Here is a 144,179-nt window from a genome sequence, read left to right on the forward strand (position 1 = left end):
CAGGACAACTAAAAATTTATAGAAAAAAATTAGCCAGGCATATTGGCGCATGCCTGTAGTCCCAGCCACTTGACAGGCTGAGGCAGGAGGATTGCTTAAGTCCAGGACTTTGAGGTTGCTGTGAGCTAGGCTGATGCCACGGCACTCTAGCCCGCTGTCTCAAAAAAAATAAGAAAAATAAAAGTAAAAAATAAAAGCATTTTCTTCATATTTTTTAATGTGGAGAGATCCTGCTCTCATTTAACTCCACTATTTCTGAGGTGTTTTTATACTTATCTGCCATATTGACGATCTTATTCAATCATTACGTTTATCTTGCCCTTCTCACATGAATTCTTCCCCTTCATTCATTCCTCCATCCACATATTTGTGGAGCAGCACTTTTGGGTTGCTTTCTAATTCTTTGCTCACACAGTGGCAGCCCTAAGAATTGTTTCCTCCCACCAAAGTTTATAAATCTCAATCCTGTACATCTCTCTCTCTTGTGATTACACTGGTTTCTATGATGACCTTGAGGCCATCCATTTCTTTCTAGGATCCTTGTCAGCATGATGAGGGTCAGGGGGTGGTATGTGAACACAGCCTGGGGAAAAGAAGGGGTTTTTGTTGTGGTGGTTCCTTAAACTAACTTACCTCTGTGTGACCTTCCTCAGTTGAAGACATCAAGAAAGGTTGCAGACCAGGGCCATGTGTTTCAACGAAACGAGCATGAAAGCCCTGGACTTTGACTGACGTGGGAAGGCTTTCAACCACATCTCGATGATGAGAAATACCGTCCTGTAACATGGTTTCCTTTTCTGTTCCCACACCATTATATTTGCCTTTTAGTACTGCAAAAATAAAGAGTATTTGAAAATATGTGTAATTAGTTAACAAGGAATAACACAATATGGGCAGTCTTGAAATAGCTTACCACTTTTTGTGAGTTGCTGAGAAGTGGCCATTGGCTTCGACAATCCTGGTTGTGCAACATTCTAGAAAGAAAAACGGAAGCCTTAATAAAAATGAGTATCAACACGGGTAACTCAAGTGTAATGTTCACCATTACCAGACAAATCAACACAACGTGCACAGATTGTGGAATAACTTGAATGTAGACCCAACACTCAATTCTGTCATTATTTAACATATATCTTCATGTGGGGAGAGCGTTATGGGAGCTACTACAGATGTCCTCAAAATATTATCCCCCTCATCCCTACTTCATTACTATACAAACACTATGATTCATTTAGAGTATTTTCTTAACCAGAATAACCTAGGACAAAAATTTTCCGACATAGTTGAGAGCATTTCTGAAACAACTAACATTAAGGAACTTACAGTCATCATGTGCTATATTTTTACATCCATCCACGTGATTTATATTTGTATGAATTATCTCTTGCCCATGAATATGTGGGAGTTTAGTTTTTACTAGTACCTTACCTAAAACGATGGAGATTAACAGTACTATAAGACAGTTCTATCTTGTTTGACAAAAAGGTACAGAGAAATGATTGTGTCCTTCAGGTCTTTGCAAGAAGGAGAGAAATAAACAGGAATAAAACTCATATGGCACAGATGGATGAAAGAAAGGCACACATAGCTACTACAAAGAAACCTGTAACTAAATACGGAGGCAGAGAGGGAATGAAGAGACAGACACTGAAGAAACGTCTCCTGCAAGGAAAACTTAGGTGGATGTAAAACCATTTCAAAAGCTGCGGGCACATGGATGAACACACAAACAAAACCAAGAAACATTTCCGCTCAATTATGAACGTAAATCAAGAAAGAAAAGACAAGACATTCAGCACAATAAGATCTATAACAGAGACTTCTGTTCATAGCACATCCACAATAATACTAACATTTACGTGACAGTTACTTTTTGTCTCCACCTTTGTAGACTTTAATTTATTGCTATAAACTGAGGCATTCAAGCAGTGAAACATGGTCACATACCACTATCTGAAAGCTGCAAACTAATAAATACAAAAAGAGAAAAATAGAAACAGAAACATTCCATCAGTTTCTCCTAGGAGGAAAAAAAAAAAATGGGTAATCAGAATTCTAAACAGTAATGTGCGGCTTGTAATGATATCATGTCTTAAAGATATCTTCAGAAACCCTCACTAGAAAGAGCACAGAGGGGAATACGGGCACAATGGGTGACTACAGATATCGGGCACCGGACCCTACGAGGAAGAACAGAAAGCCTCAGATGGTACGGCACACCCCAGGTGTAATTCTAAAGACACAGTGCCAGAACCCACCACAGATCCCACGGGAAGAACTCGCAGGGCAGAACAGGAAGGAGCAACGGGTTCTGGCAAAGAGAGACTCCGGACGACCTGGGAGCCCCACGGAAAGGGTAGGTGGGGAGGTTTGTTCTTCCTCCCCTCACACCTCTGGCAGTCTGCAGGCCCCCAAACTGTCAGACAGCCCCTCTGTCCTCAGGAGCCCAAGCGCTGCTGCCCTCAGGGAACTGGGAGCTTCTTGAGCACAGAGCACAAGGCCGCTGGCACCCTGGAGGTCGTTCTCCCTCCCCACAGACCACAGCCCATGTGGAGGGCACCATACTGCTTTCGCACCCATTGTGTGCCTCTGTGCTGCCCAGGGAGCTTCAGCCCTTCAGTTTCTCATTTCCCTGGAACCGACACAAATGTGCTGCACAACCCACTCAGACTGCAGCAGCCAGAGGGCACCAGTGAATCTCGGGTACCTGAGCGATCTCACAGCTGGCACATTCTGGGCAGGCTGCCTACATGTGAGAGGACAGCACCGAATCCCAGAAGGGCTCCTTGAGACACAGGTGTCAAGAATGACAGGTCTCATTTTTTTAGACCCTTCTCATCTTGCTCTTCCCTCCCTCTTCTGTCCACCGCTGCTGGCACAGCCCTGGCAGTTCCTGCAGATTTCATGCCTAGTGTAATCAGTGACATAACCAGGATGCTAACATGTCACCTGACTTCTCCTCCGTCCAGGTACCACTGTGCAGCAGCTGCTTCTACCTAAGTGGTCAGGCCCTTCCAAGCTCTTTCCACGGCTGTCCCCTTACTATACGTCGTCACTAGTTCCTACCTACCCTTGTAAAAGCACAGCAGGCCCAAATATATTTAGCGCATTTTGTTTTTGAAAACAAATTCTACTCATCAAAATATCACTAAATAGAATTGCTGTTATTAAACTCTCACATATTTACTATTCCCCATACTTTTCCATCTCCTGTTTCCTCAACATCCTGACTTGACTGTCCAACGTTTTAAAATCTTCAGGTTTCAGGCACTATCTTTTTTAATTCCAGCTTCCAAAACATTCTACTCCAAACTCTTTCTCTTTGAATGTCATTGGACCTTTCACACGTTCACATGTACCATGCAATTTTACATTTGGCCACGGCTTGACCCGGAAGAATTCTTTAGCTTGTAGGTCAACATACTTCAAAGCCCAAATTGATTCTTTCCCACTTCTAAGCCTGATTTTCTACCCTACAGTATGATGGCCTCTTAAAAAAATGCAGCAAACTAGCAGAATTATACTGTACAGCTGTAATGTCCTTAGCACATTATTATTTTCTGACCTATAAGCTGAAAACTGTAAGACGATCAGCCCTTATATGCAAATTCAGAGGTCAGACTGTGACATCACACCCCCCCTTCTTGGATTTTAACTTCACTCAATGCTTAGATTTTAACAGCATAACAACAACAACAACAAAACACAGTACCTCCGAAGCCCAATCCCAAGGTGACGACGCTTCCTCTTCCTTCGGTCCAGATGTTAACAAGGACATCTTAGCTGTAAAATGTCATTCACAGAGTCTTTTATGAGAACATGTGTGACTGTATATTTCAAATACCTACACAAGTCTACTGCCATTCACTTTTATTCAGATGAAATAAAATTAATAGCAAAAAATTATTTCAGAATTGATGTAGATTAAAAGAACAAAAGGTAGGCCGCATGAAGGAACACAAGAAAAGAAAAATAATTACAAGAAATGGTTGTTACATTTGAAACCACATACGTTAACTGGTGCCTTTATAACAGTATTTACGCATGGAAAAATCTCAGAGATATTCACTGATTTACCGCTTCTGCTATTTTCACACGTTACAGTAAAACTAACATTACTTTTTTGCTCTCGTGGAGCATTTTCAATAATACTCATACCATTTTCCTCTCTTAAACCTGCTGGCTTTGTTGTCTCCTCCTGTAAAAAAAAAAAAAAAAAGAAATGCACTTCAGAACACATTGTATTTATTCTCTCACTCACCCACTCACTCAGTCAAATAATACACAGTCACTGTGTCTGCCAAATCATGGGTAATATTCTGGGACAAAGCGGAACATATAAATAGAAGGCAGATTCTGCCTGATATTCAAGCAGGACTTGAGATGTATGGAAGCAAATAAGAAAATAAATGGGTAAGTCACTAAGTCACCAGTTCGACAAATGGACTGAACAAACTCTAGTGAGGGCACAAAGGAGAGAACAGTCCATTCTAACTGGGAACCTCCAGAAACGCTACAAAGAGTGAAATGGATTTTGAAAGGCACACAAAATACAGACCGAAGTTGTGAAGAATTTCTTGACATGTGGGATCAGCACAAGGATAAGGAAGCAACCAAGCAAATAGGGGAAGCAAAATAATGTGGTAAAACTGCAAAACAGCTATAGGAAGCGGGATGGAGAGGGAAAACGGGAGAATCAGTCATGGAATGAGGATCCCCTCATTGAGGAGATGACTTACATCTTCACAACTATATTTTAGAAAGGTCACCCAGGCAGCAATGGAAAGCTAAATGAACTTACCAAGTGGGGGTGGGGGGCAGGAGTCCAGAAAACTGTCTTACAACATCATAAGTCAGAGAGTGAGTAAGCATAATAAGATAGGAAAAATGGTGAGCAGGTAGAAGATACAGAACTTGGTGAATGACAGAATTGTCGACTGGGGGGAGGACTGGAGAGCTGATTGCTCCTGCTTGAGTCTTTCACTGGTATTTATTTGGGGTTGTTTCCTGGGGTGAAGAAGCCAGATGTCGGAGCATATTAGGGACAGTCAGGAAGCCTTAGACAAGGGTCAAAGACACCTTCACTTGGCAATGTGTCAAAGTTTAGACACCTAGTGGACGTGATGCACAACACAGAGCTGGGTAAACACATTGGGTGTAGGATTCGGTAAGCTTTCTCGGGAAAATTATCTGGAGTTATGAAGGTAAATATTTGAAAACCATACAAAAGCGGTAGAATTCAATAAGGCAAACATAGAAAGAACTCGCTAATTCTAGAAGGATAAGGAGAGGAGGGAAATAAAAGACGGGATGCAATTTTTCTATTACATAACTCAGTGTCTGATTGAAGGATATAAAATATACTTTTATTTATATACACAAATATTTACTTCCAGAAAATTGCCGGGATATGCATGTTTAAATGAAATGAAATGAAATGGCTGAATTCTACAACACTGATTCAAAATGCCAGTTCAAGAGGATTCCTTTGTAAAAATTTATCTGATGAGTGTTAAACTGTAGAAGACCTCCTTCTCCATTTGTGTGATTACAGAATTAGGAGGCATGTTTAAATGCTACTATAAGGTAAAAAGGAAACATAATACCCTATGTTGAATTTCACGTGCTTTTGATTCTGCCCTAGTAAAGGACATACTAATAGCTCTAATTTCCCCTTTATGCCAGATAGGGTAGTAGTTAAGAGTCGGAGAGAGCATCTAGTATGAAGAAAGTAAAGCCATGATTATCCACATTGAAGATTAAAAATCTTCAGGTACACCCACGATTGTCAAGGGGGACTCAATGTTCCTAGGAAGACAGAAGAATTTAACTAAAATGTCAAAAGTACAGCGTTCTTCAGTTTTAGAGATGAATGACTGTACAGGCCAGGTGGAACAACTGTGAATACGAAAGTTCACAAAGCATCCCGGGACCAATATAAAGCGTGCCCTTAGTGGGAGATATTTTTAAAATTAAAAAATCATCGCCCAGAGATGATTTTGTATACTCCTTTGGAAACCATGCCTTCAGCATGTTTCTGCGATAAAAGGTAGTTTATGTGAGCAAGCAATCGACAATTTTGTTTACGTTCACGTGGCATGTGTACATACAGGTACCGATATTATTGCCACAAGATAGATCAGAGTAACTCCAGAAAGAAATAATCGCTGCATTTATTTCTCTAAGAGGGTTGTGGCTCAAAATTGCTTTTCTGATTTCATCGAAACAGATTGAGAACCTCCTGTATATAACCTCACATTTCAATTTTCGTTAACAAAGGTATCCAATCAAAGGCTTATTTATTTCTCTCTCCTTATTCTCCAAAAGATCTAAAACAGCTACCAAGATTATATCAAACAATAACATATATTACTCGGTTAAGTAACGAGAGACCGAACACTAACTTAGAAACCTTAAATAAGAAACAGAAGAGTCAAAACTTAATAATTCATTAATAAAATCTGACAAGCCTGAAAGAGATAGCACTTTACATGATCTATGACACAGGTTTTACTTGACCCTCAGTTCTCTGATTTGTTCCCCTACATCTTCTCATGGGGAGAGGATTATGAGAGCTTATACAGACATCTTCCAAATATCACTCCCCTTACTGCTAATGCATTATTATGAAAGCGTTATGATATCCAATAGATTATTTTCATAACAAGAATAACCTAGGACAAACATTTCCCCAGGTAGTCTGAGCATTTCTGAAATAAGTAACATTAAGTAACTTACATTAATTTTGTGTTATATTTTGCAATGCGTTCCCATGATTTACACTTCTGTGAATTATCTCTTGTCTGGGAATACGTGGGAGTTTAGATTTTAGTAGTACCTTATGAACAAGGGTCGACATTGCAAAAACTTCAAGTTGCTGCTATCGTGGTTTGTCAAAAAGCTAAAGATAAATGATTGTACCCTCTCAGGGCTTTGCAAGAATGGGAGAAATACACAGGAATAAAACCTCTTGGGCAATGATGGATGAATGAAAGGCACACATAGCTACTACACACAAAGCTGTAACTGAATATGGGGTCAGAGAGGGAATGAAGGGACAGAGACTGAAGAAACGTCTTCTGCAAGAAAAATCTAGGTGGATGTAAAACCAGTTCAAAAGGTGGGGGAGCATGGACGAACACCAGAAACAAAAAGAAGAGATATTCCCAGTCTATGAGGTCTGAACATAAATCAAGGAAGAAAAGAAAAAACATTCGGAGCAAAAAGATATATTAACAGACATTTTTGTTCATACCACATCCCTAATAATGAAGTCTTTCCCTTGACAGTTGCTTTTTGTGTCTACTTCTATAGACTTTGATTTTATTGCTGTAAAACGAGACATTCAAGTAGTGAAAAATCTTCACCTACCACTACCAGAAAGCTGAGAAACAAAAACAAAAACAAAACTGTGCAATCAATTTCCACCTTGAGGAAAAATGGGGAATCAGAATTCTAAAAAGTAATGTGCAGCTTGTAATGATATCATGTCTTAAAGATATGTTCAGAAACCCTCACTAGAAAGAACACAGAGGGGAATACAGGCAGAATGGCTGACTACAGATATCAGGCACCAGATCCTACGGGGAAGAACAGAAAGTCTCAGATGGTAAGGCACACCCCAGGTGTAATTCTAAGGACACAGTGCCAGAACCCACCACAGATCCCACGGGAAGAACTCGCAGGGCAGAACAGGAAGGAGCAACGTTCTGGCAGAGAGAGACCCCGGACAACCTCGGAGCCCCATGGAAACGGTAGGTGGGGAGGTTTGTTTTTCCTCCCCTCACACCTCTGGCAGTCTGCAGGGCCCCAAACAGTCACACAGCCCCTCTGTCCTCAGGAGCCCACACGCTGCTGCCCTCAGGGAACTGGGAGCTTCTTGAGCACAGAACACAAGGCCGCTGGCACCCTGGAGGTCGTTCTCCCTCCCCACAGACCACAGCCCACGTGGTGGGCACCATACTGCTTTCGCACCCATTGTGTGCCTCTGTGCTGCCCAGGGAGCTTCAGCCCTTCAGTTTCTCATTTCCCTGGAACCGACACAAATGTGCTACACAACCCACTCAGACTGCAGCAGCCAGAGGGCACCAGTGAATCTCGGGGACCTGAGCAATCTCACAGCTGGCACATTCTGGGCAGGCTGCCTACATGTGAGAGGACAGCACCGAATCCCAGAAGGGCTCCTTGAGACACAGGTGTCAAGAATGACAGGTCTCATTCTTTTAGACCCTTCTCATCTTGCTCCTCCCTCCCCCTCTTCTGTCCACCGCTGCTGGCACAGCCCTGGCAGTTCCTGCAGATTTCATGCCTAGTGTAATCAGTGACATAACCAGGATGCTAACATGTCACCTGACTTCTCCTCCGTCCAGGTACCACTGTGCAGAAGCTGCTTCTATCTAAGAGGTCAGGCCCTTCCAAGCTCTTCCACAGGTGTTCCCTTACTATAAGTCATCAGTAGTTCGTACCTACCCTTGTAAAAAGCACAGCAGCCAGAAATATATTTAGTGCATTTTGTTTTTGAAAACAAATTCTACTCATCAAAATATCACTAATTAGAATTGTTGTTATTATACTCCCAAGTATTTACTATTCCCCACACTTTTCCATCTCCTGTTTCCTCAACATCCTGACTTGACTATCCAACATTTTACAATCTTCAGGTTTCAGGCACTATCTTTTTTAATTCCACCTTCCAAAACATTCTACTCCAAACTCTTTCTCTTTGAATGTCATTAGACCTTTCACACGTTCCCATGTACCATGCAATTTTACATTTGGCCATGGCTTGACCCGGAAGAAAACTTTAGCTTGTAGGTCAACATACTTGAAAGCCCAAATTGATTCTTTTCCACTTCTAAGCCTTATTTTTTACCCTACAGTATGATGGCCTCTTAAAAAAAATGCAGCAAACTAGAAGAATTATACTGTACAGCTGTAATGTACTTAGCACACCATTATTTTCTGACTTATAAGCTGAAACTTGTAAGACGATCAGCCCTTATAGGCCAATGGAGAGGTTAGACTGTGACATCACACCACCCCTTCTTTGATTTTAACATCACTCAGTGCTTAGGTTTTAACCCCATAACACAACCGCCACCACACAGTACCTCCGAATCTGAATCCCAAGGTGATGACTCTTCCTCTTCCTTTCGTCCAGATGTTAAGAAAGACACCTTAGCTATAAAATGTCATTCACAGAGTCATTTATGAGAACATGTCTGACTGTATATTTCAAATACCTATACAAGTCTACTGCCATTCATTTTTATTTAGATGAAATAAAATTAATAGCAGAAAATTATTTCAGAATTGATGCAGATTAAAAGAACAAAAGGTAGGCCATATGAAGGAAAACAGGAAAAGAAAAATAATTACAGGAAACGGTTGTTACATTTGAAACCACATACGTTAACTGGTGCCTTTACAACAGTATTTACACATGGAAAAATCTCAGAGATATTCACTGATTTATCGCTTCTGCTATTTTCACGTGTTACAGTAAAAGTGACATTATTTTTTTGCTCTCATGGAGCATTTTCAACAATACTCATACCATTTTCCTCTCTTAAACCTGCTGGCTTTGTTGTCTCCTCCTGTAAAAAAAAAAAAAAAAACAGAAATGCACTTCAGAACACATTGAATTTATACAGTCACTCACCCACTCACTCAGTCAGATAACACACTGTCACTGTCTTCCAAATCATGGGCAATATTGTGGGACAACGCGGAACATATAAATAGAAGGCAGATTCTGCAAGTGGGATTTGAGATGTATGGAAATAAATAGGAAGACAAATGGGTAAGTCACTAAGTCACCAGTTCGACAAACGGACTGAACAAAGTCTAGTGAGGGCACAAGGAGAGAACAGTCCGTTCTAACTGGGAAACTCCAGAAATGCTACAAAGAGAGGACTGGATTTTGAAAGGCACACAAAATACAGACCGAAGGTGTGAAGAATTTCTTGACATGTGGGATCAGCAAAAGGATAAGGAAGCAACCAAGAAAATAGGGGAAGCAAAATAATGTGGTAAAACTGCAAAAAGCTATAGGAAGCGGGATGGAGAGGGAACATGAGAGAATCAGTCATGGAATGAGGATCCCCTCAATGAGGAGATGACTTACATCTTCACAACTATATTTTAGAAAGGTCACCCAGGCAGCAATGGAAAGCTAAATGAACTTACCAAGTGGGGGTGGGGGGCGGGAGTCCAGAAAACAGTTTTCCAACATCGTAAGTCACACAGTGAGTAAGCATAATAAGATACAAAAAATGGTGAGCAGGGAGAAGATACAGAACGTGGTGAATAACAGAATTGGCGACTGGGGGGAGCACTGGAGAGCTGATTGTTCCTGTTTGAGTCTTTCACTGCTATTTATTCGGGGTTGTTTACTGGGGTGAACAAGCCATATGTCGGAGTATATTATGGACAGTCAGAAGCCTCAGACAAGGGTCCAGGACAGCTTCACTTGGCAATGCATCAAAGTTGAGGCACCCAGTGGACGTGATGCACAACACAGAGCTGGGTAAACACATTGGGTGTAGGATTCGGTAAGCTTACTCGGGAAAATTATCTGGAGTTATGAAGGTAAATATTTGAAAACCGTACAAAAGTGGTAAAATTCAATAAGGCAAACATAGAAAGAACTCGCTAATTCTAGAAGGATAAGGAGAGGAGGGAAATAAAAATGGGATGCAATTTTCCTAATACATAACTCAGTGTCTGATTGAAGGATATAAAATATACTTTTATTTATATATCCCAAAGTTTACTTCTAGAAAATTCCTGGGATAAGCATGTTTAAATGAAATGAAATGAAATGGCTGAATTCTACAACACTGATTCAAAATGCCAGTTCAAGAGGATTCCTTTGTAAAAATTTATCTGATGAGTGTTAAAGTGTAGAAGACCTCCCTCTCCATTTGTGTGATTACAGAATTAGGAGGCATGTTTAAATGCTACTATAAGGTAAAAAGGAAACATAATACCCTATGTTGAATTTCACGTGCTTTTCCTTCTGCCCCGGTAAAGGGCATACTAATAGCTCTAATATCCGCTTTATGCCAGATAGGGTAGTAGTTAAGAGTCGGAGAGAGCATCTAGTATGAAGAAAGTAAAGCCATGATTATCCACGTTGAAGATTAAAAATCTTCAGGTACACCTATGATCGTCAAGGGGGACCCAATGTTCCTAGGAAGACAGAAGAATTTGACTGAAATGTCAAATGTACAGGGTTCCTCAGTTTTAGAGATGAATGACTGTACAGGCCAGGTGGAACAACTGTGAATACGAAAGTTCACAAAGCTTCCAGGGACCAATATAAAGCGTGCCCTTAGCGGGAGATATTTTTAAAATTAAAAAATCATCGCCCAGAGATGATTTTGTATACTCCTTTGGAAACCATGCCTTCAGCATGTTTCTGTGATAAAAGGTACTTTATGTGGGCAAGCAATCGACAATTGTGTTTACGTTCATGTGGCATGTGTACATACAGGTGGCCATTAGGTACCGATATTATTGCCACAAGATAAATCAGAGTAACTCCAGAAAGAAATAATCGCTGCATTTGTTTCTCTAAGAGGGCTGTGGCTCAAAATTGCTTTTCTGATTTCATCGAAACAGATTGAGAACCTCCTGTATATAACCTCACATTTCAATTTTCGTTAACAAAGATATCCAATCAAAGGCTTATTTATTTCTCTCTCCTTATTCTCCAAAAGATCTAAAACAGCCACCAAGATTATATCAAACAATAACATAAATTACTCAGATAAGTATCGAGAGACCGAACACTAACTTAGAAACCTTAAACAAGAAACAGAAGAGTCAAAACTTAATAATTCATTAATAAAATCTGACAAGCCTGAAAGAGATAGCACTTTACATGATCTATGACACAGGTTTTACTTGACCCTCAGTTCTCTGATTTGTTCCCCTACATCTTCTCATGGGGAGAGGATTATGAGAGCTCATACAGACATCTTCCAAATATCACTCCCCTTACTGCTAATGCATTATTATGAAAGCATTATAATATCCATTAGATTATTTTCATAACAAGAATAACCTAGGACAAACATTTCCCCAGGTAGTCTGAGCATTTCTGAAATAAGTAACATTAAGTAACTTACATTAATTTTGTGTTATATTTTGCAATGCGTTCCCATGATTTATACTTCTGTGAATTATCTCTTGTCTGGGAATACGTGGGAGTTTAAATTTTAGTAGTACTTATGAACACGGGTCGACATTGCAAATACTTCAAGTCGCTGCCATCGTGGCTTGTCAAAAAGCTAAAATAAATGACTGTACCCACTCAGGGCTTTGCAAGAAAGGGAGAAATACACAGGAATAAAACCTCTTGATGGATGAATGAAAGGCACACATAGCTACTACACACAAAGCTGTAACTAAATATAGGGACAGAGAGGGAATGAAGGGACAGAGACTGAAGAAACGTCTTCTGCAAAAAAAATCTAGGTGGACGTAAAACCATTCCAAAAGGTGGGGAACATGGACGAACAACACAAACAAAAACAAGAGATATTCCCAGTCTATGAGGTCTGAACATAAATCAAGGAAGAAAAGAAAAAAAATTCGGAACAGAAATATATATTAACAGACATTTGTGTTCATAGCACATCCGTAATAATGATGTCTTTCCCTTGACAGTTGCTTTTTGTGTCTACTTCTGTACACTTTGATATTATTGCTATAGAATGAGACATTCAAGCACTGAAAAATCCTCACCTACCACTACCTGAAAGCTGAGAAAGAAAAACGGAAACAAAACTGTGCCATCAATTTCCACCTTGAGGAAAAATGGGGAATCAGAATTCTAAAAAAGTAGTGTGCAGCTTGTAATGATATCATGTCTTAAAGATATCTTCAGAAACCCTCACTAGAAAGAACACAGAGGGGAATACAGGCAGAATGGCTGACTACAGATATCGGGCACCGGATCCTATGAGGAAGAACAGAAAGTCCCAGATGGTAAGGCACACCCCAGGTGTAATTCTAAGGACAGAGTGCCAGAACTCACCACAGATCCCACGGGAAGAACTCGCAGGGCAGAACAAGAAAGAGCAAGATTCTGGCAGAGAGAGACCCCGGAGGAACTGGGAGCCCCACGGAAAGGGTAGGTGAGGAGGTTTGTTTTTCCTCCCCTCACACCTCTGGCAGTCTGCAGGCCCCCAAACTGTCAGACAGCCCCTCTGTCCTCAGGAGCCCACACGCTGCTGCCCTCAGGGAACTGGGAGCTTCTTGAGCACAGAACACAAGGCCGCTGGCACCCTGGAGGTCGTTCTCCCTCCCCACAGCCCACAGCCCACGTGGTGGGCACCATACTGCTTTGGCACCCATTTCGTGCCTCTGTGCTGCCCAGGGAGCTTCAGCCCTTCAGTTTCTCATTTCCCTGGAACCGACACAAATGTGCTACACAACCCACTCAGACTGCAGCAGCCAGAGGGCACCAGTGAATCTCAGGGACCTGAGCGATCTCACAGCTGGCACATTCTGGGCAGGCTGCCTACATGTGAGAGGACAGCACCGAATCCCAGAAGGGCTCCTTGAGACACAGGTGTCAAGAATGACAGGTCTCATTCTTTTAGACCCTTCTCATCTTGCTCCTCTCTCCCTCTTCTGTCCACTGCTCCTGGGACAGCCCTGGCAGTTCCTGCAGATTTCATGCCTAGTGTAATCAGTGACATAACCAGGATGCTAACATGTCACCTGACTTCTCCTCCGTCCAGGTACCACTGTGCAGCAGCTGCTTCTATCTAAGAGGTCAGGCCCTTCCAAGGTCTTTCCACAGTTGTTCCCTTACTATAAGTCGTCACTAGTTCCTACCTACCCTTGCAAAAAGCACAGCAGCCAGAAATATATTTAGTGCATTTTGTTTTTGAAAACAAATTCTACTAATCAAAATATCAGTAATTAGAATTGTTGTTATTATACTCCCAGGTATTTACTATTCCCCACACTTTTCCATCTCCTGTTTCCTCAACATCTTGTCTTTACTATTCAACATTTTACAATCTTCAGGTTTCAGGCACTATCTTTTTTAATTCCACCTTCCAAAACATTCTACTCCAAACTCTTTCTCTTTGAATGTCATTAGACTTTTCACACATTCGCATGTACCATGCAATTTTACATTTGGCCACGGCTTGACCCGGAAGAATTCTTTAGCTTGCAGGTCAACATACTTCAAAGTCCAAATTGATTCTTTCCCAATTCTAAGCCTTATTTTTTACCCTACAGTATGATGGCCTCTTAAAAAAAATGCAGCAAACTAGAAGAATTATACTGTACAGCTGTAATGTACTTAGCACACCATTATTTTCTGACTTATAAGCTGAAACTTGTAAGACGATCAGCCCCTATATGCAAAGGGAGAGGTCAGACTGTGACATCACACCACCCCTTCTTTGATTTTAACATCACTCAGTGCTTAGATATTAACCCCATAACAACAAAACCACCACCACACAGTACCTCAGAATCTGAATCCCAAGGTGACGACTCTTCCTCTTCCTTTGGTCCAGATGTTAACAAGGACATCTTAGCTATAAAATGTCATTCACAGAGTCATTTACGAGAACATGTCTGACTGCACATTTTAAATACCTATACAAGTCTACTGCCATTCATTTTTATTTAGATGAAATAAAATAATTAGTAAAATATTATTTCAGAATTGATGCAGATTAAAAGAACAAAAGGTAGGCCGTATGAAGAAAAACAGGAAAAGAAAAATAATTACAGGAAACGGTTTTTACATTTGAAACCATATAGGTTAACTGGTGCCTTTACAACAGTATTTACACATGGAAAAATCTCAGAGATATTCACTGATTTATTGCTTCTGCTATTTTCACGTGTTACAGTAAAAGTGACATTATTTTTTTGCTCTCATGGAGCATTTTCAGTAATACTCATACCATTTTCCTCTCTTAAACCTCCTGGCTCTGTTGTCTCCTCCTGTGGAAAAAAAAAAAAAAGAAATGCACTTCAGAACGCATTGAATTTATTCTCTCACTCACCCACTCACTCAGTCAGATAATACACAGTCACTGTGTCTTCCAAATCATGGGCAATATTCTGGGACAAAGCGGAACATATAAATAGAAGGCAAATTCTGCCTGATATTCAAGCGGGACTTGAGATGTATGGAAACAAATAGGAATACAAATGGGTAAGTCACTAAGTCACCAGTTCGACAAATGGACTGAACAAAGTCTAGTGAGGGCACAAAGGAGAGAACAGTCCGTTCTCCCTGGGAAACTCCAGAAACGCTACAAAGAGAGGAATGGATTTTGAAAGACACACAAAATACAGACCAAAGGTGTGAAGAATTTCTTACATGTGGGATCATCACAAGGATAAGGAAGCAACCAGGCAAATAGGGGAAGCAAAATAATGTGGTAAAACTGCAAAACAGCTATAGGAAGTGGGATGGAGAGGGAAAACGGGAGAATCAGTCTGAACCACACCAGTCACGTGCCATCCTAGAACATCAGCTGTCCCCTTCATGGAATGAGGATCCCCTGAATGAGGAGATGACTTATGTCTTCAGAAATATATTTTAGAAAGGTCATCCAGGCAGCAATGGAAAGCTAAATGAACTTACCAAGTGGGGGTAGGGGGGTGGGAATCCAGAAAACAGTCTTCCAACATCATAAGTCAGAGAGTGAGTAAGCATAATAAGGTAGGAAAAATGGTGAGCAGGTAGAAGATACAGAACTTGCTGAATGACAGAATTGGTGACTGGGGGGAGGACTGGAGAGCTCATTGCTCCTGCTTGAGTCTTTCACTGCTATTTATTCGGGGTGGTTTACTGGGGTGAAGAAGCCAGATGTCGGAGTATATTAGGGACAGTCAGGAAGCCTTAGACAAGGGTCAAGGACACCTTCACTTGGCAATGTGTCAAAGTTGAGACACCCAGTGGACGTGATGCACAACACAGAGGTGGTTAAACACATTGGGCGTAGGATTCGGTAAGCTTACTCGGGAAAATTATCTGGAGTTAGAAGGTAAATATTTGAAAACGATACAAAAGCAGTAGAATTCAATAAGGCAAACATAGAAAGAACTCGCTAATTCTAGAAGGATAAGGAGAGGAGGTAAATAAAAGACGGGATGCAATTTTTCTATTACATAACTCAGTGTCTGATTCAAGGATATGAAATATACTTTTATTTATATACGCAAATATTTACTTCCAGAAAATTGCCTGGATATGCATGTTTAAATCAAATGAAATGAAATGGCTGAACTCTGCACCACTGATTCAAAATGCCAGTTCAAGAGGATTCCTTTGTAAAAATTTATCTGATGAGTGTTAAACTGTAGAAGACCTCCTTCTCCATTTGTGTGATTACAGAATTAGGAGGCATCTTTAAATGCTAGTATAATGTAAAAAGGAAACATAATACTCATTGTTGAATTCCACGTGCTTTTCCTTCTGCCCCGCTAAAGGACATACTAATAGCTCTAATTTCCCCTTTATGCCAGATAGGGTAGTAGTTAAGAGTGGGAGAGAGCATCTAGTATGAAGAAAAGTAAAGCCATAATTATCCACATTGAAGATTAAAAATCTTCAGGTACACCTACGATTGTCAAGGGGGACCCAATGTTCCTAGGAAGACAGAAGAATTTGACTGAAATGTCAAATTTACAGGGTTCCTGAGTTTTAGAGATGAATGACTGTACAGGCCAGGTGGAACAACTGTGAATACGACAGTTCACAAAGCATCCCGGGAACAATATAAAGCGTGCCCTTAGTGGGAGATATTTTTAAAATTAAAAAATCATCGCCCAGAGATGATTTTGCATACTGCTTTGGAAACCATGCCTTCAGCATATTTCTGTGAAAAAAGGTAGTTTATGTGAGCAAGCAATCGACAATTCTGTTTATGTTCACGTGGCATCTGTACATACAGGTAACCATTAGGTACTGATGTTATTGCCACAAGATAAATCAGAGTAACTCCAGAAAGAAATAATCGCTGCATTTATTTCTCTAAGAGGGTTGTGGCTCAAAATTGCTTTTCTGATTTCATCGAAACAGATTGAGAACCTCCTGTATATAACCTCACTTTTCAATTTTTGTTAACAAAGATATCCAATCAAAGGCTTATTTATTTCTCTCTCCTTATTCTCCAAAAGATCTAAAACAGCCACCAAGATTATATCAAACAATAAGATAAATTACTTAGGTAACTGATGGAATGACTGAACACCAAGTTGCACACGTTTACCAAGAAACAAAAGAGTCAAAACTACTTTGCATCATGTAGGACACAGATTTTATTAGATTCAACACATGACATCACTTTATTAAATTGAAAAGAAGTGAGAATTAAACTTTCTTTACGTCCCACATGGATTCTAACTGATGCTCACTAGGTGTACACATATGAGGACTAACATGTGATAATTTGAAACATTCATTTTAATAGAATCATACAGGGTAAGTGGAATATCCATCACCTTAAATGATTCTCTTTTCTATATGCTAGCAACATTCAAATTATCCTCTTCTAGCAATTTTAAAATGCCCAGCTGACTAATGTTCATGACACTCATCTTAAACTCTCTTTCAGTCCTTCATTAACATCAGGGATATGTCATTCTGAAGAATCTTTTGCACTGACTGCCTGTAGTCTCTTAATTTGCATTTATTTTTATTTTTATTCATTTTTTTTTATTTCAGCTCATCATGGGGGTACATAAGTTCAGGTTATATACATTGTCCATGTCCCGCCCAGCCCCCTGAGTCAGAGCCTCAAGCGTGTCCATTCTCCAGACAGTGTGCCTGGCACTCACCATGCAGTCATACCTCCATCCCCTCCCACCCCACCTCCCAGAGTCTTAATTTGCATTGAAAAGCATTTCCATCTAGCACTCTGGGAGGCCTGGGCTGCTGGATCCTCTGAGCTCAGGAGTTCCAGACCAGCCTGAGCAAGAGCAAGACCCCCTCTCTACTAAAAATAGAGAGAAATGAGCAGGACAACTAAAAATTTATAGAAAAAAATTAGCCAGGCATATTGGCGCATGCCTGTAGTCCCAGCCACTTGACAGGCTGAGGCAGGAGGATTGCTTGAGTCCAGGACTTTGAGGTAGGCCGAAGCCACGGCACTCTAGCCCGCTGTCTCAAAAAAAATAAGAAAAATAAAAATAAAAAATAAAAGCATTTTCATCATATTTCTTAATGTGGAGAGATCCTGCTCTCATTTAACTCCACTATTTCTGAGGTGTTTTTATACTCATCTGTCATATTGACGCTCTTATTCAATCATTACGTTTATCTTGCCCTTCTCACATGAATTCTTCCCCTTCATTCATTCCTCCATCCACATATTTGTGGAGCAGCACTTTTGGGTTGCTTTCTAATTCTTTGCTCACACAGTGGCAGCCCTAAGAATTGTTTTCTCCCACCAAAGTTTATAAATCTCAATCCTGTACATCTCTCTCTCTTGTGATTACACTGGTTTCTATGATGACCTTGAGGCCATCCATTTCTTTCTAGGATCCTTGTCAGCATGATGAGGGTCAGGGGGTGGTATGTGAACACAGCCTGGGGAAAAGAAGGGGTTTTTGTTGTGGTGGTTCCTTAAACTAACTTACCTCTGTGTGACCTTCCTCAGTTGAAGACATCAAGAAAGGTTGCAGACCAGGGCCATGTGTTTCCACGAAACGAGCGTGAAAGCCCTGGACTTTGACTGATGTTGGAAGGCTTTCAACCACATCTCGATGATGAGAAATACCGTCCTGTAACATGGTTTCCTTTTCTGTTCCCACACCATTATGTTTGCCTTTTAGTACTGCAAAAATAAAGAGTATATGAAAATATGTGTAACTAGTTAACAAGGAATAACACAGTATAGGCAGTCTTGAAATAGCTTACCACTTTTCTTGAATTGCTGAGAAGTGGCCATTGGCTTCGTTAATCCTGGTTGTGCAACATTCTAGAACAAAAAACAGAAGCCTTAATAAAAATGAGTATCCACACGGGTAACTCAAGTGTAATGTTCACCATTACCAGACAAATCAACACAACGTGCACAGATTGTGGAATAACCTGAATGTAGACCCAACACTCAATTCTGTCATTATTTAACATATATCTTCATGTGGGGAGAGCGTTATGGGAGCTACTACAGATGTCCTCAAAATATTATCCCCCTCATCCCTACTTCATTACTATACAAACACTATGATTCATTTAGAGTATTTTCTTAACCAGAATAACCTAGGACAAAAATTTTCCGACATAGTTGAGAGCATTTCTGAAACAACTAACATTAAGGAACTTACAGTCATCATGTGCTATATTTTTACATCCATCCACGTGATTTATATTTGTATGAATTATCTCTTGCCCATGAATATGTGGGAGTTTAGTTTTTACTAGTACCTTACCTAAAATGATGGAGATTAAAAGTAGTATAAGACACTTCCGTCTTGTTTGACAAAAAGCTACAGAGAAATGATTTTGTCCACTCAGGTCTTTGCAAGAAAGAGAGAAATAAACAGGAATAAAACTCATATGGCACTGATGGATGAAAGAAAGGCACACATAGCGACTACAAAGAAACCTGTAACTAAATACGGAGGCAGAGAGGGAATGAAGAGACAGACACTGAAGAAACGTCTCCTGCAAGGAAAATTTAGGTGGGTGTAAAACCATTTCAAAAGCTGCGGGCACATGGATGAACACACAAACAAAAACAAGAAACATTTCCACTCAATTATGAACGTAAATCAAGAAAGAAAAGAAAAGACATTCAGCACAATAAGATCTATAACAGAGACTTCTGTTCATAGCACATCCACAATAATACTGACAAACATTTACATGACAGTTACTTTTTGTCTCCAGTTTTGTAGACTTTAATTTATTGCTATAAAATGAGGCATTCAAGTAGTGAAACATGGTCATATACTACTATCTGAAAGCTGTAAACTTATAAATACAAAAAGAGAAAAATACAAACAGAAACATTTCATCAGTTTCTCCTAGGAGAAAAAAAAAATGGGTAATCAGAATTCTAAACAGTAATGTACGGCTTGTAATGATATCATGTCTTAAAGATATCTTCAGAAACCCTCACTAGAAAGAGCACAGAGGGGAATACAGGCAGAATGGCTGACTACAGATATCGGGCACCGGATCCTATGAGGAAGAACAAAGTCTCAGATGGTAAGGCACACCCCAGGTGTAATTCTAAGGACACAGTGCCAGAACCCACCACAGATCCCACGGGAAGAACTCGCAGGGCAGAACAAGAAAGAGCAAGATTCTGGCAGAGAGAGACCCCGGAGGAACTGGGAGCCCCACGGAAAGGGTAGGTGGGGAGGTTTGTTTTTCCTCCCCTCACACCTCTGGCAGTCTGCAGGGCCCCAAACTGTCACACAGCCCCTCTGTCCTCAGGAGCCCACGCGCTGCTGCCCTCAGGAAACTGCGAGCTTCTTTAGCACAGAGCACAAGGCCGCTGGCACCCTGGAGGTCGTTCTCCCTCCCCACAGACCACAGCCCACATGGTGAGCACCATACTGCTTTCGCACCCATTGTGTGCCTCTGTGCTGCCCAGGGAGCTTCAGCCCTTCAGTTTCTCATTTCACTGGAACTGACACAAATGTGCTACACAACCCACTCAGACTGCAGCAGCCAGAGGGCACCAGTGAATCTCGGGGACCTGAGCAATCTCACAGCTGGCACATTCTGGGCAGGCTGCCTACATGTGAGAGGACAGCACCGAATCCCAGAAGGGCTCCTTGAGACACAGGTGTCAAGAATGACAGGTCTCATTCTTTTAGACCCTTCTCATCTTGCTCCTCCCTCCCTCTTCTCTCCACCGCTGCTGGCACAGCCCTAGCAGTTCCTGCAGATTTCATGCTTAGTGTAATCAGTGACATAACCAGGATGCTAACATGTCACCTGACTTCTCCTCCGTCCAGGTACCACTGTGCAGCAGCTGCTTCTATCTAAGTGGTCAGGCCCTTCCAAGATCTTTCCACAGTTGTTCCCTTACTATACGTCGTCACTAGTTCCTACCTACCCTTGTAAAAGCACAGCAGCCAGAAATATATTTAGTGCATTTTATTTTTTATAAGAAATTCTACTCATCAAAATATCACTAAATAGCATTGTTGTTATTAAACTCTCACGTATTTACTATTCCCCACACTTTTCCATCTCCTGTTTCCTCAACATCTTGACTTGACTATCCAACCTTTTAAAATCTTCAGGTTTCAGGCACTATCTTTTTTAATTCCAGCTTCCAAAACATTCTCCTCCAAACTCTTTCTCTTTGAATGTCATTAGACCTTTCACACGTTGACATGTACCATGCAACTTTACATTTGGCCACGGCTTGACCCGGAAGAATTCTTTAGCTTGTAGGTCAACATACTTCAAAGCCCAAATTGATTCTTTCCCAATTCTAAGCCTTATTTTTTACCCTACGGTATGATGGCCTCTTAAAAAAATGCAGCAAACTAGAAGAATTGTACTGTACAGGTGTAATGTACTTAGCACACCGTTATTTTCTGACGTATAAGCTGAAACTTGTAAGAGGATCAGCCCTTATATGCAAAGGGAGAGGTCAGACTGTGACATCACACCACTCCTTCTTGGATTTTAACATCACTCAGTGCTTAGATTTTAACAGCATAAAAACAACAACAATGAAACACAGTACCTCAGAATCCGAATCTGCAGGTGACGACGCTTCCTCTTCCTTTGGTCCAGATGTTAACAAGGACATCTTAGCTATAAAATGTCATTCACAGAGTCATTTATGAGAACATGTCTGACTTTATATTTCAAATACGTATGCAAGTCTACTGCCATTCTTTTTTATTTAGATGAAATAAAATTAATAGCAAAAAATTTTTTCAGAATTGATGCAGATTAAAAGAACAAAAGGTAGGCCATATGAAGAAAAACAGGAAAAGAAAAATAATTACAGGAAATGGTTGTTACATTTGAAGCCACATATGTTAACTGGTGCCTTTACGACAGTATTTACGCATGGAGAAATCTCAGAGATATTCACTGATTTACCGCTTCTGCTATTTTCACGTGTTACAGTAAAACTGACATTACATTTTGCTCTCGTGGAGCATTTTCAATAATACTCATACCATTTTCCTCTCTTAAATCTGCTGGCTTTGTTGTCCCCTCCTGTGGAAAAAAAAAGAAAGAAATGCACTTCAGAACACATTGTATTTATTCTCTCACTCACCCACTCACTCAGTCAGATAATACGCAGTCACTGTGTCTGCCAAATCATGGGCAATATTCTGGGACAAAGCGGAACATATAAATAGAAGGCAGATTCTGCCTGATATTCAAGCAGGACTTGAGATGTATGGAAACAAATAGGAATACAAATGGGTAAGTCACTAAGTCACCAGTTCGACAAATGGACTGAACAAAGTCTAGTGAGGGCACAAAGGAGAGAACAGTCCGTTCTCCCTGGGAAACTCCAGAAACGCTACAAAGAGAGGAATGGATTTTGAAAGACACACAAAATACAGACCGAAGGTGTGAAGAATTTCTTACATGTGGGATCATCACAAGGATAAGGAAGCAACCAGGCAAATAGGGGAAGCAAAATAATGTGGTAAAACTGCAAAACAGCTATAGGAAGCGGGATGGAGAGGGAAAATGGGAGAATCAGTCTGAACCACACCAGTCACGTGCCATCCTAGAACATCAGCTGTCCCCTTCATGGAATGAGGATCCCCTCAATGAGGAGATGACTTACATCTTCACAAATATATTTTAGAAAGGTCACCCAGGCAGCAATGGAAAGCTAAATGAACTTACCAGGCGGGCGTGGGGGGGTGGGAATCCAGAAAACAGTCTTCCAACATCATAAGTCAGAGAGTGAGTAAGCATAATAAGATAGGAAAAATGGTGAGCAGGGAGAAGATACAGAACTTGGTGAATGACAGAATTGGCGACTGGGGGGAGGACTGGAGAGCTGGATTGTTCCTGCTTGAATCTTTCACTGCTATTTATTAGGGGTTATTTACTAGGGTGAAGAAGCCAGATGTCGGAGTATATTATGGAGAACCAGGAAGAGTCTGACAAGGGTCAAGGAGAGGTTCATTTGGCAATGTATCAAATTTGAGGCACCTAGTGGATGTGATGCACAAGAGAAATCTGGGTAAACACATTGGGTGTAGGATTCGGTTAGCTTACTTGGGAAAATTTTACAGAGTTCAGAAGGTAAATATTTGAAAAATATACTAAAGTGGTAGAATTTAATAATGCAAACATTGAAAGAACTCGGAAATTCTGGAAATGAAAATGAGAGTAGGGAAATATAATATGGGATGCAATGTTTTCAAATACATTACCCAGAATCTGTCAAGGATATAAAATATAGTTTCATTTATATATGCAAATATTTACTTCCAGAAAATTGCCGGCATATGCATGTTTAAATGAAATGAAATGGTTGAATTCCAAAGCACTGATTCAAAATGCCAATTCAATAGGATTCTTATGTAAAAATTAATCTTAAAAGTTTTAATCTGTAGAAGACCTCCTTCTCCATTTGTGTGATTACAGAATTAGGAGGCATGTTTAAATACTACTATAATTTTAAAAGGAAATGTAAATCCCCATGTTGGATGTGACATGGTTTTTCTTCTGCCCCGGTAAAGGACATAGTAATAGCTCTAATTTCCTCTTTATGCCACATAGGATATTAGTTAAAAATCAGAGAGAGCATCTAGCATGAAGAAAATAAAGCCATGATTATTCAAGTTGAAGATCAAAAATCCGAAAACATCTATGATTGTGAAGGAAGACCCAATATTCCTAGGAAGACAGAAGAAACAGACTCAAATGTCAGGTGTAAAGGATTCCTGAGTTTAAGAGATGAATTCATCTCTGGGCCAGGTCAAAAATCTATAAATACTAAAGTTCATAAAGCTTCCTGTGAATAATATAAAGGGTCCCCTTTTGGGGAGATATTTTTAAAAGAAAAAAACCATCGTCTAGAGATGATTTTGTATTCTCCATTGGAAATCATTCCTTCATTGTTTCTATAAGTAGTTTATGTGAGAGAAGAGTCACCAATTATGTTTAAGTTCATGGCATGTGTATATACAGGTGCCCTTTACATACAGATAGTATTAGCATAAGATCAATGAGAATAACTGCAGAAATAAATAATTGCTGCATTTATTTCTCTAAGAGGGCTGTGGCTCAAAATTTCTTTTCTCTTAGCATCAATAAAAATTCAGAACCTCCCTTATATAATCTGAGATTATAATTTTAATTAATCAAAAGATCAAATAAAAGGTTTATTTATTTCTTTCTCCTTATTCTCTAAAAGATCTAAAACAGTCACCAGGATTGTATCAAACAGTAAGATATATTACTTAGGCAAGTTATGGATAGAGAAAACACTAAGTTAGCAACCTTAAGGAAGGAACAAGGGTCTAAACTAAATAATTCATTAAAAAATCTGACAAGCCCCAAGATAGATATCTCTTGGCATTATCTACGACATAGGTTTTACTAGATTCAGATTAAGATATCACTTTACTAAATTTAACAGAAATGAAGAATAAATTCTTTTATTTCTAAGTCATTTTTAATTGCTGCATACTTGGTGCACATATATGGGGCCTACATGTGATAATTTGACCCTTCATATTAGTAGAATCATACAGGGTAATTGGGATATCCATCACCTTAATCATTTTCAAATTGTCTTTCATTTCTTCACTGAAATCAGGTACATGTCATTCTGAAGAATCTGAGCATCTTTTGTGCTGATTGTCTTTTCTCAATTTGCATTTAAAAGAATTTCCATCGGATTTTACATATGGAGAGTTCCTGCTCTCATTAAACTCCACTATTGCTGTGGTGTTTTTATAATAATCTCTCACTTTGACTCTCTTATTCAACCCTTCTATTTATCTTGCCCTTCTCACATGAATTCCTCCCCCTCATCCCTTTCTCATCTACATGTCTGTTGAGCAGTCCTTTTGGGTTGCTTTCTAATTCTCTGCTCACACAATGGCAACTCAAAGAATTCTTTACTCCCAACCAAACTTTAGAAATCTCAATCCTATACATCTCTCTCTCTTGTGATTACACTGCTTTCTATTATGATCTTGAGGACATACATTTCTACGATCCTTGTCAGCATGATGGGGATGCGGGGTGGTATGTGAAAAAAGCATGGGGAAAAGAAGGGGTTTTTGTTGTTGCTGTTGTTGCTTACATTAACTTACCTCTGTACCACCTGGCTTAGTTGAAGACTTGAAGGAAGCTTTCAGACCAGGGCCAGGTGGTTGCAGGAACGGATCATGAAAGCCCTGCACATCGATTGATGCTGTCGGAAGGCTTGGAACCACAGGTGGATCATTAAAAATACTGTCTTCAAACATTGTTCCATCTTCTGTTCTCACAGTAAATTTGGCTTGTACTACCATAAAAATAAAGAGTATATGAAAATATTTTTAATTAAATAACAAGAGATAACACAAAAATAGAAAATCTTCAAATAGCTTACCAGTTTTCATGTGTCGCTGATAAGCAGTCATTTGCTTTATTACCCCTGGTGGCAGAACATTCTAGAAAAAAAAACAACAGCTTTAAGAATAACGAGTATCAAAGCGGGTAAATTGAGAATAATATTCACCATTACCGTACGATCTAACACAAAGGGCACAGATTTTGGAGTCACTCGGATGTAGACACAGCCCTCTATTCTCTGATTTGTTCACCTACATCTTCTCATGGGGAGAGGATTATGAGAGCTCATACAGATATCCTCAAAATATCACTCCGCTTACCCCTAGTTCATTACTGTACAAACACTATGACATGCATTAGATTATTTTCATAACAAGAATAATCTAGGACAAAAATTTTCCCAGATAGTTTAGAGCATTTTTGAAAGAAGTAACATTAAGGAACTTACATTAATCACGTGTTATATTTTGACATATATTCGCATGATTTATCTTTGTATTATCTTTGTATGAGTTATCTCTTGCCCAGCAATATATGGGACTTTAGCTTTTAGTAGTACCTTATGTAAAAGGATTGACACTGCAAATAGTATAAGTCACTTCTATCATGTTCCTTAAAAAGCTAAAGGTAAATGATTGTACCCACTCAGGGCTTTGCAAGAAAGAGGGAAGTAAACAGGAATAAACCATGTCAGGTAAAGACGGATGAAGGAAAGGCACACATAGCTACTACATAGAAAGCTGTAACTAAATATGGAGACAGAGAAGGAATGAAGGGACAGACACTGAAGAAACATCTTTTGCAAGGAAAATGTACGTGGATGTAAAACCATTTCAAAAGGCGGGGGAGCATGGAGAAACACACAAACAAAAAAAAGAGACATTCCCACTCAGTTATGAACATAAATCAAGGAGGAAAAAGGAAAACATTCAGAACAATAAAATATATAACAGACTTCTGTTCATAGCATATCCATAATAGTAATGCCTAATATTTATTTCAGAGTTACTTTTTTTCTCTACTCTGTAGACTTTGATTTTATTGCTATGAGACATTCAAGTAGTTAAACTTGGTCATCTACCACTACCTAAAAGCAAACTTTATTACTACAAAGAGAAAAATATGGAAACAGATATGTTTCATTAATCTACTTGGAGGAAAAAAATGTGCAATCAGAATTCTAAAGATAAGGCATGAAAGACACTGGCTAGGGGAAGGGAGCAGTGCCCTTGCTCACCCAGTGCCCCAGTTGCTGCAGGTGGCGGGGGGGAGAATGGTCTGCCCCGCCCCAATGTCCCCAAGGTCCACGCTCCACAATCTTGTGACTGAGGAAGCACTCAGTATTCACACAAGTACTGTGCGGCTTGTAATGAAAGATATCTCTAAAAGCCCCCAGTAGGAAAAGCATAGAGGGGATACAGGCAGAAGGGCTGACTAGACACACTGGGAACCAGATCTTGTGAGAAAGAACAGAAAGTTTCAGATGACAAGGCACAGCCCAGGTGCCATTCTGAGGAAAGAGTGCCAGAAGCCACCACAGATCCCACAGGAAAAAGTCTCAGGGCAGAAGAAGAAGGGGCAAGATTACAGCAGAGAGAGACCCCGGAGGAACTGGGAGCCCCACGGAAAGGGTAGGCGGGGAGGTTTGTTTTTCCTCCCCTCGCACCTCTGGCAGTCTGCAGGCTCTGAATCTCTCAGACAGCTCCCCTCTGTTCTTGAGAACACAGCACCAGGCTGCCAGCACTGTGGAGGATGCTCTTCCTCACCATACACCCGAGCACATGCAGTGAGTGCCATACCGCTTTCGTGAAAATCGTGCCTCTTTGTCCTGTCTAGGGGGATTCAGCCCTTCAGTGTCTTATTTTTCTTTTCCGTTGTCCCCCCACAAATATTCTGCAACACACACTCACACAGCAACAGCCAGTTGGCCAGTGAATCCTGGGTGAACTGTGTCATCTTAAATCTGGGACATTCCAGGCAGGCTGCCTAAGGGTCAGAGTACAGCATAGCATGAAAGAAGGGCTCCTCGGGACATACGGGACCAGAGGGCCAGGTCTCCTCCTTTTAGACTCTTCTCTTCCTCCTTCTCCTCCTACCCTCTCCTACCTACCGCTGCTGACACAGCCATGGCCATTCCTGCTCAGGGTTGGCATGGGCACCCCAAGGGATGACTATGCTACGGCAATCAGGAGCAACTTCCTCGCCTTTGTCACTGTTCCCTCCATACCATGGATGCCACAGATAGTGCACCTCACACCTCTCCCCCTATGAAACTGCAATGATCCAAGGGGTACTCTGCCCGTGAGGGCCCTGCCTGCAGGTCCTCCTAGTCCTGCCTTGGCTGGCTTCTCCAGCACAATGGGTGTTACTCTAAAGCACAAGGACATTAATCCTCCCTGAGTACTCCATGGGCAACTCAGGACAAAAACGCCTCTCCCTGTCACAGTTTGGGGATTCAACTCATCAGATGGAAGGCCAGCTCTGCAGGCCTTTCCCATTCCCCCAGGATTCAATCACATCATTCGGGGCCATGGGGATGTGTGAATTGACCTTCAGAAGGGAGGGAGGCCACCTGGGCAGAAATAAAAGCAGAGTTCACTGTGGGTCTGAGCCACAGTGAACTTGCCAACTTGCCGAGTACCCCTCCCCTCACAAGATGGGCATGTTTTCTGTCAGGGCCAGGGTCCTGGGAAGGGAAGCTAGAAGCTTATAGCCTGCAGACGCATTACTGGTAAACTTATTTGCCTTGGACTGCTGCCAGGGACCAGATGCCAGAGGAGAGCTGCGGGACAAGGGAAGTGGCAGGAGAGTGAAACCCACTCCCATCTGCTGGACTGTGAATTCCTGACTTCTCCTCCCACAGGAGCAGACTTGTTGGCATGGTGGGAACACCCAGCCCCCAACTGGTGGCTATCTCCAGCGGTCTGAGACATGACCCGTGTCCCCTGCTGAGACAGCATTTGTATCCACCTTTGTGGAGCCTCAACATGGCTCTCCCAAACCATCCCCACCCAGTCTCACTTGCCTCTCCCTGACAGCTCTGGTGCAGCACAAGAAGGGGTCCCCTGGGGGATCGAGAACCCCCCCCATTGCCTGGGACAACGTGCTTCTCATGATTGACTGAGGCTAAAAACAGGTGCCAAAACCCCCACTACAGTGGACTCTCTCCTGCAAGCAACATGTACTGGCAGGGCGATCAACATGTACGGGTCAGCACAGCACTGACACATTGCATGGTACAGAATTTGGCAGACTTTTACCCACAGGCACCACCTACTGACTTCAAGATTAAACTAAATGTACCAGTATAATTCATGCTGTTACATCTACAGGGTGGGGAAAGAGACAATGTAACAACAAACCTCCATCTCCCCATCTCAACAAGAGGCAGGGTTTGAGAAAGAGAATTCAAATTTCTAAATGTCCACAAATTCTTTTTTTTCTCAGTAGGGATACAGTCTCACCATGATGCCCAGATCATCTTGAACTCCTGGGCTCAAGCAATCCTGTCACCAAAGCCTCCCAAGTGGCTGGGACAATAGGCTCACGTCACCATGCCTAGCTAAAGTTCCACTACTTCTAATATTATTTAAGTCTAAATAGAGCACTAAGGGTATAAATAGAGAAAAAGATCTCTCCTAAAAACTATATGATACCAAAATAACATGTGTCTAAGAGAAAAAAGAGGAACTATATGCTATGTGCTATACAGTTTTGGAAATAAAAGGCACCAGGGAGATTCCATGATCACTGTAATAAGCAACTGGATGCATTAAAGATTAATTCAGACATAAGTATTATAAGAGTCATGTCAGTATGATCTAAAAGTAACAGTAAGGACATGTATGCAAATTAACCTGGACCAAATTTCATATTTCCTCTACCATGGGAAAGCTTTACCTAATACAATTTCCCTGTCACTCTGTATTTCCTTGATCATTCTTTTTTTATTCAGACCCACCCCCTGAAAAGTATTTATCAATCCTCTCTTATTTACCAAAGTAAAAATTTAAAGAAAAAATTCAAGGGGTCCTATTATCAAATGGTGTTCTCTGAACAACTTTCTATTACCAAGATGAAACCATGATAGGTGGACCACTGCTAAATATTATGAGTTAACACTATAGAAAATTAGATATACAGAGTGAAAAAATTAGTTTCTTGAGAGACTATTTTACCTTGGTATCAACATCGAGGTGTTCAGAAAATGAGTCAGTATCTGGTTTTCCATAAATATCCGGTTTGATGGAAATCCTTTACAGCAAAAATAAACAACAGAAATAAGCCAGGTCATTTCCTTAAAAGAAAAACATTGGCCAGTTCTTACCTGGGCACCCACTCCCAAATAAAACACAAGAATCAGGCGAAAGGTCACCTACCACTATACTAAATGCCGTTTCTTCATAGAGTTAGTATTTAGTCTCTGATTTAAGAAAAATTTTACTTACCTGTTTTTCTCTACGCCTCTTCCAAACTTGGAAATATTCAATGAAAACTTACTTCTAGTTCCATAATGATTAGTGACAGCTAATACATTGACAGAGCCGGAGAATAATTTCTCTTAACTAATAGCCTATCCAGTTAATGGCTGACATAACTCGTGTTATCTGAACTGGAACAAACCTGATAACCTGAAACAAGGTAGAAAGATACTACCCCTTCTCCGTTATCTACCTCTGGTTCTAAGAATAATCTGTATCACTCAAGATTGGCAGTCTTGGACTCTCACCATGGAAACCCTTTCTGAAGGCCCCATTGCTTCCCTTTACCCACAAACAGCACAAGGAGTGCCCCAAAACATTTGAAATGCCTGGAAGTTAAATGCACAAAAGTCAAAGAACAAATGCATACACACTGATAATCGATAAAGGGGGGGAAAAAAACCAGTAAATGCATATGTTGTTATTAGAAATACTCTTCCCAGAAACAATAAAAAATTAAAAATTATAAAATCCAATTGTTTCCCCAATATAGGTCCTGTCTTATTCAGGTCCACATAAACTAGCAACCCCTTAAAAACCTTCACAGGCACTCAGATACCCAAGCAGAGAGACTCCTGGAAAAACAGAATCCTGGAAGTTGTACTTCTATTTCCCATAGTATTATCTAAACATCTTCCTTCTTATGGGCTCCCACTTCCAGATCCCTCCTTCTTCTGCAGGGCTCCATGGCAGTCTCCAACCTCTAAATATTCAGCCTAAGAAAGCACAGATTCCTGAAAGGATGGGCCCAAGTGACCAAGAGCAAGAGATCTCTATTTCCCTGCTCCTAGAAAACAGGTGAAAGGGACGCTCAGTCACACTCTCCTAGCAGAGACATGTTACAAACTACCCAACTGAACCTCCATGAGTGATCTCCCAGCCATTCCCACCCCTGCCTTCCCTACATGTACATGGGAAGGACATCAGTGAATTGGGAAAAGAGGTGGCGGAGACACCGGACCTGGGACACACATCTGTCTTTCAGGAACCTCCAGACCCTAGGAATCGAGGGGCTCTAAGCCAGTCCTCTGTAACTTGAGGTGGAAGCAGATGATACCACATTCTGATCTGCTCTACAGATTCTTCCAAAATTCTTCAAACATCTTTCAATAGCAACCTCCAAATCTGTCAGTTCCTCCAATTAAACAAAAAAACAGCAAGCTCTTCAGGACTCCCTCTGAGTCCTCTATTTTAAGATACTCTTCTAGATAACTCCCGACACCCTGTGTCCTTCATTCCTATGATTCATCTTTATCAAACTTCTCAGATACTCCAATATTCTGATTTCTTTTCTAAAACGCTTATTCCTATACAACGCAGTGTTGTTTCTCTTCAAACTTGGTGTTCCCCTGCTAATTCCATTCATATCCACTAACACTGAGTTCATCAGCTAATTCCATTCTTATGCTTTTCCATTGGCCTCACTAGACCCACACCCACTGTCTATTATTAAAACACTCACCTACAGGATGATAAACAAGGAAGAGTACTGGGCTTTCAATTAAGAACCTGAGTTCACATCTCATTTCTAACACTCACTATCTCCAAATGAGTCACTTTAATCTCTTTGACTTTCAGGTTCTCCACCTGAGCAATTACTAGGGCAGGATGTTAAGCACAGGTGGAATTCCTAGAGAATACTTTGCTTGGTCTCTAAGATTGCTTAAAATCCTGAAATTCTGTGTGCTTTGGATTTCCTCTATAGGAAAATGTGGAAGACTTAGCTGGCAGAATGGAAAGAAAAAAAAACACACCAAAAGAAATACCAAAAAAGGCAGAGAAGAAAGAAAACAGAATCAAGACAAGATTAGAGAAAAGTCACAGAAGAAGAAAAGAGATGCTAGGAAAAAAGAAAAATCTTCATGAACTAGGCATGTGCAGTAGCTGAGGATAGTCTTACTGTCTACTTACTGGGAAGTCAGTAAGTAGAAAGATCAATCAGAAAAATCCTCTAAATAGATGCTAACTGTAATTAACAAAACATGGCATACATGTAGATATCCTTCACTTACAGGAAATTAACTCCTTCTAGGACTTGCTTGGTCTTGCTTATGTTAAACCTATGGTCCTGTGGCCACGGCAAAGTGAGATCTGCCCTCAAACTTTTGATGGTGAAAACAATGACCACTGCAATTGTTGAACATATCAGGACAAGCTGTTGACTAACCAGGCTTCTAAGGAACACTTTTGAGGAGAGTAAACGTATAACTAAATCTGACTTTCTGCATCGATCTCAGTTGGACCTGTACCTGGATCCCAGTGCTGCACAGTTCTCTATCATATGCTCAGGGGAAGAAGTAGGGATTTGGGAGCCAGGCAGGTTTATTGTCAAATCATGGGTCAGCTACTTGTTCACTATGGGATCATGGGACAATTAGTCAACTTCAGAACCACAGTAGCCTAATTCCTAAACAGGAATAGCACAAGTACTTTGCAAGTATTTGTGGAGATTATACGAGATGATCAATGTTAAGTACATGATATGGCATCTAGCTCATAGTAGAACACTCATCAAATATTAGTTTCTTTGCTTTGTATTCCCTTAGTGAACACATAATTTTTAAAAAATATGTAAAATCCTACCTGAACATGGGGTCTTCAGTAATCTCATCCACTACTAAAGAAAAAAGTAAAATATATTTTAAATCAACCATATAAAATTATGGAATATTAAAAGCCTACGATAGCATGCTGGCCTATAATCCCAAGGTAATTAGGAGGCTGAGGTGAGCGTATTGCTTGAGGCTGACACTTTACCCTGCAGTGCACTATGATCACATAAAATCATTGGATATGCTATAATACTGTACTGCTGATCACAAGCTCCTCTTATTTGTTTCTAAGATTTCTGTTCATTTCTTCTGAAACTAAAAACACTGTTCACCTACTAAAGGAGGCTCTTGAAAGAACAAGTCAAAAAGTGCATACAGTTGCATCCGAAGCATAGGAAGAGTTATACACTGCTCCAAGACAGATGGCTGTGACCATTAAGGGCCACTAGGACCTCTAAGTTATTTCGAGGGTAATGCGGGTTTATCATACAGACAGATAGATAGATAGATACAGATATAGGTATAGATAGATGGTTAAAAGTGTTGTGATCCAAGCCACCAAGTGTTCTAGTTAAATCACAGATTACCAACTTCTGAACAAACATAATACCAGAAAAGCATTTCACATGAAAACTATGCCAGATAGAACACATAGTATTTGACAACCCAGAAGACACCTAAAATCTTGGCAGCCCATCATCAGTGACACTGTCATTGTGGTACAGACATTTGCCATTAGAATCTAAGAGAATACCAGATACACTTTAGGACAAGTAGCCAACTGTCTTCAAAGGAAATAATAAACACTTGAAAGACATACATATGTTAGTAATGTGTCCTCACACTATTTTCTCGTTGGAGATGAAATTAAAAAGAAAGCAGGAAAAGCAGAGATATCAGAAGAAGGCAAATGGAAAGAGAACTGCACTAATGAAGACATTCAGGTACTGACTTTTCTACTGAAGTCACCAGAATTCCCCAAGTACTGAGAACCAGTATATTCAGCATATCCCCTTATAGTTTCCTCCATATATTCTTTCAGTTTTCTGCAGTATAGTATTTAAATGATGTCAGTTTCTCCAACTTGCAGGTCTGTAATCCATTGCTGACCAAAATTTGAAACCCAGTCCAAAAATGGCTGTGTTATGATTCCACGTCAGAGGGAGGGTATGTGTGTTCCACAGTGGCTTCCAGTGTTGCTGCCAGGTTTTGTTTCAGAATGCGTGCACAAGAGCTCATCAAGGCCGTGAGTATAAAGCAAGCATTTCCACAACAAGCAGATAAGAGAGACAACACTTCCCCTTACAGGTGATCTTCAGGTTTTAACAATTTTGGAGTAATATTGGCACATTGGACTCACCAGTCTAGACAATTTTCCTGACCCTATGTGGAAACCTGCTGCAGTTACAAAACTTTTAGGTAGCATCTTAAAGATGTGTCCTTCCACATCTGGACACCACAAGTACGAGTCACATACAAAGTAGACCTTACAATTTTAAAATTGTTGTTTTGAAAAGGGAACCACCACAGATGAGAAAGTTCAATCCACCTCGCTTTAGTAATCTTACTTGTCAGAATTTATAGTCTCCTACTTGAAATTCTCATGTTTTAAAAAATCTTTACAACATAACTTGCTCTGATTCCTCTGCGACATTTCTCTACCCACTGCTCAGTCTTCTTTGCTGACTCCTTTTCCTTTGGGAAACGTGGATGCGCCAAGGGTTTTGGCACTGGCCGCCTTCTCATTCTACATCTTCCCTATCAAGGAGAAGCTCATTCAGATCTATGACTTTGGTAATTACAGTAACAGTATTCCAAGTCTGTGACTCCAACCTCAGGGTTCCATCTCCTGGTAGAAATGCCTATCATCCAATTACCAACTGAAAATATCCCACATGAATATCCCATTAAACTCAACATGGATAGAAAAAAGTTAATCTTCCCTGTTGACCTGCTGCTCTTCTCTATACACCTGACAGTTTGCTACTCTTTCCTCGTGTCCAATTTAAACGTGACTGCATAACCTGGAAACCTGTGAGTCAGACAGCTGAGATTTCTCTCTGCCCTTAAATTTGAACATTCAATAACCACTAAATCATATGAACTGTCTTTCTCTTCCAACTCCTCTTTACATGTCTACCACCAAGGTTTTATTTCAAGATTCAGCATGGACTCTTAACTTCTGGCTCTCACAGGGGGAAAGGCCCACCAACTATTACCATTACTTCTTAAATTTAAAAAAAAAATAAGTAAAAAAAGGAAAAGGCAAGAAAAAGAACAACGTCTTAAAATGAATAAACTGACCTTCCTAACCATTTCCTTCACTGTGGATGGGTAACCACTAGATTGCTACTAATCCAAGCTTTGCGTGACAAGGAAACTACAGCTTTGACTATTGTAAAAGCTTCCTTCTCTTGTCCTCCAGTCTCATTAGATGGTAACCTTCCATCTACCTTCTACATGGGGGGGTCAGCAAACTACAGGCCACAGGCCACATCTACCCTGCCACACGGTTATTTAAACCAAGTTTCATTGGAGCACAGTCATGTCTATTTGCTTACCTCTTATCTATGACTGCTTTCATACTACAATGGCAGGGTTGAATAGACATGACTGAGACCACCTGGCCTAAAAGGTATACTACCTCAACCCTTTACAGAAAAAGCTTGACCATCCCTGCTTTACACCATAACCACAATGCCCTCATGCTCAATTCTAATCCTGTGACCCCCAGGAAAATGGAACTGCTGGAAAACCTTGCAAATCTGACCCATGAGTCTCAGCTTTTGCACTTGCTGTTCTTGGACCTCATGTGCAATCCTGCTAGGTGTTCCTTCTGCCAAGCACCATCTTTCTGCCTCTTTACCTGGCAAACTTCTACTCACTCTGCCTTGCTTACCTTAAATCCTAGTCAATGTCTAAAGAATTAATTCTGCATGATAGACTTAAAGTGTCTGGCACACATTTAACATGGTAAGTACAAGGTAAATGATGATTATATTAATAAGCTCCCAGAGGGCATCTGGCACCCAGTAACCACTGAATAAAGTAGTAAATAATATAAGTAACAATAAAAATAAGTTCCTGACTGTATTTGTAAAATGTACGTGTTTAGTTATATCGGAACAATACTTATCACCCAAAAGACATTTGATAGCTATTTGTGAGGTGGGCAAGTGAATACGATGAATAAAAATGGTTTGACAATTCCGTTGAAGAAACACAGAAGTTAAACAGGAACAGGTCTAGCTTATCACAAGCACCTCAAAGACAAAAACTATGCCTACTCGATCTTTGTCTCCTACTACTTACAATACCTAAATTATGGAATTTCTTTGATGAATATATACTACATTAAAGGTGCCCTCATATACTTCAGATTGTACAAGGATGTAGGTGTCCCACCTAGGTAGCACAGTAGCATTTTTGTTATTGCGAAATACTTCTCTACTTTTATTATTATTGGTTTAGCCCACGGTTGGGCTACTGGAATATTTCTTATGAAAATCATTTGGCTAAGGGACACAAAGTCACTGTTATCATGACAATTATCCAGCAGATAGGAGAACACATCTCGTTCTAGTGAAGTAAATATATATCATTTGGTTTTAACCTATGGGGAATGAATTCAATAATAGTGAGACCTTGTTGGTATGCGGATTTCTAACATAATCTGTACTTCTCAACAAAGAATTGCTTTTCTGACATCTTCATTCAATAGGTATCTTTATAAAATAATCCACTGGCTTGGTATGGTGGCCCATGATGCTTGTAATCCTAGCACTATAGGAGGCTGAGGCAGGAGGATCCTTGAGGGCAAGAGTTCTAGACCAGTCTGAGCAAGAGTCAGACCCCATCTCTACTAAAAATAGAAAAAATTAGCCAGCAAACTAAAAATAGAATGAAAAAAGTAGTTGGGTGCGGTGGCAAGCACCTGTAGTCCCAGCTACTCAGGAGGCTGAGGCAGGAAGATTGCTTGAGGCCAGGAGTTTGAGATTGCTGTGAGCTAGGCTGATGCCATGGCACTCTAGCCTGGGAAACAAAGTGAGTCTCTCTCTCTCTCTCTCAAAAAAAGAAAGAAACCATCTCTGCAAAAAAATTTAAAAACAAGCTGGGCTTGGTGGCATGCACCTGTAGTTCCAGCTGCTCGGGAGGCTGAGGCAGGAGGATCATTTGAGCCCTGGAGTCTGAGGTTACAGTGAGCTATGATGATCCTACTGCACTGACTGCACTCTAGGCCCTGCACTCTAGCCTGGGCAATAGAGTGAGTGAGACCTTGTCTCCAAAAGTAAATAAATACAATAATATTCTCCTATTAGTATTGCTGCACACTGGCCACAATTTGCAGTTAATATTGTCATTTGTTTATGCTATCAGAAAGGTATTTTTGAGTTCTCGGTTTTAAAAATAGTTACTTTTCTGTGACACAAATCCCTATGTAATACAAATACATAGTCTCCCTTTGACAACAGGTGTTTGAACTGCAGGGGTCCCCTTAGATGCAGATTTTCTTCTGCTCTGTCACCCAGGCACAGCTGGACCAACCTCTCCTATTCCTCCTCCTCTTTATCAGCCTAGTCAATGTGAAGATAAAGAGGATAAAGACCTTTATGATGATCCACTTCCAGTTCATGAATAGGAAATGTAGTTTTTCTTCCTTATGATTTTCTTCATAACAGTTGCTTTTCACTAGCTTACCTAATTGTGAGAATACAATATATAACACATATGACATACAACCTATGTGTTAATTGACTATTTATGTTATCACAAGGCTTCCAGTCCACAGTAGGCTGTAAGTAAAGTTTTGCAAAGTAAAATGTTATACACAGACTTTCGAATGAAAGGGGATTGATGTCCCTAACCCTCCCATGGTTCAAGGTCAACTGTAACTACTATTCACTAAATGCAAACCATTTATTATAAAAATTAAATAGAAGATGCGTTTTTATACCAAGCGCAATTCATTATAATGTGACTGGAAACGGAATATACTAACTTAAAAATCTTCTTTCTTATTTAGCCAAAAATATCAAACAGGATTTTAGGGACCAAAGTTAAATAAATGATTTTTTTCCAGACAATATTGTTTGAGATAATAAGTGATGTATGCCTAACTTAAAGTAACTCTGCATTCTAGACTACTAAAAAATATTCAAGAAGAAATATGCATGCAGTTTACACATTGACCTTTTAAACTCCTCCTTTATACTCAAAACTTCACTATTCCTACTTATGTATCTATTGTACGCCCACCAAAGAGGCAGTCACTGTAAGAAGGCTTACCTGGATTGCTAATTTGAGAAGGATTTTCCAGAATCTTTTCTTCTTTATCTTGTGAAATTTCTTGGGGAATTCTATTTCTAAAAATGTAATAAATAAAATTACTGTTTTACTACTGACATGAAAATCATTTACCAAATAAATTAAATTCTGAAGAGTATTTCAGACAATATCAGAGCTATTATAATAACAGATCTTTAATTATCCCATATACCTCAAGTTTGTAAGCTCAACAAACTCCTTATTAAGCCTCTAGTTAAAGAAGAAAAGTAAGGTGAAGTACTCATGAAGGGAGTATAGAGCAGTGAATTAACCAGAGGTCCCTTGACATGATGCAACGTGTCCTGAACTCAGAAGAAGTCCTAGCTCTCTGTAAGCAACAGCTATTTGTTCTTGGACAAGTTGCTTCTCTCAGGCTCACTGCCTTCTAAAAATAAGGATTTTACTGCCTTAGTTCACTGGGCTCTAAAACAACATTTAATGAGAGAACATTTTTACAAGGCTCAGAAAGATAGGGAATCAATGGAATAATTTGTCCTTGAACTTTATGGCTGAAATGATTTTGGAATCCCAAACAAAACACAATTGTATTTTTCCATAGGTACTAATACTCAAATGATACAGTTTTCAAAAATGTTACTAAGTCCGACCCTTGTTTATTCCTTGTTCTACTGTTTGTGGCTTGTAATTCAGGGAATCTCACCTGTTTCATAATTTTAACAAAATTTATTATAAATATTACTTCAGTAAATGGGATAACATAATTGTCCACTGTTACTGAGCTACTTAATCACAGCAAGGGCAGAAAATTAATGGATGTCATAACCTAACTTGGACTACTACTGTTCCTCCTCTACCTGCTCAAACTCTGAATCAGCAGATCTTTGCTAGAATGATGCTTAATCTCCATGCCCGTCTCCAACTGACGTGGAAGGCAAAACCCTATTTTTATTTAAGTTGAACGAAGGCAGTGCAAGTTGACATTTTCTCATTTCTAAGTACTAACAACATATTTGCACACAACATTCCACACTACTGAGCTCCATTGACATTTCATAGATCATATTACGGGACTATTTCTGTACTGAAAGTCCCAACACAATTTTAATATTGGGTGTCACCTGTTTTTGCCTTGACACACACTGTTACCTTGGAGCTAGTCAGCAAATGGGCAAATGATGTTTCAGGGACTGCATAAAACACGGAATGCTTCACCGATGTTCATGTCTCCCTTGGGCAGGGACCATGCTAATCTTCTCTGCAGGGTTCCAATTTTAGTGTATATGCTGCCGGAGCAAACACAAAGCCCTACTTTTCTTTGTGGTTACTGATGACTCATGGATGAAGCTTGGCTCTGTTAAATTCAACTATTCTACTTTAGATTCAGAGAATTCTGTTGAATGGCTTTCTTGCTAGGAAGAATCTGAAAATAATTTTAGAACATGACACACACACGCAAGTGGCTTGGGAGGTTTTCATTGCTAACAGTAAACAGGTCACTTGCCAGGCCAACTGTGAGTTGGTGACCACTACTCTGGGGAAGGACAATATGGGAACTTCTACTACCTAAGAAGAGGTGCTACACGGGATAGAAAGGGCCCTCAGGATACAGATGTGGTAGCAAAGAAGTAAGGAAATTCTCATCTCTTCCTGTAACATTCTTTGAACCTCTCTGACACTTTAGAACAATCCCAACTACTACTTGCTGTAGAAAAGACAGACAAAGGCCTCAAAGGGCAACCGACCATTACCTTTGAGACCTTGCTCAAAGGTCTAGGCTAAGTCTAGGCTAACATGAGTACTCCACAGACAGTTCTGAGTGTGAGGGAAAGGTCAACTTGCTCACTATGTGTGTGGCTAAAGCTATGAGGCCCAACTGCCAGAGCAGAGTACTGGTGTTTTGGGAATGATGGCTGAGCAATTAAGCATTTGAATGTGATCTAAAAAAAAGTAACTTTGAAATCTAAGTACGTATCACCATGAAGACTGCGGGATCTGGGTTAGTGAGGGCACCCTGGTAGCAAAGGTCAATCCTTCCCAGACTGCAGGACCAGTCTCAATAGCAACAAGGCAGCACCAGAACCGACAGAATGATTGAAAGGTCCTTTAATTCCCTTCCCTTTTTTAGATTTTACCAAATTTTTTAGAGACATGGTCTCACTCTGTCACCCAAGCTGGGATGCAGTGGCACAATCATAGCTTACTGGTGCTTCAAACTCCTGGGATTAAGTGATCCTCCTGCCTCAGCCCCTTGACTACCTAGGAATACAGGCAGGCACCACCACCCAATGGCTACTTTTTCTTTTTTTAAGAGATGGGGTCTACCTATGCCGCCCAGGCTGTTCTTGAACACCTAGCCTCAAGTAGTCATCCTGCCTAACCCTCCCAAAGTGCTGGGATTATAGGCGTGAGCCTTCACACCTAGTTTTCCCCTCCTTCTAACGTGTAATTAGAACTGTCTTCCTTGTACTTAGGGAACCCCTTCGTTTCTTGAAAAATTCAAGCAGGAGGGTAGAGGACATAATGCCCAAAGGACAGTAGAAGATTTTCCTCTAAATTAGCCATTTCAAGACCCAAATAACAAATTAGCAATATCAAACATGTGCAATCATTTTTCTCCCCAGGAATACAGGTTACACATGGAGTGGAAAGTACGACATTGGGATGCCTAAGGATAAAGGTCTTAAAAGTCATGGGAAAAAGAATGCTGTACTCTTTGGTCCTTCTAACTAGTTAGTCTTTTGTTTGAATTCTGGCTGATGAAGTGGACTAACTCTCTGCCATTCCAAAAGTACCTGAACCAGATTATGAAATCTCACTCACCTTATGTATAAGATATAATACTTCTAATTATGTTAAACTTCCATTTAGTGTTAACTAGTCTTTTCATGTAAACACTTACCTATTAAAACCAATAGCAAAAGTGTCATCTAGATTCTGTCCTAAGGCCATCCTATCAACATGGTCCTGAAGAAGACTGAGTACACGTGATGACTGAGACTCTTTCGCCAGCATGAAAGCATTTCTAAAATAACAGAGAGATAACTTCAACCTTCGGAGCTTTAGTAAAGTTACATCAAAGGCTAGGTTGTTAGGCTTTACCCATTTAATACCTTGACTGTTAGTACAGAATTAACCATTTACATGTACTAACAAACTTAAGCGTCTTGGGTACTCAAGCGTTCATCTTTGTAAATTAGCACCAAGGCTAAAATGAAGGGACAAAAAGGAAGCCTCTTGTCTGATGCACAGGGATATGACAGTAGAAGTTGCTAATTCTTTGCTGAGATCACTTCTCTAAAGTAGGCATAAAATTAAATGAGGAATTCTCTATGTCTTCCTCAGTCTGATATAATATATTGTATTATGCACAACCACCCTGAAAGGATATATTATTATTATTATTATTTTCATATCAGAAACCATATATGGTGATAAGTCATGTTCCCAAGATCATAAGCCTAGCGAGTGAGGAAGCCAGGAATTAAACCGTCTGTATGACTCTAAAGCCTCTCTCTTTTCTCTTTGTCACCCACATATGGTTTGCCTTCATTAAAAGAAAAGTTTGTCCAATTTAAGCTTTCTTCCCTCTGCCCATAACAATTAAAAAGAAAAGCATCAAAGTACTACCAGAAATGGAAAAGAAAAACACTTGATGAACCCATACTATCTGGTAACAGCAATCAAGTCTTTTAGGGATTAACCTAACATCAATATTCTTCAAAGAAAGCAACTTAAAGCAGAGTCATCCAAACGACAAAAATGACTTTCAACTCCAATTTATGTTTCCTATAGAGCATTTTAAAAGAGGTATATAAGAAGCAGGGTTTAAAAAATGCTATAAAAGCATTAAGAAATTCAGTATTAAAGCAGAAAATGAACTAAAAGTTAAACTCCACTCTTCAGAAGACTATAAAAACTAACAGGAACCCCCTTTGGCTAATATAATGTCACATCACTAAAAACATCAGATTATAAATAATAAACATCACTCACTATTATAAAAGCAAAGGAATCCTACTATATACTGTTCTTTATGTTGCCTGGTCCAAATAATTCCTTTTCTACCTAACGGATCATTTGCATTGATGCTTCTCACTATATCCCAATAATTATAAGTTAATCTTTTCCTTAAGGTAACATCAGTGACTGTTAAACGCTCTAGAATAATACTCAGGTTTATTGGGAAAAAAAAAAAAAAAACTGACCACTGTACCTTTTCAACTTATCAACTGCATTTATGTTTGCTCCAAACGCTAGTAAAAACTTCACCATGTCCTCTTCTTTTCGACTTACAGCAAGTAAAAGTGGTGTGAGGTGACTCTGTAACATACCAAGAACACTTCATCATTCACAAAATTACGTATTTCTCAACTGAATTACAAATCTTATATAAGATCCTATGAACCTAAACATATAGTAGAGAAAGGAAACCCAAGGTATTCCTTTCCTGCTCACCCCTGTGTGCCTTCTGAATGTGCTGCTCCCTCCCTTGGAAACACCCCTCCTCTGCCTCTCCACATTAACTCCCGCCATCTGCACAGTCACTGCAAACATTCATGGGCTGCAAGGATCTTTGCTTCTGTCACAGCATTTATCACAGTACACTGGCATTATTTTATTGTTTCCCATCTACACCAAGAGCTTCTTGAGGGCAGGGGCTGTATCTTTTACCTCCACATCCCCAAACCCTAAGACACAGTAGTAAGTGCTTTAAGTATTTTTATTGAATTAAGGATCTAAATTGTTATCTCCACAACAGAGTTTCTTAAACAACATTCCAAAGAATATCTACTTTACCAGAAGTTAAGGACTATACTCCAACAGAAAGATTCCATGGCCATCCATCTACTTTAGAGAAATATTAACAAAACTGTGCATTATATGACCAGTACCAAAGAAATCTCTTGAACTTTGCCTAATCCCTATTTGGCAATAATTTTCTGTGGAACATTAACATGTGAGGAATTAGACCTTCAGGGATACACTTTTGACAGCTTTCTAATAAAGGTGGAGGTTTCCTCCAGGTGACACAAACTCGCTTGATTCTCCTCCCTCAATGGTGTGAGGAACCCAGGTGCCAACAGCAGGCACTCCTGCTCCAAATGGATCACTAAAGAAATAGGCTCTGAATTAAAAGAGATAGGCTTAAAGCAGCTTGGATTCCTTACTATTAAATGGTGCATGTGGCTTCTCCTATGACAAGATGATTCCTTTTTAATAATATCTTAGTTCAGTCTGAAATTTTCTTCTCAACCATGATGACAATCTGGGACCGTAATGCATATCTACTTTATTTTAATCTATTTTTATTGTGGTTTCCATTTTAATTGCTACATACAATGATGTTTTATCTTAGGAAAAATGTAAGTCACAAATAAAAATACAATGGCTTATCAATAAAAGTTCTAATACTGATCTATATGGATTATTTCTATCATAATGCAAGCCCCTAAATCACTTGCATTGTCAAAGGACAATGCTCAGGAGAAAGATATAACTGGGTCTGCAACATGATAACCTATCCAGCTATGACCACAATTAACCTCAAAAGGCTTAGAGGCATTCTAATGGGAGGCTGAATATTTATGATATACATAAAGAAAAGAGTTTTTTAAGAAAACTTCTAAATTCTAACATTCAACCCCATTACTAAAGGACTAATATATAATATACACTATGTAGTGTGAACAAGTATAAACTCTCACGAAAACCTTCAAATCTTTATCAAAATGTACTACAAAACAGGAGTTCTACCCTCAAATACTTACAGAGGCAAAGTAGGTGACCTGGAAAACAGAAGTCCCTGGGGGGCACAGGAGCAAACTGGAGAACACACACCTCCTGTAAAGGGGCAACCTCTGTACAGTTACCAAATGGGAATATGGGCTCCAGGGGCACCAAATTTGCTTCGTTAAGAATAGCCTGAAATCCAGGTTTCTGCAAGTCTCCTAACTTTCACATGTTGACTCAATTTATGGAGGCAAACTCAACCTACCTACAGGCTGCATTTAGACTACAGTCCTCGTGTTTTGAACATTTGCTATGGACATTTCCAAATGGTTGTACATAAAGCAAGTACTTATAGGTAAAGGCTTTCCTTTCTTTACCATCATAGGTTTTGCCAAAACATCAGGCCCAATATGTAATAAAAATTGCTACTATGGCTCATAATACTCACTTCAAGAATTTTTCAAACACCTATTCATTTACAATCTATTGACACTTGATTGTCCCAGATTGTTAACCAAATGGTTACTCAGTTCTTAGGACTGCTGAAACCAAATTGTTAAACGAATTCCTATCTGTATTCTTATGAACTTCATAGTTTTCAGTCTTTAAAACTGCCATCCTGATTATACTCAAGCTCTATGAACACAACAGACATACTGACATAATCCATAATACAACCTAACAATCTGGACACTAGCAAAGAGACACGAACACCGGCAAGAGTCCACCTCTACTTACTGAAAGGCTCCCCATAAGCAAATTTCTAAAGACCCTCTGAATGGCAGTGAATGATTGGCAGTTAGAAGGAAAAGGCTGTTATTTTGGATGTTGATAGATATTACCAATAATATTCCTTTTAATTTTACAACCACAGAGGTAGAGACAGACAGACAAGTGTCAGGCTAATATTATTGGAAAGGAGAGATTGGAAGGACATAGCACTTACCAAACTCCAAATTTTCCAGAGATAATTCTTAAGTTTTGAAATATGGAAATTTATACTTTATATTTATCTATCCAGTGTTTCAAACCAAAAGTGTGTCAGAATCATCAGGTAAAAAAAAATCTTTTTCTTAGAGAGAGGGTCTCACTATGTTGCCTGTGCTGAACTCGAACTCCTGCACTCATGTGATCCTCCCACCTCAGCCTCCCATGTGGCTGGGAGTACAGACACGTGCCACTGTGCCCAGCTGTGAGGAAGTATTTTTAAAAATACATGTCCAGGCCTTATTAGATTTACTAAAGCAAAATCTTCAGAGGAGACCTTATAGATTTTTTAAAAATTTCCAAACATCACAGTGATGTACAGTTCTAGCTGAGAACCAGTGCAGCAGGTAATCACTTTGGTGTTATTTCTCAGTCAAATGGCCAATTCCAATTATCACTGGGGACTTGGCCAAAACCAGGAAAGAGCAGGAGACTGCATTTAATTTTCCTGCATACGGGTAGAGTAGGAACTAAAATACTCAAAATGCAACTGGACTGTGCTAGTTATAAGCTCCTTATCTCCCACCTCCCCATCAAGGCATTCCAGTAGAATCTTGTCTAAGTGGCTGTTTCTGCAAGAATAGGATAATGACTCAGTTAATTATTCATTCTTCCCTCTTCTGAAGGCTTCCCCCCTGCATCAACACCTATTTACTGCCAATCTGGCTTCCCCAGCGACCTCCCGAAACTCATCTCTAGGCAAGTTTACAACTCACTAATTCTCTTTCCCAAAAAGAGAATTCTTAGTCTCAAAACTGAACATCACTTGCTCTAAACATAGAACCTGGAAACGGAAACACACACACACACACACACACACACACACACACACACACACACACCCCTCTTCTTGGTATTTCCCCTCAATCACCTAATTTCCAGACTAGCCTGTATATGACTGGTCTCCTTTTCCCTTTCCATTTGTCCCTCTTAAATCTTGCCACTGAGAGATAAATCACTTTTACACAAATCGCTTTTTTAAGGAACTTGTCAGTAGCAGCAAGACTTCCGTTTATTGTAAAATGAGTTAGTTTTGTTTGAGTTTTAAGATAAAGCCTATTGCCAGGGCAAATTTCACCTTCCTGCCTTGTTTTACACTAACCAGAAAAAAACCCTTGGGTTCAAAAAAACTCTTGAATAAACAAGTTTTACCTTTAACAAATTCAGTGTTGTCACACACACACTGACCATAAGTGCATAAAGGAAAGTCGTACCGGCTAATCCTTCTTTAAAAGAATCAATATTTCAAGCAAAACCTTAGACAATTAAGTTATTTTAAAATATATTCATTCAGGGAATGCTTGAGATCTCAAATATGGAAAACTGACAGTTACAAGTGTCAATGTTAAAACAAATGCATTTCAAATATTTTGAAAATAAAGTTGGTTGATCTATACCTTGTTTCGGCGATCAATAAATGCACCATGTGAGAGCAGTTGTTTTGCTATTGATACATTCTGGTGAGAAACAGCATAGTGAAGAGCAGTGTTGCCATAGGCATCCTGACGATCTACCTCAGCCAGAGCCTTCAGCAGTATGGTTACACACTCCTCCTCCTGGCACTGGACGGCCTGTCAGTATTAGAACAAGAAATAGAGAGAAAATTCTAGGAATTCAACATAAACTCTCAACAGATCACTGATTCATACTTAAGGGAGATGCATTCAGTTTTATTCTATGTATTTAAGTCAAATCCATTACATGCTGAAATAGCCGGCTGCTCTATACCTTCATCAGAGCTGTCCTCTTTTTGTTGTCAGACAAGTTAAGTTTGCACTTTCTCTTGATGAGGAGTCTCACCATTTCTGCCCGGCCCGTGGCACAGGCCAAATGTAGAGCAGTCCTATGAAAGTGAGAGGACGTTTTAGAAAATTGTAGTGCATTATCTCAAAACATACAATGATTCACATAATTGTAAACAATAAATAGCATGTGATTCCTTGGCCTTCAAAACAAATATCTGATGTTCTTGTGAAGAAAGTATAATACTTTTTAGCTCTTACTACTCACTACATTAATCAAAGAGCAGCCTACTGGAATAGAACCGGCTTGGCCTTTGGATTCAGTTCAACTTGGGTTTGAATCCTACTTTAAAGGTTGTCACTTACTAGCTGTCACTTAGGGAAATTGAAGCACAGAAAGGCTATCAATAAAATGGGGACCAAAATAGCAGCTATCTCACAAGACACCAGCGCGATGCTAAAATAAGAAACTATACAAAGTATTTAGAACTGTTCCTAGTGCAAATAGCAACCCAATGATTGTTAGATATTATCATTATTACTATTACTGCTACTTAACAAAGACAACACTTGAATTAAGTAAAATGATACAATTGTACCAACTTTGTGGTTTATTTTAAGAATCAGAGATAACACTGTAGTTCAAAGATTCTAAGATAGTCATTTTCTCACATTTCAACATTTCTGATGTCGGAATGCTACTTGTCATTCATGATTTATTTAAAACACATTGGGCAGCATTTTCAACCTTCTCTTATTGATAAGAAAAATAATGCGGCATCACACGATCCATGGTGTCTCACTTTAAGGGAAATATGGTATATACAGCAGGTCTACGGCAGTTCTAATCATATGATAGGCATTTAAATAAATTTTACTTCTTAACAATACTATGGAAAAAGAAGGCTGAAAGAACAACAAGACTTTTTTAAAACAAAGTAGTTCTTTTTTTTTGTCTTTGATAAGGTCACTTATTTCAACTGCTGAATACTTAAGAGCATATGGAAGTGTTTGACCTTGGAAATTCATATGTGCAGGACTGTTCTTCCTTTGGGCTTCTATTTGCTGCTGACAGTTGTAGCTTAGGTGTGATCACTTATCATCCCTTTTACTTCAGGATATTAGGAGGGTACAAACATTTTGGTTACATTTTATGACTTTGCCTCACCCAAGCGAGGATCAGAGGCATGCCCTTCTCCTCTACAATGCTCACCACTCCATTAGTTGTGAGTTTCATCCCCCAACCCCCGAATCCCTGGAGAAGTAGTTCTTACTTTGATTTTCAAAAACTCTTAACATAAAGAAAAGTCAGGATTCAAACGAATGGGCATGGCTCATTTTTTTCAATATTTAGATTTACAGAATATATGCAAATTAAATATGTCCAGTGTTAACATTAGCATTTAATACTGTTACAAATTTTAAAAGGGCAATTAAACGTGATCTTTTATAATTTTCTACCTTCAAAATTCTTTTGTTTGAAGGGAGGGAGGAAAAGCTTTGATTGAGATTAAGTCCTAATCCTCCAATTTTAAATCTCTCAACTTGCTCAGGATGGGCAGATGAACGGGTAGTTTTTAAGGGTGGCTGGGTCCTTAGAGAACAGTAGAATATGCTTGATACATAACAGGTATTCAGGTTATGTTTGATCATAGGTGGTTGAAAGAATGGATAAATTAAGTTGAAGAGTTCAACAGTTTGAAATAAAACTCTTAGAAAGTAAAGCACTACTTTTGCAACAAGAATGACCATTTTTATATGCTACTTTTTTCATGTTCTTAAGGGTACAACTAAAATAAAAGGATTCATCTATAATTGCTTGCATATATATAATAAAAACATCTGTATATGATCACATGTATACACAATGAAAATTTACAAGCAGAGATGAAAAGATTCCCTTTACATCTGAAGAGGCTAGAAGTTGGCAGAAGATTCCAATCCACAAAAAATAAAAAATAGAAAGTAAGAAATTATTTCTATCTGCACAAGATTCATATTTCTGTGCTTTTTCATGCCTTTTTGTATTCCATGAGGTAAACTAGGGCCAGAGTTAATATTTTCTGTTAATAACTGAGAAAACTCAAATGTTCACTGACTTGCCTAAGATCACAGAATGATTAAGTGACAGAAACATCATTCAGACCTAGAACTTTATATTTTTAGTCCGTTCTCATTCTTATTATACTTTGGATCAAAGAGTTTGTTGCTTGAAGGGACATAGATCAGAGTTTCCAGCCTAGCTTGAGTATTTACATTGGTTAGGTCATTTAACCTCTCATCGTCTATTTCCTTATCTCTAAAATGAGGATACCTCTGCTTACCTTAGAGTGCTGTGAGAATAAGATAATACATGAAAAGCACTTAGGGTCTCTGACACATAAGCTTTTTAAGGTATAATAGATAGTAGATTATCATATATTGAGAACTGTGAGAATGGTTCATACTTTAAAAGATGTTTTTCTTTCAATTTCTTATGTCAGCTTTTCTCCTCTCAAGCTGTATGTTTATTCATATCTGATTGGATAGTCTTTCATCCATCGTAAATTTATTATGGATATCATGCCTCTTAGGAAGGCTTTATTGAGCTATTCACACAGGTGGAGAAATCAAGGGCAAAGTGAAGTGATTTGCTCAAGGTCACAGATTTAGTTAGTAAAAGAATCAAATCCCAGTATTTCAGTATCTGGGTTTTTGTTTAATTTTTTAAAAATTAAGTTATAATTCGTACACCATAGAAATCATCCTTTTAAAATGTACAAGTCAGTGGTATTTAGTATATTGACCAGGTTGTACAGTTATCACCACTAATTACAGAAGACTTTTTATCATGCCATAAAGAAATTCCTTACCCATTAGCAATCACTATCCCTTACACCTAGCATACATTACTTCTGGGTTTTGAGACACCCACCTTTTTTGAGATCATAAAGGAATTCATGTTTGTTTTTCTAGTACCTGTATTTTTGATTTTTTTCTACATCTGTTTGAAGTTTATCTTGATATGCAAAGTGAGGAACACATCAAATTTTATCTCTATCCACAGGCTATCCAGTGTTGTAACACCATTTACTAAAAGTCCTTTTCCCATTATGTGAATTTCACTTCAATAAAAGAATAGTCCTTTTTCTCCCTGATTAAAATGACATCTTTGTCATATACTGAATTTCCAAATAGATTTTGGTCTATTTACAGAATTTCTTTTTCCATTGGCCTTTTTATTCATGTGCTACTCTACACTTGGTAAAGGTAGCTTCTCCATCACTCTTTTTTAGGATTTTCCTGGCTCCTCTTGTTTATTCTCACAAATAAACTTTCTAATTGACTAGTACTGTGAAAAAACCCTGATAGTATTTCTGAGATTACATTAAGTATATAAATTAATTTAGAAATAAATTTTTTTTTATGATGTTGAGTGTTCCTTGAAGAAATGTGGTACCTTTTAATTTGTATGAATCCCTTTTGAAGAAAAAATATTTCAGACCACCAGTATTGGCATAAATTATATTTCCTAAGCACCTGTAACACTTTTGTCATTTCCACTTGTCAATTTTTGTACATTACTAGTTGGCATTGCATTTTTTCATAGTCATGTCACAGTTATCTCTGGTAATTTTATGAAAATATTTTTGTGTTTCCCCAATAAAATATTACAGCTCCTGGAGTGCAAGGGCCTTTGTTTATATTTCTTTGTCCCTTCTATAGTAGCACAGTTAAATAGATGTTTTTATGAAATTTAATTTAATGGATATGTGGCATACAACATTCACTCAAAATGAGATCTTGAAGTTTTTCCAGTTAAGTCCAGCCTGCACTGATCTTCTATTTCTGTCCCTTTGTGGCACCCATCATTTATACCAGGGATCAGCAAACTTTTTCTATAAAGGGCCACATAGTATTTTAGGCTTTGTGTTCCACTGTAATCTCTGTTGCAGCTACTTAACTCTGCTGTTGTAGGGTGAAAGCAGCCACAGACAATATGTAAATGAATGTGACTGCATTCCAACAACACCTTATTTGTAGACACTGAAATTTGAATTTCATATAATTTTCATGTCATTAAATAGTCTCCCCCCCTTTTTAAAAATGTAAAAATCATTATCGGCTCATAGGCCATAAAAAAAAAAAAAATAGATGATGGGCTGGATTTGCCCACAGACCACAGTTTGCCAACTTAGTATTAGTTCTGTACTTCTACGGTCTTGTAGAAGAAAGAAGATAGATTTGAAAACCAGCAAACTAGGATTCTTTTCCTGGCTTCACTACTTACCACTTAACTGGTAGGGGCTTCACTTTTTTCTCTTAAAATGTAGATGATGGGCTGGATTTGCCCACAGACCATAGTTTGCCAACTTAGTATTAGTTCTGTACTTCTACGGTCTTGTAGAAGAAAGAAGATAGATTTGAAAACCAGCAAACTAGGATTCTTTTCCTGGCTTCACTACTTACCACTTAACTGGTAGGGGCTTCACTTTTTTCTCTTAAAATGTGGGTAATCCTAGCTTCACAGAGTTTTTGTGAAAATGAGATGGTGTATGTGTGGAATTATTTAAATTGTAAATGGGAACTTACTTACTGTAGTTCATTAACTCTAAGATACTGTTTCATTTTTAAAATGATAGCGTCTTGATGCTGTTACCTGGACAGATAACAAATCCTAATTTGGTCTTCATTGCCTGTACATGAGTAAACACCAAAACCAGAATCAAAATTTGCAAAATGTGTAGGTGTTGGTAACTTGGAAGAAAATCTTGGCGACATAAGTGGACCACTCTTGTAACTGCTAAGAACTGAATGGTCGTGAGGAGGCCTGGGTGTTCAATCAGATGAGTTAAGCAATCTCCCTAAAGTCAGAGTCAAAAGTAAGATAGCGCTACGGAATTGCAAAGCCAGCATATGAGCTGATGTTTGGTTTTAAGAAATGCTCTATCACCAGTGTTCTTGTGAGGCACAGAGAATGATTCAGAAAAGAGTAGGAATCTAAATATGAAGCAATTGCTTAGCAATTCCTTAAGTATTTTATTCTGCTTTCATTTTCATTTTTATATATACCCATAAGTGATATATAACAAACATCCTGGAAGTATAAAAGAGCTCTTTTATATAAAAATTAAATGAATTCATTTTTATATGAAAATGTATGGTAAATTCTAAGTGAAAAAGTAAAAAAAAAATCCATTATATGGGTTCTTTGTAATACACTGCTATTTTTAACAGTGTGGAGAAAAACAAATTGCATGTATACCTAATTATTTCCTAAGAATATTTTTGTACAATGGAATGACACACTTTGTGGGTAGGAAACAGTATCTTGTTCCTCTCTTAAATCCAAAGCCTTCTCTTAGAAAGGACACTAAATATTTTCTCCTATGTGGACAAGTCACTTGTAGGTCTGTAATAAAGTACTGTGCCCAATTTTAAATTAGAGTTCAGGTTTTCTCTTGCTGATTTGAAAGAATTCACTGTAAAATAAACATACATTTTTTTCATCTGATATACACATATGTGTGTGTATGTGTGTGGCAAATATGGTGCAAGTACGTTGTCTTTTAAGTTGTTAACTTTTTTTCTGATATACAGGGGGTTTAAATTTTTTTTCCACTAAATCAACCTTGAGAATGCTTGCTCGTGAGTTCCTTTTCAGGAAAGTCTCCACCAACATGGAAATGTATCAGAATGAATAGGCATTTGTGTTCTCTTCTAATATATTTCTCATTTCCTCTTTTCAAAATTCGTGATCTTTATCCCATCAAGAACTTATTTTTGTGACATAAAAATCTATCTAGGGTTCTCCAAACAGGTAACAGACATTTCATTTATCAATGATTCATCTTTGTCTTCTAATACAAAACGTCACCATCATCAAGTTCTAAATACTTGTATATATTTTTGGGTGTTTCTGGATTTTCTAGTCTGTTCCCTTCATTTATCTATCTCTTCAGCTGTTAGTAAATCATTAACCTATGGAAATTCATGGCATCTTTTCACATCCAGAGGGCCAGGGTTTGCTCACTCCATTCCAAAATTTCCTTCATATTATCACAATAGTAAAAGACAGACACCATGTGTCACTCAAACATTTTAAAACCTTCATATATTTATTTGCTTTATGTAGAATTGATATAAAAAGAGTTCACACTTTCACAAAAAATGAGTTTTCCTCTTCAAGAACACAGAATCATCTCCTCACATCAAAGTTTCCCTCCAAGTTCCCTTGGTAAAGAACACATATACACAGCTGTACCTCCATATGAAATGGATATTGGATTTTCTGTGAAAATTTTTTGCCCAGAAGTCAGTATAGTATGGGAATTATTTCTCTCCTTAAGCACCTTTCAATAACGCATATAACATGTTCTAAAACGTGTACGTTAAAAATAAAATGCTATATATACTTAATTTCGTTTGTTAAATCACTTTAAAATTGTTAATAAAGACCTCTAGAAGGGGAATGATGAGTGTATTAGAAAGCAGCTAAAGTTCTGTTTTTCTGTTGCTACTCATAAAGACGACCTGGTGCGGGGGATCCCTCCAAGGAGTCCACCTCCCAGGCGGTGTGGGGCCTGTGGGGGGAGGACAGCCCAGCCCCGTGGGGGACAGGAGGGCCGGGGAGGCCAAGTCCAGGAAAGAGCGTTAACCCCACACCCTCCCGGCCCCGGCCCCGGCCCCAGCACCCATCCCACAGCCCCCTGTCCCAGCTGGTGATTCCCATTACCTTCGGTACCAATCTCTGCTGTCCAACCATGATGGATCTTCCCTCAGGATGTTCTCAACTTTAGATGCCTCCTCAAAGCAAACAGCGCAGTGGAACTCGGTTAGCTCTCTCTCAACGATCTCATAACAGGCCTCCGTGTAGGCCTTCTCAGGAATCTTGTCCCTGTGGGCCACCACAGCCTTCCACAGGCTGCCCTTGGAGGGCGACTTGCCCTCGCCCTCCTTCCTCGAGAAGGTAAAGAACTTCTTCATGGTGTTGGTTGTGGGCTTCCAGACACCTCACCTACTCCTCTCCCCCCCCCACCCCCCAGCCCAATCCAACTCAGAGAACACGGTCTGGACACAAGCTCCAAGAAAGCTTGTTTCCGACACAAAGTGAAGTGACAGGCAGAAGAGAGCCGAGCCGAGCCGAGCCGAGCCGAGCCAAGCGGAGTCAACCTGAGCCGTTAGACACAAGTGCGCATGCGCACCTCGGAACACCGTCCCTGCGCATGCGCACCTCGGAACACTGACCCTGCGCATGCCCGCCAATGCTAACGGACAAAACCGTTTTACCCACGCGAAGCGGGATCCGGTTGCCCAGCTCTGCGGCCCTCACGGTGTGGGTCTGGATGCTGCAGCTCAGATGCCTGTGCAAGCTGGGGAGGCTCGCCATGGGCTGCCTCAGGGTCCCTACAGATGTTCTGCAACTAGGGTATGCCATTAAGGCTCCTTGTACAGGGTATGGAGGGGGTTTCAAACCTGCAAATGGAGATCTACTATAGGTAGATTTCAAACCTCCATCTGGAAGTCTGTAACCCAGATTATAAGTTTTTTTGTGGACACAGCCTACATTAAAAAAAAAATTTTTTTTTAAGTATTATGTGCCAGGCATTGTAGTAGTAACTTGACATCAGTAAGATAATATCTTTTAAAAAAAAACTCTATCCAAGGTTCCTTAACATGGTCTATGACAAATACAATGCAAACTAGCACAAGCAGCAAACATCATTTGAATAAATGATCATACAAAATAAACAAATGTAAACTCTGTAATGATGTCTATAAAACAGAAAGAAAGAAAAACAATAAGCCATTTCAGAATGAGAGCTTATAAAATAAACTTAAATAGAGAGAGTTTTGGAGGCAAAACACTACCTGACTTTAAAATATACTACAAAGCTATAGTAACCAAAATAGCGTGGTACTGGCATAGAAAGACACACAGACCAATGGAACATAACAGAGACCCCAGAAATAAATCCACATGTTTACAGCCAACTGATTTTCAACAAAGGTACCTCTAATATTCAGTGGGGAAACGATGGTCTCTTCAACAAATGGTGCTGGGAAAACTGGATATCCATGTGCATAAGAGTGAAACCAGCACCCTATCCTATCTCTCATTATATACAAAAATCAACTCAAATTAGGCTAAAGATTTAAATGTAAGACCCTGAACTAAGAAACCACTTCAAAAAAAAAAAAAAAAAAAAAACCACAGAGGAAATGCTTCAAGATATTGGTATGGAGCAGGCTTCTGGGCAGAGGTTTTATGGAGAACACCTCATAAGCACAGGCAATAAAAGCAAAAATATACAAATGGAATTATATCACACTAAAAAGCTTTGCCACAGCAAAGGAAACAGTGAACAGAGTAAAGAGACAACTGCACGGGCCCAGTGGCTCATGCCTGTAGTCCCAGCACTTTCGGACACTGAGGAAGGAGGATCACTTGGGCCCAGGAGTTCGAGGCTGCAGTGAGCTATGATAGCACCACTGTACTCCAGCCTGGGTGACAGAGTGAGACCCTGTCTTAAAAAAAAAAAAAAGAGAGAGAGAGAAAGAAGGGGAGAGAGAGAGAGACAACCAGCAGAATGGGAGAAAATACGGCAAACCATTCAATAAGGGATTAATATCTAATATTTAAAATATACATGGAACTCAACAGCAAAAAAGCAAATAATCCAATTAAAAATGGGCACATGAACCAAACAGACATCTCTCAAAAGACAACACAGAAATGACCAATAGCTATATAAAAAAATGCTCAACATTACTAATCAGGGAAATGCAAATCAAAATCATAAGGAACTTTCATCTCACCCCAGTTATGATGGCTATTATCAAAAATACAAGAAATAAATGCTGGTGAGCATTGAGTTCTTTGTAGATTCTAATTATTGGTCCTTTATCAGATGTATAGCATGCAAATATTTTCTCCCGTTCTGTAGGTTGTCTATTGGCTGTTGATTGTTTCCCTGGCTGTGCAGAAGCTTTTTAATTTAATCACATCCCATTTATTTATCTTTGTTGTTGCTGTGATTGCCTTTGGGGTCTTCTTTATAAATTCTTCACCTAGGGCGATATCTATATGAGTTTTTCCAACCTCTTCTTCTAGAATTCTTATAGTTTCGCGCCTTAGGTGAACTAATGTCTTTTGTAACAACCTGGATGGAACTGGAGACCATCCTCCTAAGGGAAGTATTGCAAGAATGGAAAAACAAACACCACAAGTACCCACTATTAAATAGGAACTAAATGATCAACACTCATGTGATATATGCAGCAAAATTCAATGGAAATCAAGCAGGTGAGAGCGGGGAAGAACAGATGGGCTAAGTCACACCTAATGTGTTCAGTGCACATTATCTGGGCGATGGACACACTTATAACTTTGACTCAAACTGTACAAAAGTAATTCATGTAACCAAAATGCTTGTATCCCCATAATATTCTGAAATTTAAAACAAAGTCTACTGACCGAAACATTGATCACATCCATAACACAAAGCATCTAGAGTGGCATTTGACCAAACAACACGGCATCATAGCCTGGCCACACTGACACATAAAACTGACCATCCCATTCCCCCTTTGGAAAACAACCAAGCCCCTGGGACCTGTGCATACCTTTTGTGACTCTGTTGCCACTTGACAGTGTTAACAGCACCGTTCTCAAACACCCCTTGTCCTTTGGTTTCTGAGACCTTGTACAAAAATCCAGAGGTTCCCCCGCTTCTGTCTCCTCCCAAGACTTTGAATTCATTCCTCTACCATTTCTGCCAAGGCACACAGGTGAGCGAGGCTTGAGAAGTATGTGGGCAACAGGCTCTGGCTGCAGACCGGTAAATCAGCCATCGCCACACCAGGAACCGCACACCCTCAGAGATGAGCATGACACCACGTCAGCCTCGAGAGGCAGCTGCCTAAGCATGGCCCAGGGTGGGCAGAGGTGGGAGGAAGACCTTGCACGAGGAGCTGGAGCTGGGCGTGGAGGCACATTTAGGGGCTCACTTGGGGGAGAACTGGGTGAAAAGTGTTTCCTACAAAAGCAAGAATATCAGGGAGAGGAGAAGTGACAGTGTGTCATGGCACATTCTAGAAAACTCTAATAGTAAAGAGGAGGCTTCGGTACAGGGTAAGTAAGTATAGGGTAAGTAAGGTCAGGGCAGAAGATGAGGCTGAAAGAGTACAGCCTGGAGTGCCTTGCTAAGCGGGAGCTGTCATGGTATCCAGCAGGGTGAGTGGGCTAGATGTTGGCGTGGACCAAGAACCACAAGCAGCCAAATTATTGTTACTGGGAAAAGGAGAAGAACTAGGAGACGGCAGGGGAAGAGGCACAGTTGTGGCATTTCCCCCCACAGAATTAGGGAAGATGTAGGCTAGATCCTATAGGAGATTTCACTGGGAGACGCCACAAAACATCGGCAGGGAGAGAGTCAAATGTAAAATTCTGAGTTGCAGGAGCAGGCGGTGATGCCACGGCTCTGCAGGGGAGGGTCTGAACTGGGACAGGGCAGGGAAGCAGAGGACAGGAGTCAGTCGTGGACACACTCACCTGAGGTGTGTGTTAGCACCTGCTGGCCTCAGGAAGCCATCTGTGCCAAGAAGAGACAGGAACACAGGAAAGTAAAGAGAAAGCCAGACACCTCCCAGATGACTAACCAGAAACGGGGGCTGGGCAAGCAGCCAAAGAAAGAGGAGAAGCCAAGGAAAAAGAGATCATTTAAACAAAGTCAAATGCTACAAGGAGGTGAGCCTGGGCAACAACTGAAGAAAAAACCAAAAAGGCCCTGGGTTCAGACCTTGGGAGGCAGCTAGCAAATTGCAGGGGCTTTAGGGTGAATGGGAAGTCAAAGAAAAAAAACAAAAGGTCAAGCAAGCCACGTGGAAATCCTTGCTAAGACCTGGGGATACAGGGAACAGAAACAGCAGCTGCTGAATGGGAGGAGCCGCTAAGGGCTGTGTTGAACAGCTGCAGGAGCATCCAAGTGAGCTGAAGTTAAGGACCCGCGGGGGAGGAAGACGCAACAGCCAGCCACTCACTACGCTTATGGGGCAGAGACAAAGGGTGCCTCTGGTCCCTTTGTCACCACGGGTAAAACACTCAGAATATACTTTCCTTCTGAGTCACCCTGTAGTTATGTATGGTCTCCAACAAATGCCCCTGAAAGCAGCCTGTGAGAGCCTGAACCTTGGAGAGAAGCGGCCTTGCTCTCTCCTTGTCATGGGAAGCAGCCAGGGGCTGGAGGGATGCACAGAGGGAGGGTGGCTCACATGGTCTGCGCGGCTGTGCAGGTGCAGAAGCCAGAGTTCACCTACCGCCTGAAGACGAAACGGATCCTCAGAGGACAGACGGTCAGGGTGCAGAGGAACACCTGCGAAGACCAATGAGGCACACAGGGCAAAAGAGTCTGCGGGGGTGGGTATGGGGCTCCCCACCAGTGAAAAAGGAAGGGAGCCTTGGGCCAGAGCTGGGGACAGGCCCAGAAGTGTGGCAGTCTCCAGGGTTGGAGCAAGGTGGAACGAGGGAGCAGATCATCTCTTCCTCCCCCAAGGGCTGACTGTCAGCCCCTCCTTCTCTCCACATTGCCCAAAAATTCCTGCTTCCTGCCACTGCCCAGGCCAGGGCAGCTCACACGTCGCTGGGCATGGCACTGCTCAGCCCACTTTCACACTGGTCTGTGTAACCGCTGGACTCACATCAGTCTCCCCGGCTTCAGACTGCCACCCCTTGGGGGCAGGGGCAACATCACCTTGAATCCTCAGCACCAAGCACAGCACCCGGCACACAGTAGGTACTTGGGAAGGATACGCTGAGTATGACAGTGTTCAATGGAGACTCACTGATATTTTCAAAGAGATGTTTCCCAATATCTCAAACTCATGGTTTTTGAAACTTACATCAACCTATCCTCTATATCAGCTCTTTGAATCTTACACCTGCCACACTCTCTCAGAGCTGTCCTCTTTTTCATTCCTGGTACCACTACTCTCATCGAAGCCTTTATTGTGGCAATAATCTACCCTAGTATATTGAATTCCGCCTTCATGCTGCCACCAGATTAATCTCCCCAAACCACTGTGTTCATTTTATTATTCCCAACTAAAGGTCTTCAGTGGCCTGTTCTCACCTACAGAGTAAAATCCTTCTAATCAAGCTAGCGAAGGCATCTTAGTTTGGGCCTAGCCAAATTTAATTCCTGCTAAATACTCCATAATATTATGGCCTCACACAAATTCTGCATTTTTCTGCCCCTGTTCCTATATTCATGTTAGTCCCTTTTCCATAATCCTAGAAAACCCCTCATCCTTCAGGCTCTATTTCAAATGGTACCTCTCTTCCAAGAAGCCATCTCTGATCTCCCCAAAAATATGTCTCTTTCCTTCTCACAACTCCTTTACCCATGCTCAGTTTACAGCTCGTTTACAGCACTTGCCACGTAAAGCTTTGGTTTACAGTTAACCTGGATGTCTTGTCCTCTCTAGACCAAGTTCCTAACAGCTAAGATCATGTCTTACCCATCCTGGCATCCTCCACACAAGCCAACTCAAAGGTCTGTAGAGGAAAGTGCTCAAATGTATGCTCACTAGTCACTGGAAGTCATATATATTCTTCAGATTTACTTCAGTGAGGACAGTCAATGCAATGGCACTGAGATCCTGAAAACGCCAACTCGCCAGAAACTGTGAGCCCTGAACTGGATATACCTAAGTGGAATGAAGTTAGTTAACCTCATTCTTTTTTTTATCTTAAACAAAAAGTGCTCTTACACTTTAATAAAGCCTACAATAAGGTACTAAAACATAGCTCATTAAAAAAATTCTAAAGAAAACAGATGACAAAAGTGGAGTTATAAACATTTGTTTCAGGCAAATTAAACTATAAATTAAACTACATGATGTAACTAAGATCACATAATGAATAAACTGTGAAGTCGACAGTCTTTAATTTCACTTATCCGATCACGAAGGGATAAGATCATGATGACTTTGTAGATGATCTTAAATTATGTAGGTTTCATTTTTCTAAAATAAATTTAAATACTCAACTGTATATGCAGTTTCATGCACTCAAGCTTCACTAGAGCATTTATTTAGTAATTATCACATGACAAATATTTCTCCTCTGCTAAAGGTGACAATTTTGTTAAAGTGCTGGAGAAACTAGAATGTTTCCAGATCAAATGAGACCTCCCAGTAACTTTATTTTCAAAACATCAACACCATTTCCACCTGAACTATTTTCATCATTTTCAAATTAAATTTCTCCTTCCAAAAGATGAAGACATTTTTCAAAAAATCAATTTTACTTTTAAAATCGTAAGAAAGCGAGACCACTCCAAGTTGCTGAACATCCTGAACTTTTTACTATCGGACCAAATTTTAATACTAAAGGTTAACTTCTATGAACAAATGGATAATAACACAATTACAAACTACCAACATGCTATATTCTATTCCAACTCTGCAGTTCCCAGGGATTCTGTTTGGAGTGGAGCAAATTGAATGAGCACAGAGCCCCAAAGGACAGCTTGTGTGGCTGAGCCAACAGCAAACTTGCTTTTTATCTTCCTCTTTGGGCATTCAGACTGGTGGAAAAGGAGAATGGGAATTAGTCAAGGCTGACCTGCCCATCTCTTGGTCCTTCAGAACCCAGTGAGCCAATAGGAATGTCATTTCTTTCTGTTGGCTATGGCACTAACTCAGAAATTCCATGAAGTCGCATCTTACATTAAAGGCCGCTGAGAGCTCAAGTCAGTGCCCCAGGTGGAAACTGCCTGGCATCAACATTATCCCCCCCAAAACTCTTAAAGACGTGCCACGTTGGAGATATATATGCCATCTCTTGACAATCTAACACAGCAAGTGGTTTTTCCTCGGGTGTTGGAGAAAAGACAGTTCTTGGTTAGGGCATCAGATAAAGTGGCTGGCCTGGCTTCAGGTGCCACACTGTTGTTGTTAATAACCAGATTGGCATTCAGCCTAATTAGATGCTCATAAACAAGAGGTAGGTAGGAGCTGATATCAACTGAGGGAACAGATGCTCCCATCCTATCCAAACCCCCAGGGCACATGCCCACGGAGAATAGCACACAGAATCTCCATGTGATTTCAGTTATTTCTCCATGTTTTCTGTGTGCAGCACATATAACTTAATTCAGGCATGGCAGACATTACTAGTTACCTACCCAAGACCTATTCTCCCCTGCTTCGGTATTAACAGAACCCCACTTTTAGGGGGTGTGGTGACACACTCAGTCAAATTCTCACCTCCCTACATTCCTTTGCAACTAGGGTGAGCCATGTGATCCAGTTCCGGCCAATAAAATACAGGCAAAAATCTATGGGATTGGGCTTCCAAGAGAAGTGCTTCCAATTTAAAAAGAGGGAGGTGCTGGCACATGTATTTTTCCTTTTACTTTTACTCAATCCCTTCCTCCTGCCTGGTGTGGAAGAGAGAACTAGAGGTAAAGCAGCCATTCTGCGACTACACAATCCCGTCCCACAAAGGATGGCAAAACAGAAAGCTCAGAGAACTCCAGTCCCTGCTGCCGCACCACCAGCCTGGACACCTCACTCTGAGATGCTTCTCACAGGGGAGAAATAAAACCCCTATCTGGTTTAGCTGCTGGAGTCCAACTTCTGTTACATGTGACCAAACGTAACATGTACATTAATTCGCAGTTGATCCAATTCTCCATTAGAACTGGGATTTATTCCAATATTTTTAGTCCAGATTAGTCTTTTCTTCATAACCTCTTTTAGTCTTATTTTGATTTGGAGATTTATTATTCTTGTTTCCTCAAAAGAAAATAGTATCTTTTTCCAATAATGTAAATAACTCAAGATATGTGTGCAATGGTATTCACTACAGGTTTTTCTGTTTTGTTTTTTGTTTTTTTTGAGACAGACTCTCGGTCTGCTGCCCTGGGTAGAGTGCAGTGGCATCATGGTTTACTGAAACCAAAACTTCTGGACTCAAGTGATCCCCTTGCCTCAGCCCCCCGAGTAGCTGGGACTACAGGCCCGTGCCATGACACCAGGCTAATTTTTGTATTTTAAGTAGAGATGGGGTCTCGCTCTTGCTCAGGCTGGTCTTGAACTCCTGACCTCAAGCCATCCTCCTGCCTCGGCCTCCCAGAGTGCTAGGATTACAGGCATAAGCCACCACACCCGGCCAAGGATGGGCTTTTTTACACTACCAATTTTATTTCTTTATTGATTACTCTTCTTAAGTAACTTCTGGTAATGCATATTCATCTAGAAAGTTATGCATTTCATCTAAGTTTTCAAATTTATTGACATCTTGCTGTCCTTCATATATGCTTATGACTTTTAATATCTCTATGAATATGTTATTTCTACATTTCATTACAAATTCCAGTCGTGCCTTTGATATTATTATTTTTCCTTGCTTTCTATTTTATTTCAGATTTAAAGATTATTACTACCTTTTTAGTTGTTGTGGACTTGCACCATTGCTTTTTTTTCTACTTTGTCAATCATGTCTTAATTTTTGCCCCATGCTTGCCCTTATACATTAGAATAATCAGCTTATCAAGTTTCAAAAAAAAAATCAATCCCTGCCAGGCCTTTGAGAGTGGTGGATTGAATTGCTTTATTAATTTAGGGATAATTGACACCTTTATGTTATTGAGTCTCCTTATCCACTGGTCCTGATTTTACTGATAATGCATTTATGGTTTCTCTATCAAGCAGAACACTAGCTTTTGGGCTGATATTTCTCATATTACAGAATAACTAGTTACTACCTTATTAGGTTTTATAAAAATTCAAAAGCAGATGTAAAATATCTCTCAAACGCTTTTTGAAATTTATAAAGATAATCATAATGATTTTTCTCCCTAGATCTATGATAATTAACGTATTAACAGATTACCTAATATCAAACTATCTTTGCATTCCTGGAATAAATCTCACTTGGTTATGACATCCTATTCCTTTCATAAGCTCCTAAATTCTGTTTGCCAATTTTTTTTTTTTTTTTTAGAATTTTGCCTTATTTTAAGTGAGATTTTCCTGTACTTCTTTGTGTAATTTTTGTTGGATTTGGGTATTGTAATGCTAGATTCATTAAAAAATAGGGCATTTTTATTCTTCTGTGTGCTGGAATGGTTTCAACAGCACCCAAATTATCCTTCTTTTAAGGACGAGCAGAGCTCCTCTGAGCTGCTGGGTGGTTCAGGAAAGCACAACTTTGGCAACTTTCTCTATCTCTTTTACGAACATTTGTCTGTTAAGGTTTCTCATCTATTCGGGAGTCCGTTTTGTTAAATTGTATTTTCCTGGAAAATCTTCCAGTTACTCCAGGTTCTCATCAAAACATGGATGTGCACAGACACCTGACAGTTAACCTGTTAAATGAGCTACAGTTTCTGCTTGATCCACGCATTCCTCCCACCCTGAGTCTTCCCTCTCTAACTGGCAACACCATCCATCTCACTGCCAAAGACAGAAACCTAGGAGACATCCTTAAGTCTCCTTCCTTTACTTATTACTTCTATCTACCAGTGATTTATTAATTCTAGCTCTAAAATATATCTGGAATCTCTCCATCTCTCACCTTCTCTACTGCTACTCTCCTGCTTAGAGCCACCATCTTGGACTCCAAAAGCCTTCCAGCTGGGTTCACCTCTTCTATTCTTCACTCCTCAAACCAATTCTCAACACAGAAGCTAGAATAATTTTCTTAAAACATTAATCAGATTGTATTGCCCTCACCCAAAATGCCTTTGCTTAAAACTCATGTACATTTTCCCTCATCCTTAGTGTAAAATTCAAACTCCTCAACATGGTCAATGAGGCCATACCTCATTGAGAGACTACTATGCTCCCAACTTCAAGTAACTGTCCCCCTCACATTCTCTGTTTCTCAAAGATGTCAACTTCTCCCCCAACCAATCCCACTGCTTTAAACTGTCCCCAAGTCTCAGTCCTTCTTCTCCTTGAGACTTCCTCTTAAGTATCACTTCATCAGAGAGACCTTTGATAACCACCCTATTCTTAAGGTGACACTTCACATCATCGCTCTCTGCCAAAGCACCTCGTTAGGATCCCTCAAGGCACTTACTAACCTGCAATTATTTTATCTTTTTTCTGTCTTCCTTCAAAAAATTTATTTTTTAATGGGGGCAAGAACATGTCTCTGTGTGTTAACCATTATACAGGCTGAGCATCGCTAATCCAAAAATCTGAAATCCAAAATGCTCCCAAATCTGAAACGTTCTGCATGCTGACTCAAAGCAAATGTTCACTGAAGCATTTTGGATTTCAGATTCTCAAATTAGTGATGCTCAATTGGTACTTATTCTGCAACTATTCCAAAATCTAAAACACTTCTAGTCTCAAGCAGTTCAGATAAGGGATACTCAACCTGCTTCTCCTGTTTAGCACAGTGCTTGATGCAGGGCAAGCACTCATTTATATAAATGCCCAGACCCAAAAGGATAGTTTCTAGGATGGAGGAGATTATGAGAAAGGAAGAAGTTCAGCTGCAGAAATGTAATATGGAAAAAGCAGTATGGTATCTTTTAGAACTTGTTTTCCTCCACCCCAATTCACCTTGACTGAACAATGCAAATCTTTATACCTACCTGAGGGATGCAATAATCAAACCAGGCTTTGGCTTTCCTTATGAAAGCTGCATTGGATTAAGCCCGGAAGAAATTGGTCCATCTCTTCTTATTATATTCACATTAGGCCATTTTAAAACAAGAACATACATCTATGTACATACATTTATCACAGTGTTATTTCACAGATCATTTATTACTTGATAATGGAAGAGGAACAATTCAGGATATCAACATCACTGACCCACAACATCTGTAGAGGTATTTCATGGCCACCATTCAGAGCACTGAATCCCTAATTCCTTGTAGCTCTGTGCTAGGGGCCGAAATAATCTAGTGGAGGGATGTTCTTCTCATTTCTCTTTCAAAACACTTAAGGCCATCATCACTGACATGAAAACACGGTAGAAGGACAGACACTGAATACCTGTTCGACATTGACTGAGCAAATTAACCTCTCATAAGGCCCTCGCACAACAAGCATGCAGCCCAGGGCCAGGCATTCACAGGTATTCAGGGTGAGCTTAGAGAACCACCACCATCCCTCACTGGCAAAGCAAAGGGCAATTTTTTTCGGTGTTTGCCAGGGAAGAGAGCAAAGGCAAAACCCTGAAGGAGGCATATTTAGAAGAGATGTTTTCTTTCAGGTATTCTAAATTCACACAGGGGCCTCTTATCAAAGGGAGATAAATACAAATAATGATTAATACCTTACAATGTTAGAAAAGACAGTTGCCTAAAATTTGACGTTTAGCCAAAATAAATGAATTCTACCGGTTTCAGAAGACTAGGGGATATAATCTTCTCCAATGTTCAATGGCTTTTTATCAGCCATTGTCAAAGTGTAGTCTGGGAACCCCCTAAGGAACCAAAGGTTCTGTGAAGTCAAAACTATTTTGGGGGCCAGGCGCAGTGGCTCACGCCTATAATCCTAGCACTCTGGGAGACCGAGGTGGGCAGATCCTTTGAGCTCAGGAGTTCGAGATCAGCCTGAGCAAGAGCAAGACCCCCCGCCTCTACTAAAAATAGAAAGAAATTATATGGACAGCTAAAATACATATAGAAAAATTAGCCGGGCATGGTGGCACATGCCTGTCCCAGCTACACGGGAGGCTGGGGCAGGTAAATCGCTTGAGCCCAGGAGTTTGAGGTTGCTGTGAGCTAGGCTGATGCCGTGGCACTCTAGCCCCAGCAACAGAGTGAGACTCTGTCTCAAAAAAAAAAAAAAAAAAAAAAAAGCTATTTTGGTAACAATGGTAATGGCATTAAGACATTATTTGCTTTTTTCATTTTTACTCTCTCACAAATGTACAGTGGAACGTCCCAGAGGCTACAAGACTCACAACAGATTAAGCTGAGAAGCAGATACGACAATCCAGCTATCTTCTATAAGCCAGACATTAAAGAGATTCACAAAAACAAAAAGCAATGCTTCTCTTCTCACATGTTTATTACACAAAGTCGTTATTTTTCATAAAAATGTTATTTCTATCAATCTGTAAATATATTTTTGAAATCTCAGTCTCAATTTTTAATATGGAGAATATTCACAGATATAGCCCACAGAAGCAGAAGCTCTTTGGGGATCCCGCAATAAATGTTAAATATGTAAAGTGTTCCTGACTCCAAATTTGAGAACCATGCACAACCAACCACGGGCCTTCAATGAAGATGTTTTAAAAGGGTATCATCAGGCCAGGCGTGGTGGCTCATGCCTATAATCTTAGCACTCTGGGAGGCCAAGGTGGGAGGATCGCTCGAGGTCAGGAGTTCAAGACCAGCCTGAGCAAGAGCGAGACCCCATCTCTACTAAAAATAGAAAAAAATTAACCTGACTACTAAAAATATACAGAAAAAATTAGCCGGGCATGGCGGCGCATGTCTGTCGTTCCAGCTACTCGGGAGGCTGAGACAGAAGGATTGCTTGAGCCCAGGAGTTTGAGGTTGCTGTGAGCTAGGCTGATGCCACGGCACTCTAGCCTGGGCAACAGAGTGAGACTCTGTCTCAAAAAAAAGGGGGTATCATCACCTTTAATCATGTATAATGCCAGAGAGAGAGAGAGAAGGAGAGAGAGAAAGGATTTTGAAAATGGTCCATACAGTCATTATTATTAATTGTGTTAACTGAAATAAATGGTAGGATGGATAAGTCAAATTTGAAGATTTTTTTTTTTTTGGCTTTAAAATATATGGCATGACCAGAATTATATCCTTCCTAAAACCATCTGACTTAGATTTCTGTAAAAGCAGCTTATTCTTAACTGCAAGATAAAGACTGAGCCATGACAAATTTATAGACGGATTCCTTCTGATTATTCAAGTGGGGCGAGAACACTAGAATCTTCCCTGAGGGCAGAGATAGAGACGTAACAGCCTCCACTCTCTGTTTCCCCAGAAGAGAGGGCAATATTCCAGAGGGACAGACACAGCAGCCTCAGGATGTACACTAATTACAACAAAGGGAACTGTGGCGGGTAAAACCATTTGTTGTTTAAAAAAATCTGTGTGTAAATATGTTGAAAATATATACAAATATAAACAAAACATACAGAATATAGCCTGTCAAAAGCACAATTTGATGTATAACTAAAAATCAACTGTTTACTCAGAAACTGAAACATTCTGCTCAAAATCTAATCATTTTAATTTTTTAAAATACTGCTTAAAAATAAACTATTGAAATCAAAAACACAGAAATTTGGATGATCCTGGTGGGCTTTTCAAAATTTCCCATTCTCCACTGGTATCATTGGCCACACTGTGTCCTCAGGGAGGGGACTCAGAAGTGGCCAAGTTTGAAAAGAAGTAGCTACTCAGCTGCTTACATGAGTTGTACCAATACCGACAGCCCATACTCTAGCTAAAGCACTACCTCATGTTTCAACTAAAATGCTTCTACAAAGAACACTTTCAAAAGTACCTCAGCACTTGCAGATCACAGAACAATTTCAGATCAGCAGACTGTTTCCCCGCGAACTCCTAAAATTGAACAAAAGATTTGTTTAAGTAGTTAGCAGTTATTTTTCTCTGGAAAAGATCTCAAATCACAGAGAACATTCCAAACAGAGAGAATTTACCAGAGCGTCCTTTTCAAGGTGTTCCAGGGGCTGAATATCCTTCTCAAGATTGCTCAACCCTTGAAGAACAAAATTCTGAAACTTTTCTAGCTTATTGAGTCTGACAAATGTAAAAACCAACAAACTTCATTAGGACTACTTGGATGTGACAAAAGATACTCTTAATTAATCCTCTAATTATAAGATTAATTCAGATTCCTCTCCAGACATTAACTGTCTTGAAAACATGTGGGCATTTCCTGTCTCTTCTTGCCCTTCCCTGTTCACTCATTCCTGGCCTCAGAAACCTAACCACAGTCTTTCAACAGCAGCGCAAAGACAGCTGGTGTTTCAAACATTAACTCGTAGCAGAGCACAGGACAGACGACTCCATGGAAGAGGAGTGGAGGCCGACCATCCCTTCCTACCTTCCACTTGCTCCCCCTTCCTCTTGCCTTACGCTGGCCTGACAGCTGTCATCAGGTAAGGGCTAATACATTCTTTTCCCACCTCTAGGTTTTCGCTCTAAAACTCTTAACAGTTGCTATTCTGTGTCTGAGCTCCATGTACGTTGCTTATTTGCTTATTGTTTGTGTTCCCCATTAGACTACATGTTCCCTGAAGACAGGAGCTCCTGGTGCTTGTCCTTACTGTGCTCTCGCGTGGAGCACAGGGCCTGGCACCCAGCGTTGCTTGGCGTGCCTTTGTTGAACCAATACATGACGGAGTGTATCCCCACCAAAGATAATGAGAATTCCACAAATCCAAAGCCCTTCTGGGGCTTGTTTCGACTATCAAATGACATTACATGTATATAAGAATTTGAAAAGTCTTACAAATTTCTATTAAAACCATAATGCTATTATTCTACCCCAAGAAACTTTCTCCTTCAGTTGAATAAACTGACTCTTCATTCCTTTCTTCCCTTATTTACAGACCATTCTTCCCAACAAGGAGCAATTTCTATACTCACCTTCCCTGTACCATTCAAATTTTGGTTTCTAGAACCTGACTCAAGAAGCGCTTCCATTGTAATGGCTCTGGATTAACTCTGATCACTATAGGAACCGTCCCTCTACCCCTTTTCACAGCACCGTGGTACATGGTCATAAAGGGGGTGTGTGTGTGTGTGTGTGTGTGTGTGTGTGTGTGTGTGTGTGTGTGTGTGTGTGTGTGTGTGTGTGTGGTGTTCCCTCTACCCCCTTTCACAGCACCTTTGTACTTCTTGCTATATGGTCATAAGGGTGTGTGTGTGTGTGTGTGTGTGTAGCGTTTCCGAACTGGGGTAAAATATACATAACATAAAACTTACCCTTTTAACCACTTTTAAGTGCACAATTCAATGGCATTAGCTATATCACAGTGTTTTCCAACCATCATCAATATCCATTTCCAGAACTTTTCCATCATCCCAAAAAGAAACTGTCCCCATTAAACAATAACTCCCCCATCCCCCAACCTCTGGCAGCCTCTATTGTACTTTCTGTCTCTATGAATTTGACTACTTAGGTACCTCACATAAGTGGAATTATACAATATTTGTCCCTTTGTGTCTGGCTTCTTTCCTGTAACATAATGTTTTTGGGGTTCATCCATGCATTAGAATTTAATTTCTTTTAATAACAGTCCATTGTATGGATATATTAACACTATCATTTATCCAGCATTTTTTAAATATATATCCGTGCTTGCCTGTCTTTACAATTGGATTAAAAATTCTTTAAGAATAGCGTTTTAGGATCATACAGTGGTAGACCACGAAGAGACTTAAGGAGGGCATTTAAGTCATCCCCTCTTCATATAGATGAAGAACCACAAACCTAGAAGGGCTAAGTGACGTACATGAGATAAATGCTGTTGGTGGGTGATCACACATCTGTCACCTTGTTTTGAAATCTAATACTTACCTGCACAGGTATATCTGGTTTAAAAGTTTCATTATGCAATTCTGTGCTTTCTTTGCATCTTTTGAATAAAGTGGACTCCTTCTGTACCTAACCTAAACCACCACCACAACAACAAAATGATCACATTTTGGTTAAATATAAATATGTAAGTAGAGTGCGTGGTTTGTGTTAAAAAGACGCTGCCAGCACATGGTAATATTCATAGCTAGCATTAGTGTTCAAGAACTATGATAAGGCATCCCCCTACACACCTTTCAGGCATTAGCAATACAGAACAAGCTAAAATGGAAAAATTTATATTCATGCTACCAATACGCATATTGAATACTGTGAACAAATACCCATAATAAATCGGCTTACATTGGTATCGCAGAAAGTAAGACAGGACTTTGAAGATCTTCCAAGTTAGTTAAATGAATTTGGTTAGGATAAGATACTTTTCTCGAAAGTGCTAATAAGTCATTAGAGATTTATAAATAACTGGACAGAAAAAGGAGGGGACTAAAATAGCTCTAATGTTCATCCCGTAGACAAGATTTTAGGACAACCTGTACATGCATGTGTCTCAAGACCTGCCACAACTCAGCTGACCAACCAGCCACAGTCTACCTCCTTCTTTGTCCCCAACTCCTCTCCAGTCCTTCGCTTGGTTCCCTCTTTTCTCTTCCTTATCTATTAGCATGACCAAATCATTGTTTTCCGGTAGTTCAGCTGTGTGAAAACACTACCATTGAAACCAAACCATGCTTCTGATTTCCACATAGGTCCCTTTGGTCCTATTGGAGCAAATGGACATGGAACAGATATAAATACAAACTACAATTCACAAAGACATTAAAATCAGTGGTCACATCTATGACAAATACTTCTCCCCAAAGATGCAGGAGCATCTTCAGATAACACCATTGATGAATGACATGAACTTGTGACTTTAAGCTTTTAATGAACTAATTTTTTCTTTTTTTCAGCTTTCTGGAGGTATAACTGACAAATAAAAGTTGTATATGTTCAAGGTATACATATGATATATGTGCACTCTGTGAAGTGATTACTACAATCAAGCTAATTAACATATCCATCACCTCACCAAACTGTGTGTGTGTAAGAATAATGAAGACCTCAAATCTCAAGTATACAGTAACATCACCATTAACCAGTTACCACACTGTACATTAGGTCTCCCGAATTTACTCATCTTGTAACTGAAAGTCTGTACCCTTTGGCCAGCATCTCCCATTTCTTCTACCCCAACCCCTGGCAACAGCCCTTCCACTCTGTTTCTATGAGATCAACTTTTTTAGATTCCACAGGTAAGTGAGCTTGTGCAGTGTTTGTCTGGCTTGTATCACTTACCAGAATGTCCTTCAGATTCATGGCAAGTTCGCTTTCCACTTTTAGTGCTATTAGGACTATTACCTTGTATTTTCTTCTCAGTTCTCTAGTGAAGTTTTCAAAGGTTGTGAGAAGTGCAGACTCATTCAAGCTCTCTGGCACAACTTCTCAGGATGGAGTGAAGATGCCTTATGGACAACAAACATAACACATTACATAAAACTAACCGCTTCTCCATCCTCAAGGCCTGAGGTCCCCCCAATGCCCACACTGTGACCCTGCCCAAGGCCACCTCTCTGGAGGATCTCCTCAGTTCCACGCCTTCGACTATCAGCTTCTCACCCTCCCTCTCGCCTGAGCTCTCGCTAGTGGCAAACAAGTTCCCAATGGACTGTCGAGCATCCCCTTCTCAAAACCCACCCAATTCTTTTCTTCCCCATCTAAACCGCTCTCTTCCTTTCTATACCCTCAGCTATGACGTCATCTCACTTCTTCTTTCTTCCCATACCCACCCTATTCACTACTGATTTTCCCTCTGAAAATTCTGGAATCCAATTTCACTAAATCACTCAGTGAATATTTGGATGTTACTAAGCACAAGGAGTTGTGTAATGGGGCCAACAGGCCGTGGGCAGTAAAGAGGCAAGTGTCCTTTCTTCCCCCTGCTCCTGCTACCCCCGGTCTCCCTGTGGATCCCCGGACACGCCAGGCATATTCTCGCCTCAAGGCCTTTGCACCTGAGGTTCCTTCTGACTATAGCACTTCCCCATATATCTGCACTAAGGACTTCTCTGGCCACCCAATCTAAAATTTCAACACAGCCTCCCAACTTTTTAAACCCCTTTCCCTGCTTAACTTTTTCTTAGCTTTCCTCACATAGAACATACTACATGTTTTACTTTTCTTGTGCATTATCCGTCTCCCCACTGGGAGGTCAACTCCAATGAGGTCAGGCATCTTGCCTGTTTTCTTCCCTACAATACCCCTGCCACCTAGAAAAGTGTCTGGCATGGAGTAGACACTCATTAAACATTTGCTGAATAAATGAAGGAATACCCAGCTCCTACAAATAAGATACTGGACATGCCCAAAGGAGATCTCGATAAAATAGATAAGAATTGATTTCAGTTCTCTTATTCTGATTCTCTTACTGGTGAGGATAGAGGTAGAGAAGCAACACAAACTTTAGAGACCTAAATACCAACTATATAAACAGATAAATAGAAATTAAGAAATTTGGTATTTTAAGATCTGCTAGAACTACTTTTGGGGGAAAGCTCTAAACATACTAATTTTTAGAACTTGCACCACAGCAGGAAATACCAGTTACCAACTTCAAGGTGACAAAACGAATAGGAAAATTGTGTTAAAATTATATCAAAGAATAGTCAATCTTAAAATAGTTCATGCTCTGTGGTATATATATAATAAAGGTGTTTTTTTAAGAAAAATTAATAACCTAGATTTAAATATCAACTTAGATTATTTTTATTAAAAGGAAAAAGAAAAACAAGAGAGGTAATAAATACTAATTGAGAGAAGGATGATCCAAAAGCCAAAAGGTCTAAACTAGTAATAAGAGATATGCAAATAAATGATCATATATGAATGATGAACTTCATAGGACACCTTAATTTGTATTCTATAATAGAATTATCATAAACTAGAAATCTCACTAGAGATCACATTCCTACTCTGCAGAACTTGGAAGAGCCAATATCCAGCCTCTTTGAAATAAAAATATAAATTAGTAAAATTAAAAACATAAGATATACTCTCAACTGTGAGAGATACTTTATACAAGTTAGTATCTTGTTCTTCTCACTGTACTTATATTTAGGTGTGTTCATTTATTTGAAAGGTTTGGATGGATATTTTCTATAGGGTCACATTGTTTCAAGAGCAAAAGATTTTTAAAAATCAGTGAAGGAACCCAGGTACAGCTCCATCCTCCTCTTCCAGACTCAAGGCAAACAGCACTCATGCCTGAATCTTCTGTGGTGTCTATACCCCAAGTCAGGGCCCAAAAGAACCACTTAGAAGGGATTCCAGATAGCCTCAATTAGGCACTGATGAATGACCATTACATTTCCTTCTTTGCTGACTGTTCTGCCCTTTCTGGGACATTTTATTTTCTTCTTCTTCCTCCTTTATAGCAAATTTGTAGCAAAAGCCCAAAGCACAGGCTTGAATTTGGACGTATCATATCCATGCACTACCCAGGGTAAAGCAGGGCATCGGCCAGCACAGATGCTAGTTATATCCACCAGAAAGAGAAATCCAGGAACACAGCATAAACAACCTGGTCAGCCCTTGAATTAATTATACGGAATTTGTGACCCTACTAACTAGGATCATCCAGACGGATGACTTCATGGACATGGAAGTAGCCTGACACACAGAACCCTTCTCTGAAGTGGCGATGCTGGTATAGTGCTTTACCAGTACCCAAGGTATGGCTCTCCAGAGGAACCCATGCTATGTCATGAAAGGCTACAAGTCCTAAGTGATGTCCTTGGCTAGGTTCTATTTCCATGGTAACTGCATACCTCTTTTAACCAGCACTTTTCAGCATTCTCAGAAAAGAGTTAAAGCTACACACAGAGAACATCGCAAAAATGAACACAAACATAGTAACGGTCATCTCCAAAGAAATGCGAAATCCATGTGTTTGTGGGTGGCTGGCAGACGGGGTGTGTCCTTGCTCTCACAAGAACATAGCTTTCTTTATTTCCATGATAACTGAAGACTTTGGCAATCTGAGGAGCTTCTGAACTTGTTTGGGGTGGCCTCCAAGGCACAAGTTTTAGAGAACACAGTTTGGTGTTCACACTGCATTTTTAAACTCATATTTCTGGTAAAAACAATTGTTAACGCTCGACAAGAACCAATCCTATGGTTAATAGCCAGGTCACCTAAGTTAAGGCATTTTTTTTAAACATTGCTCTGAAGCGACACCCTGTGGCACAGAATGATAAAGGCCAACAGAATAGTGTCTTCACCAAAAGTTCTCCTATGTGATATTTACAGCACTTCCTCACTGCCAAGTCCTTTGTTTATTCTACCAACGTTTATCAAGTGCCGAGAATATGAAAAATTAAGGACCATCTTTACCATTGAATTACTCAGTCTGATGGGAACTGCTAAAATATCTTTGGTATGCATTAATGCACATTTTAAAAATCTATAAACCAATTGACAAATATTTGTGACCACGTATAATTGCTTATTCAAATATGGAATCATGCAGAAGTACATCATTAAATGTTGGGTTTTTTTATAAGTTTCTTACTCGGTTACCTTGGCAAATACAGAATGCCTCTACATGGGAGGCACTGAACTAGGCATTCACAGCACTGAATGGAATGAAGGAGCTAAGCACCTAACTCCTTTCTGATTCTGGGGGCCTCTCTAAGAAGGCAGATGAGGGCAAAATGCTATACCATAAATAAAATTACCCTGCTTGCTTTCAGTTCTGGAAGCACAGCACATCAAAAGTTCTCGGGTAAACATTAAAACACAAGTAAGGCTGGGTGCAGTGGCTCACACCTGTAATCCCAGGACTTTGGGAGGCTGAGGTCAGAAATTTGAGACTAGCCTGAGCAAGAATTAGACCTGTGTCTCTACAAAAAAATAGAAAAATTAGCTGGGCATGGTGGCACATATGCCTGCAGTCCCAGCTACCCAGGAGGCTGAGGCAGGAGGATCACTTGAGCCTAGGAGTTTGAGGTTGCTGTGACCTATGATGATGCCATTCACTCTAGCCCAGGTGACAGAGTGAGACCCTGTTTCAAATAATAATAATCATGGTGATGATGATGATGATTATAACAAAGACTTCCTATCCCCAAAATTCCCAGGTAATTTGACAGGTGATTTCTACCAAACTTTTAAGAAACAGTTACCTTATTGTAGATGAACTTTCCCAGAAAAGCAGAGAGAGAGGTGCTCAGCCTCCCTCCACAGGCTGCTGTGACACTGATTTCAATGATAGCAGGAGAAAAGCTTAAGTCTGTTCCTCATGAATGTAGATGTAAAGCTCATTAATAAATTATGAGCTAAAAACACCCAAGAGTATATATTTTTTTAAACACACCATGATCAAGTGAGGTTCATCCCAGGAACACAAGTGTGGTTCGACAACATAATACCTATCAGTGTAACTTGCCACATTAATAAACAAAAAAGACCACCCCTCTACTCTTTGTTTCTATGCGTTTTACTTTTTAAAATTCCACATATAAGTACAGTCATGCAGTGTTGGTCTTTCTGCATCTGTCTTACTTCACTTAACATAGAAGGGTGGTTACTAGGGCCCAGTGGGTGGAGAAAATGGGAGATATTGGTCAAAGGGTACAAACTTTCAGTTATGAGTAAGTTCTGGAAACTTAATGCACAGCATGATGACTGCAGTGAATAATAATGTATATGGACTTAAAATCTGCTAGGAGAGTAGATCTTAACTATTACGACACACACAGAAAAAAAAAGATAACTATGTGAGGTGATCAATATGTTCGTTAGTTTGATTATAATCATTTAACAATGCATATGGACATCAAAACATCACCAATACATACCTTAAATATATACAATGTTTATTTGCCACCTATACCTCAATAAATTTGGAAGGAAAAAAATGAACTAAAGGAGAAAATTCATTTGATTATCTCAGTTGATGCAGGAAACACATTTTGTAAAGTTCAATACTATTTATGATTCAAAAAAACTCAGAGCAAACTCTGAATGGAAAGGAACTTCTTTAACTTGGTAAAGATTATATACCAAAAATATGCAGCAAGTATATATTTTACTTAACAAAGAGACTTCAGATTCATTTGTTACAGAGTTAAAAATAAGAAAAAAATGCAGACTTTCACTGCTATGTTTAACATATACTGAAGATACTAGCCAATGCTATGAAGAATGGAAAACAAAAGATCTAAGTATCAGAAGGGGAGAGATAATCTATTATTTTTTGCAAATAATAGAATCATCAACTTAGAACCAAGAGAATCAACAGAGAAATTATTATAAGAGCCCAGAAGGTTGTCAGATGCAGGATTATAACAGTCAAAAGCATTTCTCTGCTTTAGCAGTAACAAATTTAAAAACAACAGTAACAAAATCATAACAAAATCACAAATATCTAGGAACTAACATCAACAATACATAAGCCCTTCATGGAGAAAACTTTAAAATTCTATAAAACACACAGACAATACAAATCAATGGAAAGACATTTCGTTCTCTAGCTAAAGAAATCCTGTATTATTGAGAATTAACTTTTAAGTACACTAGATCAATGAAAAAATCAAAATAAAAAATAGAAAATATTTTAAACTAAATAACAAATGTTATATATTAAAGAATATTTCAAACTAAACAATAACAAATGTTATATATTGTAGAATATATTATATCCTACAATGTCGGATTCACCTAAAGCAGTACTTACAAATGTACAGCATTTTGTATTAAAACAGTAAGTAATATATGATAATATGACTTTTTGGTAGAAAAGAATTTCACATGACTAACCACAGAAGAAAGATTGGTGAATTAGCATTCACTAAAATTAAAACCTTTTATCAAAACAGCAATTATAAATTCATATACAGAGAGATAAGTGCAAACCACAAAGCAGAAGATATTTATAACATATATAACCAAGGACTCATGTCCAGAATATACAAAGAATTCCTAGGAATCAATTTTGTATTTGATTCCACTACTTTTTTTCCCCACTTGTGCGTTCTGAAAAAATACTGTATGTTCAGAAGAGCTTGTCAGATGTGGGCAGTTTAAAGAAGGATTATAAAGCAAACATCTGCAAAGTGGACGGTGATTTGTAGATATTTATTGTGTTACTATTTGAAAAACAATTTATAACTATTTGAATCTTTCTGATACATAATTTAAAATGTAAAGAAAAAACACACAGTTAAGAGACACCATAAAGAGTAGAGAGGTGTTATATTAATTCATTATGTTATATTCTATACATTATATACCGTATCATAGACAACACTGTGAACTAGACTGGAAACTTTCATAGCACTGTGATTATGAGAAAATGAATTCAGAAGTTTTAATAATTTGTCCAGACAACCTTTTAGAACACTTCTTATAAATTGCAAGTGACCTACACACTTGGGGATGGAATAAGCTCTAGATCAAATCCTTAGGTGCCCCCACCATGCCCTCCTCTGAGACAAGAGAGGAGGTGTGAACAGCTGGTGGATTCTGGTCTCAGGCTGTATTTTCCTTGGCACAAGCGGTTCTGGTTCCCGAGTGAACTGAATGAAGCCCCCGTTTCTCCTCTTAACCTGCATGAACACCTACCTGGACCTCTGCTCACCCCATGGCCTGACAATAGTCACTCTATAAAGTGATTTTATCTGCTCCAATGTAACAGCCCAGCCTGCCAAAATCAAATCTCATTGTATTCTATAAGAAAAAGAGTTTATTATTCTCTCACCTCTATCTTCCAAGTTTTGCAGCGTATGTTTGAAGCTAGTACTCTCCAGTAATGACTCTTGGTTCACAATCTTAAAAACAAAACAGACCACAAACATATGTATTTTATGGCAAAATAAGAAACAAGTGGTGCTGTGTTACCCCTTAATATTAATTCTGGAAAACCAGATGAATTACCAACAATTAAGTAGTGCCTTATATACATTTTCTTCATCTTCTGAGTGCTCTGAGGAAGAGAACTTGCTCAGTGGGTGAGGACCTCGAAGCCCTAAGTGTTAGAAAAGTTTCAAGTGAATAAATACACCAAGTAAAACCTGGAAGCAGTAACATTTCACTATCGCTCTAGATATTAAATCTCATCATCAAAAAAAAAGAAAAGAAAAGAAACACAGTCCTAAATAAAACAAAAAACTACTGACTGTATCTTTCTGGGCATAGATGCCTATTAGGTTTGTAGCTCTGTAGATAAAATGAATAGCCTGGTACCTCAACTGGATCAGCACCTTCAGTAGCTGCCCATCTGGCCCAACTACATTGGCAAGGATTCTTCAACCTCAATCTTGTGATTCTTTCCCTGCTCTCCCTCAGATACCCCTTCCTTATTTCCTTTTATTCTTTATGAATTGAAATATATATATATATATAGTGTAATGATTATCACCATCAATTTAATTAACACATCACTACTCACGCTGTACATTAGATCCCCAGAACTTGTTCATCTTATAACTCAAGTTTGTATCCTTTAATAACTCCCATTACCCCACCTCCCAGTCCCTGGCAACCGCTGTTCTACCCTCTGCTTCTATCAGTTCGACATTTTTAGAATCTACATATGAGATCACATGGTATTTATTTTTCTGTGTATGGTTTATTTCACTTAGCATAGTATTCTCCAGGTTCATCCATGTTGTCACAAATGACAGACTTTCCTTTTTTATGGCTGAATAATATTTCTGTGTGTATGTGTGTGTACACCACATTTCTTCATCCATTTATCCATTGATGAACATCTGTGATGATTTCATTTCTTGGCTCTTATAAGTAATGCTGCAATGAACACAGCGGTACAAAATTCTCTTTGAGATACTGATGTTATTTCCTTGAGAAGGGGGATTGATGGACTGCATGATAGTTCTATTTTTAACTTTTTGAGGAAACTCCATAATGTACTCCACAATGAGTATACCAATTTATATTCCCACCAACAGTGTACAAGGGTTCCCTTTTCTCCACACCCTTGGCAATACTTGTTATCTCTTATCTTTTTGATAAGAGCCATCCTAACAAGAATGATATCACATTATGGTTTTGATTTGCATTTCTCCAACAATTAGCAATGTTGATCACCTTTTCATATACCCATTGGTCATTTGTACATCTTCTTTGGAAAAATTTCTACTCAGGCCCTTTGCCCATTTTTAATTGAATTGTTTTCTTGCCGTTGAGTTGTGTAAGTTCTTGACATATTCTAAATACTAACCCCTTATCAAATATAGAGCTTGCAAAAATTTTCTTCCATTGTGTAGGTTGCCTTTCCCTTTTATTGTTTTCTTTGCTGTGCACAAGGTTTTGAGTTTGATGTAGTCCCACTGGTTTATTTTGCTTCTGTTCCCTGTGCTTCTGGGGTCATCAAAAAAATCATTGCCAAGAGCAATGTCAAGGAGTTGTTTTTTCCCTCTATTTTCTTCTAGTAATTTTACAGTTTCAGATCTTAAAGCCTTTAATCCATGTTGAGTTAATTTTTGTATACAGTGTAAGACAAAGGTTTCATTCTTTAGCACGTGGATATCCAGTTTTCCCAATACCATTTATTGAAGAGACTTTCTTTTCCCCATTATGTATTCTTGGTGCCCTTATCAAAGAGTAATTGATTGGATGTGTGGGTTATTTCTGGACTCTCTATTCTGTTACCTTGGTCTATGTGTCTGCCTCTATGCCAGGACCATCTTGTGTTAATTACTATAATTGTTAAATATAATTTGAAATCAGGAAGTGTGATGCCTCTGGCTTTGTTCTTGCTCAAGATTGCTTTGGTTATTAGGAATCTTTTGTAGTTCCACATGAATTTGGCGATTGTTTTTTTCTATTTTTGTGGAAAATGCCACTGGACTTTTAATAGAGATTACATCAAATCTTTAGATGGCTCTGAGTAATATGACATTTTAATAATACTAATTCTTCCAATCCATGCACGAGGACTATTTTTCCATTTTATGTCATACAGGTCTTTCACTTTCTTGGTTAGATACATTCTTAAGTATTTTTCTGAGCTATCGTAAATGGTATTTTCTTGATTTCTTTTTCATATTGTTCACTGTTAGTGTTTAGAAACACAACTGATTTTGTTGTTGTTGATTTTGTATTCTGTAACTTTACTGAATTCATTTATTTTAATTCTAACAGTTTTTTGGTGAAGTCTTTAGGGTTTTCTATTTATAAGATCATGTAATCTGCAAACAGAGACAATTTAACTTCTTCCTCTCAAATCCGGATGTCTTTTATTCCTTTTCTTGCCTAACTGCTCTGGCTAGGACTTCCAGTACTATGTTGAACAGAAGTGGTGAGAGTGGGCACCTTGGTCTTACTCTTGATCTTAGAGGAAAAGCTTTCAGCTTTTCATCATTGAGTAGGATGTTAGCTGTGGGCTTGTCATATGTGGCCTTCAAGTTGAGGTACCTTCTGTACCTAATTTGTTGAGTTTTTTAAAACATAACATGATGTTAAATTTTGTCAAATGTTTTTTCTGTATCTATTGAGATGATTCTATGAATTTATCCTTCATTTTGTTAATGTAGTTTATCACATTTATTGATTTGCATATGTTAACCATCCTTGCATCCCACTGATAAATCCCACTCGAACATGATGTATGATCCTACTACTGTGCTGAATATGGTTTGTCAGTATTCTTTGAGGCTTTTACATCTATCTTCACCAGAAATATTGGCCTGTAATTTTCTTTTCTTGTAGTATTGGTATCTGGCTTTGGTAATAGGGTAACGTTGGCCTTTTAAAATGAGTTTGGAAGTGTTCCATCCTCCTCAATCTTTTGGAAGAGTTTGAGAAGGATTGGTACTAATTCTTTAAATGCCTGGTGTAATTCACCAGTGAAGCCATTTGGTCTTAGACTATTCTTTATTGGGAGGTTTGATTACTGATTCAATCTTCTTACTCATTATTCAGATTTTCAATTTCTTCATATTTAGTCTTGGAAGGTTGACTGTTTCTAGGAATTCATCCATTTCTTCTAGGTTGTCTAATTTGTTGGAGAATAATTTGCCCAGTTCATAGTACTGTCTTATGATCCTTTGTATTCCTGCGGTGTATGTTGTACTATCTCCTTTTCCATTTACAAATTTTATTTGAGTCCTCTCTCTTTATCTCTTGGTTAGTCTAGCTAAATATTTGTCAATTTTGTTTATCTTCTCAAAAAAACCAACTCTTAGTTTCACTGATCATTTCTGTTGTCTTTTTAGTCTCTATTTCTTTTATTTATGCTCTAATATTTATTATGCCCATCCTTATGCTGACTTTGGGTTTACTTTGTTCTTTTCCAGGTTCCTGAGGTGTGAAGTTAGGTTGCTTTAGATTTTTTTTTTCTTACTGTAGGTACTTAATTGCCACAAAATTCCCTATTATAATAACACTGCTTTTGCTGTGTCCCATAAGTTTTGGTATATTGTGTTTCTGTTTTCATTTGTCTCAAGATACTTTTTAATTTCTCTTTGATTTTTTCTTTGATCCACTGTTTTATTCAGGAGTGTGTTGTTTAATTTCCACATATTTGTGGATTCTCCAGTCTTCCTCCTATTACTATTTCTAGTTGCATACCCTCATGGCCATAAAAGACATTTGAGATTATTTAAAGCTTATCAAATTTGTTAAGATGTGTTTTGTGGCCCAACATATGATCTATCCTGGAGAACGTTCAATGTACACTTGAGAAGAATGTGTGTTCCACTGTTGTTGAATGGAACGTCCAGCATATGTCTGTTAGGTTCATTTGGTCGACAGTATTATTCAAGTCCACTGTTTCCTTATTGATTTTCTGTCTACATAATCTATCCCTTTTTGAAAATGGCATGTTAAAGAACTTTACTAGGTTTCTATAGCTGTCTATTTCTCTTTTCAGTTCTGTTAATATTTGCATTATATATTTAAGTGCTGTAATGTTGAGTGCATATATATTTACAATTGCTCCACCCTCTTGATGAAGTAAGCCCTTTTACCATCATACAGTGATGATAGGTGCTGTAATGTTGAGTGCATATATATTTACAATTGCTCCATCCTCTTGATGAAGTAAGCCCTTTTATCATCATACAGTAACCTTCTTTGTCTCTTGTGACAGACTTTGACTGAAAGTCTACTTTGTCTGATATAAGCATAGCCAACAACTGTGCTATCTCTTGGTTATCATTTGCAGGGAATATCTTTTTCCATTCCTTCACTTCCAGTTTATGTTTGTCTTTAAGGCTAAAGGGAGTCTCTTATAAACAACATACTGTTGGATCTTGTTTCTTCTATCCATTCAGCCACTCTGTGTCTTTTGATAGGAGAATTTAATCCACCTATATTTACAGTGATTATTGATAAGGACTTACTACTGCCATTTTGTTAACTGTTTATTGACTATTTTGTAGTCCCTTTGTTCCTTTTTTCCTCATCTTGCTGTCTTCCTTCCTTTTCCTCTTTAATGCTATATTTTTCTCTCTCCTTTTTTTTTTCTTTTCTCTACTTGTTTTCTTCCAGTGGCAGCTCCACTAAGAAGTTGTCAGTGAAGTGTTTACTAAGTGTCATTGTATGCCTGGCAATGTGCTAAGCTGCAGAATAACAAAGGGGAACAATACGATATCACTACTCTTAATAAACTTAAAAGATAGACAGTTAAAATAAAATACAATGAGAGTTAAGATAAAGCTTCTAAGTCAAGAGTTGGCAAACTCTGGCCCCCAAGCCAAATATAGTCTGCTACGTGATTTTATAAATAAAATTTTATGGAAACACAGCCACAGTTGTTGGTTTACATCTTGTCTGAGGTCAGTTTTGTGCAATAACTGGAGAGTTGAATAGCTACAATAGAAACTATATGGATCAAAAACCAAAAACTACTTACTATCCGGTCCTTCACAGACAAAAGTTTACCAACCCCTGCTACAGGTCATCATTTGAGTCGTCTTGCTTCTTTAAAAGAGGAAGAACACCAGCAATTCTTATACGTAAGCTGATCTCCAATGTCAAAGCAAAATTAAAACACAACATCTTCCATTCTTTGCTAATAAAGACATTAAAAGGGAAGAACAATCTTACCTTCACACTTTCTTCAATAGATACTAAAAGAAAAATGTTTTGTTTATCTCAAACTACTTTTCCCAAAATACAATTTTTTCTGTGTAAGACGACAGAAAATCACGTACCTGTTTTTTTCGCAGAATCTTCAAGAGTTAAAAAGGCAGAACTACTTGGGAATTTTGTTTCAGAAATTTGCGGAGGGATGGTGTCATTTTGCCTGGACACGTCTTTCCGTAATGGTCTTAGAAGTTTAGCCTAAAATACAGAACCTCTTTAAAGTATTAGTATTCATAATCATTCAAAACAAAAATTCCAAGACATTTTCTTTTATTTATTTTTGTAGAGACAAGGTCTTGCTATGTTACCCAGGCTAGCCTCAAACTCCTGGGCTCAAGTGATCCTCACACCTCCACCTTTCAAAGTGCTGGGATTACAGGCACGAGCTACTCTGTCCAACCCAAGACATTTCCAATATCCTTTTAAGAAACTTAAAAATTGGATTTACTCCATTTGAAGATAAATGTGAAGACCACAGATCCCTGAATCAGAAGAACATTAGGTCATATTTCAATTGATAACTTTAAATTAGTGGTTCTCAAACTGTGGCCCAGACCGGAGCATCAGCAATACCCGGGAATGTGGCAGAAATGCAAATTCGCAAACCCCAACTATAACCTGCTCAATCAAAAACACTAGGGATAGGACTAAGGAATCTGTGTTTTAGCAAGCCATTCTGGTCATTCTGATGACCATGAATGTTTGGGAACCACTGCTCTAAATCAGGGGCCAGCAAACTACAGCCGCTGCCTGTTCTTGTAAATAAAGTTTTATTGGAACACAACACATCCATTTCTTTCCATGTTGTCTATAGCTGTCCTCTGGCTACAAAGGCAGAACTGAGTAGTTGCCACTGAGACTGTACGGCTCTCAAAGCCTAAAATATTTTACTATCTGGCCTTTTACAGAAAAAGTTTACCAATCCCTGCTCTAAATTATTCTCATATACAGAGAAAACTGTATTTAGAATACTAATATTTGCACAAGACCAGCAATGTCCTCATTGAAAATCAGCATAGACTTCTTGACAGTTGCACAGTCTACGTTTATGGATTTCTCAAGCTGTGATGTTTCTTTGGTGCTTATTTAAGACAAATGCTGTATTTATTAGAAACTGTTCTTTTGGCCCATTTCTAACTGATAACTCATTGTTTCAGGCAGAACTGGTCAATGAATAGTTAAGAGATTACTCTGGCTCACAGGTTTAGCCTACCTCTGTCCTTACAGGACATGAGAGCCCTTTAGATTCACATAGGGCAACATGCCCCAGGCTGACTCAAGAAAGCAGACAGAGCTATGGCTGGAGCGCCACCTGCATGGTATTTCTGCAAGGGCAGGCAGTGTGCTGTTGACACCCTCAGAATCACAGCAGCTGCCCTTTATAAAATCCCTAGGTATGTGGCACTATACTCTGTAGTCCTTATATATCTCATTTGATGAGAAACAAAAACCAACTGCTGAGAGAGGTAATTCAGCTAGTAAGAGGCAAAATTTGGTTTTGAATGAGTGCAGACACTGAAAACCAAATTCTTAACTACTCTGATGTAACAAAAAGGATAAGTGAAGAAAAATTAAGAAAGCTTTGAGGCTTTATTCAATATTTATATAAGCTTAAAGGCATCCCAACCACTGACAAAGGAAATAAATGATTAAATCATTAAAAGCTTTGGAAGTGACATCTCAACAAACAAAACTAAGGGAAGAACTTAATGAGTTTACTTTAAAATGTAAATTCAATATACAAATGTATATTTGTAGGAAATTGGCCCAGATTTTTAGCATCATTCATAGTAAACATCCTTTGGCAACGTTTGGGAACAATGAAAAAAGATCCGAAATCTTTACCCAAGATTCATATGAAATGTTCAGAAGTCCTTGCAGTTTCTATTGGCAGTGATTCACATACCAGTAAACCAATGGTTTGTTATTCTCGTATTCCTGAAAATTATTTGAGAAATAAATGCAGTCTAACCCACAGGGCATGTGGCAGCCAAGATAAAATTTACTTACTTGGTCTTTCTTGTGGTCATGGTCACTGCCACTACTGAGAGGGAAAAGTGGCAAGACTGAAATGAAAGAAAACAAATACATGCTGGATACGTTGACTTACAAGACATAAATTCATTTTCCCCCTTCCAACATGCAAATACTAAAAAGCAACTCCCACTTATGTTCAAATGTCTAAAGTTCCCTTTCTAATCATTCAACCTTGTTCCTCACCACCCAGAATGAATTCTCTGCCCCAGACTTGCCCCGAATGTCACTCTCATATCCTTGTTTTGTCCTTGTAGTTTTTCCTAACTAATAACGCTTCCCTGTCTCCTCTTCAGATCCTACGCTTTTTCCCAAGCATCAGCTAAGGTCCCACCCATCTCTTCCTTGCAGATTTTCGTGATGATTCCAGCTCATGCCAGATTCCTTTCATTTGAACTCCTACTCCATTTATCCATAGCTCACATTTAATTGCTGGTTAATCCCATATTCTTCTGTTTCATGTTTCATTTCGCCTTTCCAATGTAATTATAGCAGGGAAAGAGACCTCATGATCATATATTTCTTTGGTACCTTTTCCTACCACATACTAAAAAATAAATACCTACTGATTTATTTGAAAAGTGACTCAAAAGACATATGCCAAACTTACTTCTTATACTACTCCTGGTTCTTATCTTTTTTCTACTAGAGTATGATTTTAGGGATTTCTTCTTTTGGTTACTGGTCCAAGATAGTTCACTAGTACTGGTACTTGAATCTTGACTACTCTCAGAGAAGAGATGTTTCCTGTAATTAAACTTTTACAAACACAGATGAGAAATGAGAACTTTTAAAGGGATGTTAGTGCCACTTATGGACAACTAAACATATTACCACAAAGCTAGACACAGAAGTAACTCCTTCTAGAAAACTGGGCTCTCACATAATAAAAAGACAAAGAAGTAAGGAGGCGAAGAAAAAGAAGAAAAGGATTATTCCACTACTAAATTCTCAACCAAGTTGCTATTGTAAAGGATGACAAAATCCTCTTGAACCAAATGTTTGCAACTGAAGAGAGGTTAGAGAACTGTTCAAAAGCTGAGGCACTTTAATATCGTGCCAACATTACAACTTCAAAATACTAAATCAAATGACAAAAGAAAGTATCAAAATATTTTTTGCAAAGACATGCTTCTCTGTACACTTTAGAAGAACTAAAACCAAACAGGGGGGTCATTTCTGTTTAAACCTTAAAGCATTTTGAGATTAAGCCTGGACTATAAAAGGTTAGAGATTTAGGGCAAGTTTAATCTTTCCAGTGGATTATTCAACTATATCTTGATATTTATATGAGTATTTTAAAAATCTTTTTCTGTTTTTCTATTAGTTTTTATAATGCTGAGACAAATAAACGTTTATGTTCAATTTTAATAGGGAGTTTGTTTGGATTTTAACAAAAAAGCACACTCTATTTGAGCTCTATCTCTTGGGCCCTGTCTCCAAACTGCCCTGCCTCTCCAGGGACTGCTAACAATTCATTCTCATCTCAGGCAAGGGAGGATTCTTGTGGATCCAAACACACTAAGTTGTGACAGTATCTAACATTACCTTCTCAGACAGGAAACGCATCACCCAGAGACACACCTCCTGCCTGGAATGACGAAACACAGAATCAACTCCCAACACTCACTAGGGTGACATTGTTTATGACAGCATGACCCATGAGATTTAAGGTGGGTGATGGTTATCTAGTTTTCAAATGAATTCATGTTTTGAAGACGAAATTACTTTTCCTTTAAAATATTTAGCCATTCAACGTTTTATAGAAAAGGTCATTTTTCTTAATTGATAAAAATTGTATTTATTTATGGTGCACAACATGACGTTTTGAAATACATATGCATTGTGCAATGGCTAAATCAAGCTAATTAACAGATGTTAATGTTGTTTTGGTAAGTTCACCTAAAATCTCTCTTATCAATTTTCAAGTATACAATACATTAACTACAGTCACAATACACAATAGGTCTTTTAAACTTATTCCTATCTAACTTTTTGTGTCCTTTAACCTCTCCCCAATTCGCCATCCCCACTCTCACCCACCCCCTGGTAACCACTGTTCTACTCTCTGCTTTTCTGAGTTTGACGTCCTTAGATTTCACACAGAGGTGAGATCATGCAGTATTTGTCTTTCTGTGCCTGCCTCCTTAACATGATGTCCTCCAGGTTCATCCATATTGTTGCGAATGACAAGATTCTCTTCCTTGTTAAGACTAAATAGTACTTCATTGCACATATATACACCACATCTGCTTTACCCATTTGTCTATCCATAGACACTTAGGTAGATTGAGAAGGTAATTTCTAAAAGGACCTTTGTGAGCCAGTCCTATTAGCATCTTACACTTTCTTTAAGTTAAAGAAATGGTTGGAGGAACCTGCACATTTGTTCCAGTGTTCTCCAACCCAGTGTATTGTAAAGTAAAAGTATCAATGCATTTAATGCATCCTGCATTGGATGTATTAAAGCCATGCAGCAAGGCTTTCCCAGTTTCTCTGGTTTTATATCAAAAGGTGTTGAAAGTTATTTACAGAAACAAAAGTATCTAGAGAGCAGTGGTTCTCAAGTTTGGCTGCACAGCACATTAGAATCACCAGTAGGGGGCTTTAAAAACAAACCCCCATGCCTGGCCATTGTCCTTGTCAATAAAGTCAGATTCTCTGGCAAAGGGACCCAGATCATAGTAGTTGCTCCAGCTCCCCAGGTGATGCCAATCTGAGGCCTGAGTAGCAGCAAGTGAGAACCATTGTTAGGAGGAAGCCAGAATAAGTCTTTTTTTTTTTTTTTTTTTTTTTTTTTTTTTTGAGACAGAGTGTCACTTTGTTGCCCGGGCTAGAGTGAGTGCCGTGGCATCAGCCTAGCTCACAGCAACCTCAGACTCCTGGGCTTAAGCGATCCTACTGCCTCAGCCTCCCTAGTAGCTGGGACTACAGGCATGAGCCACCATGCCCGGCTAATTTTTTTTTTGTATATATATTTTTTAGTTGGCCAGATAATTTCTTTCTATTTTTAGTAGAGACGGGGTCTCACTCTTGCTCAGGCTGGTCTCGAACTCCTGACCTCAAGCGATCCACCCGCCTCGGCCTCCCAGAGCTAGGATTACAGGCGTGAGCCACCGCGCCCGGCCCAGAATAAGTCTTAACTCATTTGTTTGAAGCTCATGATCTCAATTTTAGAAAAACTGTTCATTGAATATTCATTATAGAGATTTAAAAAAAAATACACTGACTACAGGCATAGAGCACTGTGCTTCCCAAGGTGAGAGGCCACCAGTGATGGCACACTGGACAGGTGTCATATGACACACATAGGCACAAAACCATGTCACTGAACAACACTGACTCAGAGGGAAACATTTCAATTCTTTTAAAAGCCTGCTCTATTGAGGATAAGGCTTGGGTGCTAGGTCTTTAACACTTCTACTCACTAATCTTTTTTTAAAAATAAATCAAGAACAAGATTTGGACTCAAAGCCTAATAAAGGTTGTTTTTTTTTTCTTCTTCTTTTAAAGAGTTTTAAGAAGTGCGGAGACATGACCAAGTCTGTATTTTTGGTAGATGTCTCCAGCTGTGAGTTTCAGTGTGGGGTCCATGGGCAGTGCCCATTCTCACCCGTGCTGCCACCTTGGTCACAGTAAGAGGGCGTAACCATCTCTCATCTAAGATCAGGGGCTCTTTACAAAGCTAAATGAGCACTTACTACAGTAGCAAAGGATTGACTGAAGGAGTCTATCTTTCAATATTCCCTTACCTATATGCCATCAAATGAGACTTAACATGAAATGTTATCTCCTGATGAGTTTATTGACTGGGCACATTTCTCTGTCCACCTAACTAGATGATCCCGGGTATGGCAGATTTACCTTTTCATAGTTTATAGTTACTAAGACCCATTGTATGCAATGAATTAAAAATGTAAATCAAGTGAAAGTATAGTTCAAGAGGCTAACCTTGTTATTTTCAACTGTATTTATTTTGGGGCTTACCTACTATTTGTTACAAATAATTCTGATTTTCCATTTGAAAGTGAAATGATTCCTTTTCAAATAAGTCTAAGATAAATTTAATTAAGAAAAATATAGAAAGTAAAGAGTAGAGCATTGGCATATTTTGAAGAAGGTATGCAAATAACCAAAATTCGGGAAGTATTGCTTTAAATTTATTATATTACCGACACACTTGTTTCTTGCTTTCTGTCATCCCTGGAAGCAGAATCTGCCCTAAAACACAATACATGAAATTAATGGAACTGGTAAAACCAGCACCCTCTTCTGTCCCTCACTTCACATGGCTAACTTGTCTTTCCTTCCTGTGCCCTCTGTCTGATCATGAACTCACTGCATGGGAAGTACCCCACTCTGCATGCAACTTCTTATTGTGCAACCTATTTCCATATATTCTGTGGCAGACAACATCTGTTTATCTAAAAAAAAATAAAAAATAAAAGAAACCTTTGTTGAGCCCGTTGCCTGTCAGGCATACAAAGAAAAAAGCGGCAAAGTGGGATCAGCAAATAACCAGCCCACTGGGCCAGTGCTGAAGAGCTGTGTTTCCAAAGCCTAGATCTACCTTAGAATCCCCTGAGGTGCTGTAAACAAAAGCTCTTGCTGTGATGCGTGATGCTCAGCATCTTCCATAGACCTGTCGGCCATTTGTACATCTTCTTTGGAGAAATGTCTATTCAAGTCTTTTGCCCAGTTTTACTTGCTCTGATTTTTTTTACTATTGATTTATAGGAGTTACTCATATATTTTAATGTTAATTTCTTATCAGATATATGGTCTGCTAGTATAAAATACACAAAAGATAACAAGTGTTGGTGAGGATGTGAAACAATTGGAACCCTGTACACTGTTGGTGGAATGTAAAATAGTGTAGCTGCTATGGAAAACAGTTTGATGGGTCCTCAAAAAAAATTAAAAATAGAGCTACAGTATGATCCAGCAATCCCACTCCTGAGTATACATCCAAAGGAAATGAAATCAGTATGTGGAAGAGACATCTGCACTCCCATGTTCATTGCAGCGTCATTCACAACAACCGGGATATAGAATCAACCTAAGTGTCCACCAACAGATGAATGGATAAATAAACGTGGCATAAGAAAACAATGGATACTATTCAGCCATAAGAAAGAAAGAAATCCAACAATGTGTGACAACATGGATGAACCTGGAGGACATTATGTTAAGTGAGACAAGCCACTCACAAATGGACAAATACTTCATGATCCCACTTATACAGGTATCTAAAACAGTCAAACTGACAGAAACAGTAGATTGGCAGTTGCCAGAGGCTGGGGAGAAGGGGAAATGAGGAGTTGTTCTACAAGTGTAAAGTGTCAGTTATACAAACAAGATGAGTAAGTTCTAGAGATCTGCTGTACAACATTTGCCTATAGTTAACAATACTGTATCATGCACTTAAAAAGGGGTTAAGAGGATAGATGTCATATTAAGTGCTCTTACCACAATAAAAATGGACAAAAGAAAAAAGCTAATACACCATTTCCAGGCAGCCACTGATCTGTCTCTATAGTTTCAGGAATTTTCTAGACTTCCATATTCTATCCATACTGTAGAATTTTATGCAAATGGAATCATACAGTATGTACTCTTTCTGTCTGGCTTCTTTCACTGGGAATAGTTATTTCGAGATTCATTCATGTTATGTATTTCAACAGTTTATTCCTTTTCATTTCTGTGTAGTATTCCATTGTGTGTATATACTGAAATTTGCTTATCCATTCATCTACTGATGGACATTTGGGTTATTTCCAGTTTGGAGCTATCACAAAGAAAGTGGGTATAAACATTCATGTACATCCCTTTGTGTGGACTAATGTTGTCACTTCTCCTGTGTAAATACCTAGAATTGGAATACTGGGTTAGGATGGGTACACGTTTAACATTTTTTTTTTTTTTTTGAGGCAGACTCTCACTCTGTTGCCCACGTTAGAGTGCCGTGGCGTCAGCCTAGCTCATAGCAACCTCAAACTCCTGGGCTCAAGCGATCCACCTGCCTCAGCCTCCCAAGTAGCTGGGACTATAGGCATGTGCCACTATGCCCAGCTAATTTTTTCTACATATATTTTTAGCTGTCCATATAATTTCTATTTTTAGTAGAGACGGGGTCTCGCTCTTGCTCAGGCTTGTCTCGAACTCCTGAGCTCAAACAATCTGCCCACCTCAGCCTCCCAGAGTGCTAGGATTACAGGCGTGAGCCATCACGCCCAGCCCACGTTTAACATTTTAAGAAACTACCAGCAGTATGTAAGAGTTCCAGGTGTTTCACATTTCCACCATTTGTACTGACTTGGTACAGTCTGTCTTCCCAATTTTAGCCTTTCTAATAGATCTGTAGTACAACCATTCTAGTTTTAATTTACATTTCCCTGATAACTAATGATGCTGGGCAACTTTTCATGTGCTTATCTGCCGTCTGTGTATCATCCTTGGTAAAGAAGCTGCTTGAATCTTCTGCCAGTATTTTTATTGGGTTGTATTTTTATTATTGAATTTTGTGAGTCTGTAACATAATTCAGAAATGAACCCTTTATCACAGCAATCCCCAACCTTTTTGGCACCAGGGACCAGTTTCATGGAAGACAATTTTTCCAAGGACAGGGTTGGGGAGTGAGTGCGGAAGCAGAGCTCAGGTGATGATGCAATGGGGAGCAGCCGTAAATACAGATGAAGCTTGCTCGTTTGCCACTGCTCACCCTTCACTGCTTCTTTGTTGTTAGTGTCATGTCTAAATTTAAAGCATATCTCAGTGGTCCCCAGCCTTTTTGGCACCAGGGAGTAGTTTCATGGAAGACAATTTTTCCATTGATGGGAGGAGGCGGGAGACGGAGCTCTGCAGCTGGGTTCCTACCAGGAGGCCACAGCTTTATCAAATATATGTTTTATAAATTTTTTCTGCAAGGGTGTGGTTTGTTCTGTTCTTCCCCTAAACACTGGTTTTCAAGCAGCGTAAGGTTTTTTTTTATTTTAATGAAGTCTAAGATTTATCAATTTATTCTTTTACTGTGTTTTGGGTGTTATATTTCAGAAATCTTTGCCTACACCAAGGTCATAAAGCTATTTTTTCTTATGTTTTCTTGCAAATAGGTTTTACATTTAGGTCTATAGTCCATTTTTAGTTAATTTCTTACAAGGTGAAAAGTAAAGATCAAAGGTCATTTATTTTTTCTTATATATGGATATTTAATTGTTCTAGCACCATTTATTGAAAAACATATCCTTTCTTCACAGAATTGTCTTTGCATTTTTGTTACAGACTAGCTGTCCGTATATATGTAGGTCCTATTTCTGGATTTCCTAGTCTGTTTTGTTTATTGATCTTTATGCAAATACCACACTCTCTTGATTAATGTAGCTTTATAGTACATCTTAAAAGTAGCATTTAAGCCCTTCCACTTTGTGTTTCCTGTTGAAATTTATCTGGGCTATTGTAGGTCCTTTAAATTTCCACATGACATTTCAAAAAAGCCTGCCAATATCTTTAAAGAAAAAAAAAAAACCTACTGGGATTTGAATCAGGGACTGTACTGAATCCTTGTCAATTTGGGAAGAACTGGCATCTTAACATTGAGTCTTCCATCTCATGAGCACACATCTGTCTCCACATATTTAGGTCTTCCTTAATTTCTTTAGTTTTCAGTGTAGGGGGCGTTGGGGAGGTCTTACAAATCATTTGTCCAATTAATCCCTAAGTATGTTGTATCTTAATACTATTTTAAATGCTATTGCTTTTCATTTCAATTTCTGATTAACATATAGAAAGAAAATTAATTTTTGGTTATTGACCTTGTGTCCTTCAATTTCAAATTCAGTGTTTTGCTGCAGGAAAAAAAGTTGCCAAAGAGACCCCTAGAGGTATAATGGCAGAGGCCAGTAGGCTAGGAGAGTTTGCCAACTGTCAAATTATTCTACAGAAGACTTCACGCAATGCTCTCTCCTTGTGTGTGTGTTGGGGGTGGGGCGGGGGGGGGGCGGGTAGTCAGACATAGAAAGGGGAAAACCTAGATGGTCAACTTGTGGTACTCACGTTAACAATCATCTACATAGTTTATTAGTTTTGAAAACCACTTACCTAGATTTGCCACTTAATTTAGGAGACTGAATTTTAACTGATGGTTCTTGTAAATCGGAAGAATGCTCATGTTTTGAAGTAACTTCTAGTGACAAAAATTAAAAACAAAGAATGTTAAGCATTTCAAGTAAACATTTAAACATACCACTCAAATCTTATTTATGGTAGGTAATGTATCTGACCTTGTTGTGTATCATCCAGTTTCAGTTTTTCAGATGGACTCTCAGCTGTATTTCTTTGCTACAGAAAAATAAAAACTTATATTATGGCACCTTTGAAGCTTCTCTTTGGAAGTCTTGGAACTACTTTACACCTCATAAGAATGGACTACCCATTGAACGCTAAGATATCATGTCCCTTAGACATTGACAACTGAATTTATTGGCACCAAATGACTGTGAACTAGCTGGATGAGAAGCCTCAAGCTCCTCGATGTTAAGTAATGTGCCCAAGTTCCTACAGTAAGTGTAAACCAGGTCTGACTGCAAATATTAGGCTCCTTTCCCTACATCTCAGTCTCCAGATCCCAAATGAGTCACGCATTCATTCCCTGGGAAAGTGAGTTGCATGAAAGGAGAGAATAAACAAACACAGCAGGCAAAAACAATCCCCAAGAGGAGATGGTCAAAAAATTGACAGATGGGTGGCCAGCAGAAAATGGTCCACAAACCAGGAGAGGTGCTTCCACCTGTCAGCATCCTAGTGGACACTGATCGGAACTCTGAGCCCAGCTCCTTGTACTCACAGGCGGTGCAGACTGGTCATTCAAGGGGAGAGTTATCAGGCAACAGTCATCTCCAGCACTCATGATCTCCTCCAGGTCAGTAGATTCTTCTAGCGGCTCTATACACATTAAGAACAGAACATTTAAAATAATAATAACCATGCCCACACTGACACACTTACCATCACTATTCACGGAACGCTAACCTCTGGCACCTTGCCGTCCCTTGGAAAGAGCTGGTAATGAGGGCCTGCCTCAAACCTCAAATCAGAAATCTGAAAGCACTTGGGAAAACATCCTTGGGGTGAACTCTAGTGCAGACCGCTTTGTGGGCCAGCAAGACCCTCCCTTTCCCCATCTCCTGCCTCCCCATCCAGGTTTCCCTTTGTCCTTTCCAGCTGACCCACGAGAGAGACTTTATCAAGCATGGAAACTGATTCAAGGCTACCAGCCGCTCTTCCTTCTCCAGAGGCACAATCAGACACTTATTCCTCTTACATGAACACTTAGATGAACACACGTTCCCAGTGCCCTGTTCCAAGTGAGGTTTCAGCACTGCTTAGGAAGGGAATTCACAGTCAGAATTTTGTTATTTCCCAATGTACCTGTCTCTCTTCCATGGCTATTAGGAATCTCAGTGTCTTCTTTCTCAGACTTACTAAAAAGTTCTGAGGAGGTTTTCACCTGGCCAGGGACCATCTGAAATGAAAGCCAAAAGTCACATGACTTTTAAAAGCAGTAATCTTTAAAAAGAAACATTTTTTTAACGAAAACGTAAAGCTTAGAACATAGCACATTGATAAATCAGAAGTTAGTCTTCAGTTTGTCTTCTCTTGAAGGATCATTTTACTGTTTTTGGCTTCTCTCCACACCGCCTTCCTCCAGGACCAGCTCTGGCCAACCACTGCCCAACCTCTGCCTAACAGGGGCCTCACATTCCAGGAACTGCAGCTTCACCACATGCAAACCTCAAGTCTCCTCCCGCAAAAACATTTTATTCATTTTGTGAAACATGGAAAGACATAAGATTTTGATGTTTTCTGAAGGCAAACCTATCATGTCAGGGAAATTCATATGTAAAGTGGTGGAGGAGGTTTTTAAGTGATTGATTCTCCTTTAGTTCTCATCCTCACCCATGAAATGGTCTTTTCCTTAAAAGATATTTCATTAAAATAAGGTGAGTTTTGGGAAACTATATTTGCAGAGCACTTTATGACACTTAAACACCTTCATATAAAACACAGACCAAAAGAAAGCTGGCCCAAGACTTCCTCCCTCAGGAAGAAGAGGTCCTCTGAAGTCTTAACTCCCTAGTGGCCATTACCATAGTATTTTTTGTCTTCTTGTCACAAATTTCATTGCCCTGCCTGCCAGCTGTGATACAGAAAGGTTTCTTATTCTTATCAATAAATAAGAAATATAGTCAGAGAGTGGGCAACTGCAGCAATCTAGAGATGGGCAGGCCATTTCTACAAGGTAAGACCCGTAGGTAGAATGTTGGCAAAACTCCCCAAGAAACCCTGTTCTCAATGGCTTCCTCTAGGTTCCGGAGGAGCTGAGAGAGAAGGTAGCTCCAACAGGCCCACAGTAAGTACCCTCAGAACACCAGGAAGAATAGGGTGAGAAGGTGATGTTATCCCAGAAAACCTTTCAGCTGTTCACAATAAATGAAATAAAGCGTGACAAGGCACAAAGAGGCTTTGTGCCCTACATTGTTAAGGCAATAACACATGAAAGGGAAGAACTGGGACTGGAATCCAGAACCCTCCACTCTTTTTACATGCCACTCAAAAGACTAGGTCTTCTGCTTGATCAAATATTCCCATTTAAACCCAACAAGGAAATTGAAGAGATGTGAAACATATTAAAACATTTTCAGGTAATCAAAAAGAATAAAACCTGCCATCTGTTTGTCTTCTCCTAAAGCTTGCGTGGAAGGTTGTGATATGTTGAATTGCAAATCAAAATGGATTTCTCTTTTCATCGCTGCTTTTTTGCTAATAATAACAGGCTTCTTCAGGTAAATGATAAAAATCTTCATCTTCTCAGTTTCTAATGAAATATATCAATGCACATCAACATACTGAAAAGTTCTATTTTAAAGTTTTATAACTTTAAGTAACTGAACTGAGATATTTGTCAACTGTCCAGATTTTTCTGTGATAAGCTGAAATCATATTAAGTGAAATTACTTTGAAATTCTATTTATTAAATGCACGTGTGTGTTTATACATACTAACAAGATATGATTAAATGGTTGACCTTGCAAAAAATAGGAATAAATTACCTTAGCAAAGAAATGGAGATAATTTTGTCTTCTGCAATTCAGTCGGCTTTTCTAAGAACATTTTGTTTACAAAAAGCTATCAACTGCAACAGGTATTTTATTTCCAAACATACTAAGCACAATAGTCATTCTTTTTCTCTCTCTGAAATCCTTATTTCTAAAATTCAAAATAAATTCACTGTTCCCAATATGCAAAATGGAGTAATCCATTGCCATTTCAATAATCTCTGCTTGAAGAGAAGAAATGGAAGCACCTTACAGAAGGCCGTGTCCAGACAACAGCCTCCTTGAGTGCTCCTACCAGGTCACCAGCCCTTTCCTGACAAATAGTAATTAGGTTTAGAAGAGGAAATAGCTTAAACCAAATTAATAAAGAGCAATAAAGAATCAGCTACAGTCAAGTACAAGGTAAACTGGAAGCAGCAGAAGAGCAAAGGCAATAAAGTCCATGAAACGACAGGCAAAGCTAATGGCCACAAATTGATAGAACAGAAAGAGGAAAAAAAAAGAGCGAAGCATACACAGGTGCGATCCATGCCGTCTAGTACAGCAGAGAACTTGAACATGGCTAGTACCAATTGGGATGCCCTGTGAGCATAACACAGGTTTCATGTCGTCAGATTGCGAAGACTCAGTACAAAAACAAAAATGTAAAATACCTCATTAAAAATTTTTATATTGGCCACATGTTAAAATAATACTTTTGATCTACTGGGTTAAATAAAATGTTATTAAAATTATTTTTTATTTAATATGATTACTGGAAAATTTTAAATTAAGTTGGTGGCTCATATTTTATTTCTATAGGACAGCGTGAGTCTAGAGTAAAGCTCAGCGATCTCCCCAAAATGCTGACTTTACTCAATATTTACTCATCACTGCAGGGAGGGGGCCAAGTCTATCAAACCTTGCAACAAAAGTAATTTTGTTAATAAAAATACCTGAAAAAGTAACTAGCTAGTTGGGCTGTAAGGATCAGTGCAAACATGTAAGGGTCAGAAGAAACACCCTGAGGGCTACAGCAAACTTCCCGCATACTACATTGCCAACTCTAAAGCTGCGGGGGCTACGATGCAAAAGTCTTGTTTGTAGAATTTACTAGACATAGAAGCCGTACCACTTACTTCCTCCAGCTACTGCGAGACATTTTTTCAATTATAAGGTCTCCTAAAAGTGTGATATATTAATGAAATATAGAATATGAACTTTAGCAAGTTGGTTTCTGAAAACCACCATAGTAGCAAAGTTTACAGTTAAGAGACTTAAAATAGGAAGAGTAATAGTTAGAAGTACCCTAGTCAGAAAACTCATGCAAGTACTTATAAAATATTTATATTTACTCTAAATAACTATCATAGACATTTTATATATCCTTAATTACATAATAGTAACAAATAATGACTACATATATTAAGAAACTATAAAGGTCATAAAGCAAACCCTACTTGATCTGAACCAAATGATAGATAACGATACTGTAATAGCTGGAGACTTTAACATCCCACTGACAGTACAGGACAGATCCTCCAAACAGAAAATAAACAAAGAAATAATGGACTTAAATAGAATGCTAGAACAAATGGGCCTGACTGACATCTACAGGACATTCTACCCAAAATCCACTGAATGTACATTCTTCTCATCAGCTCATGGGACATTCTCTAAGATTGACCATATCCTAGGACATAAAGCATGTCTTAAAAAATTTAAAAAAATAGAAATTATAGCATGCATCTTCTCAGATCACAGCAGAATAAAGATAGAAATTAACCCTGACAGAAATTCTCATTCCTACCCAAAGTCATGCAAGTTAAACAACCTACTCCTGAACGATTATTTTATAAATGAAGAAATCAAGACAGAAATCAAAAGATTCTTTGAATTAAATGAAAAAGGAGACACAACTTATCAAAATCTGTGGGACACACAGCTAAAGCAGTTCTGAGAGGAAAATTCATTTCCATAAATGCTTATATCAAAAAGACATAAAACTTACAAATAGACAACCTAATGAATAGACTCAAAGAGCTGGAGAAAGAACAGACTGATCTCAAACCCAGCAGAAGGCGAGAAATTATGAAGATCAAATAAGAACTAAACGAAAAGGCCAACAAAAAAACCATAAGGGAAATTAATAAAACAAAAAGTTGGTTCTTTGAAAAGATAAACAAAATAGACACACCTCTGGCTAGACTAACCAAGAGCAGAAAAGAAAAATCTCTAATAACCTCCATCAGGAATATGAAAGGAGAAATCACAACTGATGCCACAGAGATACATGATATCATCTATGAATTCTACAAAAATCTTTATGAACGCAAACTGGAAAATGTGGAGGAAATGGGCAAGTTTTTAGAAACACATAGCCTTCCCAGGCTCAACCAGGAAGAAATAGAATTCCTGAATAGACCAATAGCAAGCACTGAAATCGGGAAATCCATACCATGCTCGTGGATTGGAAAAATCAACATTGTTGAAATGTCTATACTACCCAAAGTGATCTATAGATTCAATGAAATTCCTATCAAATTATCAACATCACTTTTCACAGATTTAGAAAAAATAATTGTACGCTTTGTATGGAATCAGAGAAGACCCCGTATAGCAAAACCAATTTTAAGCAATAAAAACAAAATGGGAGGTATTGGTTTGCCAGACTTCAAACTATACTACAAAGCTGTGGTTCTTAAAACTGCCTGGTATTGGCACAAGGGCAGGGACACAGACCAGTGGAACAGAACAGAAAACCCAAATATAAAACCATCCTCATATAGCCATCTAATCTTTGACAAAATAGACAAAAACATACTCTGGGGACAAGAATCCCTATTCAATGAATGGTGCTGGGAAAACTGGATAGCCACATGTAGAAGACTGAAACAGGACCCACAGATTTCACCTCTCACAAAAATCAACTCACGGTGGATAACAGATTTAAACCTTAAATGGGAAACGATTAGAATTCTAGAAGAAAATGTAGGAAAGACTCTTACAGACATTGGTCTAGGCAAAGAATTTATGAAGAAAACCCCTAAGGCAATCACAGCAACAACAAAAATGAATGAATGGGACCTGATTAAATTAAAAAGCTTCTGCACAGCCAAAGAAACAGTCACGAAAATAAACAGACAGCCTACAGAATGGGAAAAAATTTTCACATACTACACATCAGATAAAAGACTGATAACAAGAATCTATTTAGAACTCAGGAAAATCAGCAAGAAAAAATCAAACAATCCTATCAAAAACTGGGCAAATGACATGAATAGAAATTTTTCAAAAGAAGATATAAGAATGGCTAAAAAACGTATGAAAAAATGCTCAACATCCCTAATCATCAGGGAAATGCAAATCAAAACCACAATGAGATACCACTTAACTCCGGTGAGAATGGCCTTTATCAAAAAATCTCAAAACAACACATGTTGGCGTGGATGCGGATGGACAGGAACACTCATACACTGCAGGTGGGAATGCAAACTAGTGCAACCCCTGTGGAAAGCATTATGGAGATACCTTAAACAGATTCAAGCAGACCTACCATTCGATCCAGCAATCCCATTATTGGACACATACCCAGAAGAACAAAAGTCATTCTATAACAAAGACATCTGTACCCAAATGTTTACAGCAGCACAATTCACAATCGCAAAGATGTGGAAACAACCCAAGTGCCCATCAATCCACGAATGGATTAGTAAACTGTGGTATATGTATACCATGGAGTACTACTCAGCTATAAGAAATGGCGGTGATACAATATCTCTTTGGTTCTCCTGGAGAGAGTTGGAACCCATTGTATTAAGTGAAGTATCCAAAGAATGGAAAAACAAGCATCACATGTACTCACCAGAAAACTGGTTTCCCTGATCATCACCTAAATGCACATTGAGGAAGGATACCAATTGGATATCAGACTGAGACCGGGAGTGGGGGGCGGAGACGTATGCCTACATGATGAGTGCGTTGCGCACCGTCTGGGGAATGGGGAATGGTCATGCTTGAAGGTGCTGACTCGGGGAGGTGGGGGGGGAGGGGATAGAGGTATGACTACATGGTGAATGCCAGGAGCACTGTCTGGAGAATGGACACGCCTGAGGCTCTGACTCAGGGGGATGGGCAGGACATGGACAATGTATATAACCTGAGCTTTTGTAGCCCCATGAAGAGCTGAAATAAAAAAAAAAAAAAGAAAGAAAGAAAAAAAAAAATCGAAACAGCAATAAAAAACCTTCCCAAAAAGAAAAGCCCTGGTCCAGATGGGTTCACACCCGAATTTTACCACACCTATAAAGAACAACTGGTGCCCATCCCACATAAACTATTCTGCAATATCGAGAACAATGGAATTCTCCCCAACACATTTTACCAAGCCAACATAACATTGATACCAAAACCAGGAAACGATGCAAAAAAAAAAAAAAACTACAGACTAATATGTTTTATGAATATAGATGCAAAAATTCTCAATAAAATCCTACCAAATCGAATCCAAGTGCTTATCAAAAAAATAATCCATCACGACCAAGTGGGCTTCATCCCAGAGATGCAGGGATGGTTTAACATACGCAAATCTATAAATGTAATCCACCACATAAATGGAAGCAAAAATAAAGACCATATGATCCTCTCAATAGATGCAGAAAAAGCATTTGACAAAATTCAACACCCTTTTATGATAAGAATGCTTAACAAAATAGGCATAGATGGGACCTACCTAAAAATGATACAAGCCATATATGACAAACCCACAGCCAACATCATACTGAATGGGGAAAAACTGAAAGCATTCCCACTCAGAACTGGAACGAGACCAGGCTGCCCACTATCCCCATTATTTTTCAAGATAGTATTGGAAGTCCTTGCGAGAGCTATCAGGCAAGAGAGCAGAATCAAGGAAGTCCAAATAGGGAAAGAAGAACTCAAACTCTCACTCTTTGCTGATGATACGATGTTATATCTGGAAAACCCCAAGGATTCAACCAACAGACTCCTGGAATTGATCAATGAATTCAGTAAAGTCTCACGTTACAAAATCAATACACACAAATCAGAGGCATTCACATATGCCAATAACAGTTAATCAGAGAACCAAATTAAGGACTCAATACCCTTCAAAATAACAACAAAGAAAACAAAATACCTAGGAATATATTTAACTAAAGAGGTAAAGGACCTCTACAAGGAGAACTATGAAACACTGAGGAAGGAAACTGCAGAGCATGTAAATAGGTGGAAAACCATACCATGCTCGTGGATCGGAAGAATCAACATTGTTAAATGTCTATACTACCCAAAGTGATCTACAGATTCAATGCAATCCCTATTAAATTACCAACATCATTTTTCACAGATACAGAAAAAATAATTTTATGCTTTGTATGGAACCAGAGAAGACCCCGTTTAGCAAAAGCAATTTTAAGCAATAAAAACAATATGGGAGGTATTAATTTGCCAGACTTCAAACTATACTACAAGGCTGTGGTTCTTAAAACTGCTTGGCATTGGCACAAGTGTAGGGACACAGACCAGTGGAACAGAACAGAAAATCCAAATATAAAACCATCCTCATACAGCCATCTAATCTTTGACAAAGAAGACAAACACATACTCTGGGGACAAGAATCCTTATTCAATAAATGCTGCTGGGAAAATTGGACAGCCACATGTAGAAGACTGAAACCGGACCCACAGCTTTCACCTCTCACAAAAATCAAATCACGGAGCATAATAACAGACTTAACTCTTAGGTGTGAAACGATTACAATTTTAGAAGAGAATGTAGGAAAGACTCTTACAGACATTGGCCTAGGCAAAGAATTTATGAGGAAGACCCCCTAAGGCAATCACAGCAACAAAAATAAATGGGACCTGATCAAATTAAAAAGCTTCTGCACAGCCAAAGAAACAGTCACAAGAATAAACAGACAACCTACAGAAAGGAAAAAAATTTTCGCATACTACACATCAGATAAAGGACTGATAACAAGAATCTATTTAGAACTCAGGAAAATCAGTAAGAAAAAATCAAACAACCCTATCAAAAACTGGGCAAACGACATGAATAGAAATTTTTCAAAAGAAGATATGAGAATGGCTAACAAACATATGAAAAAATGCTCAACATCTCTAATCATCAGGGAAATGCAAATCAAAACCACAATGAGATATCACTTAATTCCAGTGAGAATGGCCTTTATCAAAAAGTCCCAAAACAACACATGTTGGCGTGAATGTGGATGCAGAGACACAGCTCATACACTGCTGGTGGGACTGCAAACTAGTGCAACCCTAGTGGAAAGCAATATGGAGATACCTTAAACAGATTCAAGTAGACCTACCATTCGATCCAGCAATCCCATTATTGGGCATCTACCCAAAAGAACAAAAGTCATTCTATAGAAAAGACACCTGCACCTGAATGTTTATAGCAGCACAATTCACAACTGCCAAGATGTGGAAAGAACCCAAATGCCCATCAATTCATGAATGGATTAGTAAAATGTGGTATACGTACACCATGGAGTATTACTCAGCTATCAGAAATAACGGTGATACAGAATCTCTTTTGTTCTCCTGGAGAGAGTTGGAACCCATTCTATTAAGTGAAGTATCCCAAGAATGGAAAAATAAGCACCACATGTACTCACCAGCAAATCGGTTTCCCTGATCATCACCTAAGTGCACATTTGGGAATAACACCAATTGGGTATCCGACAGAGGTGGGGGGTGGGGGGAGGGGATGGGTGTATACCTACATGACGAGTGTGATGTGCACTGTCTGGGGAATGGACACGCTTGAAGCTCAGACTCTGGGGAATGGGGGGGCATGGGCAATATATGTTAACCTGAACTTTTGTACCCTCATAATAAGCTGGAAAAAAAATAAATAATAAATTTAAAAAAAATAAAAAAGAAGCCTTGAACGATACCAGGATCTTACATTAAAGCCACCGATAATCTGAAAAGATAAAATCTGATAAAAAAAAAAATCTAAAGCACCTGTGTGTATATACTGCAGTTCTGCTACACACTGCCATTGATTGATTGATTGAGACGGGGTTTCAGCATGTTGCCCTGGCTGGATTCGATCCCCCCACCTCAGCCTCTACAGTAGCTAGGACTACAGGCACCTGCCACTGACTTCACTTACACACTGCTTTTTGGCTACAGATGTATAAGTGATTGTCTTTTTCAAATTAGTGAAATGCTTTAAAACTGGATTGTTCACCAACAAGAAGGGTATTCTTATGTAGACTCTAAGGAAGTTTTTGACCCGTAACCAAAAGAGAATCACAAATACTAAGAAAGATTCTGCCAATTAGCTCTACTATGTCAACATGATCAGCCACTTATAAATTTGGGGCAGCAATTGGGTCTCCCTATATTACTAAATCAACATCAAAGGCCCATTCCATGTCACAATACCATGAAAGAGTGTTAAGAGGAAAGAGGCAGAAGTAGAGCAGTGTCAGTAAGAATACAAAGCAGAGTCAGACAGACCTATGTCAAGTCCTGACTCACAATGGGTTTACATTCATCTTTAAGGCTTAAGTTTCCTCATTTATAAAATGCTGATATCTACCTGACAAGTTTGGTGTGAGGATTAAATGAGACAACACATACAAAGCACAGTGCCCATAACATTATTAGCATTCAACACTATTTTTTTTCTGCAGCTTCAAATCTCTAAATCTTTCAGTTTCTGTAGTTTCCATAAAACTAGAAACCAAAAGACAATTCTTTAGTCCCACACAAATATTAGTTTTCATTTTCAGTAATTTTACATTAAAGTAAATGAGGGGAACTACTGGTCTAAAACATGGCAGTTAGCTTCATCAGCCACTGCTTTAGGATGCTGTGATGTTTACCTACTATACACAATCCTACAAAAGAAAAATTTTTGTCTCCAAAAAGCTGAGTGCAAATAAAATATTTTATTTCACTTTAGCAAGTCATTTCTTCATTTGTTTGGTCCTAATACATCTGTCTCCTCATAATCAAAATTTGCCTCATAAAACTATATACCACCACCAGAGAATCACCAGTAAAACCCTTTTTGGATATAAGGAGACACTAATTTCTGTTTTGTTACATCGCCACATGTTTGTAGCAAATAATTGTGAAAGAAAATGACTATGTCTAATGATTCCTCCCCTGTTACTATTTTACATTTAAAACTGCATCAGCTATTTAACTGAACTTTGGGTTATGGAGAACAGCATCATACAATACAAACCTAGCATACAGAGTATGAAAGAAAACCTTATCCTTCTAGTAACTGAAGGCTAAAAGTTGTAATATGATTTCACATCAGGTAATCTGCACCTTTAATGAGAAAGAATTTTCTTTACTGTTTTTGAAACACATAAAATTTCAAACAAAAAAATTTTATGGGATCAAATAAAAACTCAATCGTTTCAGCCAATACAAAAAAGTTTAAAACATGCACATGTAATATACATCAGAAATTGCTTTCCTAAGTTTTGGACTTAAGGAATCAGAAAGCTGGTGACTAACACAGATGACTACCTTCTGTCGACCTTGTCTCCACTTCAAACTATACCCTCTTTCCTTCTCTTCTAGTTCAAACTTTTCCAATTTTTCTTCAGCCTTCTTAAATGACTGTCTTGACAGCAACTACAAAAAAAAAAAACAAAAAAACAAAAACCACCACCACCTTCAAAACCTTTTGGTCAATGGCCAAGTGAGTTCGCACAGCCTATAAAACTGCTTTGCAGTGGTAAATTATAGTGTACTGTGAAAAATACAAAGTGCCATCATTACACATCACCTTATTTTTCACGTATTCATATTCACTCTCTTCCTCTCAAAGTTAAATTCCCAGACGCAAGTAGGCAAGAAGATTTCAGGACTAGCAGTAAGGGCACAGCCACCTGGAAAACGGGGACTCTAATTCAAGCAAATCATTTAAACAAGGTCAATTTAACACACCACCACAAATCCAAAAAGGTCAAGGAAGGCCACCATTCACAATGTTGTCATGTGCAGTAACAATTAAAGAAAATAAAGTCACAGGTGTTGGTTAGCAGACTCTTTGCGGAAAGTGAAGGAGGAAAAGAGTTAAGGGAAAAATAAGTTTCCCAAGAAAATAAAGTTGGTGTTGAAAAATAAAAAGGAGAGAGAAGATTCGGGTTACCGGAGAAAATTGCTTCAAGAAATTAGTACGACCCCTGAGCCCTCAGCAAAACTGTCATTAAATCTCTCTGTCTGGTGCCGAGTGCTGCATTAACCATGCGATCCCCTCCCACCCTCCCGCCCAAGTTCTGCGTCAAAATGAATTTCAGGTGAGTCTGGGGGCCGAGTGGACAGTTTCCCGCTTGGCGGTAACTGCAACCGCGGCGTGCGAAACTCCGCCGGCCACAGCGCGCCAGCCCACAGAAGTGCTCCTGGGCAGGTGCCACCCACGGCGGCCCCCCGTCCCGGATAGGGACACGTCCCCTCCACGTGACCAGGGCAGGTCCACTAGCCCAGGCGCGAGGCCGCCCCGCTCTGAGCGCCGCCGCCGCCTTCAATCAGCGTCTGGGACTCGGGGCGGGACGGCCGGGGGAGGGGCGGGGTCGCGACCCTCCCGCGGCCCGGGCCCCACAGCCGCCAGCGCCGCCGCACAGCGACCGCCACCCGCGAGGCCAAGGCTGCCTGTGACCGAGCCCGGCGCGCCGCCAGCCCCGCGGGCACGACCAACCGGAGGTCCGTGCGCAGCAGCAGCGCCCGGCCGGGCTCCGGGCCCTCTCGCTCACCTCACGGTGCGCCGCCTCCTGCCGGTGCGCGCCGGGGAGCGTCCAGGGCGGTCCCGCCCGCTGCCGCAGCGCCGCCGCCCTGTGCTCCCCTCCGAGTGCTGCCGCTCCAGCCGCCCGAGGGGCCGCCACGTCTTCATCTCTGCAGCCCGCCAAGGCCGCCACGGACGCCGCCGACGCCTACTCTTCCCTGTCGGCACAGCGGCGTCCGCGCCGTGGCGCCTCCACGCTAGTCCTGCCCGCCGCCGCGGCGCCTCAGCCGCCCCCTAAGTCACCTGACCCAGCGCCCTCCTCTGTGCGCCTGCGCGCCCCCTGACACCTACTGCCGCCGCCTGCGCCCCCCCGTGACGCCGCCTGCGCGCCCCGCCTCACACCGCCTGCGTGCCCCCTGACGCCGCCTGCGCCCCCGTGACGCCGCCTGCGCACCGCCTGACGCCGCCTGCGCCCCCGCGACGCTGGCTGCGCGCCGCCTGACGCCGACTGCGCCCCCCGTGACGCCGCCTGCGCGCCGCCTGCGCCCCCGCGACGCCGGCCGCGCGCCGCCTGACGCCGCCTGCGCCCGCCTGACGCCGCCCGCGCGCCGCCTGACACCGCCTGCTCCCCCGGGACGCCGCCTGCGCCCCGCCTGACGCCGCCCGCGCGCCCCCGTGACGCCGCCTGCGCGCCGCCTGACGCCGCCTGCGCCTCCGCGACGCCGGCTGCGCGCCGCCTGACGCCGCCTGCGCGCCGCCTGACGCCGCCTGGGCCCCCCGTGACGCCGCCTGCGCGCCCCCTGGCGCCGCCTGCGCCCCCCCTGACGCCGCCTGGGCGCCCCCTGCGCGCCCCGTGACGCCGGCCGCGCGCCCCCTGACGCCGCCTGCGCCCCGCCTGACGCCGCCTGCGCGCCGCCTGACGCCGCCCGCGCCCCCCCTCACGCCGCCTGCGCGCCCCTTGGCGCCGCCTGCGACCCCGTGACGCCGCCTGCGTGCTCCGCCTCACACCGCCTGCGCGCCGCCTGACGCCGCCTGCGCGCCCCGTGACGCCGCCGGACGCCGCCTGCGACCCCCGTGACGCCGCCTGCGCGCCCCGCCTCACGCCGCTTGCGTGCCCCCTGACGCCGCCTGCGCGCCCCGTGACGCCGCCTGCGCGCCCCCTGACGCCGCCTGCGTGCCCCCTGACCCCGCCTGCGCGCCCCGCCTCACGCCGCCTGCGTGCCCCCTGACGCCCCCTGCGCCCCCCTGATGCCGCCTGCGTCCCCGTGATGCCTCCTGCGCGCCGCCTGCGCCCCCCTGATGCCGCCTGCGCGCCCAGCCTCACGCCACCTGCGTGCCCCCTGACGCCGCCTGCGCGCCCCCTGATGTCGCCTGCTCCCCCGTGACGCCGCCTGCGCCCCCCATGACGCCGCCTGCGCGCCCCCTGGCGCCGCCTGCTCCCCCGTGACGCCGCCTGCGCGACCCCTGACGCCGCCTGCTCCCCCGTGACGCCGCCTGCGCCCCCCTGACGCCGCCTGCGCCCCCCGTGACGCCTCCTGCGCCCCCCTGACGCCGCCTGCGCGCCCCCTGGGTTTTCGGCGACAGTGAAGGAGAGTCCCGGCTGCAGCCGCGTCCCTAGCCGGCGGGCGGCCGCACCGCTGCCCTTAACTGCGAGTCTCCGGTAAGGTGCGTGTCTTGCGAATACTGACTCCCAGTCCGTGCCTCGCTTGTTTCTCCCTTCTCTTAATACTTTCTTTCTCAGGCAAAAGTTTTTGATATTAGCAAAGACATACCAATATTTTCTTTCGTAGATTTTACTTCGGTGGTGTTATCTGAAAAGTCATTGCCAAACCCAAGGTTACCTAGAAGTGTATTCTCTCCTGTGCTGTTTTATAGAAGTTTTACGTTTTGTGTTTTAATTGAGGTCTGAGAAGTTGAGCCGTGGAAGTGGAGAGTAGAATGATGATTACCCGAGGGGTGTTGGGGCGGGGTGTGGGCCTCAGGTACCCAGTTGCACACAGGACTAGGTTGTGAAATCTGTTGCACAGCAGGGCGACTGTAGTCAATAATAACGTATTGTAGATTTCAAAATAGCTAAGATAGTAACTTCAGATGTGTCACCACAAAAACGATAGGTGATTGGGCCGATGGATGTGTTAACAACCTTGGTTCAATTATTCCGCAATTTATACATGTATCAGAACATGACAGTTTACCCCATAGATGTATACTATTAGGGTTTGTCAAGTAAAAATAACATGAGTTATAAAATTAGGTCTAAGATTCACTTTCAGTTAATTTTTGAGAAGGAAGGACTGTCTCGATTCTTTCTTTTGCTTTTCTTTTTTTGGCATATAGATATGCAGGGGTTCCACCATCATTTTTGAAAAGGCTGTCCTTCCTCCGTTAAACTGCCTTTGCCTTTTTCGAAAAGGTCAATTGACTATGTTTCTGTGCTTTTATTTCTGGTTTCTCTGTTCTGTTTGGTTGATCAATTTGCAAGTCCTTCAACTTTGTTCCTCCCCTCTGATATTGTTGGCTACTGCGGGTCTTTTACCTTTTCCGTATAAACTTTAGAATGAGTTTGTCACTTTCATGTTGTCAAAATAACTTGCTGATGTTTTGAATGGAATTGTTTTGAATTTATGGATCAAGTAAGAGAATTATCATCTTAACATTTAGTTCTGTTATCTATGAACATGAAAAAATCTCTTCGTTTATTTAGATTTTGATTCCTTTCAACGGTTTTGTAGTTTTCCTCATATAGAGGAAGACTTTGTTGGTTCTTTGGGATTTTTCTACATAGAAAATTGAGTTATCTGTAAGCAAAGAGCATTTTATTTCTTCCTTCCCAACCTATATATCTTTTATTTCTTTTTCTTAAGGCATTTAGCTAGAAGGGGCTTCAGTTCCCCACTTCAAGCCACCACTTTGAAATCCCTCGAAAAATCAACCACAGCAACCACTTAAAAATGAAAAAAATAACTCTGATGAAGTAAAATTTCCTTCCTTTTGATTTATGTCTGTGGATAGAAGGCCAACGCTGTCAGGTGAGCCCTTGTTATTTAATTAACATAAGCCATACTCACAGTCCATGGGGTGGAGACAATGGCAACAAAAAGCCTGTCTTCAAGGCCGTGCTTTACAAGAGCCATTTAGGATTCAAACTGATTTTAGACAGGCAAAATAGGATGCCATTTCCACTCTCTGGAAATGAAAAATGCAAATCCAAAATGTTAACCTAGTGCACAGTGAAGAACAAAATCATACTATAATTATATTCATCTTAGTTCTGTGATTATGTGCATGAACATGAAGAAAGACAAACATCAAGGAGAAATCAATGGAGAATGGAATTGTGTGTATAGGGGGTAGTTGTTAACATTTCCTTATGCCAATTTATACTTTTAAATGCAAGCATGTATTTCTGTGATAAAAGTAGAAAATCTAGAAAGGCATTTTAAAAAGTATCTTTGCAAAAGCTAAAAGTTCTTACAATTAAAAAGGAAGTCATGAAGCTCATGTCACACAGTGTTACCCGCTGGCATTTATACCAGAATTTGCCATTACAAATTAGACCTTAGTTGCTTTTAAAACTGCTTGAATTATGCAGCCATGCAAACTAAAATATAAAAATATGAAATGTTTCCATCATTTAATATCTATCATTAAACCGAAAAAGCAAGATGTTTTAAAGTCTCTGGGGGAAACTTTAAGTGAAAACGGGAAGAGGGTAACACTGGGAAATGCTTATATCTGTTCTCTTTAACGTTTTACAGAACACACACTCTGTGCCGGTCACATAAGCTGCTGCAGGAGGCTCCTGTGTCGGGGGGTCCCCATTCTTCACCCTCCACAGATGCATCCCCTTCTCCACGTGGAGACTCCTCAGTTTCTTCCATTGAAGAGACAGCGCTGCTTCTCTGGACCCTTGACTCTGAGTCAGGCCATGTGACTTGTTCTGGTCAATGGGATGCCTGCTGATGTGACACCTGAGGAGGCTCAGGACAGACTTGTGTTTTTCTGTGCCACTGCTGTGAGCGTGTGCCTGGGCTCTGGCTGAGGGATGAGGTGTGAGGTGAATCATCCCAGATGGGGCCATCCTGGACCATCCAACAGCAGCTTCTCTGGACAGGTAAGAGACCCCAGTGAGAGGAGAGCATTGCTGAGCCAGAGTGTGGATGTGCAGGCCTGTGAGCTCATTGTTTCGGGCCAGGGGAGTTGGATGGGAGGGTTGGGGGGGTGTGGTTGTCCCAAAGCATCATCATGACAGGAGAGGACAAACGGGTACAGCTGCCCATAGTTTCTACCAACCATTTGTCAGTAACATTTCTATGTTGTAATAGTTGTAGCAAATTAGATATCAGTAGATTTAACATACTTGTAGAGTTTCTGTATTTCTTTATAAAAAATACTTTTGAGATGTAATTCACCTGTTTAAATTGTACAGTTGAATGACTTTTTTGTGTATTTATAAAGTTTTATATTCATCAATACAACTCACATTAGAACATTTTTCTTACTCTAAAAAAAAAAATCTCACCCCTTGTAGACATAATCCTCCAACCTTCCATCCCCTCCAGCCCTAGGCAACCAGTGATCTACTTTGTCTGTATAGATTTGTCCTTTCCGGACATTTCATCAAAATGGAGTCATGCAATTTATGGTCCTCTATGACTAGCTACTTTCGCTCCGTATGTTTTCAAAGTTCATCCCTGTTACAGCTTGTATCAGTACTTCATTTTTTTCCCAGTCAACAATTTACTAACTACAATTAATCTAAATTAAGATCTGTAGATGTACTAAAATTATAAGTTTTATATCTATGAAGCTATTCTAAGGTTTTTTTATGGTGGTACAATAGGCCGGGCGCGGTGGCTCATGCCTGTAATCCTAGCCCTCTGGGAGGCCGAGGCGGGTGGATCCTGCTGTCCTTGGGCAGGATGTTTGATCTCTTCATCAGGGTGGCGTATTTTTGGTTTATTAGTTTTTAAATAATATGTGAATACCAGCACAGAGAACTGTGCTTTTATATTTTAAGACAGAATCTTTGTTTTCCCATTGTAATCGTTCCTCTTTTAATTTCTGTAAACGTATGACTTGGTTAGTTTGAAATCTATTTTTCTGTGTTGCTTTTTAAGCAACTCAGTGATGGTTAAAATGTTAATTACTGTTTTGTATTACAAACATTAATGTCAGCTTTGGATTGATATCATTATAGCATGTTCTACAAAGCCAAGTTGAAGACCTCCAAACCTTATCTGTTCAGTGATTGGCAGTCGTAAGTTTTACCCTTCATTTGCCCTCTGTGTTGATCTTCTTTAATCGTATCTAAACCGCTTATTAGCTGGCAATACAGTCCAAGTTTACAACAGTTGTGCACTTAGATGAATGGTAATTATGCACTTAGATTAAAAATATGAAAAACTAGAATGGGAGATAAATTATAAGTGTATTTACTTTGTGTAGGTCTATACTTGAGCCTCTAAGTGTCTTTTTTCTTAAATCAGAATATAAGGCTTGTTTAACCCATAGGAAAGCCAATAAATATTATAGCTTGATTGTGGAAAATTCCAAGGTCCTAACAATTCTGTTAAATTACTTGAGGGTAATAATTATATTACATTTACTCGGGTTTTGTTTTGTTCCATGTGTATCATACATATGTAATATATATACACAAGTACATAGGAAGCTGTGTTAATCCCCATTTTTCAGAATTAGTTTTCCATAGGTCAACAGAGAGGAGAATATGTAACTTGCAGAGAAATACTATTATGCTGGAGAACCATAAGATGTCTGTGTTTAAGTTACATATACGCATTTTGACTAGTAATCCGTAGTTGCTGTGCTACACTGATAAATGTAGTTGTTTATGTGTTATCAGCGAATAGGTACATGGGAATAATGATTTTTAAAAAGATTTACCTTTATATTTGTGCCTCTGTACATCGGACCATTGTCCCCATATTTTCAGGGGGATAAAAGGCACAGCTGAAATAATGAGCTTCTCACTCTGGAGAGCTGTTTATTTTGTAATTATTATGGCTCAAAAGAGGCCTTTCCAAAATTTTACTGAAGGAGTATAGTATGAAAACTTGTTTTACTTAAAGGTTAGGTAGCATTTAAACTGGACAGATGTTTGCAGAGCCACAAGTCTGACCTTTTAAAAAACCTATGTCATGTCTATAGTCTTCACCACTCCACCCCTCAAGCTGAAAAAACTGGGGAAATGCCCATGTTCCTTGTTTATTATTCTTTCAATATAAGTATACCCTATCCTCTAGCCATCCTCAATTGAAACAAAATTTGTGTTTCTAGTGTTTATTTGGGAGTCGGTTGGTTAGGCTTGGAATGAGGTTTCTACATGGCCACTCCAGAAATGGCCGGGCTTGCCGGCTGATGCAGAGTCCTCAGTGACTAAATGCTCTGCTGGGCTAACAGTGCTGGTGCAGAGACAGGGCCACCCTCCCATTCCCAGGTGGTAGGGATGGTGGTGGCCCATGGCCTTAGTAGTGGAAGAGAGAGGGCAATTAATTCCACTTTTCAGGTTGTTGGGCGAATTCGAGGTAAATTTTGCTGATTGTTTCTGGCACCCTCTTACCTCTGAACTTCTGGTGGCACATCCTGGATAACACCCCACCACCACCACCACCACGTTACTGGGGGCAGCTCCCTCTTCCATTCCCTTTGCATGCAGTATGTCCGTATTCAGAATTGCCTACCCTGCTTTCTACCTCAGACCTTCAAATGCTTGTCCTTGGTTATGTGTTAACATGAAAATAATTTGGCTAAAAGATAGTATGATGCTATTATACCATTCCATTTCTGAATTAAATGAATTTCATGGGGAGAGCTCTAAGTAGATGCCTTCTCCTTAACCTTCCAAGTTCTCATTTCTCATACTTCCTTTCCTTTCACCGTTTCTATTATTTTTCACAATGTCTTTCCCGGTATCTTTTCTTCTGCAAAGAAAAATGGATATGCTTGGTGTTTTTTTCTTTGTTGAAATATTCGTTGCACCACGGGATTGTTTTGATTAGTTAGTATGTTTATATTTTGATTATTCTAATTTGCTCTTCTGTTAATTTTTAAATTCTCTTTAGTGCCACAAGGTATTTAACTTTATAATTCGTATAAGAGAAAACTAGACTAGGAATTGTTGGTAGAGTTTTGAAGATATACACAACTAAAAATATGTAGAAAAAATTAGCCAGGCGTGGTGGCGCATGCCTGTAGTCCCAGCTACTCGGGAGGCTGAGGCTGGAGGATCCCTTGAGCCCAGGAGTTTGAGGTTGCTGTGAGCTAGGCTGACGCCACGGCACTCTAGCCCAGGCAACAGAGTGAGACTCCTTCTCAAAAAAAAAAAAAAAAAATCTTAAGGTAGAGGTAGGGGACAGTTTGAGTTGTGGGGCCCAGTTCACCTGGAGCAAAAAGGATCATGATTCCTTTAGCCACATCTGTCATTGTAAAAGCTGACACCAAGTTTCAGAAGAGCAGATTGTTTAAAAATTGGAGACTAAAAGAAAAAATAAAAATAAAATAAAAGTTGGAGACTACATGAACAAATGAACAGCTTCAAGCCTAATGCACATATTAGACTGACTCCATCATTGATTCTTTGATCATAGACAGATCATTTAATCCTTCCATGTTTTTATTTTATAATCTTACTGTCATGAGAACATGATGGCCTCTTGCACAGATATATTCTCTGTATTGTTACTTAACCAGAAAGAATCAGTAAACCTAGAGATAGCAGATTTCCTTAAAGATAGGTATAAGTCACCTTAAATAGGATAACTAGGAAAAAATGTACAACAGTTTAATATGCTGGTAATAAATTACAAAATACTGATTTAATGAATTCCTAAGTGATGATACATTTTAATTCATGTTCTGTTTCATCAGAACACGTGGTACAAAACAAAACAACCCAAAAGATCTTTCTGAATTATATTTGCTTATACAGATGCAGGAAAATTTAAGAAAATCAAATGCATGTTTCGATTAGAACCAAGTAGAGAGATACTGCCTTTCTCTATATTAACACCTTCATATTTAGAGTCAGGGTCTATGCATAACATAAAGACCACTTACAGAAACTCTTCTTTTTCAAGCAAATGAGGAACCATTTGCTGGCATTTGTTAAGACCATTAGCTCAGGTTTAAATCTGACAAAAATAAAGAACTCCCTAAATAGAAATGGAATCTACTGTCTCAGTCTCTTTTCCAAGATCCTAAGCCATGGAGTTGGCATAGCCTAAATTATTTTACATGCGCCTTTGGAAGGATTATTGCCTATATGAATTAAGAGAATTGTTAAATTCTTACACACTCCCTGCTATTTAAAGGCCCCACCAGGTTCTTCTAAAGTTCCTTGTGAACAAATACATTCCTGTAAATAGGAAGCAACATAGTTTTACTGTACTTCTCTGTACATGTTTATGTTTCTTTTTCTAGAAAGTCTGTTTTTGGAAGCTTTAAGTACTTTAACAACTACAACACATCCTTGTTGTCCTAAAGTCCTTCATATAATAGAGAAGCAATTTCTATGATTTTATTTTATGGAAATGAAAGTGCTACAGTAAGGGAAAAATATTCTTTGGATGAAGCACCAAATTATAAAAGGCCTTTTAAAACAAACTACAGGCATATCTTGGAGATACTGCAGGTTCAGTTCCAGGCCACCAAAATAAAGCAAATATAAAAATGGAGTCTCACACATTTTTTGGTTTCCCAATGCATATTGAAGTTATGTTTACACTATACTCTTCTGTTGTCTATTAAGTGTGCAATAGCATTATGTCTAAAAAAACAATGCAGATGCCTTAATTTTAAAAAACTTTATTGCTAAAAAGTACTAATGATCATCTGAACCTTCAGTTGAGTCATAGGTGGAGGGTCTTGCCTCAATGTTGATGGATGCTGAGTGACAGGGTGGTGGTCACTGAAGGTTGGAGTGGCTGTGGCCATTTCTTAATATAAGACAACAGTGAAGTTTGCCACATTGATTAAGTCCTCCTTTCATGAAAGACTTCTCCATAGCATGCAATGCTGTTTGATAGTTATTTTACCCACAGTAGAACTTCTTTCAAAATTAGAGTCAATCCTCCCAAGCCCTGCCACTCTGTGTTATCAACTGAGTTTATGTATGTGTTGTTTAAAATCCCTTGTTGTCCTTTCAACAGTGATCACAGCATCTTCACCAGGAGTAGATTCCATCTTAAGAAACCACTTTATTTGCTCATCCATAAGAAGCAACTCCCCATCTGTTAAAGTTTTATCATGAGATTGCAGCAATTCAATCACATCTGCAGGCTCCACTTCTAATTCTAGTTCTCTTGCTATTTCCACCATACCTGCAGTTACTTCTTCCACTGAATTCTTAACCCCCTGAAAGTCATCCATGAGGGTTGGAATCAGTTTCTTCCAAACTCCTGTTAATATTGATACTTTGACCTCCTCCCATGGATCATGAATGTTCTTAATGGCATCTAGAATGGTGAATCCTTTCCAGAATGTTTTAAATTTATTTTTCCCAGATGCATCAGAGTAATCACTGTATCTATGGCACTTATATCCTTACAAAATGTATTTCTTAAATAATAATGACTTGAAAGTCGAGATTACTCCTGTATCCATGGGCTGCAGAATGGATGTTGTGTTAGCAGGCGTGAAGACAACATTACTCTTCTTGTACATCTCCATCAGTGGTCTTGGGTGACCAGGTGTACTGTCAATGAGCAGTAATATTTGGAAAGGAATCTTTTTCTGAGTATAGGTCTCAAGATTGGGCTTACAATATTCAGTAAACCATGCTGTAAACAGATGGGCTGTCATCTAAACTTTGTTTTTCCACTTACAGAGCACAGGCAGAGTAGGTTTAACATAATTTGTTTTCTTTTTTGAGACAGAGTCTCGCTTTGTTGCCCTGACTAGAGAGCAGTGGCATCACTGTAGCTTACAGCAACTTCAAAATCCTGGGCATGAGCCACCATGCCTGGCCAATTTAGCATAATTATTAAGGGCCCTAAGATTTTCAGAATGGTAAATGAGCATTGGCTTCAACTTAAAGTCACCAGGTGCATTAGCCCCTGGTAAGAGAGTCAGCCTGTCTTTGAAACTTTCTCTTCTCTAGCAATGAAAGTCCTAGGTGGCATCTCTAATAAAAGACTATTTCATCTACATTGAAAATCTGTTGTGTAGCCAGCTTTATCGATGATCTTGGCTAGATCTTCTGGATAATTTGCTGCAGCTTCTACATTGGCATTTGCCGCTTTGCTTTCCCTTTTCTGTTATGGAGGTGGCTTCTTCCCTTAACTCTCATGAACCAACCTCTGCTGGCTTCAGACTTTTTTCTGTGGCTTTCTCACCTGTCTCAGCCTTTATAGAATAGAAGAGACGTAGGGCCTTGCTCTGGATTAGTCTTTGTCTCTGGTTGGATCTTCTACCCAACCATTCAAACTTTCTCCTTATCAGCAGTAAGGCTGTTTTGCTTTTTTTTTTTTTTTTTTTTTTTGAGACAGAGCCTCACTCTGTTGTCCAGGCTGGAGTGCCATGGTGTCAGCCTAGCTCATAGCAACCTCAAACTCTTGGGCTCAAGCGATCCTTGCAGCCTCCCGAGTAGCCAGGATTACAGGCACACACCACCACGCCCAGCTAATTTCTGTTTTTAGTTGTCCGGCTGCCACCACATCCAGCTAATTTTTTCTATTTTCAGTTGTTTGGCTAATTTATTTTTATTTTTAGTAGAGACGGCTCTTGCGCAGGCTAGTCTCGAACTCCTGAGCTCAAGCAATCCTCCCTCCTTGGCCTCCCAGTGTGCTAGGATTACAGGCGTGAGCCACCACACCCAGCCCAGTTTTCCTTTCTTATCATTCATGTGTTTACTTGAGTAGCACTTTTGATTTCCTTCAAGAACATTTCCTTTGCATTCACAGCTTGCCTATTTGGCACAAGAGGGGAGCTTTTGGCCTGTATTATGGCTTTGGACTTGCCTTCCTCACTAAGCTTAATCATTTCTATTTTTTGATTTAAAGTGAGAGACACGTGACTCTTTCACTTGAACACTTAGAGGGCATTGTAGGATTTTCAACTGGCCTAATTTCAGTATTGTTGTATCTTAGGGAACAGGGAGTATCAGGGAGAGGAAGAGAGATGGGGGAACAGCTGGTTGGTGAAGCAGTCAGAACACACACAACATTTACCCATTAAGTTTGCTGTCTTACATGAATGAAGTTCATGGCACCCCAAAACAATTACAATATTAACATCAAAGATCACAGATCACCATAACAGATAAAATAATAATGAAAAAGTTTGAAATATTTCAAGAGTTACCAGTATGTGACACAGAGTCACAAAGTAAACACTTAGTGTATTTTTCACACATTTTTATGCAGGTACATTGAGATGATGCTTAGAGGGTGTTATAGAATGTTGTATACATACCATATTACATCTCTAAAAGATGAACATTTCTGTATTCCATAATACATCTGGCCCAAGAGTTTCACATAGGGCTTAAGGGCCTTTACTTTAAATTGTAGCTGGTCATACACTTGCAAACTCTATGGCTGCATGACAACTAAATGCAATATTGATCTTGAACTGGATTCTATACTGGAGGGGGAAATGCTATAAAGGGCATGACTGAGTCAACTGAAAAAATTAGAATGGTTCATTAAAGTATTATATTCATCTTCAGTAGGGGTAAAGGGTCCTGATGTATGTAAGTTAACCTTAAATGGTTTGGAAAAAAATTGTGTGTGTATCTGTTGTGTTTATATAGAGAGAGTTCTTAAATGATGCACAAAAATGGGGTAGGTGGGGTGCAGTGGCTCACACCTATAATCCTAGCACTTTGTGAGGCAGAGGTGGGAGGATCACTTGAGGCCAAGTATTTGAGACCAGCCTGAGCAATACAGCAAAACCGCTTCTCTGCAAAAAGGAGAGAAAGAAAATAGGGTAAGACATTAACAATAGGTAAATCCACGTTCTTTGTGTGTTCTCTGTGTTGGACTGTTCTTTTTTTTTTTTTTTTTTTTTTTTGCAACTTATCTGTAAGCTTGAAATTATTTCCAAATGAAAGACTTAAAAGATAAAATAAAATTAAAAGGCCTATATATTAGGAGAGAATTAAAAAAAAAATGAAACAAAAACAAAAAACACACTCTGTAGCCCAAACTCTGCCGACATAGGTGTTGATGTTAGCACACAAACAATACCATAAGCACATTATTAAAATTTTTATCTCCATTTGCAGATTTGACTATTAAATGGAAATTATGAAGTTGAAGTACATAAAATGTTATTAACTATATTAGTGAATAGTTTTTAAAGATTGTGTCTGCATTAGAATATCTGATCATAATTCTATATAAAAACATAGTGCCTTCTGTCAGGGGTTTTATATTTCCATCAGCCATAGCCTTGGTCAGTACCTGCAGCCTTTCCTGTCCAAAAAGAGTGATTCCAAGTCAACAAACACTTTCTGGCATGATGTCTTTGTCGGGCTCGGGCTGCTATAACAGAATATCATAGACTGAATATTTAATGAAAGTAAATTACTGGAGGCTGGAAGTTCAAGGTCAAGGCACCTAGAGATCTCAGTGCCCTGGTGAGGGCCCATATCCTGGTTCATAGATTGCACCTTCTGAGTCCTCACAGAGCAGAGGAGACAAAGGAACTATCTCGGTGCCTCTTTTATAAAGGCACTAATCCCATTCATGAGGGCTCCACCCTTATGATCTAACCACAAAAGGCCCTACCTCCCAATACCATCACCTTGGGGGGTTAGGATTTCAATATATGAATTTGGGATTGGCAGGGGACAGAAACATTCAGACCATAGCACATGGTAATGGGAAGAACTGTAGCAGAGTTGGTCTTGACTTTGTTCTTGTACAAGCTCTGCTGTGACTTTGGATGAGGCACTTAACATCTTGGAACTCATCAACCACACTGTCTGCATTACAGAATTGTTGGGGGACTTACATGAAAATGTTCTGGAAAATTAAAATGTGTTATATAATGTTGTTATTGAAAAATTAGGAATAACAGTGAGCCCAAAAGGTTTTGCTTATACTGTTCAAAGGATATTTGGTAGTTGGCATTATTTTTATAACACATAGTTCCTGGATTCTCAGCATGTATTATCATTTCATGGCTAACCATCATAAGTAAATATCTGTTACATTATCTCCTCCATGAAGGAAAGTGTCTATGAACTATTAGTATCATAGTTTATATATCAGTTATGTGACTTTTTACAGTTACAAGGGGCAAAAAGGCACCTGGGACCCTTGATATGTCTATTGGTCACCTTTGCTTCAGTCATAAATTATGCTGCAACCACAAAGCATTACCTTTCACTTCCATCATCTTCTGGCTTCAGTTGACAGTGGGGCTCTTCCTGTTCCATGTGTCTTCTTCATCCCAGGCCCCAGGCTGAAGAGCAGCCCCCATCTGGGACATGCCATAGTCCTGGCAGAGAGAAGAGCCAAAGCAGGATCCTGGGGTAGCTCTTAAAGCTTCTGTTCCAATATGGCCGGTGTTGTATCTGCTCATGTTTCGTTGGCTAGAGAAAGTCACATGTCCAAGCAGTGGGGGAGCGGCCTGTGAATACACTATCCTACTTGGTGGGAACTGCAAGTCACATGGCAAGGGCAGCACTGTATGATTCTGTACAGGAAAGACAGAAAATAATTAGGCACAGGAGTACAATCTGCTGGCTTATGTTTATTTTAATATTCATCTAAAGGTACATATTAATTTCAATTAAAATAAGCAACAATTTAGAGGAAAGCATTTACTATCAAATGAGAGCTTTGAGCTTAATGACTTCTAGGGTCCCCAGAGCTTTAATATTCTGCAATTCATATTTAGAATATCTGGAAGATGATACCATCTCATATAATTGGGGCTCCTTTCCTAAAAGTTTCGTGGGGTTTTTATTGTACAAAAAAGTAAATAGGGATTTCTCTCGACAGTTTCTGTTTTGGTGTGCTGTATTAATGTTGTAAAAGAGCTGCCCTCCTGAAGAAGAAGGCCAGAGTAGCCCAGCCACTGCCACATTAGCACCACTGACACCACCAAGTTGGAGGACTTGGGAAGTATTGAGAGAGACAGTCACAGGCAGATATTGACACATAAAAGTGACCCCCAGTGTTGGAAGCCACTTGAAGTCCAAGTGAATCCTTGGCTTTGGACAAAAAAGAATTCAGGAGTGAGCTGATAGTATAACAGGAAAGCGAGTTTTATTTAGAAAATATAGAAAAATCTCTACAGACAGAAGAGGCTAGTTCTCCCTGCAGATGAGAACTGGCTCCATGGTTCCTTTTCCCCCTGTATTTAAGCAGCAGGTTAATTATAGGCTAACAAAGGAAAAGAATATTCATGTCATTTCTCAGAAAGGGGAATGAGGGTTTTCCTGGAATTAGGGTGATGCCTCCTTTTAACTCAATATAGTCAAACAAGAAGTTTCATGGTGTCAGATGCATGATGGGAGTGGGAGGTTTCCTTAGAAACGTTTATGGTAATGAGATGTATGATGAAGCTGCAAGGTCAAGAGGTGGTCAGTTTCTCCACCGTCCTCTTTCTGTGCAGTTGGAACTTGTCCTGCCGCCATCTTGTTTTGATCAGGGTCATTGGAAAACTCTGTTTTGAGACTTCCGGACTCAGTTAAACAATGTCTGCACAATTAAGCAATGCCCAAAGCAATGCCTGAATCAGTGCCAGAAGCAGTGCCCAAAGCAGTGCCTGCCAGTTCCCTGGCTCAACATGGGTCACTCATTTACCTGGCCTTTGCTGTCTTAGTGCCACTCACAGGTGTGTCACTGGGGCAAAAAATAGTTGTGATAATGAAGAATTGGTAAGAAATTTTATAATTTTAAAATTTAAAATTTTGCAGTTTTACTGAACTTTTAGTTTGTGTTTTTGCCCCCCTTTCAGTTGTAAGAGACTGTGTATCTGTGGGTGTCTTTTCTGATGTAATAATTGCAAAATTGTGTGTGCGTGGTGTTCATAGTGTTTAGAAAATATATAATTAAAGACAGGGAATTTTAGAGCTGGAATGGCCTTGTTTTACAGCTACGTTAATCGCAGTCCAGTAGGTTGAGAGCTTTGGCCATGATGCACGGTTGTAGATACTGGTTTGACATTCAAACCTCTGTCTCCATTCTCCTAATCCAGGTTTTCTATACTTCAATGAGATCCACCTTTCCAAAATTTTAGTTATGTCTCTTAAACTCCTTCTAAAGTAGTCACATAGATTCCCAAATAGGCATATATATGTAAAGATATTTTTGCATCTTTTACTTCTTTGTATAAATTCTAATGTGATACTAATTCCTAATTAGTGCTTAAATTTTTCTTAGTTTAATGTAAAATAAAGTAGCATGTTATTTAAATAGAATATGAAATTTTTTTAAAGTGCTATTCCCTTCATATAAAACAAAATTTTTGCTTTATATTTAATTTACCTAATTGGGGTACTTGTATTCTACAGGGAATTTATAAACAGTACAGTTTTAAATTTAATATGCTAGATTAAATATACAAAAATTGATTCAAAGAGTATATACAGTAAAGATGTCTATTTTCCAAGTATTATTTGGAATAATATAAATTATATTCAATAAAAAGGAATCATATAAGTCATTAGGCCAATTTTGAAGATTCATAGGATAAATAGCACAGTGCCATGTAAATGAAGCATTTATCAAGTATTATCAGTCTATTATATGTGAACTTCATTTCACATAGCACAAATGATTTACTGACAAATATAATACTTAACACAGTAGTATTTATATTATATATTTATAATTTTCCTCTACGCTCTAGGTTGCCAGTAAAAATTTTTGAAGAGACTCTTTAATGGAAATTCATTTTATTCTTGTTTTCTTTTTCATAGGGTGTTCACAAGAATGGAAGCAGTGTTTCCTTGCTAGATTCCTTATTGCTATATCTCATGAACCTACGTAATCTTGGGGAAAAGCCTGTATTTCATGATGACAAACCTGTCACCAGTATAGCAACAACAGTGTGAGGACAAAAACAAATAAAAACATAAAAGCATTCAAATTTATATTCAACAAGGAAGTCATTTTAATCAGCAATTTCTGCTGCCTTAGTTTTCCAAGATGAACCGATACACAACCATGAGGCAGCTGGGGGACGGCACCTATGGGAGTGTGCTTATGGGCAAGAACAACGAATCCGGGGAGCTGGTGGCCATCAAAAGGTACCGTGTGAGCACTGCAAAGTTTACCTTTGAAAACTCTGATCTTTGTTTTCCTTTGCTTGCTTAAGAACATATACAGGCACAGAGAGAGGTCTAGTTTAGGCACCGTGATAGTTTGGCTAATGAGGAATGACATTCTGGAAAAAAAAACATTGCCAGAAAGGAATTCTGCTGATTCCCATGTATATTACTTTAATTTTCTGGCTTGTCCAGCTACATTGATAAAGCAGAATATGTGAGTGCTGAAACTTTTATGCACAGTACTTTTAGACTGAAGCTAAAGGTAATCTTTGGAATGTTTTTCAAATTTAAAGTGCAGTACAAAGTAGAGCTTATTATTTCTTTAAAACAATAGGCCTCAAAATCATATGGTATTCATAATGTCAAATGAGTTCTGAAAGGCATATGGTATTTTCTAGAGCTTACCAATTAAATAGAAATAATTATTGTTAATTTAATTATCTCTTTTTAACCCACTGTATTTATCTTTTGCTACATAACAAAATACCCCAAAGCTTAGTGATTTAAAATAAGAGCAAACATTTATTAATTCACGGGGTTTCTGTGGGTCGGGAACTCAGGAGTGCTTAGCTGGGTGGTCCTGGCTTGGGACCTCTCATGAGGTACATTCATCTGAACACCTGGCTGGAGCTGGGGGATCCACTTTCAAGGTGGCTCCATCTACTCGTTTGCCAGGGCTGCTGTAACAAAGTGCCACAGATGGTGGCTTAAACAACACACATTTGTTTTCTTACAATTCTGGAGGCAGAAAGTCTGAGATCAAGGTGTTGGCAGGGTTGGTTTCTTCTAAGACTGCTCTCCTTGGCTGGCAGGTGGTCGCCTCGTCTCTCTGTCTTCACCTGATCTTCCCTCTGTGCGTGTCTATATCCAAATTTCCTTTAATGAGAATACCAGTTGCATCAGATTAGGACCCACCCAAAAGATTTCATTTAACCTTAATTACTTCTTTAAAGACTCTAGCTTCAAATACAGTCACACTCTGAGGGACTGGGGGTTAGGATTTCAACATATAAATTTTGAGGTGACACAATTCAGCCCACAATAGGCTGCTATAACAAAAAACCGCAGACTGGGGGGTAAGTAACAAACGTATTTTCTCACCATTCTGGAGCCTAGAAGTGTAAAATCAAGGTGTTGGCAGGGGTGGTTCCTCCTGAAGGCCATGAGGGGAGGACTTACTCCAGGCCCCTCTCCCTGGCTTACAGATGCCGTCTTCTCCCTGTCTCTCTGCATCATCATCTCTCTATGCCTGTCTCTGTGTCCGAATTTCTCTTTTCTATAAGGACACCAGTCGTCCTGGATTAGGGTCTGCCCTAATGACCTCAGTTTAACTTGATTACCTCTGTAAAGAGCCTGTCTCCAAATACAGTCCCACACTAAGGTACTGGGGGTTAGGACTTCAACATATAAATGTTTGAGGGACACATAACACTCACTCACATGGTTGGCAAGCTTGTGTCGGCTATTGGCAAGAGGCCTCAGCTCCTCTTCACACGGGCCTCTCCAGGGGGTTGCTTGAGCACCCTCATGCCATGGCAGTTGCCTTCCACCAGGACGAGTCTTGGAGGCTGATGACCACATCAACCAAAGTATGACAACCTAAAATTTAAGTACTTTAACAAATGTTTTTAAACATCATGATCTTCTAAAACATTACATGCACAAGGAAATACTTTTATAAAATATTTTTGAATAGCAGTTATTAATCAAATATGCACATGTACAATAACTGAGAATTTTATTGAATGAGCTTATTAAAATGCAATACCCATTCATGACTTAATGAATTTAAAAAATTCTTGGCTTTTTAAAAAACTCAAGATTAAGGGGGAACAATCCAACTATTTAGCACACAGGAATAAAAAGAAACTTTCCTAGCCTGAGAAAACCTGTATAATTCACCATCTTGACATGAAATATCAGACATACTGCCAGTACAGTTGGTTTTAAGCCTAGAATGCCTGCTGTCAACCTGCTGACAGGGACTGCACCAGAGATGCTACCTCCTGCAATCAGACAAAGACCACAGAAATGAGGTATAATTAGACAAAAGGTGAAAGAGCCCTTATTTGTAGATTAAATGATTGTGTAAATTCACACAAAGAAATCGTTTATTATACACAAATACATTCATATATAAAAATATTTTAAAAGGCCTGGGAAGATACACGTAAAATTCATGCTAGCTGTGGTTTCAGGGAAGTAGGTAGGAGAATGAGAAGGAGGTTGGGTCTTGTGGTGTCAGGAAGGTTATTACTGTTCAGTTTTATGTGACAAAATGTTTGTTATTCCTTCTGAGTGGCAAAAATGTGTGTGTTTTGTCTTTCAATTTCATAAAATTTGGAATTGGGCTGCATCTGCACAGACCTAGGTAAAGTCTTGGGAGCAGTGAGGGGTGAAACACCATAAGAAAACAAAGAGATTGAGGGCTGAGAAGAGGCCAAAAGTATATAATTGAGGAATGCTTTCTGTGAATATTTATGAAAGAAATATTTAAAGCCTAACCAAAAGTGACTTAAATAGGGATTTATTTATCTCACCTAATAAAAAGTTTTGGCACAACTGTACCATTGCATTATACACTTTTTTTTTTTTTTTTAGACAGTCTCGCTCTGTCTCCCAGTATAGAGTGCAGTGGCATCATCATAGCTCACTGTAACCTCAACTCTTGGACCCGAGCCATCCCCCCTGCCTCACCCTCTGAAGTGGCTGGGACTTCAGACATGCGCCACCATGCCCAGCTAATTTTTTCTATTTTTAGTAGAGAAAGGGTCTTGCTCTTGCTCAGGCTGGTCTCGAACTCCTGACTTCAAGTGATCCACCTGCCTCAGTCTCCCCAGAGTGCTAGGATTACAGACACGAGCCACTGCACCTGGATGAATTATATACTTTAAGTGAGTGAATTGTATAGCATGTGAATTATATCTCAATTAAGCTATTATTATTACTTTTTTAAAGTCCTGAGACTTTTTAAAAGTAGCCCAGGGCTACTACCTTGTCTCAACGATGTTATCACAGACCTAGGCTCTTCTATCTTCAAAAAATAGCTGCTGCAGCTCCAGGCATTGAGTATGAATTCCAAGCAAGAAGAAATAGGAAGAATTGAGTGAGGCCAGTTAGTTACTGTGCTTTTAATTAGGGAAGCGAAAGTTTTTCCACACCCTTATCCAGAAGACTTCTGGTTACTTCTCATTGGCCAGAAGTGTGTAACATGGCACGTAGGGAGGCTGGGAAACTGAGTGCTTAGCTGAGCTTTTTGTATCACTGTATAAAAGCTGACTCTGTTAATAAAGAGGAAGAGAAGAAGGTCTTTTGGATAGTCAACTCACAGTGTCTGCAAAATTAAGTATCCACTGTGTGCCAGACAGTGTTGTTATTTTTTTTCTTTTTGAGACAGGGTCTTGCTCTGTTGCCCAGGTTAGAGTGTGGTGGCATCATCATAGCTCACTGCAATCTCAAACTCCTGGGCTGAAGCCATCCTCCTGCTTCAGCCTCCAAGTAGCACTAACCACACTTGGCTAATATTTTTATTTTTTTGTAGAAACAGGGTCTTGCTATATTGCCCAGACTAGTCTCAAACTCCTGGCCGGACATGATCCTCCCACCTTGGCCTCCCAAAGTGATAGGATTACAGGTCTGAGCTACCATGCCCAGCCTCAGGGTTCTAACTTAAGCAAGGATAGAGCAAAAATGAATGATTGAGAAGAGGAGGAGTCCCATAGAAGAAAATTTAAATATTCATTCAGCACAAAATTGTTAAGCTCCTACTGTACTTAGTGCTTGGGACAAAATGGAGATGAGATAGATGCATTACAAGATAGTGAAGAAGACCAACAAATTAGACAAGTTACAACATAAAGTATGCTGAGTTCTGTGGTAGGGGACTATTGGGTTCTGTGGGAACACAGAGATAGGAAAGGTCTGGATTCCTTGGAGAAGTGTCATGAAAGGCTTCCCAAGAGAGTGAGACCTCAAGAAGGAGAGAAAATTATTAAGAAACAAATTAGGAGGAAGCACAGCAGGTGGTAAGAATAGTAAGTGTAAAGGCCTGGAGGCAAGGGAGAGCCTGTGAAGGCTTGACTGGGGCTGAGTAACAGAAGAAGCATGAGGGGCTGGCATAGGTCATGAGTAGGGCAGAGAAATCGTGAGGCTAAAGCGGTGAAGTCATGAAGCCCAGTTAAGGAGTTTGTGTATCTTGAGGACTGGAAGTCTTGAAGGATTTTAAAAAGAAGATGTGATCAAATTTTGGGGACTATCTCATTAGCAAAAGAGTGGAAACTACCTAACATGTACATTGAACACTGTTTGGGTGATGGGCACACTATTGCCCTGACTTAAGCATTATATAAAAACTATCCATGTAACATAAACATTTTTACCCCCTTAATATTTTGAAATTAAAAAAAAAAAAAGCAGAAGTTTTAAAAAAAAAAAAACATGAAAACCTGATTGAAGAGGTCAAGATTGGACACAAGGTGGCCAGTTAGGAGGTCAGTGCAGTCATCTTGGTAGACGTGGTGGTGGCCTGATATAGGAGAATAGCATTGGGGATGGACATAACTGGGCACATTCAAGGGACATTTAGGAGACAGGCTCTGTAGGAACTGGTGACGGGGTGTCGGGGGAAGGAGTCAAAGAGGGGAAGAGTCCAGGCTATCCTGGGATTCTGGCTTAAACGAGTAGAGGTGGTGCCGTTCATCATGACAGGGAGGGGAAATCATAGGCTTATGGGTAAATCTGAGTTCAGTTTTGGGCATAATGATTTAAGATGACTATAAGCAATTGAATAGTTGCATTTAAAGCACAAATTAGAGGTCTAGGCTGATGCTTTTGGAATTGTTAGTCTACAGATGGTAATTGAGCACTGAGAAACCCCAGCATGTAAAGGATGGGCCCTGGCACAGAGTCTTACAAAGAAGACTGAGAAGGAGCCACCAGAGAATGCAGGAGAGTGTAGAAAATATCCAAACCCAAGGAAAAGATCTAAAGAAGGGAAAGTGCTCAACTGGAAGATGAGCGATAGTTAATGACTAAAAAGCTCTGGATTAGTTAGGAATGCATCTTGCTGCAAGTAACAAATAGCTAAATTAATAGTAAGTAACAGAACTGAAGACTTCAGTAAGTAGGAGTTTATTTTTTTGACATATCAGGAAATCTGGAATTTGATGATTCCAGAGCTCTTTTGTGGCTCAACAGTGCACCCAAGGAATCCAGACCTTTCCTATCTTCATACTGAATGGTTAGCATTTTTTTGTCCTCAAATGTGTCACCTAATGGCCACATTATGGCTGTTTCACCTTTAGGCATTACATCCATGTTCAAGGTGGGAGGAGGAGAGAATAATACCAGCAACCTCTTCTCTCATCTTTTATCAGGTAGTGATCTTTCTTTCCCAGGAGCCCCCAAGGACTTCCCCCTCACATCTTGTTGGCTGTCACTGGCCACATGGTCTCCCTTACTTCCCAAGGAGGCCAAGAAAGTGAGTATATTCACTCTTCCAGCTTCTGTACCAGGAGGAAAAAGGAAAGGGGCTGGAAATGGCCGTCTGGTATCCAAATGATACCATCTGCCATGGTGCTCCATGGGGCACCTGACATGACTGGGGGCTGTGGTCAGTGTCATTCCAGTGGAACAGGAGAAGAAATAGGCCAGAGTGTGGTAGGGCAAGGAACAGCAGGAAGCGCAGTGGTGGAGGCATTGAGCCTGGAAGAGTTGTGAAGAATGTGTACTGAGTTACCAAGAAAGTCACAAAAGGATTGCCAAGTATCAATAAAAGTCCACCTTCAATTATCTTTGATTACATGGGATGAATATGAAAGTGGAGCTACTGGGAACATTTACATGACTTTTCTTCCCATATTTACCCATCTATATGGAAAGCAGACCGGAGGAAGGCAAGGCAGGAGTGGTGGGACGCTGGGAGAGGGGGACATTCAGAATATGTGTGTGCTCTTGAGAGGGGAGTGGTGAAGGGCTGACTAGGGGCCCAGGCTGGTTGGGGAGGTAAGGTAAGCCGAGCCACCGGCAACTGTAGGAGTAGCCGAGAGTTGAATGAGAGGGCGTGTAAAGCAGTTTCCAGGGTGAAGCTGGTGAAAGGATAGGAGGTTACGGTCAGAGTCTGAGGTTGTAATGGTTGAGGTCTTGGAGAGCAGAACCATTCCTCACGATGAGGTGTTTATGAGTGACTGTGGCAGGGCAGAGGAGTTAAGGACCTGTGAAGCCTGGCTACTGGCAGGATCGTCAATGTGAATATTCACTATAGCCATCACTCCTTAGGGTTCTGGACAAGATAGAATCTTAGGATAGTTTTTGGTCTTATGTTGCCTACGAGAGTCATGCAGGAAGGCTTTGCCATTTCTCTTAAGCCTGGTACAATGGAATAAACTTTACCTGAAAGTTACAGTTATTAGACCCCTTATTATCCATTCTTGTTCCTATTGGTTACCAGAACAACTCACATCCCATAATATCCAATCTTCTTATGCTTGGTGGTATAAAATTTTAGGCACTTCCAATTTAGGCCATAAATATTCTAATACTTTGGATAACACTTGACATCCATCCATCCCTTTTCCCAAAAATTAAAAACAAATTCCATATTGAATATGCTTTGTGTAACAGATAAAGAAGAGCTGCCTATCCTTAATCTTCAAAGTGGGCAGTAAGCATGTCTCCTTAAAGGAAAATTGATTATTTGGACGAAGGTATTTTCAGTCTAAAAATCTTTTAAACAGAAGAACCAGGAGTTAGGTATTGCGGGGGTGGTGTCTGTTAGAATTAGATGTGCTCTGTTAAGAATGATGTTGAGGAGAGAGCAGAGGCTGAGCGCTAGCCCAGTATGGAGCTGGCCTGGAGGAACAAGGGTGCCGTATGGCAGTGGGTAGAGGATGGAGAGGGTGATATATTTGCCAGTGTGAACCTGGGGAAGAAAGTTAGTGCTTAATTTAGCAGGCAAAGCTTCTGAGCAGTCTAGCACTCCAGTCAGAACTGGCTGGGATGTGTTAGAGGGTGAGCGGTTAGAAGCTGGGAGAACACTATAAAGAAGAAAATGAAAGGCCCCTTTTGAAAATTTCCTTTGGGGAATTTGAATTTAGGTCACTGGAAAGAAACCTTGTCTTATCTGCTACCATTTTTCAAAAAAGCTATAACCTACAATTCATGCTAGAGGAAGGTGGTAAGAGTCCCTCACCTCATTCAGCAAGCAAATATTTGTTAAGGCCTCTTCCCTTTAAGGACTTGAGAGACAATTCCATTTCTGAGGGTCACCTGTCTAGGGGGCAGGTCCTCATGAGCTCACCTGTGGGCATAGAAATTCATTCAGTCATTTAGCAAATATTTATTGAGCACCTACTATGTGTCACAACCAATCTAGGCATAAGGGAGTGTCCCTAAGGAGCTTACCTTTGGGAACAGGGGGTAAAGAAGCATATTATATAGTATGTTAGACCGTGATAAATGCTATGGAGAAAAAGAGCAGGAAAGGTGACCTAGTAATAGCATTACCATTTTCTTACAATGAGTAGCTAACAATAGCAATGAAAATTAGCACAGGGCATTAAAGAAATAAGAATCAGCCCAAAACAGCTTTTTATTTCCTCTAACCAGCTAGCTATCTCTGTCTGCCCAGAACATCTTTTTCTGTCTTTATAGGCTGGGACGTTCTGTCTTTCAGGTCTCAGTTGAAATGTGGTCTCATCAAAAGGGCCTGGCTATTAAATCTTTAAAAGATCCCTTTGTTCTGTCTCATGGTCCTTATAACTAATCTGTATGCCTGTTATGTATTAACTCATCTAAAATCATTTCATCTGTTAGATGGGAAGCCATCTTTAACTTGTTCATTGCCCTGCCATGAAGTACATGTTGTGTGAATTAATAAATGAAAGAAGAGGGCAAGGAACCTAAAAGGAAATACCTTTTCTCAGCTATTCTAAGAAATTGGTTTGATTTGGGGATAATTATTTTGCAAGGAAACATGTTTGTTGTAGATAGATACATGCGTCACCTTAGGGAAGTATTGCTGAGAAGTGGTAATTGCTAGAAAGAAAGCCGCAATTTAGTAAATGTGGATGAAGAGAGCGGACTTTACAAGTAGGACAAAAATTTCAATTATTAATGAATTATGAAAAGTAACTTGAATATATTTTTATCTGGTTTCTAAAAGATTGGATACTTTTTAAATTCTGAAATTACTTTTTAGGAATCATAACAGATTATGTGTGTGGCTTTGGATGGATACAATCATTTTATTAAACTACTTTTATAGCTGTACTTAAATTGACTTCTGTTTTATTTTAAATTCATCATTGTGCTACATTTACCTTTTGCACTTTAGCAAGACGTTTTACAAATCTATAGCACAGAAAGGTATCTTTTAATAAGCCAGTAAACCCTTGATTTCATCAAGCTTCTTCGTAAATTTCTGGTACCTGAATGACTATAAGTGAAATTCTGATTCACTAAGGACATTTTAGAAATAATAGCAGTAATGCCCTTCATGTCTTATTATAGTCAATCATAGCTATTGGTAAAAATGAAACAATTTAGTAGTTATTGAGTGCCGAGCTAAGCAATTTGCAACAAGTTTTTCTCATGCAATAATTTCTACTTTATGGCTAGCTAAGGAATTTGAGGCACCAAGAGGTCACTAGGTTAACTTGTCCAAGGTCATACACTCAGTGAGCATCTGAGCAAAGTTTTGAGTCCGGGCAGTGCGGTTTTACAGCCCACATTCTTGACCGTGATGTTGTGCTGCCAAGTGTTTACTCGTTTCCTTACCTGTGTACTATACCCTCATAGAGGGTATAATTATAATTTCTGGACTGTAAGAATTATTCTAATTAATAAAGACAATTCTAAGCTTCCTATCTTCTAGAATGCCTCAACAAGAGATTATAATGCTAAATGATAGCAGTGGGACATATTTAGTTTTTATTTTTTACAATCTAGCCTTGTAATTCCCATATCTGAATATGAGAATATTTTTTTAGAATGCGAATCTTATTTTTTCTTATCTCCTGTTTTGTATGGTAACTAAAAATCTGTTCATATAAAACACAACCACTATTTATGGTGTATATAGTAGAAATACTTCATTACCCTAAATACTCTTTTGGTATATTTATCTCTAAAGGTAACCGACATTGGGATGGAAGAGGAGAAATAACAAAATTCAAGAAAGCAATTTCTAAAGGTTGGTTACTTCTGAATTTTTACTGACTTTAAATTACTTAACTTTATGAACCTCTTGTCGAAAACTGAGGTAATGATATAAAAGTCGTCAGATCAAATCACTGACTAAATTTGCTACCAAAATTTGTGATTTCTTTTCCTACCCACCTCTGAAGTATAGTGTTTCAAATTTATCTCTCAAGTTTCAGAAAGACAGGAAATTTGTAAGAGGCCCCTTTAGATAAGCACAATTAAACTAATTATGGAATGTGAAGAACTCACCCAGAAAGGAAGATTAACAGTAATTTTTTCATCTTTTTGTTAAAGCAGAATTTCAGATATGATATAGACATGAGCCTCTACCAAGTAGCCTTGAGATAGAAGGGAGGGGATTTCCTTACAAGGGTGAGGGACTAGAGATAGAGCTTCCCCAGAGGGAACCAGTGTTAGAGTAAGACAACCAGCGGTGTAATTTGTGTCTTGGAATCCTCAGTCCCTGTACACTAAACTTTTTAAATTTATTTTAGGATGAAGAGAAAGTTCTATTCTTGGGATGAATGTATGAACTTAAGAGAAGTTAAGGTAAAATCCTAAAGATGAAAAGAACCCAAGAAGGCCTTAACGCTACTCATGCCCAGGACAGTAGCTGAGATGATTCTGTTCTCTGTGGGAAGCATTCCAAAGATACTCATGTTCATGTTTTTCCTTTATCTTCCTAAAGTAAAGTAATTTCTCATTTCTTCTTGTTCTGGTGTCAGTGGAGAACAGAGTACGATTATACTCTCATATTTGAAAGTTCATTTTTACTTTTAAAAGATCACTTTGGCCAGGCGCGGTGGCTCATGCCTATAATCCTAGCCTTCTGGGAGGCCAAGGCAGGTGGATCGCTCGAGGTCAGGAGTTTGAGACCAGCCTGAGCGAGACCCCGTCTCTACTAAAAATAGAAATAAAAATTATCTGGACAACTAAAAATATATATAGAAAAAATTAGCCGGGCATGGTGGCGCATGCCTGTAGTCCCAGCTACTCGAGAGGCTGAGGCAGTAGGGATCGCTTAAGCCCAGGAGTTGGAGGTTGCTGTGAACTAGGCTGACGCCACGGCACTCACTCTAGCCTGGGCAACAAAGTCAGACTCTGTGTCAAAAAAAAAAAAAAAAGATCACTTTATTGTAAGTTATCTAGAGATAAAAAGGAGCATTTTAATTCATATTATCAAAGGAAAGTCAACTTTTTTAATTACTACATGCCATTTCCTTATATTTTATGCTTAAAGACTTGGATAAACTTCTGGGAACTTCTGCATGGCATGTCACTTGGTTAAGTCAGACAAAAGTTAGACCTGTTTAACAGACTGAGAGGAAAATGTGACAGATTGAAATGTTTGGTAGCTATTGTTGACTTGGTTTGTTGTTGCACTTAGCATTCATTTCTTAAATCAGTTAGTGCTTGCTTTAAATAGATGTTCTAAGAGGTTTTAAAATTACGTAGATATTAAAATGTAATTCATTGAAGCTAGAGAAAGAGAGGACAGGCCATGGACCAGGGGAGAGGGCACAGAACCAGAAAAAGGTGTATCAAGGAACTGCCATGTCATCAAGAGAGAGAATAAGAGAGAATAAAGCCAAAAATATAAAGAGAAGGAAAGGAAAGCAGGAGGCAAAAATCCAGGCAAAGGCAAAAAACAAAGACATGCTGATGAAACCTTAACCGATTTCTGGATCCAGTGGTTTGTGAAGGCTTCTGTGAGCCAATAAATCCCCTTTTTTGCTTCTGCTGGTTTTTGATTGGATTTCTGTTACTTACAACCCAAAGAGCCCTAATACAGTTACCACGCTGTAGGCCTTGAGATTTTATTGTTTTTACTTAGTACTACAGAAATTATAAATAAATAATTGAACTAAAGACAATAGCCATTCCCTACCTTAAAGATTTCATTTGCACATGTATGCACACACATGCATGAACACATGCACACACATTCGTGTACATAAATATACAGAAGTCACCATACATATTATTTATTATTGATCTGTGTGTGCGTTCTTTTTCATTTGATTCTTTTCTCCGCCACCGGTATCAGCCCGAATGCCACCCCTCCCGCCTGCCCCCTGCCCCAGGAACCCATATTAACTAGCTGGTATGTTTTCTCCTATGTACAGATAGTCCCCAACTTACAATGTTTCAGTTTATGATTTTTCCACTTTTACAATGGTACGAACCCAGTAGAATCTATATTTCAAGTACCTATAAAACCATTCTGTTTTTCACTTTCAGTATTCCATAAGTTAATGAGATATTCAACGCTTTAGATTGTTAGATGATTTTGCCCAACCATAAGCTAATGTAAGCATCCCAAGCACAGTTAAAGCAGACTAGGCTAAGCTATGATGTTCAGCAGGTTAGGTGTATTACATGTATTTTCAACTTACAGTATTTTCAATTTCCAACAGGTTTCAGGACATAATCTCCACCACAAATCAAAGAACATCTGTATTTTTCCATGTTCATTTAGTTGTAAAGACACAAATACACAATCCTTTTCTATTTTTTTTATTAAGTAGTTTATCATACCCAGTTTCCTGCATCTTGCTTTTCCTACTCCATAATGGCTCATTAAAGTCTCTCAATTCAACTGATATAGCCCTAAATTCCTTTTACAATGGCTACAGATTTCACCATTTGGATATATTGTAACATATCCAACCATTTCCTCTCCTGGTGGGCATTCATTTGTCTCTATATTTCCCCGACACAAACAATACTGTGAAACACAACCTCATAATACATATGCTTACACATGGATGTTTTCATTTTTTAAGAGAACAAAGAGTAGAATTCCTGGATCAAATAGATATTGCTTTCTAACCTATGTTGCCAGATTGCTTTCCAAAACGGCTATAATACATACTTCAACTGGTAGTGAGTATTTTTCCTCCCCCTAACATCAATAGTTATTGAACTTTTAAGTTTTTGCCAGTCTGCCAGTCTAAGGGGTTTCTTTCCATTCTTTCTCCTCTTATAGTTTTCATGAGCAGTATTTATACCTTTTATTAATTTCAGCATCTACTGATGTGATCATATGGTTTTCTACCTTTAATTTGATCACATAATAGACTGCACTGATAGATCTCCACTTTTGTATTCTTGAAACAAACCCTACCTGGTCATAGTTGGGTCCTCAAATACACTGATGGGTTCTATCTGCTAACATTTTCTTTAGAATTTTTACATCCATATTCAAAATTAAATTGGTTTCTAGACTTTTTTGTGCTCTGTCAGGTTTTGGTATTAAATGTATGTTTATTTTGTAAATGAATCAGGAGCTTTTCATCTTCTTCTAGAACAGTTTAAATAATGATAAAATTATTTGTTCTTTAAAAGCTACATGATACTCAGCTATAATTCCATATGATCCCATTGCCATTTTCAGTGCTAAGTCTTTAATCACTTTTCCATCTCTTTTGTGTTCACCGTCCTACTCAAATTTTCCATTTCTCCGTTAGTCAAATTTGGACATTTACATTTAGCAAAGAAAAAAGTCCATTTCTTTTGGTTTTTCAAATTTATTGCCATAGAGCAGAATGAATTCTATCTTTGTTATTTTCTTCGCATCATCCCTGTATCTCTGATTATAACCCTTTTCTCAATCCTAGTCTTCCCCGTTTTTTACTCTTTATTATAATAATTTCCTAATCAGACACACAAATCCTTATATCTATTTTACTGCACTTTTCAAAGAACCAGCTATTATATATATTTATCCTATCATTTCTTATTTCATTAAGTTCAAATTTTATCTTTATTATTCCTTCTAATTTATTTTAGTTCATTTTGTTTTGTTTTTCCCCATTTCATATTAAGAGTACATTTTGTTATTATTCTTAAATAATGAAAATATCTAAAGGCTGTAAACTTTCCTCTGGCTGCAGCTTTCACTCTGTCCCATAGCTTGTAGAACAGATTGTGCTCCTGTGATTGATTTCTAGGTAGTTTGCAACTTGACTTTTGATTTCTAAATAATAAAATTTCTCTCTTATTACCTTCTTTTATTTTTTTCTAATATTAACGGATTATGATCAGAGAACCAAAATCTATAAATATCTCTTTTCCTTTGAATTTACTAAGGTGTTCTTTATATGATCAAGTTTTCTAAGTAGCCCAAAAAGAATATTCTGTATTCAAGGATGTAATGTTCTAGCATACTTATTAAATTGACTTTTCTATTTATTCCATTTCTCTATCTTCAAGGTATGTACATGGTTATGACAAGTTGAAATAAGTGAGAGAGGTTAATTAAAGTATTTCACTATATTTTCATTTCTAACAGTTTTGTTTTACAGGTTTAGTGGCTATTTTACATATACAACTTTATCTTCAAAAATTCTGTCTCTTTTTTTAATCATTATATACTGTCTTTCTTATCCTATTTATGCCTTTAACTTAAATACCACCTTGTCTAAACCTAACATTGCTAGTTCTACTAACTCTCTGAATTTGCCTGGGATGACTGTCTATCCTTTTGTTTCATCTTCAATCACTTTGCTTCAAGTGCTTCTTGTAAACAACATATTACTGGGTTTTGCTTTTTGACTCAGTCTGACAATTATCCGATTAAAACATTTATTGAATTTTTTAAAATTTGTTAATTTTCTCAGTTTGTTCACATTTAATATAAAGACTATTATTTTGGAAATCACTCTTTCCTTCTCACTTGAGTTAACTGATTAAGTTTTCAAAATTCCAGCCGGGCGCAGTGGCTCACACCTGTAATCCTAGCACTCTGGGAGACCAAGGCAGGAGGATCGCTTGAGATCAGAAGTTTGAGACCAGCCTGAGCAAGAGCAAGACCCAATCTCTACCAAAAATAGAAAAATTAGCCGGGTGTCATGGCACACACCTATAGTCCCAGCTACTTGGGACGCTGAGGCAGGAGGATCCCTTGAGCCCAGGAGTTTGAGGTTGCTGTGAGCTATGATGATGGCACTGCACTCTACCCAGGGTTATGGATCAAGATTCTGTCAATCAATCGATCAATCATTTCCCTCCTATTATCTTCCCTCATCTCAAGATCTGTGCTTCTAGTTAACTTTTTGTTCAGTTACTTTTGGTTTGATGCCATTATCTTGAGTATTTTTATCAGAAAATGGGTGATGATATCTCTGAATTACACAGTAATAAATTTCTTTCACCTTGACAGGGCAATGGTAGTTTGGCTAAGCATGGGGTTTCCAGGCTGCTGGTTTTTTCTCTGCATGGTCTACACAAGTTACTCCACTATCTTCAGTTTCTGGTGTCACAGATGAGAAATTCGCTGCCAGTCTGATACTTCTTCATGGTATGTAATTTGCTCTCTCTGTCTAGAAGCTTCTAAGACTTTTGCCTATTATACTTCAGAATTCAAGAACTTTTCCAATATTCGCACAGGTATCTTTTTTTCACAAATCTTGCCTGGAACTTGATGGGCTATTTGAATTTATAGATTCAAGTCCTGATTTTTAAGCTCAGAAAATATGTTTCTTATAATTATTTAATTATTGTCTTTCCTCCATCTGTTCCTTTTCCCCCTTCTGGCTCTCCCATTACTCACATGTTACATTTTTCCTGGATCTATTTTCTCTCATGATTTCCATCCCTTTATATTTTTGTTCTGTGCTTTCAGAGTCTTCCACTTGACCAACTAGGCTACCAATTCAAGTCTCAAGAATGATCATCATTTCCTTCATTTACTAAAATGTTTGATTGGAAAATTATGCATTTCATCCCTAGAAAGTCTTCTTGTGCTGCATTTACGTCTCCTTATGTGCTTTTTCTATTTTTTGTCAGGTTGTCATCTGTCTCTGGCTGCTGCTCGATGGCATTAAGGATGGGTTCTATCTGTTCTTACGGACTGTCTTCTCCGGCTGTGGTGCCATCATCTTTCTTTGTTACATCATGGGGGTTCAGGTCTCACTGCTGAGCACCCATGCGACTGCAGTTCCATGAGTGGTGGCGAGCACCTTGCTCTCTGCTCCTGTGACCCAGCAGTGCAACAGCAGGCAGGCTGCTAGGGCTCTGCCAGGGCAACAGAAGACTTTCTGCTCCATAGCCTCAGAGACAGGAAGGACTCAATCCAACTGCTGATTTTCTCCTTGGTCTCTTGTGGAACACACACACAATGGGGTGATGTCAATTTTCAGTTTTCCTCCCAGGAGATCCCCAACCTCTGGAGGTGAAGCTCATCAGAGTATCCAATGCATTCTGATCCTCCCATAGGACTCATCTGATGCCAGCCCTCAGTGCCAGCCCAGCCCAGCCCAGGAAGAAAGCTCCCATCTGCTCCCCACTCTCTATCCTCAACTTCCACAAAGCTTGGGGCTTCACCTTCACTCAGGATTCTAGCAGTGGTTTGGGTCAGGAGAGAGGAAGAGAGTATAGGCCTGAGAGAAGCAGGAGTGCAAGCTACTTTAGCTTGCTATCTTCCCAGAATCCTCACCAACTATAATTCTGTGGGGTTTTTTGTTTTTGTTTTTTTTACCAAATATTTATCCAGATGGGAAACATGGGAATTTGTGATAAAAGTTTAAATTGTGGAAAACATTGGCAATACTAATGTTCAGTGACTATTACATAAAGATGCATATCAAACTGATATTCATCTCTAAGTTCATAACTATTTTTAAAATTCACATATTAGAATTCTCCCTTTTGTACGTTCTTTTGTTTTCCCTCCTCTACAGCAAACCATCTGACCCCAAGAATCCATAAACCGGACACCCCAGGGTATAAGAATCGTTTTATTTTTCCCTTGGCTATCTTTCCTAAGTTCTACCTTTTAATTCACAGTGTATTGCTATATACCAGTTATATCAAAAAGCCATTAGATAAGAATTCTTCATAGTTTTCTATTTCAAAAACATACATATATTTTTTTTTTAGACTTAGACTTTCTTGAGTCTTTCCTATTTGGATCTTGAACTGTTTGGGGTCTTCCTCCCTAATTTTTCATGATATAATTCTTCTATTTTAAATTTTAAAATTTACTAGCAGACTGTATTACCTAAATATCCTTTGCCCTACCCTCTATCCTGTGTGGTAAGTTGTTTGCAAATATGGCTATAATGATTCTCCACAGTCCTGTACAAACAGCGTTTGCATTGTGACTTTCTTTTCATCCCATCAACAGGTGGAGGAATCTGTTTCCCCACCCTTTAAATCCTGGCCTTGTGACTTGCTTTGACCAACAGAAAGAAGTTGCTTCAACTTCATGCCCTCAAGGTGCCTTGCAACTTCTGCTCTCCTGCTCTCGCTCTCTTGGACCCCTGAGATCACCGTGTGAAGCAGCCCAGGCTGGTCTCCCTGAAGATGAAAAACCAGAAAGAGAGAGAGAAGCCCAGAGAAAATCCAGCAGCAACACCCATCAAGTGAATGAGTCCATCATAGACCATCCAGATTCAACTGAACCACGTAGGACAGCACCCATTTGAATGAGTGACTCCGAGACGGACCAGCAGAAGAGTCAGTTGCACTGAGCCCCGAAAATGCTGATCCAGACTTACAAGCAAATAAAATGGCTGTTGTTTAAAGCTACTAAGCTTTGAAACAATAGATAACCAAAATATCTTGCTAAACCATCTCTTTCCAAACTAACCCAAAGCTAATCTCTGTCCAAAGATATTATTTCCTTCATTTATCAATAAGTATCATTCCTACCTAGAAGATTTTCTTATGAACTTTGAAGCTACTTGACCCTATAGCACTTACAATTTTTGCCTGTTTTAGAAAGTGTTGGTCAGGCCGGGCGAGGTGGCTCACGCCTGTAATCCTAGCCCTCTGGGAAGCTGAGGCGGGTGGATCGCTCGAGGTCAGGAGTTCGAGATCAGCAAGAGCGAGACCTCGTTTCTACTAAAAATAGAAATAAAAAAAAAAATTATCTGGACAACTAAAAATATATATAGAAAAAATTAGCCGGGCATGGTCGTGCAGGCCTGTAGTTCCAGCTACCCGGGAGGCTGAGGCAGTAGGATCGCTTCAGCCCAGGAGTTTGCGGTTGCTGTCAGCTAGGCTGACGCCATGGCACTCACTCTAGCCCGGGCAACAGAGCGAGACTCTATCTCAAAAAAAAAAAAAAAAAAAAAAAATGTTGGTCAAAACTTCTGTATATTCTTCCATGCATAAAATTTTAATTTTTATAATAACTTCTGTTAATTGAGTCTCCTTAACAAGTTCATGAATTTTAGAAATATTGCATAACCTCTATCGTAGTAAGGGGCAATTATAATTCCCACTTAACAGCTATATCAACATCCATGAAAGTTAAGCATCTTTCCCAAGATTACATAAGAAGTCAAGACAAAAAAATTAAAATATAATAGAGCTCAAAACAATAGAGCTGTCACTGTGATCCTATTGTTTGCTTACCCAGGGCTTTATTCTGTATCCTGTGTAATCTTCCACTGTCCATATGAATTAATTTTATAGGTCTTAGGATGAGTTTAATTTCTTCAAAATATTTCACATATAGGTTTCATTTAGCCTGAATCATGTTCACAGAGTCCATCAACCATTTTAATTTGGCATTAACATTACAGGTTATATTCTTCCCCTTTTAAAAAGATAACTATCAAGTTCCAACTCTCATTTCCTGGATACTCCTCCCATCCTGGAAAATAAATATTATAAACATTGTTTTCTAGATGATAAGACAATATACTTTAAAGGATTCTCTAACAAGAAAACTGATACAAGTTAGGGTATTATCATATTCATTACCTATGGTTTCTGTTTTTAGAGATGGTGCTAAATACTTGCTTCTGTGTTTAATTTCTTTTTGTGCAAAACGGAGCATCACTCTTCAGACATTTTGATCTCCTTATCATCAGTTTTTATGATGTCCTAAATTCTTTGACTAATAACTCGATCCCCCAAAACATATGAGAGATTCTGGCACTTGTAGCATCACTCTTCTTTGTGACTATCAAGGCAGAACATTGGTTTCTAAGCTCAGCTATTGTTAAATTATACACTTGTCATCTTTCTGATGCCAAAATGCTCATTCACAAAACTCTATGCTCCTAATCTTATTATTTATGGTGCCTGAGTCTCAAATTAAGCTGAAACCACACATGTGGCATCTACCTCCAAGAAAGCCCAGTTTTTTCACCTAGAGATTCAGAAATTGACTTCCAGTCAATTTTTTAGGCTATAGCCTAAAAAACCATGTTACTGTTACTACTATTAATATGCTAGTCTCAGTCCCAATTATCACAGTTCTTCCTTAAGGAACATGAACAATATTTGAACTTTGTATAAATGATGATCTCAGAATTGAGTGTTTTGCTATGCCTTTTCATTAAAAACAATCTTTGCTATAATAGAATATTCCAACTCAGAAAACCCCAAAAGAAGAGACTCAACAGATGCCAAGCACTCATTCTTGAAGAACCAACAGCTGACGCTAAAAGAATTTAACCTGCAATACCAATGATTCCTAATGTTGCTTGGCAGCATAAGGAGCAATTCCAGAAAGCCTCCTTCAAAGATTAAAACTCTTACTTCACCCTCCTCCCAGACCTCACAATTTAATTTGATGGGGAATCATAATCTATTTATTAGGATACAGCCAAGTTAATGATCTAGAAATGTTAGGTTATTAATTTTGGAAGAGAGGCCACTATTTATATATATGGAGTAGTGATTTATGATGCGCTGTTTGCCAGCAATTTTAAACCAATAAATGTCCAGAAATGAGGAAGCAAAAATAGGTACTCCCCACTCTATGTCAAGGTGTCCTCATCTGCTTTCCACAGGACTCTGGGTGTGGAGCCAGGAGTGTGACCACCACCTGCAGGTAGTCTTGAAATGGAAGCACATAGGGTCCAAAGTCAGGAGACCTAGATTTGGATTTGGCTCTGACTTTGACTGGTTACATGATCTTGGACTAAGAGATAACACCTCCCTCACAAAATTGTGAGGATTCAATTAAATCATTTAGGTGTAAATATTGTGCATAAGTAAACACTACATGCATGCTACCAAAAATTGAGAAATTATTTATTCATTGATATCTTTAATGTATTTCAGCATTCTACAGTGGTAGTAGATAGAATATGCATTGAACACAGTATTAGAAGAGCAGACAGTAAATAAAGTAGAGCATATATCTACCAATTTTGCAATACTGTAATAATTTCTACCACCTGATGAGAGAGAAATATTATTTTTCTTTTGCTTATACTATGGGACACTAACAAATAATGTGTAAATCTTTTAAGTTTAGATTATTTGCTTAGTACCTTACTCTTTATTTGGAAGAGGCAAACAAAGATATATTTTAAGAAGCTCATAGGTTAATAGGAATATGGCCTGAAAATTACATTATTAAAAATGACTGAGTCCTCTCCCATTAAACTAATCTCTTTTTCCTATTAATTCCTTCTGTCATAATTTGCCTCGGCCAAAGTTTAGGAAAACTGTCTAACCTTATCAAGAAAAAATAAAACGTCTAAACTAGAAATTAACATAGGTTCTTTGTGCCATTTCTACAATTTCAAACTCCAGTAGAACTATGTTAATTATTTTGATGCCTGCTTCACTAAATGAAACTAATACTGTATACCACATGCACATCCACACTACACACACGCACACACACATACAAATTTTCTCTTCTTCCAAACCACCGTAACTACTGTTACTGTCTTTCTTTTGGAAGACAGAGGTAACTGATTTATTGGTCAAAAAAGTACACGGTTATACTCCTGAAGCCATGGCTGAAAATCACAGGCTGTCCTTCATCAATATATTAGTGATTGATACAAAAGTCATCTTTACTTAAACATAGAACAGTTGGGGTTTAATTCTTGATGGACTCACAAGGTAGCCCTCTTTTGATACTACCGCTCTCATTTAATTACTTAACAATATTTACTTACTGCCTATTATGTATCGGTCTACCTGCAAGGTGCTGGGAATGCCAAGGCAATCAAGACAAGGTTCCTGAAGGCAGAGATCGATTGTGAAGGCAAATGGATCCTTTGCCTTCCCAGTAACTACGCCATCCTCCTGACATTGTCTATTCTCACAGCTTCCACAGTGTCACACTCTCCCAGTTTTCCTACTATCTCAGTGACCACTCTTAATCTTCTCTGCTAGCTCCTCTTGTTAGATTTCTCAATGTTGGAGCACCCTAGCCCTTGATCTCCAGCAACTGTTTCTTCTCTGTTTGCACTCTTTCCCTTGAATTGTTTCAACTACTCCAATAGCTTTGAATACCATCAAATGATGATGACCCCAAGTTGTATCTGCAGCCCATCCTTTCCCCTGAATTCCAGAGTGCCTACTGGGCACCTCCACTAGAATTACCATAAACATTTCCAATTTAACATGTCTTGGACTTAAGCTTTGATCCTCACCTCTCACCTCCACCCAACTTGTTTCTTGCACAGTTTTCCCCATTTTAATAAATGGCACCACCATTCTCTCAGTTTTTCAGGCCAAAAACTAGGAGTCATCTTTGATTCTACATTATACTACATTCCTCACATCCAATCCATTGGCAAGTCAGCCAATTCTACCTCCAGTGTATGTCCCCATTCTTCCAACTTCACTCCATCTCCATTACCAACATCCTAATCCAAACTTTGACCTTGCTCATTACAAAACTGCCTAATTTTATCTTCCTGCTTCTAATCTTATCCCACTATAAACTATTTTCTTTGTAATAGCCAAAATTGAGCTTCAAAAAATATAAATTGGATTTTATCTATCATCTGCTTATTATACTTCAATAGTTTTCTATTACACAGAGATTAAAATCCAAACTCTGTACAGCAAGGTATTATATGAACTAGCCTCCACCTTCCCTCCAACCCCAGCTTGAACCACTGTCCACACTGACTTCCTGCCACATTGGCCTTGTTAAGTTCCATAAACAATTCAAACTCTCATGCTTCAGGCTGTTTCCTCAATGTAAAATGTCATACCAAGTTCATTCCTTCTTATAGATCTTGTCTCAGTCCATTTGTGTTGCTACAAAGGAATATCTGAGGGCTGGGGGATTTATAAAGAAAAATGGTTTATCTGGCTCACAATTCTGGGTGGCTAGAAAGTTTAAGACTGGGCATCTGCATCGGTGAGGGCCTCAGGCTACAGCTGCCTCCACTCATGGCAGAAGGTGAAGGGCAGCTGGCCTGTGCAGAGATCTCATGGCAAGAGAGAAGGAAAAGGGTGGGGAGAAGGTGCTAGCCTCTTTTTAACAACCAGCTCTGGAAGGAACTAACAGAGTGACAACTCACTCATCTCCAAGGGAGGGCATTAATATACTCATTAGGGATCCGCCCCCATGACACAAACACCTCCCATTAGGACCCACCTCCAACATTAGGGATCAAATTTCAACATGAGATTGGAGGGGACAAACATCCAAACCATAGCAGATCTCAAATATAAAGTCCTCAAGGAAGACTTCCCTAATTACCTCATTTTCAAAATCCCTTACCCTTTATTTTCTCTTATAGCACCCTGTTTACCTCCTTCAACAAACTTCCATAAGCCCAACTGAAATCACTTTTTGTTGTCAATTTCCACTACTGGAATGTAAATTCCAAGAATACAGGAACCACTGACACGTTGGTTACCATTGCAGAAAAAGCACCTGTCATAAGCCAGCTCAGAGTAGATACTCAGTAAATACTTGCCATGTAAATAAATATATTGAAATGTCTCCAAGACTCCTCCCACACCCACCAGCCTGGGATGGTTCATCACACCCTTCTAAGTGTGGTGAAGCAGGTCTTTGTCTTGATAAATATTATTGGAAGCTATATATTTTATAATTTAGATTTTTAATTTAATACTTCAAAATTTCCATAAAGAAATATTGAATCAGCTAAACTTCCCAAGAAATCATTAATAAATATGTAAAAAAGATTCATAAGTCATAACATCTAGGAAGCCCTCAATACATGTTGACCAAATGATTAAATTCCATTGTTTATCTTCATCATTTAAAATCCCCAATGTGATAAATATTTTCCACAATCAGCTTTAGGTGTAGGCTTATCAAAGGTATCTATTCATAAATTTTACAGGATAAAATTCCCATAGGATTGTTTCTCTGTAAATGTCCAGACATCGACATGAGGAGACATACTTTGTCCTTAAGGCTTTTACATTTTCTCTAAATATTTCCTTATGTATTATGCTAAGCAAAATAGTTATCTCTATATGTAAATATTCACAGCATTCTCAAAATTATAAATATACTAAAAGCTAGAAAGATATTATTTTTATAATATTACCCTAAAATCAAAACAAAGTCACAAACCAAAATGTTTTTCCATTTTATCATTCCTGAAAATGTTTTGCTCACTTCCCATAATTCTAAAGAATATATCATTTCTTCTACAGCATTAATGAAAATGGCTACAATGCCTCATGAAATGGAATATATTTCTATTTACCAAGGTCCAACTGTATTCTGACTCAGCAAAATGTGACCAATCCAATTAATGAAATGTTTCAATTAATAATGTACAAAAAGGTTTTTAAAGGAAATAAATCACTTTCTGCCTTAATCCAAGCTTGACAAGAAGAAAAAGAAATATAGATTAAATTTTATTGAATTTGTTTGCCCTGAATGGCTTCTCTCAACAGCCTTTTTAGAGTCAATCTTAATGAATGTGTCACTCTCCAACACAGCTACATAATGTGGCATTATTCATTGATGTATATTCAACTGTGACAATTAGGATAAACTAAAAAGCCGCAATGTTTTTTAATGAGATAAAAATGATACTTTTATAAAACAAGAAGATAGGAAAGATACTTTTATATTAATTACATATTAAGGGTAAGTGATTTTATTGTGTGACAGACATACTAACACTCTATTCCCAATAGGCAAACTCAGAAGAACA

General features: G+C 39.5%; 1 protein-coding gene, 2 long non-coding RNA genes and 1 other non-coding gene across 9 annotated transcripts; 1 reads left to right on the top strand and 3 right to left on the bottom strand.

Moving 5' to 3' along the window:
* Window positions 1–18,869: 18,869 nt before the first annotated feature.
* LOC123638761 lies at window positions 18,870–95,749 on the bottom strand. Its single transcript, XM_045552591.1, has 29 exons — window positions 95,713–95,749; window positions 94,754–94,902; window positions 93,456–93,549; window positions 92,872–92,969; window positions 92,309–92,366; window positions 92,127–92,211; window positions 88,201–88,249; window positions 84,639–84,786; window positions 84,005–84,060; window positions 82,063–82,192; window positions 76,820–76,910; window positions 70,445–70,527; window positions 70,247–70,329; window positions 68,831–68,922; window positions 66,945–67,044; window positions 66,788–66,846; window positions 46,281–46,395; window positions 45,950–46,123; window positions 42,049–42,155; window positions 40,735–40,857; window positions 37,836–37,912; window positions 32,581–32,614; window positions 29,695–29,770; window positions 25,554–25,614; window positions 25,273–25,466; window positions 22,156–22,195; window positions 21,711–21,781; window positions 18,941–18,974; window positions 18,870–18,898 (listed from the first exon to the last, which is right to left on the bottom strand). The coding sequence occupies exons 1-29, from the start codon at window positions 95,747–95,749 to the stop codon at window positions 18,870–18,872; spliced, it is 2,547 nt and encodes an 848-aa protein (XP_045408547.1).
* On the bottom strand, window positions 39,028–39,134 carry LOC123639006. Its single transcript, XR_006735577.1, has one exon. It is a non-coding gene; the product is annotated as a U6 spliceosomal RNA (small nuclear RNA).
* LOC123638155 lies at window positions 56,047–57,601 on the bottom strand. The gene is made up of 3 exons (XR_006735205.1): window positions 57,548–57,601; window positions 56,829–56,868; window positions 56,047–56,313 (listed from the first exon to the last, which is right to left on the bottom strand). It is a non-coding gene; the product is annotated as an uncharacterized LOC123638155 (long non-coding RNA).
* Window positions 95,750–106,380: 10,631 nt separating the features above from the next.
* Window positions 106,381–137,879, top strand: LOC123638156. 6 transcript variants are annotated; one of them, XR_006735207.1, is made up of 10 exons: window positions 106,381–106,532; window positions 107,732–107,896; window positions 108,626–108,981; window positions 110,068–110,127; window positions 120,766–120,896; window positions 120,986–121,095; window positions 130,247–130,306; window positions 130,812–130,866; window positions 135,482–135,619; window positions 136,108–137,879. It is a non-coding gene; the product is annotated as an uncharacterized LOC123638156 (long non-coding RNA). The 6 variants fall into 6 exon arrangements; XR_006735208.1 differs by lacking the exon at window positions 110,068–110,127 and having other exon boundaries at window positions 106,382–106,532; window positions 135,944–137,879; XR_006735206.1 differs by lacking the exon at window positions 110,068–110,127 and having other exon boundaries at window positions 106,382–106,532.
* Window positions 137,880–144,179: the final 6,300 nt, after the last annotated feature.

The sequence above is a fragment of the Lemur catta genome, chromosome 5 (genome assembly GCF_020740605.2).
Source record: "Lemur catta isolate mLemCat1 chromosome 5, mLemCat1.pri, whole genome shotgun sequence".
In the NCBI taxonomy this organism is placed as follows: Eukaryota; Metazoa; Chordata; class Mammalia; order Primates; family Lemuridae; genus Lemur; species Lemur catta.

What these genes read in the sequence shown, in the direction of transcription:
- LOC123638761 (XM_045552591.1), bottom strand. Translation starts at nt 95,749, where the DNA reads ATGAAACCTGTGTTATGCTCACAGGGCATCCCAATTG. An exon ending in CTCCAGAGAGGTGGCCTTGG is followed by an intron (nt 70,330 to 70,444) that starts GCAGGGTCACAG and finishes CTCCATCCTGAG; the next exon opens with AAGTTGTGCCAGAGAGCTTG. An exon ending in CTGCAGATTCGGATTCTGAG is followed by an intron (nt 18,975 to 21,710) that starts GTACTGTGTTTC and finishes TTTTTGTTCTAG; the next exon opens with AATGTTGCACAACCAGGATT.